The sequence below is a fragment of the Asterias amurensis genome, chromosome 1 (assembly GCF_032118995.1).
Source record: "Asterias amurensis chromosome 1, ASM3211899v1".
In the NCBI taxonomy this organism is placed as follows: domain Eukaryota; kingdom Metazoa; phylum Echinodermata; class Asteroidea; order Forcipulatida; family Asteriidae; genus Asterias; species Asterias amurensis.
The window spans coordinates 36,864,133-36,988,004 of record NC_092648.1 but is presented as its reverse complement, the minus strand read 5'-3'; the positions used below and the strand labels follow the sequence as shown (position 1 = coordinate 36,988,004).

The 123,872-nt window shown below is 37.8% G+C and overlaps 6 protein-coding genes across 10 annotated transcripts; 3 read left to right on the top strand and 3 right to left on the bottom strand.

The window, feature by feature from the left end:
• The first annotated feature begins 2,361 nt into the window (after positions 1-2,361).
• On the top strand, positions 2,362-36,854 carry LOC139938755 (mitochondrial basic amino acids transporter-like). 2 transcript variants are annotated; one of them, XM_071934377.1, is made up of 5 exons: positions 2,362-2,456; positions 16,918-17,349; positions 19,990-20,033; positions 29,889-29,972; positions 31,427-36,854. In XM_071934377.1, the coding sequence occupies exons 2-5, from the start codon at positions 17,130-17,132 to the stop codon at positions 32,129-32,131; spliced, it is 1,053 nt and encodes a 350-aa protein (XP_071790478.1). In that variant the 5' UTR covers positions 2,362-2,456; positions 16,918-17,129; the 3' UTR covers positions 32,132-36,854. The 2 variants fall into 2 exon arrangements, with proteins under 2 accessions (XP_071790478.1, XP_071790486.1); XM_071934385.1 differs by lacking the exon at positions 2,362-2,456 and adding an exon at positions 5,709-5,825.
• A 2,640-nt stretch (positions 36,855-39,494) lies between these two features.
• On the bottom strand, positions 39,495-55,823 carry LOC139938769 (protein YIPF4-like). The gene is made up of 7 exons (XM_071934394.1): positions 55,744-55,823; positions 54,998-55,254; positions 53,780-53,957; positions 52,005-52,176; positions 50,729-50,806; positions 48,077-48,190; positions 39,495-47,554 (listed from the first exon to the last, which is right to left on the bottom strand). Exons 1-7 carry the CDS (start codon positions 55,767-55,769, stop codon positions 47,417-47,419), a joined length of 963 nt encoding a protein of 320 aa, XP_071790495.1. The 5' UTR covers positions 55,770-55,823; the 3' UTR covers positions 39,495-47,416.
• LOC139938716 (uncharacterized) lies at positions 55,594-70,049 on the top strand. 3 transcript variants are annotated; one of them, XM_071934334.1, is made up of 14 exons: positions 55,594-55,731; positions 56,505-56,705; positions 57,784-57,903; positions 58,621-58,744; positions 59,351-59,488; positions 60,098-60,310; positions 61,075-61,262; positions 61,625-61,721; positions 62,897-63,080; positions 64,432-64,750; positions 65,107-66,238; positions 67,159-67,216; positions 67,748-67,877; positions 68,471-70,047. In XM_071934334.1, the coding sequence occupies exons 2-14, from the start codon at positions 56,545-56,547 to the stop codon at positions 68,601-68,603; spliced, it is 2,997 nt and encodes a 998-aa protein (XP_071790435.1). In that variant the 5' UTR covers positions 55,594-55,731; positions 56,505-56,544; the 3' UTR covers positions 68,604-70,047. The 3 variants fall into 3 exon arrangements, with proteins under 3 accessions (XP_071790435.1, XP_071790450.1, XP_071790443.1); XM_071934349.1 differs by lacking the exon at positions 55,594-55,731 and adding an exon at positions 55,826-55,915 and having other exon boundaries at positions 68,471-70,049; XM_071934342.1 differs by lacking the exon at positions 55,594-55,731 and adding an exon at positions 55,842-55,922 and having other exon boundaries at positions 68,471-70,049.
• A 180-nt stretch (positions 70,050-70,229) lies between these two features.
• LOC139938738 (GDP-D-glucose phosphorylase 1-like) lies at positions 70,230-88,129 on the bottom strand. Of its 2 annotated transcripts, XM_071934359.1 has the most exons (12): positions 88,028-88,129; positions 86,586-86,718; positions 83,933-84,065; positions 82,306-82,422; positions 81,881-81,988; positions 80,210-80,365; positions 78,997-79,055; positions 77,624-77,726; positions 76,178-76,278; positions 74,660-74,805; positions 71,930-72,013; positions 70,230-70,849 (listed from the first exon to the last, which is right to left on the bottom strand). In XM_071934359.1, the coding sequence occupies exons 2-12, from the start codon at positions 86,612-86,614 to the stop codon at positions 70,731-70,733; spliced, it is 1,155 nt and encodes a 384-aa protein (XP_071790460.1). In that variant the 5' UTR covers positions 86,615-86,718; positions 88,028-88,129; the 3' UTR covers positions 70,230-70,730. The 2 variants fall into 2 exon arrangements, with proteins under 2 accessions (XP_071790460.1, XP_071790467.1); XM_071934366.1 differs by lacking the exons at positions 86,586-86,718; positions 88,028-88,129 and adding an exon at positions 86,129-86,244.
• A 1,305-nt stretch (positions 88,130-89,434) lies between these two features.
• LOC139945279 (uncharacterized) lies at positions 89,435-90,390 on the bottom strand. Its single transcript, XM_071942655.1, has 2 exons — positions 90,225-90,390; positions 89,435-89,901 (listed from the first exon to the last, which is right to left on the bottom strand). Exons 1-2 carry the CDS (start codon positions 90,388-90,390, stop codon positions 89,435-89,437), a joined length of 633 nt encoding a protein of 210 aa, XP_071798756.1.
• An 8,380-nt stretch (positions 90,391-98,770) lies between these two features.
• Positions 98,771-108,875, top strand: LOC139941378 (uncharacterized). The gene is made up of 5 exons (XM_071937846.1): positions 98,771-98,834; positions 102,166-103,815; positions 105,006-105,158; positions 105,251-105,439; positions 106,307-108,875. Exons 2-5 carry the CDS (start codon positions 102,211-102,213, stop codon positions 106,760-106,762), a joined length of 2,403 nt encoding a protein of 800 aa, XP_071793947.1. The 5' UTR covers positions 98,771-98,834; positions 102,166-102,210; the 3' UTR covers positions 106,763-108,875.
• Positions 108,876-123,872: the final 14,997 nt, after the last annotated feature.

Genomic DNA, 123,872 nt, shown 5'->3' with positions numbered 1-123,872 from the left:
AAATGTCATTGATAACTGTGTTGTAGATGGAGGCATAAAGTAAAGCAACACTTGTCGGTTATAAATGTTTCTTCCAAAAGAAGTTGGTATGAATGTGTTAAAAATATGAATATTAACTTGTGTGTCAAAAAACATATGTTAAAATCTGTAAATTTTCTGTTTTTACGAAAAACTTCCGAGAAGGTATTTTTTACAAGTGATGAAAGAAATGGGTACATAGAGTTTTTATGTCATGGTAAATGTTTTTTGGTTATTTTCATGGAATTCATAAACAATGGAGACAATTAAAGAAACAAAAACAAGCTTATGAATGTTTTACAATCTTAACCTAATCCTTTACAGTTTGAAGCGTCTCGATCATACTTTTCCTAAAGCCCATACTGTACATCAAGGACCCATTCCTGTTCATAATTCAACTCAAACCGCCGTGTTTAATTCACCAAAAACCAAACAGGTTCCATGTAGTTATTGCCAGAAGTCCATAGGAATTGAGCTGGTGTTTCTCTAAGAATTCAAGTATGAATTAAATAATTGACTTACTTTTCCTGTATGATTTGTATTGTCCAGAATGCTTTAGCAGAAACAGAAGTTTCTGTAATAAGAAATACCTCATGCAATTGTGTCATGCCCCTTGTGTTTTATCCATACCCAAGGGCAGTTTCATAGAGCTGCTTAAAGGGAAGGTACACGTTTGGTAATTACTCAAAACAAATATAAACTTAAAAGCTGACTTGGTAATGATCAATGGAGAGCTGTTGATAGTATAACACATTGTGGGAAACGACTCCCTCTGAAGTAACGTAGTTTTTGAGAAAGAGGTAAATTCTCACTAAAATAATAAAATACTTCTAGCTAGAAAGCTTTTATTCCTATCTGAAAGCACACAAATTCTTCCAACAAAGATGTTTGTTCTTTCATAATTTTCTCAGAACTTTGATGACCAATTGAGCCCAAATTTTCACAGGCTTGTTATTTTATGCTTATGATGGGATACACCAAGTGAGAACACTTGTCTTTTACAATGACCAAACATGTACAGTGCACAAAAAGTACTTAAGCAAAACAAAACTATGCTTATCAGAATAAGGTTACCAGCCAAACTACCATATAACATGACTGGTATCCAGCTCATTTCTGCTTAGCAGACAATTGTTTAGCACAATATTCTGCTTAAGCAGCTCTATGAAATTGGGCCCTGGTCATTGCCCGAGTACCCATAATTATGATGCAGTAGAAATGCATACATGTACAGTACCTCACAGAGAACTGCCCTAAAGAATTCTAGGTGTGCCCTTACAAGACCCAAGTGTCGGTGTCTGCTTGTTCTGACCCAGTTCACCTGTGCCCAATTTCATAAGCCCTGTAAGCACAAGAACTTGCTTAGCGCAGTAAAATCTTAAGAAGCAGAAACATGTTACCAGCAGACGAGCATAGATGCAACCAACCCCACTCATTTTTTGCTAAGCAAACACAAATTTGCTAAGCAGTATTTTCTGCTGAACAGCTTTATGAAATTGGGGCCTGATGTCTCACATATCTTGCTGCGTACATATGATTTTTGGTAAAAACATTGATTGACAGTAACCGGGTGAAACATGATTGGTGCGAGAATTCATAAGAAGTTGTTTTCGGGATTCCTGAGATTGTCTTCACTAAAATTCATTACTTTTGATGAGTAAAACAGGGGCTTTTTCTGATTGGCAATTATTCATCTATTAACCATTATTTTTAATAAATGTTATGAATTAATTGTACCCCCTAATTTTGTTATTTTTCTTATTGAATGTAAACACTTAATGTTATTTTTATGCCATTTCTAATGTTCAACATTTGTCGAAAAAATAAAGAGCGATTGCAGGAATTTCTGAGACTAAATTTTTTCTTCTTGAATGACTGTGTTTTGTATTTTAAAATGATTGGGTTTATGAGGGGTAAATACATTCCAATTCTCTAGTTGTCAATGAACTTCCTGACATGTCCAACCAACCTGTGAATAGTTCATAAATTTTTTGGTCCCATTGAATACAAAATACTGGTTGATGATGTTTCTGAGGGATTTTGTTCAATACTGCAAACAAAACTGGGGGAAAAGGAGAACTTTGTAAAGTGACCATTAAAGATTGAAACTAGTCGTTTTTTTCCTTGGCTTCCTTTTTTTTTGGTGATGAATCTTGAGCAAGGAACAGCAATCACATAAAAGACCAAGCTCCCAATTGAAAAAATCACCCACATTTTTTTTTATATTAAAAATGTTTTATAGCGCCCTCACTCACCGTTAATGAGAGAGCCCCCCACCCCCCCCCCCGGTTCAGTTTTTACATTGACACACTGTGTGTGATAAATGATGCATGTATTATTTGCATGCATTTATGCGCCATTCGACATCAGCTGATGTGTGCTGGATGGCGAACCCTGTCGAGAGAGATGCTGATGATGGCATCTTGTATTTCAATCCTGTAAGTAAATTAGGACAGAATTATCTACATTAGTATATGATTATACATGGCAAAAGATATGACAAGAAGTTGACCTTATTTGTAGCTTAATATACATGAATTTAATGGTTAAATCTTCCTATTTTGTACCGCCGGTCGGCGAGTTCGTTAATCATGTGTTGCCTGTGTATGTTGTTGTGTTGGTACGTTTTCACAATAATTGTGAACTTCATTTGTTCATAAACCGTCGTGCACTATCTCACTATCTCAGTATCTGTATACTGCAAGTAACAGTTAGGATTCAGGAAAAGTTCCCGTATGGCGCCACCACTTTTTCATTTGATATGAAATAATATAGGAACTTATTTACCTGATTGATATATCCCTTTTTCTAAAAATGAGTGAAAAAGTGGTGGCGCCATGCGGAAAGTTATCCAATACATTCACTGGACCTTCATTTATTGAACCAAAGAATAATCATGTATTTTGCCTCATTTAAATTATGAAGAATATTAATTTTGGTCTTTTACCCATACACCGATGTGTGTTAGCACTGTGTACTCAGTACTTTCCCCGAGTCCTGTGAACAAATATCACAGGCATGTTACTCGGGTGGGATTCGAACCCGCGACCCTTGCAATTCTAGAGCAGTGTCTACCAACTAGACTACCGAGGTTGCCCGGTAGCTAGAGGAACTGCCTCTAGCTACCGGGCAACCTCGGTAGTCTAGTATACAAATATTGACTGCTTCGAGTGCTATGGTTAAAACTATGACTCCTGAGGTGATCCCCGGAGCGTTCTATTTCCCCGAGCGAAGCCGAGGGAAAATAGAATGCTACGGGGATCACCGAGGGAGTCATAGTTTTAACCATTGCACGAGTAAAAGTAGTCAATATTTGTTTTATAACATCCCAAACATTTCTAAATACTGTACTATAAGTTACAGACCTGAATGCTACAATCCACGGACGACGCGAATACAGATTGCAAAAACTTTTACTGTGCTGCATGTAGTGTTGTTGCAATCCATAATGGTTACAGACTATTAATTTATCATCCTCGTACATGCAACGGACGTCTGGGTACTGCACGCCATGTGATAGTCTTCGGACTAGCGCACGGCAAACTGATGCACTATCACACGGCCGTCGTCTAGCAAAACTAAGACATGTCATGTGACGCACTCTAAACCAATGAACAGGCAGAATATTTGTAAGGGGTGTTATAATAAGTACTGAGTATACAGTGCTAACACACATCGGTGTATGGGTAAAAACCAAAATTAATATTCTTTATCCCAGATGCAAATTTAACATCTATTATAATTTATTAAGCCTTCTTATTAGTTATATCTTAGTTGCGAACCTGCTGGAAAGTAAATACTCCTGCTGTCATGACTTTGACTTGGTTAGAACATAGAATAGTCCGCTTAAATGTTCAGGGAGAGGATCGGGAATGATCAATGAACCTCACATGTTTTAGGACCCACGTGATGAAAAAAATAAGAAAACAATTTAACTTTTGTTTACAGTCTATCAATCATTCATATTATTTGTTTTTCAGAAGAGCAAAAAGGTTGATGTGCATGTCCAACTGCGTTTATTTTTATCTAAATCATTTTTATTCAACGTTTCAGTGGATCATCCTAAGTTTGCTTTCTGTTTGTGGATATTTTCTAATTGATAATTGGAGCAATCTGTTCCTTTACAAATTTTAAGAAAAAAACATGATTTTGTATTAGAAAAGGAGACGAAGTTGGTGAATGAGTTACAGCTCACTGAGCTTACCTAGCAATGTTTTCAGGAGAGTTGCATTATACGTTGAACAACATGTAGACCTATGCTTAAATAATTTCCGGGACATTGTTTTACTTATTTCTCAAAGAATACAGCACCTTTAGCAAGTAACATTTTATAATTTAGGGGAAGCTTTCTACCACCATTTTCTTCAAACCTTGTAAGCTTAATGAATCTGTGGACATTGTGTTTTGTGTGTTGTACATGCAGTGCTGATTACATGCATGTGTTGAGTTTCATCCATTCCTATCCTAGAGAGGGCAAGGTCGTTTTCTTTTTGCAAAGTACACCGCCATCTAAAACTCTGAAGTCTATGTCAAAAGAGTTTAGTTGTGAGAACGCTGAATATCTCAACTTTTATATGTTTGAAGAAATAAGGAAAACTTTGATATATTGTAAGCTTATTTTGTTTGAATAGACTGGAGTTTTGCAGTTGTTGCCAATGGAAATGTATTGATCAAAGTACATCCATTGAACCGCTCAAGTTTCAAAGTATTTGTATATAAAGCTTTAAGTTTGAAATTAATGCATTCCTTGATACAGGTTGCATTATTCCCTTTATACATAGAAAGCGTTATAGAATGGTTACTTTCCTTGCCTTCTAGTCTCTGTTCTTACTCTATGCTTCGACCTAACCTGGTTTGAGTATCACTGGGGCACCACTGTGTTTAAAGTGTCCCCCAACCTTGGAATAGGTTTCCTCCCACATCTAAAACTGAAACTTCCTTTTCTTCTCTCCATGGGATTATTGGCTTCATTATTGATCTTTGCTTTTCTGAGAATCCTTGGCTTCACAACCAGTAAACACCTTGTACCTCCATGCTTGTACCAACATTCCATTATGTACAAAGCACTATTGAAGACGCCAAATAGCAAGTAGACTAGACACCAACTCTTTCATTTATGTTGAACTTCCACAATGTACACACGTTTTTTGAATTTTGTAAAATGCACAGTGCACAGTAAATGTATACTTTTTGGATACACTGGTGATTGTCTTTGCTCAATGGTTCAGAGGATACATGTATGGGACCAGTACATGTAGTTGAACATGGTTTCATGGAGCTAAAAGGATAGCTCCATGTTGTCTGTGTATATATATGTCTCAGCATGGAGGTATTTCTACCCCCATGCACTCAGACTCAGAGTACCAGAATAATAGGCTTACAGTACAACAAGTAAACAACGTGTACAGTACAAACACATGCACTAAACCATAAAACCATAAATACTCAGAAAGTGTGGGGGCATACCTTTTAGTTTGAATGGGCTGTTTGTGGAGGAGTTTCCTACTAAATACTAAGCAGTATGCATGACTAACTGCCTTGACACACCCACATTTAGCCCATGTTGATCAACCAATAGCATGCAACACAGCTCCTAATGGGGTGGTGTTTGACCCCTATTGACTGCCACCAGGGTTCAGGGCTTTAGCTGTTTCCTTATTGGTCTAGAGATTCTCTGTAGGTGGGTTGGTGATAAACTCCACCACTTTACAGTTATAATGTAATTCAGGATATTAGTAATTGTCAGAAGGTATTGTGGTTATTGTTTGGGTTGGGTGACACCAAGTAACCACAATTACAATGTAGAGGTAAGCTGAACTGGTGAGTTTTAAATTTATGTTTTGAAGGAATTTACCTAACTAACATTTTTGTGATTTCTTTCTATTTTTAAGAATATTTTATACTTTGGTTTTTATCCTTAAACTGCTTATTTCTCTATGATTTGTCTGCCTATGTTCAGTGCTTGATGAAGCCTGCAGTTAAAGACCATTGGTAATTGTCAAAGACTAGTCTTCTCGCTTGGTGTATCTCAACATGCATAAAATAACAAACATGTGAAAATTTGAGCTCAATTGGTCTTCGAAGTTGCGAGATATTATTGAAAAAAAAAAAACGTGTCGCACGAAGTTGTGTGCTTTCAGATGCTTGATTTTGAGACTTCAGATTCTAAATCTGAGGTCTCAAAATCAAATTCGTGGAAAATTACTTCTTTCTCGAAAACTACGACACTTCAGAGGGAGCTGTTTCTTACAACGTTTTATACTATCAACCTCTCCCCATTACTCGTAATCAAGCAAGGTTTTATGATAATAATTATGTTGAGTAATTACCAATAGTGTCCGATGCCTTTAAAAACGTCCACAGTTGCGTTGGAGTTTTTCTGCAATACCCGGATACATGTTTTCAAGTTCATCAATAAATCTAAAATCACTGTTTACAATAAATTGACCGTGTGTGGCATTGCCCTAGTACATGGTTGCACTGATTACAGTGTACATTGTACATTGCCCTGTATGCTGCACTTGATTACATTAGACATGTAATCAAGTGCAGCATAGAACTAATGTTTGAAATGTATGCAGGACTGCATGCCCAAGCAATGCCAGTAGCATCAGACAAGTAAACTCAAGACTAGCTAGACAAGTCTAGTGATCATGTGTGTTGAAATTGAATACAAGGAATATCCCCCCCCCCCCCCCAAACAAAAAAAAACAAACCCAAAAACCCACCAAAAGTTCAAAAACATCTTAAAACGAGACTTTGTGTCTGATGTGTTTCAATAAGACAAGAATAAGATTAGTAAATTCTCGTGCTTGTTCAGTTGGGTACACTGTGTGTTACAAAGATACCAAATGGACAATATTATAAATGTTGAGTAACTCTTTACAGATCTTGAAACTCGTCAAACTCGATCACTTTTTTTTATTGATATAACATTGAGATAACTGCTATAAGTGGTTTTCAAACTTTTGTTCATAAAATGGACACAAACAAAATGTTAACCGATAATATTGTGGCTGTGGCTGTAAACAAACAGTTTACATGATAATAATAATAATATTAATGACAACTTTTAAAGCGCCGGTATCCGCCACAAGTGTCACTCATGGCGCAGCTGTACAATGAACAACCAACAAGCAATGAAAGGTATGCATCTTTATGCAGATGACTTTTTTTTTAAACTGTTCTTGAATATGCCAAGTGAGCTTGAAAGTTTTCAGTTTCAGGTAGGGAGTTCGACATGGTTAAACTGTTTATAAGAGAGTTTTGATTCTTTTTGATTCTTGGCTTGTGAACACAATTCTGGTCTCCTAACATTTTACAATTCCAGTCTTTTGGATTTTGCTCCTGAATTCTGGTCTGAGCTAGCCTGGCAATGGTGTAACATAGACTGTGGACTTGATTTACTGCATCATACTACAATAAGCCAGGTTCAAAGGTTCAGTGTTATGTGTAGTCAGAGGGACCATGAGGGACCGATCTTCAGTATCAGAATGGTATAATTTGTGCAAAGTCCATGGTAAAAACGCGGGCGAACTTTGAAATCTTTTACACTTACGTACAACATAAAGTGAGATTATTGTTGTCCTGAACAATAATTTAAAATGGCATTGTTGAAGCTTCATTGTCATTGTTAGAACAAAGTGAAAATAGTTTGCAATATGTTTTGTCCAGAATATATGGATTAGAATCATGGGGGGGGGGGGGGAACATATAAATAGCGATTGCACACATGATGTCTATAAGTGTAATGTACATCCTAATTTTCCTTTACTGAAGTGCACATATAGCTACAGTTGTACATGTTAGGGCTCCATTTATAACATTGCTTGCATCAATAACATTACGATTTTATTTGAAATACAACATATTATCAACAATTTGCAATTTACAATTTGGAGAAGAAAAAAAATTGCGAAACAATGGATGAAACAATTAACTAGTGTACTACAAAATGTACCCTACATGTGATAGTTCAAAAATTTTTAAGTGATCTTTTTAGGATAGCAACGTACATGCTATCTTATTTTCACGGTCAATACGTACAGTGGACATTGATAAACAACATATTTAGTGTTTGCCATCGGGCTGAGGTCAAGTCTTTTTGCATGATGATTTGATTTTCATGTAAATACATCGGGTCCTGCCTGTGGTATTTGTATTACATCAGTAAAGGCCTTGGCGTTCCATCACTGGAGATAGGTTGTGCACTGCCTACCTTATCCATGCATTGTACATGTAGGAAATATATTTACATTTGAATCTCATGGGATGCCAGCACAGTTACAATCAGTAGTAGTCATCTTTGGCTCATTCCACCACCCTCGCTGTCCTCACAGTTTGCCCGTAGGCATATAGAGCCTACTGTATTCAATAGAAAGGAAACACAATGAAGTGTACATGCCATTTTTGCAATGGTCGTACTATCAGCAAGTTTTCCAATGGTGTGAAGTTTGGTAAAAGTACCTGAAACCTCTGAAGCCATCTACAGGGTCTTTCAATGTGAATGGACATGCAGGCTCATGCACTCAAAATAGTTTATCATTTTGTATTGTTTTGTTGAACAAAGATTAAATTTTTAGACTTCCCGGCCTGAAACATCACGGAGGCAACAAAGGCGATTGCCTCCATGGTCATTGCCTTGGTGCCTTTACAAATTTATAATTTCCTCCTTTACCAAGGAGAAAATGCCTTTTTGCTCTTGTTGCCTTGTTGCCCTTGCCTTCGAAACAAAGCATACAGGCCTGGACTTCCATCAAAAATGGATGCAAACGTTACTGATTTTTTTTCCTGCTAATTTGTCCATTTTGTGATTGAATTTATGTTCTTCTGGAGGTTCCTCCATTGTATACTAAGTCTGCACGTCCAGCCACATGTTGAATCACTTTCAGTTGGTTTCAGACACTTGAGAAAAACAAATCCAACAATCAATGATAAAATCAGCCCACACGATGGTGTCTAAGTGGTCAATACTTTAGACTGTGGACTTGATTTACTGCATCATACTACTGTGGCCCACGGTATTTAACAGGCCAAATAAAGGATAGAGGACACGGCTGTGTTCATGTTCTTATTATCACGATGTTTATTCTGTAAAGTAGAAGACGAAGGAAAAGAAAGCTGTTTACGCGTCTTCTACAAGAATATGAATGACTTTTTAATTAATAAAGGCTAATGCATATTTAGGATATATTTAGATTGAATAAACAAATCAATAAAATTAAAAGGTAAAGGTATTGCTTAAGGCAGAAAACAAATAAAACAAGATGGCGCACGGTTCCCGCCAAAAGCTTGCTGGCGGCCGCCATCTTGAATTATGTGACTCAGTCGACGATAGAGACATCGTAAGTCCGAATAAACAAAATGGACAGACGTTAAAGTAATCACGCCTGTGTTGTATATTTACTTAAACATTATTTACAACGAGAGTACGAGATTAAACTGAATTTGGTTGCTTTTCCTGCATATCTCAATATACAGGAAAACATCTCGCAAACAATAATTATCTACAAACTAACGATAAATCACAGTAATATGTACAAGGTAACTCTATTATACATTTACTCTAGTCACATGTTGTATAAATAAATGAAAATAAAGTTATAAGCATAATATATGAAAATAGAAAATCTTTACCTGTAAAGTAGAAGACGAAGGAAAAGAAAGCTGTTTACGCGTCTTCTACAAGAATATGAATGACGGCGAAGTATAGTGCGCCGCCAACGGTGTGAAAGCTGATTTGATTTGGGGGTGATTTGCATATATGAATATTTTTAACCAATGACGTAAGTCTACAATATATTTTTAGAGGGGGGTATTATTCATACCGGTGACACTACAATAAGCCAGGTTCAAAGGTTCAGTGTTATGTGTAGTCAGAGGGACCATGAGGGACCGATCTTCAGTATCAGAATGGTATAATTTGTGCAAAGTCCATGGTAAAAACGCGGGCGAACTTTGAAATCTTTTACACTTACGTACAACATAAAGTGAGATTATTGTTGTCCTGAACAATAATTTAAAATGGCATTGTTGAAGCTTCATTGTCATTGTTAGAACAAAGTGAAAATAGTTTGCAATATGTTTTGTCCAGAATATATGGATTAGAATCATGGGGGGGGGGGGGAACATATAAATAGCGATTGCACACATGATGTCTATAAGTGTAATGTACATCCTAATTTTCCTTTACTGAAGTGCACATATAGCTACAGTTGTACATGTTAGGGCTCCATTTATAACATTGCTTGCATCAATAACATTACGATTTTATTTGAAATACAACATATTATCAACAATTTGCAATTTACAATTTGGAGAAGAAAAAAAATTGCGAAACAATGGATGAAACAATTAACTAGTGTACTACAAAATGTACCCTACATGTGATAGTTCAAAAATTTTTAAGTGATCTTTTTAGGATAGCAACGTACATGCTATCTTATTTTCACGGTCAATACGTACAGTGGACATTGATAAACAACATATTTAGTGTTTGCCATCGGGCTGAGGTCAAGTCTTTTTGCATGATGATTTGATTTTCATGTAAATACATCGGGTCCTGCCTGTGGTATTTGTATTACATCAGTAAAGGCCTTGGCGTTCCATCACTGGAGATAGGTTGTGCACTGCCTACCTTATCCATGCATTGTACATGTAGGAAATATATTTACATTTGAATCTCATGGGATGCCAGCACAGTTACAATCAGTAGTAGTCATCTTTGGCTCATTCCACCACCCTCGCTGTCCTCACAGTTTGCCCGTAGGCATATAGAGCCTACTGTATTCAATAGAAAGGAAACACAATGAAGTGTACATGCCATTTTTGCAATGGTCGTACTATCAGCAAGTTTTCCAATGGTGTGAAGTTTGGTAAAAGTACCTGAAACCTCTGAAGCCATCTACAGGGTCTTTCAATGTGAATGGACATGCAGGCTCATGCACTCAAAATAGTTTATCATTTTGTATTGTTTTGTTGAACAAAGATTAAATTTTTAGACTTCCCGGCCTGATACTTCACGGAGGCAACAAAGGCGATTGCCTCCATGGTCATTGCCTTGGTGCCTTTACAAATTTATAATTTCCTCCTTTACCAAGGAGAAAATGCCTTTTTGCTCTTGTTGCCTTGTTGCCCTTGCCTTCGAAACAAAGCATACAGGCCTGGACTTCCATCAAAAATGGATGCAAACGTTACTGATTTTTTTTCCTGCTAATTTGTCCATTTTGTGATTGAATTTATGTTCTTCTGGAGGTTCCTCCATTGTATACTAAGTCTGCACGTCCAGCCACATGTTGAATCACTTTCAGTTGGTTTCAGACACTTGAGAAAAACAAATCCAACAATCAATGATAAAATCAGCCCACACGATGGTGTCTAAGTGGTCAATACTTTATTGTGATTTTCTGTTCCTCTCAATAAAGAAAGAAACAAGGTTGTTTTCACAAGAACTTCCTATACCCCTTTGTAAGTTATGCAATCCACAAGTCCTTATTCTCTTTGTTAGTTATGCATTGGTGCAATGGTGCAGCATTGAGTTTATTGTTGCTATGAGTTGATGGTAGATGAAGCGAACCAGCTCCCTTTCAATCATACATCGTTCCATCTTCAACCTGGCATCATACAACACCATGTGAAAACACCATACAATTGTTATAAATAGTATCCAGAAACTGGGTTCTCCACAGGTTTTTAAAAATTGTAAGGCATGCTGGACCTACATTTTGGAAGTTCTGGCCTAAGCACGCTGAATTGAAACAAAGTCCTAAGATTGTCTTTTACTTGGTGTTTTGTATCTTTGGTTTGAAAAGCCCTTCCCTATGCAATCTGAGGCATTCTAAATGGTTTTATCTTGATGATCATTGTGAATTCAAGCTGAAGTAAAACATCAAAATCAACCGTTTGCTTGTATTGGTCGGCAAGTTACGTATTGGCAATTAGCCTGACAGGCTACCTTGTGCATGGAGAGAACCAGTGGATGGTGAAGCGGATGTGTTTACAGTTTACAATATGTAAACTCCCTTACACTAGAGCTTGCTAAATTGTAGCATGGTTGTAAGATTCTACAAAATGTACCTTGTGTGAGTAGACAACAATTTTCTTTCTACTGTCCAAGTGTTTTAACTAACATTTGGCCAGGGTACCACTGTTATACCCCGTTCACACATAGTTGTTGCTTCTAAACTGCTCACAAAAAGTAAGGAAACTTTTTTCAATCCAGTATATTTGTTATTATTTAATACTCGTTTTGTATATGATATATATCAATGCAAAGCGGAACTCTTCCTCTTTAAAATGATACCACATTTGCAATGATTACATGTTGCTGGACTTGGCTACACGAATAACAATGAGGCAAAGTCACAAATCAAATGTGCCAAAATTACCGTTGTCTGTGAATGGTCAATAGGTAATGCTCAATAATCAAGCTTTTCAGAACCATTAATGGTTTACACAGTGATTTGCACCAGTGAGCTCATCGGACACAATTAACCCTCATCTCATGAAAAACACCTTGTTTGATGGGTATTTGCAAGACGATATTCTACAGCCGGATGCAGTCCCATACTTGCAGACTCTTGTACCAAATGCCATCTTTCAAGAGGACAACGCTCGCCCCATCGAGCCCGACTGGTGACTGACTACCTGAACAATGTTGGGGTGCACCGGGTGGATTGGCCCCGCTAACAGTCCAGACCTGAATCCCATGGAACATCTGTGGGACCATCTACTCGTTACTGAACTTCTTGTATCAATAAAGTGTATTAATATCAGCCAAGTTGTCTTGCTCTATACCAAACTTCTTGTCTCAATAAAGTGGATTAAGATCAGTAAGTAATGTCTTGCTTGTTTGAATTACAGTGTCAATTTGATTGTTCACCCATAACACAAATTGCAAATTTTGGCACATTTGATTTGTGACTTTGTCTCGTTCTTATTAGCGTGGTCAAGTTGAGCAACATGTAATCGTTGCAAATGTGGTATCATTTTAAAGAGGAACAGTTCAGCTTTGCATTGATATATATCATATACAAAGAGAGTATTAAATAATGACAAATATACTGGATTGAAAAAAGTTTCCTTACTTTTTGTGAGCAGTTTACTACGATGGAAAAGTGGCCGAGAGCGTGACCAAACGCAGACCAATTGTAGGCCAAACGTGGGAGGATCTCTATGAGGGTGGTTTGATCGGGTGAGATCTCCTAGGTCGGGAAGCTGCAAGCTCTCCCCACGCTTATTCTGAACATGTAACAAATTTGCGTAGCTGGGTCGTGGACAACAATAAGCGAGACAAAGTTGTCATGGGAACGCCATTATCGTACAAGCAGCGTGGTAGCATCGTTAACCATTTCGAAGTAGAAAACCATATGGTGTAATCGTCAGTAATCGTAGTGACAGCGAATCAGAATAACTTTTTACGTAGAAGTAGTAAAGTTGAGCGAGCACTGCTCCTCAAGGGCTGGGCATCGTAGAAGGTGTGGCATAGATTGGGGTTCTGTGTTATCATTGTCCGTATATACATGTATATCTCCATTTCTTCATGTTTGTCATGCATCGTCCCATCTCCTTACATTGTCTACTGAGGGACTTCCCTGTTTTCCAGTCGTGCCCATGTCCAGGGGGTAGCTGTGCTTTAGCTTGGAGGGGCAGCTTCTCAGCCAAGGTATCTTGGGAAAGTTCCAGTTGACGCCGTGGTATACAAAAAAAGTTCCAGGTGGACACAGTTCAAAATCAGGGACGATTTCCTCCCAGCTTCAAGATTCCGTGGGTGGAACAGGCGTACCTGGGTCTTAGGAGGATTTTCCTTCAATTGGTTGATTGTGTAGGTGAAGGGCTGATGTAAGGTTGTCTTTGTTGGTGCTCTTGGCTGCAAAGCTCATTGATCCTTGAGACACTAGTTGGTCTTAGGGGTAAATGTTGCACAGGAGCAAAGGCACTACCCTGGGACAGGTCATTCATTCGTCTCTCAACCTGCTGCGCTTTCCATTTAGTTTGACAAAGAAGTGCATGTTTTCTAGCTCTAATTTAGGTCAGGTGAAAGTCATATTGTTATCTCATAGCTTGTTGATGGACCATGTTACTATGTAAACATCATACATGTACGGTAATAAGTGATTTATGTATGCCATTTGTATCATTGCATGACTGTAGTTTCTTTAGAGCTCTTTTACACATTGTATTTCCAGACTCCAAAAGCTATCAATTTGATGCACTATTCAAAGACCTGTCTCTCTTTACTCCATCACCATAAAGTCATCAATCCATGCAACACAATGAACGAAGGGACAAGGTTTAAGTAGATCCTTTAGACATTAGGTTAATCCAGACGGATCATGAATAATTCATGGAGTGTACATTTGGATAGAAGGTCAGGAAGATAATGAGAAATATTTGGCTATTTTTGCTGAACATCGTGTGGGTACTTTTTCTTTATTAAGCTTGAGAGGTCATTATTTACCATGGGTAATGTGGGAGTTATTTATATCCCTCTGTGTACTCCTCCTACCCAGTAGCTTTTTTAGCACACTGTTGTATTTAGATGGAGATGGTAGAGTGAGTCCATAATGGGGTTTATTACTGACATCAAAAATACATGACTGGAGTTGGCTTTCTTTCCCAGGGTTACACACAGCCTTTTGTCCTGTATTTTAACGTTAAAAAGACGGACATACATAAATGTCTGTCCGTTCATAGGCTGGGGAACAAAAGCTGTGCTTCTTCATGGACCTAGATGTTGCAATTTGTTTAAAGTTCACCTTTTTATCACTTTTATTTACTATTATTTTGACCATTAGCACTCTAATGACCTATTATACTACACTTTGTATTGCAACATAGAATAAAAGTAAACGTATGTACATATATCTTTTCAAATGATGATCGCTTTACCCCTGATCTACCCTTGCAAATGGTCATACCCAAGGGACTACCCTGCTCTGGAGTAGGGGCAAGCGGTAAAACCCTTGGGCGGTGTTGAAACATGCAGCTGAAACCCCATAATAGGGAAACAGTGTGAAAGTGCACCAGGCCAGGGGCTGACAAAGCCCGAGGCCTCCCCAGGACTGTATTATATAGGGTTGGTTGGTGCATGGAGTGCTTGGGTTGGGGGATGCAGTCAACATGTTGGGCGCTATTGATCAATCAGCGCAATTGGTCGATCGCGCCCAACATGTATACATCCCTTCCAATTCCCTTGCTGTTTAAATCTTCTAGTAAGATTAATGTGTTTTTCTAAAGCCCTTTTTCTTGTGACAAATGGTCTTCATGCTACAAATTTTACAATCTTCTGATTGTTGATATGATGTCATTGTGCATGGCTGATTTACGACAGCCACTGTGCACTGATAATTAGGCCTACTGATAATGCACTGTATCAGAAATGCACACAACTGATAAATTGGTGAAACACTATCTATTTCTACCTCCATGGTGGAACCAAGTGGTTGCATGTTTTCCGGATGCAAATATGCCTTTCTTGTGTGTATTCCAATTTTTATTGTCTTTGCAGAGAACACCCATCTAATGGTGCTTTGCCAGCCTACATAAATCAGTTAAGACTAGATGCCACAGTGTAATATAAGTAGCTTTTTGAAAATATGTGTTTTAGTGATCACTAGACTGCATGACTTAAATAAACTGCGCCAATAAAGTATCTAAACACTTACAAATAGTCAGATTTATCGGAACCTGAATTAGTATGCCAAAGAATAATTATTCATTTCTATTCACCGTTAATTTCTGCACATTTTGACACATCTTATGTTGCGCTACGATGTTGTTGGGTGGATTTATGGGCACTTGAGTGGCTTAAGGTCGAATTTCAAAAGTTGCAAAAGCCCCTATTCACCCCAATTCCAGAAGGGAACTCACACAAGCCTCACACACAGACAAAATCAAGACAAAAGACACAAACTCGTTTCGTTTACTTGACCATGAAATTTATGGCCGTATCTTTAACTCTAAAACTGCTGATATCCTGTCCTCAATACTTGGTGTGTCCTCCATCACTGTTAACGGCAAGGAGTCGTCTTCTCATACTCCAAACGAGACATCTGATCTGTCCCTGGTCAATCCCCTGCCATTTCCTGATCAGGATGCGTCGCAATCCCTCGAGAGTGGTGTCAGGCTTGATGGACTTGTTCACTTTCTTCTGCTGCAGAAGTCACACTCGGGCGGCCACTCCTTGGCAGGTTGTCCACATTTCCCTGAGCTTGGTAGCCATTCCACCATTTTACTGACCGTCGCTGGTGACGTTCCAACTTGATGAGCTGCAGCTCGAATCGACATACCGGCTTCAATCAAACCAACGATCCGTCCTCTTTCCTGTTTGGTCAGTTGAGCCATCTTTCCTGTTATCTTGAAACACCTTTCCCTGTCTAACCATAATCAGGGATTCTGGCTCTTAACCCATTTTGTTGTATACCTCCCATCTTTGACCCCTTTGCTTGGTTACTGACAATTATTGCTGATGTTCATCGCAACCGATTTATCCAAAACGCGACAAACAAATCATTTATTAAGGGCGGGCAAAAGAAACGCTGATCTTACTCGTCACAATACAACGATTTAGCTTGAATGGGGGCTTTTGCAACTTTTGAAATTCGACCTTAAGCCACTCAAGTGTCCATAAATCCACTAAACAACATCGTAGCGCAACACAAGATGTGTCAAAGTGTGCAGAAATTAACGGTGAATAGAAATGAATAATTATTTTTTGGCATACTATTTCAGGTTCCGATATATCTGACCATTTGTAAGTGTTTAGATACTTTATTGGCGCAGTTTAGTTTTGGGCCATCTTACAAAGTTTAAATTGCTTGATTCCTACCAGTGGTCCAGTGGTTTTAGAGTTATACTTGTGATCCGTCTTTCATTCTTCCCTTATTCTTTTCCTTTCAGAAACAATTTATCTGCATCACTATGACAACACGTGAAAGCTTTGCATCTTTCCTAAACTTTCAATTAAGAGGAGGCCCAAGCCTCATCAGACTAAGGTACATCCCAGGAGTCATGAAGACGTTTTGTGGCCAACAAAGCAGATAGCTAACGGCCACATAGGTGTGTCTACAACTTGAGCCTCCTCTACCCACTGGGTGTTACCCACTGGGTTCATGGCCCAGTTACAGAAGACAACTCTGGACGAGGGTCACACGATGGATGCTCCACCAAGCAAAGGAGCAGTGGGTGCTTTAGCCTTGCCGACCCCCACTGGGGTGGCTGCTGCTGTAGACAGGCCAACACCTGAAGATGTCATTGTTCCTGAGGAGAAGCAGAATGGGTTATCATCAAGCTGGATAATGGCATCAGATTTTATAGCTGGATGTGTAGGAGGTAAGCTGTAGATAGTATCGCAAGATTGTATCGCAAGATTGTATCGCAAGATTGTATTGCAAGAGTGTATCGCAAGAGTGTATCGCAAGAGTGTATCGCAAGAGTGTATCGCAAGAGTGTATCGCAAGAGTGTATCGCAAGAGTGTATCGCAAGAGTGTATCGCAAGATTGTTTCGCAAGATTGTATCGCAAGATTGTATCGCAAGCATTTGAATTTATCAAAGGGTTGCATGTCTGAGAAGGCATTTAAATACCTCTGAATTGTGTGATGACAAATGTTGTCTGACTCAACACCTGCACTTTTGGAACATTATTTTCAGGCATAATCATTAATTAGTTTCTGGTCATAAGCACAGAGCTCACCTTGTCGTTAAAAAAAAAATCATCAGTTAAATAGTCCCATCCTCATTCTTTTTTTGAAGGCGCAATCTTTTACATGTACTTTGAAATTAAAATTTGTTTGTCCCTACAACTTCAAGACTGAATTGTAACTGACTATACTGCTTCTCAGATTCATATTTTGGGGCATGAAAACTGATATTTTTATGTAACCGCACTATCTAAAAGTAAATTGTTTCTCAAAATGGATAGTACTACTTTCAAAAGCTGTTTAGATTGATTACCAAACGTATACCTTCCCCTTAAAAGAAATATGCCCTTTTTAAAAATTCTCATTGGTTTGTGGCCCCTCTTTTTAAATCAGTTTACAGCAAATCTGTGCACTTCTTTTCCCAAATACGGGCTGAAATCTTGCTCCTTAGGCCCCACTTAGAGTTTAACCTGAGTCGAGGGTGTTCTAAGGATAAGATGAATAATACTTTTCAAATGTCAAGTCAACCCACTAGTTCTACTCAGAACGACACACTACTCAAGAGATTATTTTGCTGACATTTTCCGGCGTTATGTATTCACCAACGTCATCAAGGTCCTTATCGTATTGAAATCATTTTGTTTTTCCTGAATTCAAATCAATGTAATCAAAGTGAGTCTGGAAGGTAAATAGTCTGATCCCTTGTAAGTGTTACAGGACTCTGTATTCATTATTGCTGATGCACACAAGGATCAAGACAGAGATGATAAAAACATGAAATAGTCATATCGGTATCTCAATATTGTATTAAAGCCAAAATTTGCCATAGACATTGTACTCAGCGTTCTCCAGAGGGTGGTTTGTCGTTTATATAATTGGACATGTACCCGTTGGTATGACGTCATTGGAGATTGTGATGTCTGTCAATCCTAATGCTGATGGACATGACTATTGCAAGGGGGTGTTCTGTTCAGGAACCCCCTCCCTCCCCTCCACCCCCTCCACCCGCTTCCATCCGCTATTTGTCAAATTGTAGGCAGGGTGGTCAATTATTTTGGCAGGCAACCAATTCATATTTAGGGTGGCATTAAATTTTAGGAGGGTGGACCTGATTTACTCAATTCACATGGCGTCATCGTCACAATAATTTTGGGTTGTGCCATTTTTGGAGTCGGTGTCCCTTTTTGTTACAGTTGTATAATTTTGTATGCGAATTTTAATTAACGCAGCATTTACCCGCTTAATGGGTTGGGTCCCAAACTTGCAAGACTTGGCGTGGGTGCTGTTTGTGCCAGAGGTCAGTAATAACGTACAAACCTTCTTACCTTGGTATTTGCTTTTGAGCAAGTTGACTGAAAATGTTGAACCATTCAAATGCATTGGTGTTGTAAGGTAGCACACAAATGTACAGAACTAAGAGAATGTGTGTACCATAAAGAAAGGACCAAATCTCTATAATGTGTACTACACACAGGCATGCAACTCTTCCGCGTTTCCTAATATATGCCTGGCATTAACAGTGTACAGCTACAATCATGTAAAATAAGCCTAGTACATGCTAAAAATGCACCTAAGAGCATGATAAACCTCAACATTTTCTAGGGTATCATTGTGGGTATCATGTCCCGTGGCGTTTCGGCTGCCTCGCTCCGCACTTGCGTTGTGCCTTTGAAAATTTTCCTCTTTTTTTTCAACGGGCAGTTGCATGCCTGTACACAGAATACCAGACGTTGTCACAATGCAGGCTAGCATATGCGCATATATGCGAAAACGCTTTGTGTATACGTGCTCAGGGCTTCAGACGAGAGAACGGAGCCGCAAGTCAAATCCAAAGCCGATGCCGTGGTTTTGAAAAGGGCCCATAGTGCATGTACATGTGCTGTACATGTACATTATTTATTGGTCACTATAAATACAATGATTTGTACAATATACGTATTGCATGATTGTGGAGCTTTGTAATTACAAACTGAAACTGCATCGAATCACAAAGCAACAACCCACCCCACCATAGTAGATTGTTGAGAGTTTCCCCACATCAGCTGTTCAACCCAGGAATGTTTTCTTTGATTTGTGACACGAGGTGTCTGAAAAAGTGGCTTTAGTTGAAGAAATTCCAGTTGAATACCTTCAGTACATTGATGGTGTATTCTGTGTAGCGCTGTGGGTTGTCCAGTAAAAGTACAGTTTGTTGACTTGGTGTACTATTACACAGGTGCCCCTGCAAGCCTCAATCAATACAGCTGTTCAGAACAAGGTTCACTTTAAACTTGACTGACAAACTTGAACTTATTCTCTTTTATATTCTTCTTTTTTTCTGTTTTCCTTAGGTGCGGCTGGTGTACTTGTTGGGCAACCGTTCGATACAGTCAAGGTATTGTTAAGACTATTGTGTTTTAGCCAGTAGGCTATTTCTGGATGGCTTGTGGACATACATTCTTATGTGAATTTTGACACTCTATTGTTATCATTAATCTCAAAGTACAGTAAGTCGCAATTTGAATGCCCTGGTTTTTTTTTTGTCGGTCTGAACTTGTGTTTGATTTTCAATTTACAGCTTATTTAGGTGTTTTTTTTCAAACATCTGGCCCCTGTGTTAACTTATTTCTGACTGTTAAATTACTGCAAGCAATTTGTTCTCCAGATTCTGCTTACCTATTTTTCAAATTGTCTCTCGGCTAAAGTCTTGGTTTAGACTTATCAAACAAACTATATAATTTTCTTTGAAAGTTCAGCTGTTACATGACAATTAGGAATCATTCTGAAAAAGATCTTGTGTTCACTGGGGAAGCTCAGTGGTTGAATGGTAAAGATGATCTTGTATATTTGAATTGTGGTAACACCTTGCTTGGTAGACTATGCTCTTTGAAATATTCTACTGATTTCGGGAGACTTCTTTACTACCGTGGAGTAGTTTTTTTTCATTCGAAAGACTTCTCAGTTCTGAAAAGAACTGTCCTGCTTTATAACCGCTACTTGTTTGAAGGCATGAAATCTGCCAGGACTACTACTATCGCTTAATGAATCAAGGTGACTTCTCGTTACGAACTTCACTGCTATGGAGTGAGTTCTTAATAGGTCTGAATATTTAGACTAGATTGCTCTGGTCATATCACGAGACTGATCTTCATTTGAATAGAGAAGCTTGTAAAATAGATTCCCAAATCATTTAAGTTGTGATTTCCTTGGTAGATTTAACACCAACAACCACCTTCCTTGCTGTGTATCTCCCATGCTCAAATTCCACGTGCAGTTTTTGCGTTTTCCGCTCGATTTCTTCTCTTACAATCTTGTTAGATTTCAACCAAGTTATTTCTTTCACTTGAAATAAGTTAACATGCTCGAGCAAATAGTATCATCGTGCTTAAGTAAGGTTAAGAACACAATATATTAAAAAAAAATGCCCTTTTGACAAATCAGACAACCAACTGTGCTTTGAGTTCACACCACAATATCATGGTCACAAATTGGTAGAGTGGAAATGATCTACCTACTTTACTGGTGTTTTTTCAAGTATGCCTAATATTTTCGCCTACATGGTATGTAGGTTTGATTATTATTGGTCGTGATGCTGGAAATGTACAAAACAAACAACTAAAATATTTATTTAAACTGGCTGCGTTTTCTTCCAAATTATGGGTTTTGATTTTAGTGACAACTTTACCATTAAGTTGTCACCAAAACCCACCAATGTACATAGTTTGAATTTTTTTTGACAATACTCTTCCAGAAGCCAATACTTGCCTTTTTCTGTTTGGTATGACAGTGTTCAAGAAGTGTTTTCTTAACCTTTAAAGGCCATCTTGTATTCCACTAAAGGTTCTCAAGATTGTTTTTATCTGTTAGGATTACAAACCGAGAAGAGCAAAAGAGCCAATCAAAGTTTTGAGGAAGCAGCGAAACTTGTCGTATTTTTTCGTGGCCATTTCAAAGTTTGGAGAAAGCAGTGAAGTTTGTGTTATTTTTCGTAGCATGTCTCTGAAAAACTGTTTGTAAAAACGTGCCATTTAATTCAAAGACCAATCAAAATTTAATATTCCTTGCGGAAATAAAACAGCAGGGTTTCCATTTCTGTACAAAGATACCTGTCAATCATGAATAGCATGATGTTGAGAAGTTTCGTAAAGAAGTACAGGCGAGCCAATCATTAAATGTTTTTGTACTTAAAGGTACTAGTCAACCATTTTGGAAAAAACGGGATGGTTAGTTCAAACTTGAAAGCTCACTGATTATTAAGTTCATACCTGTAATAATGACTATTACAAATGCTGTCAAAATCAAGGAAAAATCATTTCAAGATCCCACCTCTCCAAATCACTTTTGATTATTTAAATTGCAGCTATCAAAATTAGCCCTCATAGGAATGTACGTAAACATCTCTAAACGAAACAGAAGAGGGTTTCTTTGTCAATAAAATTTATGAAGTTTTTTACAGGTTTGTTGAAGATTTAAAGTCAGTGATTTTTTGTTTCATTAATGACCTAATAAGACTGGGTGGTAATTAATCTTGTAAACCAACATGCGTTTTTAAATGGCAGAGGACATTTATGTTGATATACACTGTAAACGATCCCCCCCTCAAGGGACAACACTATTGACATTTTCAAACAGGTGGTTTTTAGAAGGCAGTAACCTTAGGCCTTCTGATCAATTCTCATGGCTTGTCTCAAAGATTCTCTTCTTAACCAAGGCATGCAAGGGGGGCAGTCTGGACCCCAAGTATGCAAGTTTTGCTGAAGCACTCTAAATCCAAATGAGCTTCTCAAAATTATTAGTTTTCTTGATGTTTCTGGTTGGTTTACAAAGCTCTACTATGCAATCTGAAGGGTTTTAAATGGTTTTATTTTAGGATTTTTGTGGATTTGGTCTCAAGTAATGCCTTTGATGAAGGTCCAGTTTGGATCAAAAGCTAAGGCCCTACCAGTAAGTTTTATATACATTTCTTGGCACATCAGCCTGCAATTTGTGCAAGTTGAGCAAGTTGTGCAGTTTCAAAAACTGTTGGGGTTTGCTATTTATAGATGCAACCAGCGGCCTTAGGGTATATTCATAATAAACCTTTTCAGGCGAGCGAACACTGAACATATGACCTTTGTACTTTTTTGATCAGTTTTCTTTGAAAGTCTCATTGCATTGGTTTTGAAATGCTTTGGGGTGCTGACTTTTTTTGAGGGATAAACATTTATGAACCAAACACAAATAAGTGCAACTAAGCCACCATACAATAAGAACTTTTGTGCAGGTATTTCCACGAGAAAGCCAAAACTAGTAAAGTAACGTTTTTAACTGCTACTCCACTACGAGATTCTTTTAATCGCACATTTTTCAAGCACTGTATGGTATAAGATACATTGCTCTTTGCTTTGAATATCTTTGTCAACATAATGGGTCGTATGAATAAAAAGTAGTATTTACTGACAAGTACTAGCAAAAAGTAAAAGCATGAACTTCCAAGTAGAAGCATTCAGTAAAAGCATCTTCTGAATTCTGTATGAATAAACCTATTCTTTTACTGCAAAATATGCTTTGGAGTAAATACTTCTGATATACCATGGCTGAATGGCTCTTAACAAAAGGTTTCCTTTGTATTACAACTCCCATTCACGCCTACATACGCACTCACACACACAGCCAAAGCAGCATTTTATTTAAAAGAAACATAGAAATCTTCAAGTCAGCCATGAGGTTTTTATTCTGACAACATTTTGATGAAGACGACTCATCTGGACACACAGAATAAAAACGTTTTTGTTATGCTTTTGAAACTTGGAGTGCATGACAGCGCTGTATAGAGAAGATGAGAGCTGGATATGAGCATACCTATTTAAATTAAACTTAAAAGTTTTAATATAGCACGAACAACATTCTATTGAAATGCATTCAATTGTTTAAAAAATTACTTCTTCTGATTTTATGAACAATAAACCTTAATGATCGAGGCATTCATTTCTGAGTTGAAAAAATTCTTTATATCTTTTTGAAAAGCTTACTGTAATGATACAAAACCTTTTTTTTACAAACGGTTTAATTTTATCCTCAGCATATTTAAACAAGTTTGATTATGGCTTCCCGTGTAATAACAGGCCTGCCCCACAATTTGACTTTTCGTAGTTCCCCAAGAAGCCCATATTCTAATGAACTCAATCACTGAATCTCTCTGAGCTTTTGCAATCCTTGCATATTTGCTTCTCCTTTACTTATTTGTCAAGCATCATTTCCAACAATTTGCTTTTTCTGTAAGTTCACTGAAACATATCTACTGAACCTGAGAGTTTAATCTTGCAAAATTCATTCCTGTCGTGCATATTTCATCATATTTCCTATTTTTGGTGTCTTGCTTTTGGTTTCAAGCATCTACATCACAATACATGCAGAACTTTTGCAAAGAGTTAAGAAAACCACAGCACAATCTTTTGAAATGTTACTCCTTGGAACTGTAGAGTTTAAGTTTCTAAAATTCATGCCAGCTCTGGTCATATCGTCCTATTTCCTATTTTTGATGTCTTGCTTTTGGTTTCAAGCATCTACATCACAATACATGCAGAACTTTTGCAAAGAGTTAAGAAAACCACAGCACAATCTTTTGAAATGTTACTCCTTGGAACTGTAGAGTTTAAGTTTCTAAAATTCATGCCAGCTCTGGTCATATCGTCCTATTTCCTATTTTTGATGTCTTGCTTTTGGTTTCAAGCATCTACATCACAATACATGCGGAACTTTTGCAAAGAGTTAAGAAAACCACAGCACAATCTTTTGAAATGTTACTCCTTGGAACTGTAGAGTTTAAGTTTCTAAAATTCATGCCAGCTCTGGTCATATCGGCCTTTTTCCTATTTTTGATGTCTTGCTTTTGGTTTCAAGCATCTACATCACAATACATGCAGAACTTTTGCAAAGAGTTAAGAAAACCACAGCACAATCTTTTGAAATGTTACTCCTTGGAACTGTAGAGTTTAAGTTTCTAAAATTCATGCCAGCCCTGGTCATATCATCATATTTCCTGTTATTGATATTTTGCTTTACGTTTCGAAGATCTAAATCAGCATACAATCTGAACCTTGGACTTATGTGAGGTTCTCCCTCAATAAACCACATCGCAAACTCTTAACCTTTCGAAATGCTGAAATGAAAGAAAAAACGCCTTTCCTTTCCATTAACACTTAAGAAATGCCCATAGGCTAGACTGGTGGATTGTCCAAATTAACATACAATGCTAGGTAGAGTTGCATCCGGTGTCTTTAGAATGGGAAGGAACCAACTCCATCACGAGACTGTTAAAAAGAACAAACCCTAATCCCTTGAAAAGAATAACAGACAACTGCCTCAAATCTTTCAAAATCAACTGATATCAGTTTATGTACATGTGGGATGCCTACTGCTTCAATCCTTCAAAATCAACTCACTGATATGAGTTAATGCAGGAACCCAACTGCCGCAATCCTCTAAAATCAACCAATATGAGTTTATGTAGGATCCCTGCTGCCTCAATCCTTTATGCTTGATTATTTTTGATAAAATTGTTTGAAACTGGTAAAGATAAAAGTTATGTCTTAATTATGCCTCATTATGATTTAAACACATACCTATAAGTCAGGTAAGCATTCTAGAGTCATTTTGCCAAATTGATGTTGATGTATCCACTTTAAACCAGTTTCTACAATTCCACATCCATACAGACAATGTTTGATAACTTCTTCAAATTTTGTTGTCTTGAAATCTGTGTCCGTACAGCTGAAATCTCGAAACACCCCAAACCCCACAAAACAAATAAAGGACAAACATTCCCTGGCTGTAAATTCGATGATGGACAAAGAAAATCATAGGTGAAGAGTTCACAAGAGCTAAATGAAAAAAAAAATCACTAATAGCTTGAAAATCCTCAAGGCATTTTGCCCAGTAAAAAGGAAAAATAAGTTTCGAGGGACAGTGGCACCTTTCACTTGAAGCTGAAAAAACAAATGACTCCAAATCTCCCATGCTTTGAGCTTAAGTTTGCAGGGGTCCAAATGGTTTTGGGGCCACTGTTAAGACGACCGTGTTGACAGGGTTATTTTGAAACTCTCCACGAAACAGGGCCAGGTCGATAAATTTACTTGCAAAGCAAATATCAGAATGGAGTCATCTACGAGACATTAGGGGTAGGGCAACATTTTAGAGGGGCACAAGGGGGCACCTTTTTTCTATGGGGCACTTTTGGCCAAGTTTCCTTTTATCTTTTTTCGTGAAAAAAACAAGCCCAAGCTTGGGCCCTTAAAAAAAAAAAAAAGTCTGCATCATAACTGTGCAATTGACACACTAATGAAAATGTTTGTTCAGTCTGTTTATTATTGTTACAACATTTATCACAGAAAATAATGTACAGAGATGTAATTTGAGGACACAATTGAGTGTAAGCAAAATATAAACTTTCTGCATTTAAATGGAAAAACATGGAAATTATCCCATCAAATCGGACAAACTGAATTTGTTTACACCTTCCCTTAGGTATCCCACGTTCGTTTACAAAAATCTTTTTGTGTGTTTAAATTTCCAAATTAATTTGTTTGTATCTATCCTATAATTGGTGCTTGCACTGTTGGACGTTGTACGAAATAAAATAAACGACCCTAAATAATGCACTGTATGAATACAACCTAAAGCTGAACTCGTATTAGGTTTCACGGTAAACTTTTAAATACTGTATTCATTAATAACTCAGACAGTTTCGCTATTCCTATTGGTGGAGAGCGTGTCACGTGGGTGTGTATAAACCTTTGTTTATGACCAGTAAAAAGTGTTGAAACACAGGCGTGACATGCGAGCTTGCACCTGTTCTTATAAGACAGTTTCTTCATTCCTATTGGTCGAGAGCAAAGGCTGAAACAGTTGTGCCACATCACGCAAAACGTGCGACGCGCACAGCATTCCCTTATAAGGAGTTGTTTACCCGAGGGCGGCGCAGGGCTTTACCATTTCGTAGCTGGAGGGGTGTTGTGTTGAAAGAAATCATTGAACAATTATAATTTTTGCATTTATTTAACTTTTTGACTAAAAAGTGTTGATGTTTTTGACCGAAAAAGGTATTTATGAATGGGAATCAAAGTGTGTTGAATCGGTTTTCAACTAGTGGTTTAAATCCGCCGAGGCCTGGTTCTTGATAATTTACCTCGACTTTGTCTCGGTAAAATTATCAAGAACCAGGCCTTGTAGGGATTTAACCACTAGTTGAAAACCTCTTCACCACACATTGATTCCCTTAAATTCATGTTACAAAGTGATCACTACACTGGTTAAATTTCAACAACACTGATTGTGATGGATTTAAAAGGCCTCTCCCATGGTTTCGTCAACAAATGGCCCCAATCTAAGGTGGGTGTTTGTGGTTAAGAGCTTTGGGTGCTTAGCAATGATCTAAAAGTGGAACCTGGGCCCAGTTTTTTGGCTCTGCTTACCGTTATATTCTGCGCTTACTGCCAATTGAATCACAGACTTTCTAGGGCACTGTAAGGGCAGAATTTATGGTAAGCAGAGACTTGATTTTATATCCTAGGAACTAGCAAGATTAGAAGCACATCTGTTTGTTCGATTATTCTTGTCAGGAATGAATGATGGTTTGGGGGAGAGGACCCCCTTCTATATTTGCGCAAAATGGAAGTTTCTTGAACCTGAAGGTTGTTTGTTACATTAAGATGGCACCCTGCCAAACATATCTGTCTATTTTGAATATAATGAATCTAACATTCAAACATTTATGAGTAATAAAGAACTAATGAAGTAACTCTGTATCCAGAGATTGGATTTAAGCGGGATCCTTCGCTCTCAAATCACTCTGCAAAAAGAAGAAGAATAAAAAGCCAATCAAATAAGATTTGTAGAATGTTCTCACTAATTGCAGTATTTTAGATTGAACTTTTGTTTGGATTGGGGGGGGGGATGTTACACTTGGAACAATTAAATTCATTTACTACCGGATTTCTTTTGCTGTTTTTAGGATTTTCTTGAAAGATCTTTCTTTGAATTTCTTGCAAGTATTAGCTTGTGCCCAACTTGTGCCCAAGTCACAAGAATTCCATTCATACATCATTGTAACTCCCTCAAGGTTTAGTTTGTTTTGTCATAACACCGAATGGAGACTGCTGCCCACTCTCCAGGAATTTTTCTACTACAACTTCAATCACACCCACAATTCTACCATTTGTACCCAACAAACAACTCTACTTTGAAAACCCAACAGAGATTATGCTCAAATTCTGTTTCGTCTCTCTAAAAAAAGTTGAACCAAAAGATCGGAAAGTAAAATCTTTTGCTACCATTCAGTCCTCATGGGTGTTCATTTGTACAAGGAGGAATTTGTTGATACACAACCTTCTGTTTGTGGAGTGTCATGTACTAAGGGTGTAGCTGGGGTTTAGAATTTCATCAATGCACTATTCAATGTTAATCTCTATTCATGACCCTACCCTAGGCAGAGGTAGGGGTTAAAGCTGAATGAATTGGGATATAAATATACCCCTCTACTAATGGTAAGCCTGCAACATGCAATCTCCATGCATGTAGGTACCCTAGAAGTCAATTGAAGTAGTTAATCACCAGTTGCTTTTGTTGTTTTACCATGAATATACATTTGGTACTGGGTTTGGGGTATATGCCCCCCCCCCCAGGTGCATCTTCATTTTATGCTTAAAATCTTAAGCCGTGTTTCCATTGGCCTTATTTTGGTTGAAACACCGTGACTTTTCCGAAGAATGACAAAATTAAATCCAATGGGGACAATAGTAAAATGACCTCCCTGTCAACTTTCCACAACCATGCTGTAAAACTTATGGTAACTTGAAGGCAGTAGGCACTATTGGTAATTACTCAAAATAATTGTTAGCATAAAAAACTTACTTGGTAACAAGCAATGGAGAGATGTTGATAGTATAAAACACTGTGAGCAACGGCTCCCTCTGAAGTAACGTAGTTTTCAAGATATATTTCAAAAATGTTTGAATTTGATTTTGAGAATTCGGGTGTTTATCCTTCCATTATTATCTTGCAACTTTGACGACCAATTGAGTTCAAATTTTCACAGGTTTGTTATTTTGTACATATCTTGAGATACACCAAGTGAGAAGGCTGGTCTTTGACAATTACTGAAGGTGTCCAGTGTCTTGTGATTTATCAGTACACTCTTACCAGCATTGATGCTGCATACTCCTCAGGGAGCTAAAATGGTTTTAAGAAAGAAACATTGCCCAATGTCTGGGCCTTATTTCATAGAGCTGCTTAATTGCACAAAATATTGCTGACATTTTTTTGCTAAAAACAAAAGCAGGGTACCAGTCGCAAATTGTATAAGTGACATCTCAGTTTGGTTGGTAACCTCACTCTGGTAAGCACTTGTATAAAATGTCCATCGTTATTTTAAAATGTTGTTAAGACTTTAATTACCCAGACCTTGTTAAGCTTGGGCTAACTATGTCAGCATTACATTGTACATCATATTAATTAATGCTTAACTGTTTTTCCCATTGAGATTTGTAAACTTTGAACAATTAAAGTTTTTGAATTTGTTATGAAGTAACTTAAAGGAACACGTTGCCTTGGATCGGTCGAGTTGGTCTTTGACAAGTGTATTTTAACCGTTTGTTATAGAATGCATATGATCAGAAAGATTATTTTAAAAGTAGAATAAAGTGATCCACACAAGTATCACTCGAAATTACGTGGTTTTCCTTTTACCTCGTCGACAAACACGGTCGGCCATTTATGGGAGTCAAATTTTTGACTCCCTTAAATGACCGACTGTGTTAGTTCTCAAAGTAAAAGGAAAACTACGCAATTTCGAGGCAGATGTGTGTGGATCATTGTATTCTACTTTTTAAACATCTTTCTACCCATATGCATTTTATATAAAACGGTTACAAATCACTTTTCAAAGACCAACTCGACCTATCCAAGGCAACATGTTCCTTTATTGTTAGACTTGATTGAAACTAAAAATATTATTTACGCAATTTTGTGGAAAGGATTTAAAAAATTATTTTTTTAATATTAAAAAGATCTTTAACTTGAACTGCTTTTCTTAGTTCTATTAATTAAAACACCACTGATTTACATTTGTTTTACTTTATTCATTTCAGGTTACAGTACAGGCACAGATGCTAGCCACTAAATGCTACAACTGTACTTTAACCTCTTTCTAAGCTCAGCTTTTCAACTTAGTAAACACCACTAATTTACAGTTGTTTTCCTTTATTTGTTACAGGTTAGACTACAGGCACAGACGCTGGCCACTAAACGCTACAACGGTGTAGCTCACTGCTTTGTTACAATTGCAAGGCAAGAAACAGTAAGTAACATTGGTTTAAGTTAGTCAGGTTCGCAGTGACACCATGTAAAAATCTCTTTCATGTGTAGTAGTGGCTCTGGGAAGAGTCGGTTTGTACCCTTGCTCAATGTTTCGGTCAGTGTCCACTACAACAGCAAACCTTACTCACTCGGTACTTTCCACCATGCTCAACCTTAAGTCTTATCTGACATTGGTTTCTTCTATTAGCTGTGCATTGTACATGATAAACTTAAAGCCATTATACACTTTCGGTAAACAGTATTGTCCAAGTCCCACACTTCGTGTATCACAACTTATATATAAAATAACAATCCTGTGGAAATTTAGGCTCAATCGGACATCGGAGTCGGGAGAAAATAACGGGAAAACCCACTCCTGTTTTCGCGCGTTTCGCCGTGTCATGACATGTGTTTATAACAAATCCGTAATTCTCGTTAACGAGAATTTATATTGTTTTACTGTTTTCTCAAAAAGTAAAGCATTTCATGGACTAATATTTCAAGAGAAGTCTTTCACCATTACCTTCTATAAACCCTGTAAATTATTTGTAAATCTGTAAACTTTTTTTTTTTTTACTGTACCGAAAGGGTCCAATGGCTTTAAGAGGCAGCACATCTTAGTGTAAAGCAACTGATTTGAAGTTAGATTTTCCGTACTCAATATTTTCAGGGTGACTATTTTAATTAACCTTAGCTCCCTGGAGTAATGAACAGGGATCTGTTTTCACTCTCACCATCTGTAACAAACTATACCAACACGGTAAGGCATCTTGGTCATTACCCAAAGTGTTGGGCTCAGAGTGTCAGGCTTTATTATCTTCCTTCTTCGGTCTGATTTCTATTTTTTTCTTTGGAAAATCAAAGGGTTTGGGTACGTTTAGTTCAGCACATATGTCCACAGATTTACATTAAACTTACATGCTTTGAAGATAATGATGTTAGAAAGCTTCCCCTAAAGTATTACTTGCAGGGGTGTTGTATTTTTTGAGAAATTAGTAAATAATGTTTGTGTCAGGAAATTAAAAAAAAAATTAAGCACGTGTAACATTACGCGATTCTCCCGAAAAACATTGCTCTGTGATTTTTTACTTTTTCTCAAAAACTTGATGACTTATGAGGCTGAAACTTTGACAGGAAAATTATATTACACACATCTTCATTCACAATGAGCAGGGATTCATTTCATGGTCAAAAACTTGACCTACAAAAGGTATCAAAACCCATTATATAGCATAAAATGTCCATTAAAGCCTACATCATGTGTGCTGTAGGTCCTTGTACTAATAATAGAAGCAAACAAAACGTACTGTTAAACTTTGATGGATTTAAGACTACATTTTTTTTTATTATAAAATGCTTGTATTGTTCTTGTTTAGAACTGTTGCTAAGAATAAGCTGCTACGATGAAAGAGATTGTTGTGCTTATACTGGTCTTATCTGTTTTTCTGTTCACAGATGTTTGGGTTCTTTAAGGGTATGGCATCCCCCCTAGCAGGGCTGGCTTTTATCAATACCATTGTCTTTGGAGTTCAGGGTAACATGATGCGTCAGATTGAGAATCAAACGCCATTTAGTCACTTCTGTTGTGGCGCTGTGTCTGGCTCTATCCAGTCAGTTATAGCAGGACCCATGGAACTAGCCAAGATACGCATGCAAATGGAAGGGATCGGGGAGGATAAACAGCACCAGACTAAGACTCATTACAAAGGCTCCATCGATGCCATACGGAAGATTTACCACCAGGAGGGAATCCGAGGCTGCTATCGAGGATTCACCTTGACGCTACTACGGGACACCCCTGGCTTTGCGACGTACTTCATGTCATACGATATACTGTGTCGGAGGATCGCCGATGTGAGTAAAGATAACGAGATTGGTATCGGTGGGCTGCTGATGGCGGGCGGACTGAGCGGAATGATCTCATGGTGCGTGTCGTTTGCAGCTGACGTCATGAAGACGAGAATTCAAGCAGATGGGATTGAAGGTCCCCAGTCCTGCCAGTATACTGGTACGATAGACATGATCAAGAAGAGTTATCATAGTGAGGGTATCACAGTCTTCGCTAAAGGACTAGGGGCTTCTCTATTACGTGCGTTTCCAGTCAACGCAGCAACGTTTACCGTGGTAACCCTCATGCTTGGCTTTATTCAAGGTGATTAAGGAATAGGTCCCTGTACGATCTAATAAAAAAACAAAGAGAAATCAGTTTGGTTAGAAAGCTAGGGCCACCACTCCTCAATTTTTATATATATATATTGTTTATTGTTGGCTTGTAGGGTATCGTGGCCGAGCGGATAAGAGCACCGAACTCAAGCTCTGTATTGTTTTGTATATAATCACAATGTTGATCTCTCTCAGAACAATCTCTGAGTTGACCTTAGAGATGTCAGGTGACCAAGTATATATAAATGTGGTTATTCCTCAAAATGCACTTTGTCAACTGAATGTCCCTATTACAGTATTGTTGCACTCTTAGAATCTTTCTCCACCTAGTATGTGTCTGGTAGTTGGTGGCTAAAGTCTGATTCACAATTCATGTTGCTGAGCAACCTGAAAGTCTCGTTAGCCAAAAGCTTGTTTAGAATCATTTAATGACCTTTGACACAGCTATTGGCTTGTAGAGTATCGTAACCGAGCGGATAAGAGCACCAAACTCAAGCTCTTGTGCTTCTGTTCAGCAGAGTGTGGGTTCGAGTCCCGTCGGAACACTTGTGTCCCTGAGCAAGACACTTAACTATAATTGCTCCTCTCCACCCAGGGGTAAATGGATACCTGTTAGGGCAGAGATTGTTCTTGTAATTGATTTAGCTTAGTAGTACATATTAATGGTGCACAGGCTGTATACTCCCAAGGAAGCTGAGATGGTTTAAGGAGTGAATTAAGGCCCAGTGACAAGGCCCAGGGGTAATAATGTTGGAAGCGCTTGGAGACACCCTTCGAGTGTTGAAAAGCGCTTCTATAAATTTTGTTTATTATTATATTAGTATCATTGATCAAAACCCCCAATTCTCTCAAATCCTTCTTTTTGGTGGTTTTTGGCTGACTTTGATGGTTTCGGTTCTCTACCTCCAAACCACCCACTATCCTAGCCTAGAGTAGTAGCCTAGAGTCAGGCATGCCAAATAGAGTGTGGAGTTCCCACTGAGTTCCCACTGAGATCCCACTGAGTTCCCACTGAGTTCCCACTGAGTTCCCACTGAGTTCCCACTGAGTTCCCACTGACTGGAGGGTAATGGACAAGTAAGGAAGGTTTGGGTCATAATACATGATGTTCAGTTTTCTTTCCTGCTAATCATTGGTTGGTGTCAGACCAAATAAACTCCTCTGAAATAAAAGACATCCTTAGTCCTTGGAAAGTCTCTGGATAAAGAGAAGATGCTGGGAATTTGGGTTTATTAATATTGTCAGTGTTTATGTAATGTGTAGATTGTAATTGCTTTATTCCTATGGAATGAAAGATATGGAAGTATTAAGAAATATGTAAATTAAGGGGAAGAAGCTACTGTATATAGGGATACAGATGATTGCAGAGTATTTATAATGATACCAGACTCAAACATGGCCATATATCACTGATTTGATGAGCAGTTGATTTGAGCACACTGATATGTATGGCCGCTACCAAATTCTAACCAAACTATGTAGCAATACGTGTATGTACCGCACATATAAATTACTGTACAACGCCACGCAATAATCACTAGCTGCACATTTCGCAACTAAATCATTTAAAATATTGTGGATCATTTTTGGCTATAAGCCCCAGGCTATCAGTTGCAGTGATGTGGCCCTACTTCATGACTGAAGTCACCCAAACAGATCGATATTAGTCAAATTAGCTCAAAATCTCGCTCCTACTACATTAGTTGAAAAAGGACATGTGATCAGGGCTCAATTTCATAAAGCATAAAATTCTGCTTTGCAAATTCCTTTGCTAAGCAAGAAATGAGTAGGTTACCAGACACATGAACATTGGTAAATGTACTGTATTTTGGTTGGTACTGGTGGTAACTTAATTTAGTCTTCTGCTAAACAGCTGCATGAAATAGTGCCTAGATATATCCACTGGTATACCTTACAGTGTTAAATCCCATCTTTATAGAATGGACAATGAATAAGAAAACTTACAACGAACTGTAAAGAGATTTGACAATACATTCAGAATCTACTGATCTGACTGACCTCCAACTGACTTGATCAACACAAAGCTTTCCTGAATCAAACAACCCAGGAATTCATCCCACCATACAGTTCCTTCTTTTGTCCCAGAAAGCGTAAGTTAAAACTGAAATCAATTACCAGTTGGTTATCTCTATACACATTTATCAAGGGTCTGGTTACCTATTCTCTTTCCTTTCAGGGATACATACAATAAGTTTCGCTGAAACGTGCAGAGATTGGTTTCTTTTTGTCATTTTGGAGTCATGCATGGCTGAACTTTTTAAAGATTAGAACATGTTCATTTCAAGATTTGTAAATTTTTACCCAAGGCATATGTCCAAGCGCCCCCTAGGTCTAGATAAGGCTGCTCATTGGCAAATTTTGTGCAACGCACACATATGGTGGTATTTCCAATTTGGCTGTTCATTTTTACCACTTTAAGATGGCGGCATGACGACATGCATTAAAGGTCTATTGTAACCTCCCCGATTCATTTGCAAAAGTTAAAAGCAAACTTAAAATGGTTCACAGATTTGGGGTCTAAACTTGATATTATGCAAATAAGTCTTAAATACTTAAATACAGTTCAGTTTGACAATGATATTTTTTTGATGATATATTTGTGATTAGTCTTGCCCATTCATGTTACATCGGTCGTCAGGATAGGACAGGAATCATAATCTATACATCGAATCGAGAATTGTGAAAAATAAAAAATGTACTAGTTTTGATAATGCAATGTGCCTATTGCCTTAGTATCAATAAAACATGATCAGATTCACTTACAATCTGCATAAGATGTATGATTCTATGTATTAGTTTTTTGTAACTATTGTGCTATTTATGTGCCTGCTGGAAATCCAGGCTTTGTTGCTCTTTTGTAAACATGTGATGTCACTGGTGACATTGTCTATCCCGTTCATAAATGTGACGTTATTCCAGTGTAAGCCAAGCCCACACAGATTGGCCCAATAATAACAACCAGAAACCCATTGGCATTGGTTTGCATTAAACTCGTTGTTCTTTGATAATTTATTCAAGAAAACATAGCTTGACTTTGACAGAAAACACATTTGATTTGGTATGGTGCCCAATCACCATGGAAGTGAAAATGTTTGAACCATGTTTGGTTCTTCTTAAACTAAGAGTTAAAACTTTTTGTCATAAGAAATGTTTGTGAACAATAAAACTTGATTTCTTTTGCTAAATTACACACAAACAAACACCAGCTTTGGAGCCAGGCGCGTGCGGCAGATACACACACATTGTGATGCAATAACTCACCAATTAGGATAGACCTATTGCAATGATAGACATAGCTAGTCTGTCTGCCCATGGTCTGCTGTTTTGGTAGTCACTTTACTTGTAATAATCTGATGTGAGTGAGTTTCTGACTGCACCTGTGGGTCAGCTAGTATTGCTCACTCCATAATAACACATTGGAATCTGATTTCCAAAATAGTTGCAACCTAAGATTCCTCTGGGGTCATTACCTCTTGAGAATTGGGTCAATACAAAATGACCTACTTATTTCTGTATGAACTCAAACCGTTGTACTTGTTTGAAGATGTGTTGTGACTTGTAATGCCGTAAATTTGTCTCTAAAGAGCTAGGAACACATGTAGTTAAGTCTTATCAAACCGTTGTATCCAGAAATATTCCAGAAGTCAAAAGCACAAATATAATTAAAAGGGTACCTCTAAATAACAAGGTACGATTAGTGTATATAAAGTAACTATAGCAATTTATGAAACAACAATATTATTATTGTTTGGCTACTGCTACAAGACAATGTTTTATTGAATAATAGAAAATTTTACGAGTGGCAACAATTTTTCTTACCTTAAATAATGAATTAGCATTAACCAGATTCACTAGGCAGGGACAGTTTACCAGCTAAAATGCCATGTGATGTATTTTCTCATTGGTTCCCTGGTAATGTTTTTACTCTGTGAACAAAAATGTCAAGCAATTGATTCTGCTCAGCCAAGTTCTAATATTTGGATCAGTTTACACTTGAGAGAGATGCATTTTGAAATGACTCTAGTCAATTTTTCTTTGTTCAACCCCAAAATCATCTGTGAAGATTTCATCAAATTTGGAATGAAGAAGAATCTTCTGTTTTAAAAGGAATGTGTGTACATTTATGATCATGCTTGTTTTGGTTGCCATGTTTGAGGCATTCAAAATAAGCAAGGTTTATATTTTGAGTTCTGAAATGCTGTTTTATTAATAGTTTTCGCGCTAAATTCTCTGAAGGGTTGACTTTACTAATGAAATTTTTCAATTGGAGTTCTAATTATTCTTTTGTAAACCATTACCAATTCTGTTCTTTCCAAGAATTTTGTGCTAAAGTACAGAAAGTTGTCCATGAGTTTGTTGAATTTGTTATGGTTGTCAAAAGCAACAAGAAAGACGCTGGATTGTTGTAATGATTTTACAAACTTTGTGGGCAATTTGTCAGTTTAGATTAACATTTTTTCCTGACATTTCAATCAGTATTTTTTACAGTGAAGTGCATGACCCAATTTCTGCTACGCATGGAAATACTTTGCTTGCATATGGGCCTAATGTCATAAAGCACATAAGCACACAAACTTACAGAAAACTCTTGCTTAGCATAAAGAGGTTACTAGCCAAAGTACTGTACAGTTACCATTGCTGTGACATTGCTGCTGTACCGTACCTCACTCATTTCTTGCTCATCAAAGGACTTGGCTAAGCAGAATTGTCTGCTAAATAGCTTGATTAAATTGGGCCCTGGTCATTATTCCCTGTTTACAAGCTTAGCGCAAAGTTTCTGTAGTAGCTCTGTAACTAAACTTTAGATTCATTGCTAACCTAAGAAATATGAAATGTCTTTTCTGTTTTTGTCAGTTTGTTTTTTTCACTTATGGTGGTGAGCATGGATGTAGATGTTATACAAATATTGCACCAATCCAAGGCAAGAACAAGTAGGGGGCATTTAAAGAATTGTATAGTAACTTAATTATCGGTTTAAAATTTAGGGCTATACTTGGAGTTTTTTGAATTTTTTTTAATTGGACTCAATAGAAGAATGTTTTATTTCATTAAGTGAATAAATTAAGTAGAGGTGAAGGTAAACCAGCAAGTACTCAACCAAGTACTCAACGGAAAAATAAATAGATAAATAAAATAAAATAGATATATAAATAAAATAAAATGATTTAAGTAACTAAATAAAATAAAATAAAACAAATAGCAGTATCGACCCCAGATTCTAACGCTCAGCATGAAAAATATATATACACCTGTATGCAATAACATTTTAGAGGAGTGCACTTCTCATTTTTAAGTTCCCAGAGTTCACACGTCTGTGAAGAATAAACTAGGCCTTGTTTTTTAAAGCATCACACAACTGTTTAATTATTTTCTCTGAAGGTATTGTTGTTTTGTGTTTTAGACCCTATTCTCAAATCCACTAATGCCCCCAGCATTTAAAATGTTAAATTAGTGTGTGTGTTTTCAGTGACTTAACTGAGTCCTTTTTAAAGCATTTATAAGGCTCTCAGCTTAGGCTGAGTTTATAGGATCCAAACATTTCCATAGAAACTCTTAAATCTACAAACTAGCTCGCTGTCTTTTGAAAACAATTAATTTGTTCCTGTTTTGATTTGGGAATAATAAAAAGTCAAGCATTTTGTAACTCGCACTGGTCCCTTCATCTTCGGCTGTTGTATGATCAATTGATATTTTACATCTGAATGTAAAGATAATGTTCAAGACCAGGAAATACTTTACCAATATTTATGCAGTTTTATCTTAGCATCACAATAAAAGGAAAGCTATAAATGTCTGAAGGGCCTGTCTGTCTGGAACTCAGCATGCTCCTGGCCAGTCTGCCAAAATGGTTCAATGACCTCGGAATAGACATACCAACAGCTTCGTATCTGAGGCCTGGTGCCTGGGATGAATTGGTGATTCTTGGACACTCTTTGTTTGCTCAGCTAAATGTTCAAAATTAGAAACCTGGTGAATAACTTGGATAATTGTGTGGTGTAAGTGCCAATATAATCCTGAGAATTGTGTTCACATTAAGGTCGTTCAGACACAGTAGTATAGTTGGTTTAACTCGTGGTTCAAACCGATCGAGTTCAACTCAGTGTGTCTGAACGGATCTAAAGTTAGTCCGAATCGAGTTCAACCCACAAAAGATAACCGTCCAGGGAGGGGGTTTATCTTTAGACCGCTTCGGGTTTAATTTTTAACACTGTGTGTGGACAGAATAAAAAATATCATATCCGGTTTAACTCACAACACACGACCCATTGACCTCCGTAATCATTATGTAAACACACGGTGACCAATGAACAGGCCAATAAACAGGATGTTAGAGTAACGGGGTCGCGTTTGCTTTGACCTCTTAAAACCAAAGATAAACCGTATCGGGTTTAACTCAGTGCTGTCTGAACGCAAGGGTTTTTTATTTTTAGGACCACCCCCTGCTGCTCGTAGAAGTTAAACCGGTTCGGGTTTAACTTGGTACGCTGTCTGAACATACCCATAAAGAAAACCCACCAATCCAATGTTGTAAAATGTAAAAATATACCCCCCAGCCACAGCAGAAGCCACTGGAATATAGTGTTAAGTTTGTTGTAGGGGGGGGGGGTGTTTGAAGTTAATAAGAAATGGTTGTTTTCTTGTGTGGGAGTCACAGAAAGGAAAATGTTTTGGGAAATAGACATTTTCCTTGTTATCTAGTTGTATTTAAGCGGAATTTCAACAGTATTGCAACTGAAACATGAAAATGTAAACAGAAAATGTTATCAATAATTTGGCATGGGCCTATGATTGCAGTTTCACAAAGCAAGCTCGGACACAAAAGTAGAAAAAGCAATATAAAAATTGGGTTTATGAAAAATCAAGGGGAAAAGTTAAGGATAAATTTATTATTATTGAAATGGAGAAGTGGAACTCCTGAAAATATTACTTCCTGACATCAAGAATGTAAAATGGTAAATGTCTGTAATTCACTTCAAGGCTGAGCAGTTTAAAACATTATATTGATATCATTTCTAAAGTAACGTTCACAGGAATGTTTATGTTAGTTAATTGAATTGAATAATATTGTCCTCTGGAAATGAAAAACTGATTTGGGAAGAGCGTAAATGTTAAAGGCACTGGACGTGTCTGGTACTTGATCAAAATAATTATTAGCATACACAATTACTTGGTTTGGTAATGAGCAATGGAGAGCTAATGATAGTATAAAACATTGTGAGAAATGGCTCCCTCTGAAGTAACATAGTTTTTGAGAAAAGACGAAGCCTTTTATTAGTCATCTGAAAAGTACACAACTTTGTGCAACAAGGTTCTTTTTTCTTGACCGACTGTGTCTAAATTTTCACAGGTTTGTTATTTTATGCTCATGTTTGGATACACCACGTGAGAATACTGGTCTTTGACAATTACCAAATGTGTCCAGTGCCATTTAGGGAAAAAATGTGTAAATTGTAGTATTTTACCATTTAAAAGCATGTCTTTTGATGTAACTCAGTGTGTGATTGGTTGGGATGGGTTGATATAGCCTTTCATCAAGACCTTGGTGGCTTTGTATTTTATCCACAATTCACAAAGAAATGGAACAAGAGCCTGGAACAGGACACTACACGTGCTGCGAGTGGGAGTGGCAAAGCCACTGCCAGTCTTTCCAAGATTTCAGTTGCTTTGAGGCTACACAGCTACATGTAGCTCTCAGAGCCATAAAGCCTTGATGTGGTTCATAGGGAAGTAGTTATAACTGTTTAAAACTTAAAGTTTATTCAGTTTGGGTGGTATATTTTGTTCTCCAAACTCAACTTGAAAATGCTGAAGACTTATATTGGCTTTTGTATTGACCTTGTGGGTTTTGTTTGAAGGGGGATGGGCAGTTCATGTCAGGTCTTGAAAATCCACACAGAAGTTTATTTTCGTTGTTTTATTTTTGATTTCAGTTCTATTAATTTTAAACAATTCTCATACTTCCATGAGAAATCACAAAGTTTACACAAATAAAAAGTTAACAAGAAGAAATACCCAATCAGAACCTTGAACAATGCTAAGTTGACGGGTAATCTCAGTATTTTCTTGGGGAAAACTGATTGATTTTGATTTGGTGTATTTCCTACTTTTCCTGGAAGAAATATGCTGAATTTAGTTTTTGAAACGCAGTTAAAGCCTATCTTGTGCTAAGTTGTTTTGAAGATGATAAATAAGCGTTGTAACTTACAGCAAGTTTGCATGCATGTTGGGGACGTTTATAATTAGGAAAGTAGGCTGGTTCAAACTTGTTATGATTCCTAACACAAGGTCATAGTTCACAGAGGGAATCAAAATTAGTGTCTAGATGCACACTGTAAGATCAGACCAGTGGAAATGTTTTCCGGAGCGTGACTCCAGTGCAGACATATTTTAATGCTTTGGTATGCATGTCTGATCTATCATGTCTACTGTATTCATTCATGAACTCAAATGACTTCACCTGCATAAAGAGCAGTGATTGTAAACATACATCTTTGGCTTTTATTCATGAATTTGAAAAGGTGATTGTTTACTATTGGGTTTTTGTTAATTGTTATGATGCATGCAACTTGTTAGATACAGGGGGAGGCTATTTATATTGCAACCTTGCCCTCAAATCAACCATGAATAAAGTGAATGAGATTTAACAATCTCTGACAACAAAAATAACCTTCTGGTGGATACAAAGCAAGTCTGAAACATCGTTGAAAACCTAGTAATGATGTACAGGTTTATCGTAATGCTCTCTTTATAGGAAAACTAATATACCAAAGGGGCAATTGAAGTAACAAACTATCTGAAATAGATACATGTCACCTTCATGTAATGACTATCATAATTTATGTATTATTTGGGGGTTTTGTGTTCAGATTTTAATTTTCTGACAATAAATTTTATGTTAAACAATTTGTTCTTTGGATAATTTATTTTTATCCTTTTTATATAAAATAGTGGCTACTTTATAAAATAAGTGCTGCATTTTGTTATTCCTTGCTCGTTGTTAGTATGAGCATGGTTCCCCTGAGAGGGTCTTATTTTAGTTTTGTTAACTGTGATAAGTTTGAACAAGGTTCCCCCTGGCAGTCCATTGTTTTAACATGTAAAAGTAAAGCAGATTACCTCTGGACAAGTGCCTTAATTTCGTAGTATATGTAATGCATAGAGTTATACATAACTAGAGGACGCACATGGCCTACGCGGCCCGGCATAGGTGTATGTGGCCATTTTGTAAGTTCACAAAAACAGCAACACATAGCGTGTGTTTATCAACACACATGATGCGTGTTTCATATTCAGCGCCCGTACAAAGTTCATCTTACAAAATGGCACGCATTTCACCTTGCGGTCCCGTTGCCTTTGTGCACGCAGCATCACCAGTGCGCCCTCTAGTTCATATATAACTCTATGACGTGATTTGGGAGGGAGGGGGGAGGTTGCCTCCTTAATAGAAAAAAGTGTTTCTGTCTATTATTTCAAATTAAATGTGTGCACCAAATTTTGGCACAGAAAGTCAAAATGCCTCAGCTTTTTTTATTATTATAAATTACCTCAAACAATGAAACTAACTGTTTGACATATTGCAAAATTGAACTTTGTGTTTTAAATCCATATATTCCTGGAATTAACCCATGCACTATTTATAAAACAACAAAGTATTTAATCTAAAGCAACATCATGCTAATCTTGCTCAGATTGTTGTACCTGCTAACAATAGGTACAATAATTTGCGCCAGATCATTTTTGAGTATTTCGTTGAAAAAAGGAAGACCAGTTGCAATATCCAGTCATCTTTGACAACAAATTGTTGGATGGCTGCAATCATTGTTGTATTGTCAATTACCAATCTTTTGCTCACAATTATTTTGCAGACACAATCTTTTCCCCCCACAAACAAATCTGTATCCTAGCCAAGAGATTTGTTGAGATTTCTTAGGTGAATTTTGTAGTAATCAACCAAAAAGATTAACAAGAAAACATTTTGAATTGTTTAAGTTCAACTGAATGTTGTAAAAAATGGTACAACTGAAAATAAATATGAAATTGTAAAATTATTTGTTAATAGTAGTTTGTTATTATCGACTTATTTGTATAGAGCAACTGGACTTTGTTTACTTTAGGTGACAAACACATAAAGTACGCTATGTTTAGAATGTCAGTTGGAGTGTTCTTGGAGTGATTAATCCGCTTTGAAGATTCTAGATTTGTGTTGAACATGTGCTTTAACCATTTTCTGTCTGGTGAAATCCTTGACATTTTATGATTCCATTATTAAATTAAATTATTTAAAGGGAAGTTATTGTAGTTTGGCTGAAAGCAGGTTTTCAGATCATAACAAATCGGTCAGAAGATTGCTAACTTCTTGAGAAACCTAAGATTTTGTAATTAAACTGTAGTGAAAGAAGTACATAATACACTGTTTCATACTGATTTTCTTCCGTCGAATAACACTCTCTTCACAAATTTGTCTTAAGGACAGAATAACACTTATTTTCCCACAAGCATATTTTTATGGCACTCCATGATTATTGGGCGATTCAGATTTATCCACTCCATTTTGAAAGGATTGCATAATCGCAACCTTATGTTTTATCCACCATAGGAAAGTCTAAATCTGGTAGATGTTTCCAACCATTGTATAAAGCTTGGGTATAGAGGTTGAACAAGACAGCTTTGCAACAAATGGCCTTTGTGGCCTTGAGTGTTTTGTGTATTTCAATAGTCAACTGGTGCTGGAAAGTTGTTGCAACTGTAGCACGACTCTTTTCTTGCTGAGAAAAGAAATTTGCTAAGCAGTATTTTCTACTTTTAACTAACAGCTCAATGAAATTACGTCCTAAGGTCTTCTACAAGCAAATAAAAGCAGTATTTTCTACTTTTAACTAACAGCTCAATGAAATTACGTCCTAAGGTCTTCTACAAGCAAGTAAAAGCAGTATTTTCTACTTTTAACTAACAGCTCAATGAAATTACGTCCTAAGGTCTTCTACAAGCAAGTAAAAGCAGTATTTTCTACTTTTAACTAACAGCTCAATGAAATTACGTCCTAAGGTCTTCAACAAGCAAGTAAAAGCAGTATTTTCTACTTTTAACCAACAGCTCAATGAAATTACGTCCTAAGGTCTTCTACAAGCAAGTAAAAGCAGTATTTTCTACTTTTAACTAACAGCTCAATGAAATTATGTCCCAGTAAGGTCTTCTACAAGCAAGTACATGTTCTCTATTAAATTGCGAGTGAAAATTGCTTTAATACATACATCAAGGTAAAGTAGGCTACTTTTGTGACAGGGAAAAGTTATATTCAAAACTAGAGGATAGATGTGAATTTAATCTAACAAAATGTCGCAAGCAGAAACCAGTACCCGCCTTTTCTTTCTTCAATGGTGATGGAAGAACTAATCCCAATCTAGTCTCTATGTTATAAATTGTTGGTTTTGCTTGTCTTTTAAACTATTGACACAATTATTCCTCAACTTTACCACCAAAAGTCAACCAGATAAGCAATCGGAAGACAGCTGCATCTGTTGAAAACTAACTAATCATAGACAGTTGGAACATAGAGAAATGACCATGATCGGAGTTTCCACATAGAGAGGAAATCTAATAATGTTGTTAACTGCTGCTTCTAATGACACCTGTGACCTTCATCATTGTATGAGTCATAAGTCATTCTAATGCAGCATTTAAATACACTCCACAATGGAATCGTAGTTTTAAAGGGTTTCAAGGGTTCAATAGTTTTTAGGGTTTTTAGGGTTCAATAGATGCCATCTTTACTGGCAAATTGCATTTTGGCTTGAAAGCCCGTTAAGCACTCAAATTATTAACGCAACCAGGTTGTTCATTAACTAATTGTGCAATGAACTTTGTAAAGTATGCGCATGCTGCAGCCATTGTAAAGTGCAACACATGACAGTGTGTTCCATATAGACCCCTTATATAACCTGAAACGCTAAAGGGACGCTGAGCTCAAGCTCACATTTTTAGGCACAAAAAACGGCTATATCGTCCAATCATTTGCCTCCTTTGACCCCAGTGAGGGCACTTTTTGAGCGTGTGTTTCATATGCAAGGGGTCTATTGCACAAAAAGATTGCAGATTTTTGTCATCTTGCAACCTATCTTAATACACCACAAATGCTGCCATCTGAAATGCTTATTAGATATTTGGGTAAATACAATTTCAAGGGCCAACCTACATGTTTTGGCATTGAGATGGTTTTGGTGGCTATAAACCATCTTAATGATTATCTTGAGCCAAACAAACTAGGATAAATTTAGAATATCATTTCTGTGCCATATTTCTTTTGCATCAGCATGTTTGTTAAATACATTTATTATCTCGTTCATATTATTTAATCATGTCGTTGATTAACCATATCCAGTTTTAAAATCATCAAGGCAGTGTGGGATATGATTGACTCAATTCTATTTAAATCAGTTTAGGGTAAACAGTTCACAGGTTTATTATTGTTCAAATATTTTATTTAAAAAGAGCGAGTAGTATTAAAAAGCAGTAGCAGTAGTTTTTTCAACAAGGTCTTTGATGTACCTTTAAATAAAACACAACCCCCCCCCCCACCCACACACACACAGGCACACACACACAGGCATGTTTATGGTGTATACCGAGGACTTCTCTTTGTTCTCCCATTGTTTGGAAATAGTTTTTTTTTCAGGCGTCCCCATCGGTTTTGTACACAAAATCTACCTAGGACTGTCCCCGGTGCGACTTTTTCCCAGATCCCTTTTGTTAAAGTCCTCGGTTATCAATAGCAGACATGTCCACACACACACAACAGTTGTTCGACCCGGTAAACCAAAGGGCACCTCTTTGTTCTGCCATTGGTTTGAATTTTTTTTAAGTGACATCCGTATTGGTTTCAGACAAGAAGGGCGCAGCAAGGATATCCTTCCTCTGTCAAACCTTCAAAATACATTTTGTTTGAAGCCTTTGATTTCACAAACACAAACTCCCTTAATTTTGTTTCTTACATCTAAAGCCTTGTTCCCATTTGTTTTGTACAGAAAATCTTACTTGATCCCTGTTGTTAAACTCATTAGTGTAAATGTGTAAATACATTCACACAAACTCATCTCATGGTCAACCTTTGACAAGTTTTCCAATACCCTCATAGACACACTAATTAAACCATGATATAGCCTCCTCACTGATATAATTACACTGTTGGTCGTTTGACTTGGATCCTTGCTGGTATTGACTTGGATCCTCTTCATGACATTGGAATACCACAAGGCACATTCCTGTAATCTTTTTAAACATCTGGGATATGTTTCAGTCATCAGCCTTGTATCTTAAAGATGCACTTCTGTTTATTTAGCATCTTTATTGATTTGATTTTGTGCAGTTTTTATTTTCTATTACCAAAAAATTGAATAGTTGATTTTGTTTTACAAAAAATGCAAAATGATGACAGCCGTTTATCATCGTTTACTGATGGACTTTTAAACCAGCACAACATTTATTATTCCATAATGCACCGTTGATTAATGCAACAGTCTGTTTTGACGGTAATAATAATGAGTTATTTGGGAGTAGGGTGTGGGTACTAGGCCTCGTGGGTTGGGCACTAAGGTCCCCCAAAACAATATATTACTACATTACTGTCAATTAGAAACATTGCAACAAAAGTGATGATTGTCCGAGCCCTCATTTCAAAGGGAAAGCATACCTTTGTTTTGGGGAATCGATTGATCGTTTGATATATAGTATACAATAAAACAAACATGTGAACATTTCATTTCAAAGGAGGTCATGTTTGGAAATACCACTGAAAATCTGGAGTGATAATGTCAACACAGGAATAGTAATCATTAACTGGAATACACAATCTGAGAATCTGATAGTAGGCCTAACGCTTCACGGATTCAAGTTTGGGGGTAAAAACTGGTATCTTTTTCCATAATCAACAAAGTAAAATGATTCTCAAAAAATGCTTTATACTACCAAAAGCTTCTATACTTCTAACCAAGTAGGTGTTTATTGCCATTAATAATAAGTGTGATTACCAAACATATACCATCCCTATCAAATCTGAACTATTTAGATTTGTGTCATTAACAATACATGTTTCAAGCACCACCTAGAGTTTTAACATAGAGGCCACTTTCAAGAAGGAATTCAGTAATCAGTCTTTAAAATTAGAGTGACTTGATGAGAGAAACATTTGAACAGTGTCACAGTCTTTCACCTACACACCCACTTTTAACCTCTAACCTGAACAGTTTACACTAACTAGGAAACCTTAACCAGGGAACCTAACCAATTAAACCTTACCAATTAAACCTAACCAGTAAACGTTAGGACCTTCCTTTTCACAAAGTAAACAAAGATTTTGACTTGAACTACATACAATCTCTATCGTTATAATGACATTTTCCCATGAATTAAGTCAACCTCTCTCAAGGCAAACTCTAGATGGCGCTCTTTATTGTGAACTCACTGAAGTCTAGCAACTTAACTCTTACCCACATAGCACACAACAGCGTTTCAGCAGCTTTAGTTTTTGTAGGTTTATAAACAATGAGATATTAATCTCGACTAGGAAGAAATGGCACCTTTGAGAAGAATTAAAGTTAAGATAATGTCAAGTTTGATTGTTTCAACCGGTGAGGAGCAGAGTATTCTGTTAAACTGATGTAACAATTGCATCAGGAATAAAGAACACTATTTTGGCTTTACCCTTACACGGATCCACAGACTACTCGGGTGAAGTGAAACTCAGCAGTCAGCACCGATTCTAAAGCAGATGTCTGTACCACTAAGTTTGCCCATAGGTCGATGGCAGTTCCAATCCTGTCACAGTCTGTTTTTATATCAACCACAATCCCCAATTCTTCAGAGAAGAGATTCATTTCTCATTGTTTTTACTTCTAATTTCCTTACTCGCAAAGCTCAATGGGGGACCTTTGAGGACAATAAGTGGCAGCAGACAAAGAGGGAAAATCCATTATTCTCAGAAATGTGCGGACGCTCAGAGCATTGTAAACAATGGAACTTGACCTTGTAAGCCAGCTGCCACTTTAAGTTCAAAAGTGTCCCATTACTTGTCTTAGTTGACCTCTAATATTTCATTTTTACAAAAACAAATGTGTTTTACGAAAAAAAAAATATAAAAAAAAGTAAAAAATGTTTTGAACAGTTCACTGAATACATTTTTCTGATTAAAACAAGTCGAAAAATAAAACAATATATAAACTCTGTGAACAAAGGAACTTAATAATATAAATGTAATTTGTTAAGTATTTATACGCCAGTATATAGAGAAAAAAAGTAAATGTACAAGAGTAAGACGGGATAAATTAAAAGTGGTTTCTTGTGAGCCAAACTGTCTTGTATGAGTAAAGAACCAGCACTGAAGGCAGCCCAAGCAACACCAGCAAACTGTAACAGATATCAAATACAACGGTCAAATTTAAAGATACAAACAGGCCATTTCTCTACAGTTTAAGAACCGTGAAAATCGTATTATATTGGATGGTATCCAGCTCAAGACTCTCAAAGAGCTGATAATTCCATGAATCTATTAGATTTTTGTTCTAGTCAAGTTGGTCCTGTCAAAGCACCATACATTATGAGCACCTGTGTTGCTAATCATTCACATTGGGGATCTCTACCCTTATAGGTACCTACTTATTTATGGGTTATAATAAAAAGTGTCTCGGTCAAAACTGATCCTCTTCAAAGAATAACACATTTAAAGAATTTTCAAGACTGTATTGAGACAACTTTACCAGAGCATTTTTTTTTCCTTTTTCAGTTGCTGTAACCCCCAAAACACAAAGTAATTTTCTCAGCAAACCTTGTCGACCAATCTTTCCTGTTCAACAGTTTTATAAAATTAGGTTGGGGTGGGTCCCATGTCCCTCTTCCTTACAATTCTAGGGTCATAAACTGAACACCTACCTTGACCAAGAACCCTACATATGGAATGGTTCCTAACAGCGGTAGCATTGATGCTGTGATGATCAGAGGAAGTAACGAGTAACCGATGACACCAAGGCACTGGGAATAACTCACCTACAGATGCAAACAAAACACAGAATGAGCTCACATTATTTAGTTTCAATAAACTCTCATGCTTATTGAAGTGTTCAAACTGATGTCGTCTGGAATCAAACAGCTTCAAGGAAAAGTACTACAGTTGGAAGAGTAAAAAATGATTTCCGTCAAGTATTCAAGAAACCAATCTTCATAAATACATACACTTTTGGTGGTTATGAAAAATAGTTTGCTAGGGTCGAAACATTAAACTATTTTATGAATTTATACCATAGCTATAGGTCCTTTTAGTGGTAAGCAATTTGCGACAGCTAAAGTGTCTCTTTTTTACATTTGGTGGTCACATATAATGAAAACAAAAGTTTATATTGAGCTTATTTTGATGGAAAATTGAAAAAAAAGGTAATTGAAATAAGCAAGTGATTTGTGGGTTTCCCATTATATGCTATTTCATCAATTTTTACAGTGTACTGGACTTCAATGGAGATTAGGTCCAAAACATTGCTTAACCAATTCATGCTAAGCAAAAATCATCAGAACACCAGTTACAAATTGTATATAAGGCATGGCGTTTTGGCTGGTAACCATAATCTGGTAAGGATAATTTTGTTGAGTTTAACAATTTGTTGTGCTTAAGCAGCTTTATGAAATTGGGTCCTGACTGATGAGCCTTTTAAGTTTGAATCAAACAGACTAGGTTTGAGATAAATACCTATTATGCACTTCATCTTAATAAACAGAAAACATTAACATCACATAAAAACTTATTGTTTGATTTACGACGAACTTGCTACACATTGCAAAGCTTCCAATCTAATTGATTGTCCAGGGTTCGACATTAACGCTGGTCCGCTGGCCAAATGCCAGTAGAAATCGCGTCGGACCAGCTGAAACCCTTTGCCAACTGGTCCGGCTGACCAGTCAAAAATATCGGCAGCGGTACTACAGAACTATGACTATTTTAAAAATATTTTTAGGCTCGAATAAAACGTAAAAACATTCACTTAAGGTTTGGATAAATCGTAAAAAAAATCACTCGAAGTGCCGCTGAACGCTGGCAAACTTCCAACGATCACGCATACACATGTGCACACAGCGCAAAATCCCATCATGCAACGCAAAGGTATCGTAGTCTTCGTATTAGTTCACGTGTGGCAAAAAGTGTAAGAAACATTGAACGCTAGAGTGCGTTTCAGAATATTCGATAGCGTGGGAATAGACACCCTCTATTGGTGAAAGTACGCGATAGCTTACAAAACTAGCTTCAATCGCCTTGACAAAAGACCACAAAGCAAAACACATTCTGTCAGCAGCATGGTCGTCGACAACGGAGCAGATTTCGGTGTGGGAATTAGTCTAGCGTGTTTACGAAAAACCAGCGAGACGGTGAGGCCTCATTCAACAAAAATTACCAAGTTACAATACTCTGGATGAGCAAAAAGGAGTATTTAATTGTGTTTAGTAAGGTTCTTCCGTCCTGATTTTGCTTATTTTTTGTTGTTATTTGGGGCTTGTTTTTTGCGGGCGATTGGTGGGTGATCTAGTTTTGCTCCATGGTTTTATGGTCAAATATAATGCGCGGTTGTTTGGGTTTTTTTGCGGGTTGATTTCAAGAAAGACTTGGGTTCTAGAATGCAATACCTCCATGGTTAAACAAAGGCGCAGTTGTTTTTGCTACTTTTAAATGAAAGTTTTGTGCACAAAACAGACGCCGGTATAATTGAAAAAAAAATACCGTAAAACTCATATGCTTCTTCATGGATGTTGCAACTATTTTCATGTCTACCTTTTGGGGGGTTTAATTTTCTTGACGAAAGTGGGAAGATTTTGGGAACTTCGGTTATCGGTTCGATGTATTATGTTCATGAATACTTATTAAAAATACAAATAGGCAATGTTTATACATGATAAAATAACTTGAGCGATTGCACGTAACCCTCCCCACCGTAGATTTGAAGGCAATACATAAAAAGTTAATTTGATATTTTTAACAGTGGGTTTTTTTGTTAAGTAAAACACTAAAAAAAAAAATCATAAAAAAAGTTCTTCTTACTTGGGAATACTTGGATGTCGAGTGCTTACAATAAACCGTGGACTAAAAAAACTACCTAAATAAAGATCATATTAAATTTTCCCATTTGCTCTGACAAATAATTTGACCCGTTTTTAAATGAACTTTAATAATATTATTGTTTACATATTTTAAAAGAAAAAATACTCTCAAATTAGTGAGCCCCCTTACGAACACAATAACTTGGTACACATAAATTAAGTATGGCTTCCAGTGCAGTTAAGTTGACGTTTCAATTCATGTTGAATTTTGAAATAGCGACGATCGGAAATCGAGTAGTTGGTATACAACAGTATACTTTTAGTTTAAAAAAAATATACAAAAATTGACGGACCAGTCAAAAACGTAGCGGACCAGTGAAAAATCAAGCCAACTGGTCCTGCTGGCCAGTTGAAAAAAAAGTTAAGGGCAACCCCTGTTGTCCCTGTGGGTTGGTGGTTGGGTGGGGGGGGGGGGAGGGGGTGGTTCAGTGGATTAACACTCACCTCTCCTCCCAGTACTCTTGCCAAGAGGAAGATAACGAGGGATCCAAATAACCAGATAGTAATGATCCATGAAACAACCTGAAGAAACCATCGCAAAGTGGAAAGAAAAACAAGATTAAAATCGTGAAATAATTCCGGGTGTGAAAACAAATATTTTTGTGTTCTTGAAAGTTCTTGGCATTGTTTGCAAAGAAGCTGTGTGGTTACACTTGAATCATGATACAAAGATGCATGTTACATAACCTTAAACGTTAGAGGTGAAATCTACAGAGTTTTACGTTGTAAGGACTGGCTCTACAAGGTAGTGGACACTATTGGTAATTACTCAAAATAATTATAAGCATAAAACCTTACTTGGTATTGAGCAATGGAGACCTCAGAATTAGATTTTGAGGTCTCAAAATCAAGCATCTGAAAGCACACAACTTCGTGTGACAAGGTTTTTTTTCTTACCATTATTATCTCGCAACTTTGACGACCAATTGAGCTCAAATTTTCACAGGTTTGTTATTTTATGCATATGTTGAGATACACCAAATGGGAAGGCTGGTCTTTGACAATTAACAAAAAGGCCAGTGTCTTTAAGTTTCATTGCAAACATGGGGCAAATTGATAGCTCTTGCAGGGTTTGCCTAGAACCTTTTCAGTGTCTATCTAGCAGGGCCAGTTAGCTTGTTGCCCCACTCACAGGTCCCCTAGCTTTTTCACTTGACTTTACTTTGTTTAAAATTTGATGCTTTTCAACACTGAGCTAGCCAGCCTGACCATTTGGAGAGACTTTTGACTGGTCTTGCCTTAGGTGTTTTAACTGGCATTTGACAAGCAGATCACTGTTGCGGGAAAATACTTTTTGTGCAAAAGGTGCAAAAGATCCATGCTTAGCAAAAGAATATTTCATAGCGTACATGTAGCAAGGTAATTCATGAAACTGGGCAAATTGCGCTAACACAGCTTGTGCATAGATTGAGTGATAATAATTCTTCAAGCAGAGAATGCCAAAGTAAGCAGAGCCAAGAAACTGGTCCCTGATGTTAAATCTCAGGGTCTTGTGATAGCGTCATTTACTAGATTAGACTGGTCCCCTGTCCCTATCTACAAGGATAAGGACAGGTACCAGTTTATGTGTATGTCAGATTTAACTGCAAATCCAATGAAGACCATGTGAAATGATGCAAAGTTAAAGGTGATTATGTACATGGGCTCAACAGCAGAACTCTAGCATAGTTAACGAGCCTTGAAGTGTGATGTCAGATATTCAGGCTATCTACAAACTTACCCTGAACTGTCCATAGAGGGATACCGCTGAGAAGAGCAGAACAACCAATAGAGGGCCCCAGAAATCAGGACTGTCTCTCAAGATTTGCCTCTGGAAGCCGAGGAATGGGCAAGGGAAGATCACGCAGCGTATCTTATTATAGATGTCTCTCAAGTCAATATCTAACTCTTCCCTGTAGAGAGAAGGGAAACAATATTAATCAGTGATAAATATCCTTTGTAATTTCACATTGATTTGTAATACATTCTAACCAATTATTTTTCAAAAACCCCCACACCCAACCTGTGAAATATAAACCAAGTTACGTGATCACATTTCAATTAAAGCAATGGAAATGGGTTTATGGTTTGAATTATGTATGTTATAATAACATAGGAGCATTAAAGGAACACGTTGCCTTGGATCGGGTCGAGTTGGTCTTTGAAAAGCGTTTGTAACCCTTTGTTATAAAATGCATATGGGTAGATAGATGTTGTAAAAGTAGAATACAATGATCCACACAAACATGCCTCGAAATTGCACGGTTTTCCTTTTACCTCGTCGACTAACACGGTCGGCCATTTATGGGAGTCAAACTTTTGACTCCCATAAATGGCCGACCGTGTTAGTTCGCACAGTAAAAGGAAAAACACGCAATTTCGAGGCAAACTTGTGTTGATCATTGTATTATACTTTTAAAACATCTTTCCAACCATATGCATTTTATAACAAACGGTTACAAACGCTTTTATAGACCAACTCGACCCGATCCAAGGCAACGTGTTCCTTTAAGTTGTTGTTTTGTTTACCATCACACCCATTGTGTTTATAACTGAGTTTTAACTTTTCAAGTAGATAATTTAAAGCATCATTAAACAAGTTCATCTAAATGGTTGATAATTTAGGATTATGGGGGTTGTCTTTCAAATCCAGGAATATGTAAGTAACACTAGCATTGTTCTTGGATTCAAATAATTTACCCCATAATGCATTAAAAAAACAACACCAAATCTTTGTCCAATCTTCCTCCATGGTCCAACAGTGTAAATAGGTTCATTTCAATATTGTAGTCTTTTACTGTACAAAGCTGGAATTTTACTTTTCGCATGCACAAAGTCACTTTTCTAAATAAAGACTAAAGAATACGGCATTTCAGTTTGAGAAAAGTACGAGCAACTTTGGATCACCAATGGCAAGTAAAAGTCAATGAAGGCAATAGCCCAGGTTGACTTGATATTCAAGGACAGACTTTGGCCAACCTCTCTACTACAAAGAAGGCAGTGTACTAGAATTGACCAAGGCCCTGGAATTTCATCTTTGAGAGGGCAAAGCCATTTCATTTTGCAAAGGGCACTTCTATTGGAAAACCTTGAGGTCTATGGGAAACTTTTGAAGAAGCACCAAGGCCAAGACAAGAGACATAAGGCCATGGCTTTCGTGTAATTCCTGGCCTGTTTATTTATTTATTTATTTCCTCAAAACCTCAAAAAATGGAGAAGACAAAAAGATTTATAAAAATTACATCAAAAATACAAAATAAGGGACATAAACACGCAAAAAAAGAAACAGGATGACCCGACACTCTCGGACGACCCCCATACCATCCTGACAAAGTATGAAACAGAGGGATTGTCAGAATGATCTGAGTAGCATACCGAGAGTATCAAGGTCATCACATTCAAGAAACTGATTACGAAACAAAACTGTTTTTACACTATCACAAATACCATGTTAACCAGGTATCAGCAGAATAAAAATGAGTGCTGCGAACTGAAGGGTCTTGAAGACAAACTCACAATAAAGGTGCATCTCCTTCATCAACATCATCAACTTCCAGTAGCCACCCATAGCCTTTCTTCTGTAAGAACTGAGAAGCAGAATTTCCTGACTTGGTATCAGAGCTTGCTTGTGAAGCTTCTGTGTAATGCATCTCCCCAAGGTCCACATGTACATCATCTCCAGGGCCAGGTGCTCCTAAAGTACATAGATGTAGGTAATATTGTGGTGAATGGACAGCAACTTATTATTAAAGACACTGGACACTATTGGTAATTGTCAAAGACCAGTCTTCACACCTGGTGTATCTCAACATGTGCATAAAATAACGATCCTGTGAAAATTTGAGCTCAATTGGTCGTCAAAGTTGCGAGGTATTAATAATCTTAATTCATCAAAGAAATCCATTAATTTATTTTTAAAAAGGTAAACCATTCTGTGAGAGGGGTGTTACAAACCGGTGCGGCAGTGCATGGGCGCTTTATGCGTGAAACGGCGGGTATTATTGTAAACAAACAGCGCACGCACTGCCACACGGGTTTGTAACACCCCTTTCACAGAATGGTTTAGTCCAACTTGGTCATGGCTTGGCAGTTCGGCAAGTACGCTGGTGTACAGCGCTTGGTGGTCAAGTGACAAAAAGATAAAGCGTTAAGCATATTGAGAAGTCAAAAACGTGCGTTGCGGCAGAAAAACAACAGTGAGTACCGAGCAGAAAATTGTATTTTTTGACGATGTTTTTTAATTTCACCCAACAAAAAGGAAATACAAGCATTAGGGATGTTTATTGAGTAAGTAGGGAAAGTTTTGGTAGTGTAGTACAAAAGAAACTTCAGTAACTGCTGGCTAACGGTCGTAAAACTTTCACCTATCAACGCCGATTTGAAAAACGTAAGCGTTAAACTTAAAGAGGGCCAAAATACTAGACCCCTAATGTAAATAAGGCTCACAGGGGAGCCTGAAGTACTGCACGAGCACATATTTTATACGACACAGCAGTGGTAACAAATCCCTGCAATATAAAACATTATAATTATATGTCACTATCAAAGTGATAAAAGAGAGTGCTTTAATGATCTGCCTCCCTACAATTAATTTAAAAGCATTTTTTACTTTTTAGTAGCAAATAAACAATCAATGTTTTAATTTTATGGAAAAAGGTCAAAAAATTGGACCGACATCAGTTGCTCCTTAGGAATCCGCTACTTATACTAGAAAAAGAATCACAACAATTGTACCATATTGTGGCACTTTCGATGTCGCAGAAATGTCATCCTCAGACGAAATAAATTCAAAGTCATTGTGCCACGTCTGCGAGACCGATGACGAACCCCCTCCAGCGGCTGATGACGTCGCCGGGGAAGAGTACACAGCGGCCGGTATGGAAAGTGTCGCTGGCACCGATGACAACACGCCGGGCGGTGGAGCTCCACTTGGATGCTGACCCATTCCGTGGGGCGCACCATACACAACGTTCGTTTTCTGGGATTCCATCCTGGGAAATTAGACTTCAAAGTATTAAGATTAAGCTGAAAATTCAATGAGAAATGATCATTTTCCGGACCGACTCATTTCGCACCAAATTACCGGAAACAACTTTTAAAGATGCACTGTGGGAAGACATTTAGCCGCGTTCACAAACACGTATACGTTTTACTTTTAAATTAGATAATAAATAGTGTAAATTAAATTTAATTTGAATTAAACTTTTTTTTTTAAATTAAAAGTATACTTTATTTATCAGTCAATAAATTTTAAACTCTACTAAGTAAAGTAGATCAAACTTATTTAAACATTTCTCACCGCGGTAAACATGACCTACTTCTGAATTAAAGGTCACCGCCGCTCCCGCGAAAAACGAACGCTGCTCAAGTTAGTTAATTATCTGTAAAATTTTCAAGAAATTAAGCCCATTTTAAAGTTATTGCAGACAAAAGAAGCAGCTTTTCATTGACAGAGAGGTATCCGAAAAGTAAGTACTTACATTCGCGAATAATTCTGTATCTCCATGCTGGCGCTCGAACACACTTGTCTTGCGTCGAGAGCCAGACAACCACAGCGCAACAGGACAATCGCTGTGTGCAAGTGTTGGTTTCAAGATTTTACTGATGGGCATGGATGATGACATGATGAACCTGCGGAAAACTGTACTCTGTGTATGATGTAAATAAGTTGTACTTCCATGACTTCCACATTTGAGATATATAGCCTAACTTGTTCATGTTGTTGTAATTTGCAAAAAGAACTACAATTAATTTATTATTTCTATTTTCATCAAGCTATAATGAGCTAGTCAGCTTATTGCATAGTCAGCCTTTTTTTTTTACATAGGTTATTTATAGAAGTTTTATTTAGAACTAAACCCAGTGGGTGCTGTACTGTACTGTACTACTACTCCTTTACTTTTTCAAAGTTTTGTCATCTTCTGTCGTACCATGGAGGTAGACACTGCAGAAGATGGTCCACATCCCGAAAATAATTAGTGCAGTGCCCCAGTTACTGGGTCTATGCTTGAACAAAGTTGCTAGAGAGTTAGTTGCGATAACGCAACTACTAGAGAGTCCACTCGGAATGACAAGAGGCCATGTTTTTCAAATTGGTTGACTCTTTTTGCTTTAGTTCTAGCAAAATTTTTGTCTAATTTGTATATATTTTTTAAGTAAACCGACGCTATAGTTGATATCTCTTGCATACTTCAGATTAATTTGAAATCTAATATAAAAGAAATGATTTTGTGTTATGTAGGCTGTTCCTGATGATATAGTTCCAATATTAAAACTGCACTATGGGTATACAAGGATTGTTACCCTTCCTGAAGGAGGCTTCCCACCAGGTCAATGTCCGTAAGTACAGCGGCTACACCGTTGCTATAGACACCTACTGCTGGATTCACAGAGGAGCCTTTGGATGTGCCATGCAGCTAGCTAAAGGGGAGAACACTGATATGTGAGTATTCAATCTAAGAGTCCCTTAATTATCCCTAAACTTTCACTGCACTCTTTGATCAATTTCATTACTAAATAAATGACAAGGTGTAAAGTTCAGTTAGGTTAGGCAGCAAGACCTGTTGGTTTCAAGAAAATTTCATGTACTCTCTGTCTCTTTAAAGGCAGTGGACACTATTGGTAATTACTAAAAATAATTATTAGCATAAAACCTTTCCTGGTGACGAGTAATGGGGAGAGGTTGATGGTATAAAACATTGTGAGAAACGGCTCCCTCTGAAGTGCCATAGTTTTTGAGAAATAAGTAATTTTCCAAGAATTTGATTTTAAGACCTCATATTTAGAACTTGAGGTCTCGAAATCAACCATCTAAACACACACAACTTCGTGTGACAAGGGTGTTTTTTTCTTTTATTATTATCTCGCAACTTCGATGACCGATTGAGCTCAAATTTTCACAGGTTAGTTAAATGCATATGTTGAGATACCGTAACTGTGAAGGCTAGTCTTTGACAATTACCAATAGTGTCCACTGCCTTTAAAGGCACTGACTGGTATTGGACACTATTGGTAATTACTTAAAATATACATTAGCATAAAACTTACTTGGTAACAAGCAATAGAGAGCTGTTGATTGTATAAACAATTGTGGGAAATGAGTAACAAAGATGCAACAAAGTTTTTGAAAAGGAGGTAACTTTTCACCAAAAGAATTTGAATCTGAGAAAGACTTCAGGCTTGAAGACTTTCTCAGGCATCTGAAAGCACACAAATTATTGTGAACTGGACTTCACTTTGTTTTGGACTTTGACTGATAAACAGTGATTAAGAGTCAAATTACACACCAACGGATGGTAGCTTCAGAGCCCAAAGCAGTTTGTGACTAATGTATGCATTCATACATGTAATGTATTTATTTAAATACCAACAGGATAAGTCTTCCTTGTCGGTGATGCAAAGAAACTTCCCCTTTATCTGATAAGTTTTACTGCTAATTTAGTCCATGAACCATCCGTATAAACTCAATTAAACAAATTGCAATGATATAACGATCCAAATTTTATTGTCCAACTTCAAAGGTATGTTCGCTACTGTCTGAAGTACATCAATATGCTGCGGTCCATGGATATCAAACCAATACTGGTGTTTGATGGAAGCAACCTACCTGCTAAGAAGATTGTGGAAACTAGTAGAAGAGAGTAAGTATAGATGACTGTATAGGCTTGGCACCCCCACCAACCCCACTGCAGCACAAGGTAGCATTATCAAAGCTGACGTCGGTAAATAAATGACTGAACCGGGCTCGAATTTGGGGATAAATACACAAGAATGCAGGACTTGTAGCTCAGAATCTTTAGACCAGAATTTTTACTAGACCAGAATCAAAATGAAAACATGGTTTTATCATCTTAAACTGTTTCATTTGAACGAAACACTAATAGAAGATTGATCTCTTCTGTTTTATGGATGATGCTCAGCAGGATTGAAAGATATTTTTGAGACTCAAACTCAACATTTGAACATAATTCTTATGAGACAAAGATGTTGACTTAAAAAAAACAAGAGCACCAGACTTATCCTGCCTTGTTGCTGGACACTGAAATTAGTGGCCTCGGGCCAGTGGTCAAGTGTTAAATTTGAGCCATGCTGTACAGGCTGGGCTCACTCACTGCACAAGCTATCAAAGCTGATAACAGTGTGTATAGATACTGTACAGTGATGGCTTGGATTCCCAATGAGGGAGCCTCAATACAAAACATTGTATTTTCCAGCAATATGATTTGTGAACATCAAATGTTTACAGCAAGAGACAATTTGTCCTCTTTATGCATGTCATGTAATTGCTTTAGTTTTTAGAGCGACAGCATTTTTGCATGGACACTACAATGTAATGTTATCTGTTTTAACACCTCCAGGAGACGTGAACTTTACAGCAAGAAAGGAAGACAGTTTCTACGAGAAGGCAAATTGTCGGAGGCCAGGGATTGTTTCACTAAGTGCGTTAATGTCACACCACAAATGGCTCTAGAAGTCATCAAGGTAAGGTGTTGAAACCAAAAAGGTGTTCTTAGCAATCTCAGAAAAAATGGCAGTCTAGTTTTGATGTTAGTTTTGATGTTATTACTAAGAGATAAGGACAAAAACATGAGTAAATGTAAATTTCCTGACAAAGCTAGATTAAGTTTGCCTTGTTTGAAAACATATTTAGAAGTTTCATTTACTCAATGTTTTAGTGGCCCAATTCCAAAACAATAATATGGATGGACATAGTGTGGGGGCTGTGCACCCCCTGGTAGCCTGCTCTCAGCCCTGGGCTAGGCAGGCATACCAAATCTTATCACAGTCCAAACATTTGAAGGTTGCGACATCATAAAGTGAAGTATATTAATGGATTTGGGACTCCACTCAAGCAGAACAGGAGTTTGTCAATGATTTTTAACTTATGAATATTTGTACTCATTTGACAACTCATTAGATCGTATTTCACCTTGCAACATTTAAAATCCTACCCAAATGCCTACAGTTTAGCTATATTTTGAATCTTTTACAATTCAAAATTCCTGCAAGTTGCAATTCGATTCACAAGTCCTAGAGATTTAAAAAAAATTAATAATGTTTTTTTTTTTTTCGATGTGTTTTTTGCAGGCTGCCAGGTCACTAGGCGTGGACTGCATTGTAGCTCCATACGAGGCCGATGCTCAGCTAGCCTACCTAGCTAAAAAGGGTATAGTCCAAGCTGTCATAACTGAAGACTCTGACCTCGTTGCTTTTGGATGTCCAAGGGTGAGATATATTATTGCATTTCAACTTCGCATTCTCCTTGAACAGAGATCCAGTTTCTACCTTCTAACTTTCTACCAAGACAATAAGAGGTGACTGTGTACTGTGTATACATTCATAATCACCATAGCATCACAGTATACGATGATATGTGTGTATAGTTTACCTTTTATTCAAAACCACAGTGGATAAAATTGAATGCTCAGACAGTAGGAGGGATGACTGTGTACTGTGTAGATGCATCACCACATGATATCCTTTCGCAGGCTGGCATAGTACATCCGTCTTTCAAAACCACAGTGGATGATATTGAATGGTCAGTAATGTGTAATGTGTAGATGCATCCACTGCAGATGTATCCATCATATTGCAGGCCGGCACAGTGTACCTACCATTCCAAACATTCATCACATTGAATGTTCAGGCAATAGGAGAGTTTTGTACAGCATTTTGTTATGGCCTGACGTTTCACCCCTAGCCGAGTCTTTCTGGGGTTGAAACGTCGGGCCATTTGTACCATACATGTAGGTCCTTTTGGTTAGTAAGTTGTTTGCAACAGCTAATTCTATTTTCTAAACTGAAGTTTTGTGGAATATCTTTCCTGTCCACCAGGTTATTTACAAACTGGACTTGAATGGTAATGGATTGGAGATCGAAGCGTCCCGTTTAGAGAAGGTAACTAAGATGGGTAGTAGATACTCGGCTGAGAAGTTCCGCTATATGTGCATAGCAGCGGGGTGTGACTACCTACCATCTCTACCTGGTATAGGGCTCGGCAAGGCTAGGAAGCTATTCCAGGTGGCCACTAACCCTGATTTAACACATGTAAGTATAGAGTAGGCCTACAGATTGTATACAGTAGGCTTACAGATAGTAAAGAAAGTCCTTACATGTTGTAGAGTAGCCTTTTTTTGTCCAGGGTCAATTATCAATCCTGTGCAGTCTTGAATAGCTTAACGGAACATTACAGAATTGGTAAGAAAAAAAACTTGTGTAAGATCACAGATGTTCATAAAACTTACACGGACTAATGATGATGATAGTAGAAAAACATCCCTTGAAATATTAAAGTCTGAAATGTCATATTTAATGAGAAATAAATAAAACTAATTTCCCGGTTGGAGTTTATCACTCATATACAGTGAGCGTTTTATTTGTTTTTGTTAAAATCAATGTCATGCAAAATGTGTATCAGTTTTTCATTATTTTCTCGTGACCCAGATGGTTGATCTATCTCAAACTTCTACAGGTTTGTCAGTTTATGCATCTGGTGGATTACACAAAGTTCTTACACTGCCCGCAACCGTTTTGTTAGCAAAAACCAATTCTGTTCCTTTAAGTAAAGTAACCCATCGAAAAAAGTGTGTTTAGAAAAGCACTGATTGCTGGCCTTGTGTGTTTCTTGTACCCAGCTTATACTTCTTGACTCAGGCCTGTGGTTCAGCGGGTCTTTTAAGTCCTAGTAGTATGAGAAGAGGTTTCTACTGAGGGTGTGTTATAGAGTTAAGGGCGAGCAGCATTACTACCACTGTTGTCCGATTTATTGGTGTTTTATCTTTCCTCTTTCTTATCTTTCTTGCTCCATTCAGGTTCTGAAGAGAATACCTCTCCACTTGAAGATGAAGCTGAAAGTCCCCCAAGAATACATAGACGGTTTCCATCAAGCTAATAATACCTTCTTATACCAGTTGGCCTTTGACCCCATGACACGTCGACTGGTACCCTTGCACCCTTACAGCGATGATATCGACAAGGAGTCCCTTACATATGCCGGGGCGTATCCTTTTGAAGTGTTTTCTTGCTTACCTAAAGATTTAGATTTGCGTAATGAAAACTCACCCCTAAACAGTTTTGCAAGCTTTGGATCAGAAACACATGCATTGCGCAATACACAGGACGTGCCATTTTGTATCCTACTCGAAAGAGAACTGGTTAAGTGTCTTGTTTAAGGACATGAGTGCCTAGGCCAGGACTTGAGCCACTTTCTGCTGATCATAATCACCTCAGCTTGAATCCATGTGTCCATTGTGCTAGATAGCTCAGCCACGACATACCTGGGAAAACACCAATTAAAACTCCCCAAAATTGTATTTTTGCCATTTCAGATTCAATTATTGTTACCTTACATCTTATTTTCAGCTATTATTCCGCTGATCTAGCTCTTGAGCAGGCTCTTGGGAATGTTGATGCCAACACCAAGAAGACAATGTTTAATTATAAACCAGACTACAATAAGGTAATGCAAGGTCCCTCAGATCCTCTACCCGTAAACACCCCCCCCCCACACACGCACACACAGAACTTAAACTAAAGCTTTGCCTTCAGCACACCCACACTTTAGAACTCTCTCCCTGCTACCCCCTGTTCTCAGATGAACACAGATCTCTCACATTATATCCTACCTTATTTCACAACCTTATTTGTAATTTTCAATATTTAAGTTTAATTTGTAGAATACAATCAACCTAATTTGAACATTTGCAATCAAATCTCTAAAAACATGAACAGTTTTGTTAATGTTTTTACATCACCACCAAATTTTATGACCTTTTCACATGTAGTCATGCATACATTGATTGAACATTGCATGATATTCTTCCAACTTTAGTCTGATTTCTAATTAGTTTTGCCCTTGGGAAAACTCCAAAGTCAGATTAAATTGCATGCACAGTGTATCGAGGCTCAAACCTTGTACTCGATAAAATGCTCCTACTTTTTTCTCAAGAACCAAATATCATAACATATATGTAATTGTTCTTATTTTGTCAATATCTTTGTTCAGATGTCAATATATTTTTTTCTTATATAATGCATGTATCCTAGTAGCTAATTCAAGACACTTTATACATCATGCCTATTAATCATTACAGGAGGGAATTGATTAACTCTTTTTTAAAACAATGGTGAAATTTCAACTTCGTCCTTAAATCCAACTGTGTAAGAAATGTTTTATACACTGTATGTGGAGTGAAAGGTCTTGGACATTATACTTGATTATACTGATGTGTACTAAGCACTGTACTCAGTATTTCAAGAGTTCTGTGAAAAAAATCCACAGGCAAATCACTCAGGTGGGATTTGAACCTTGCCACTAGACCATCAAGTAAGCCAGGTGGCTAGAAGCAGCTCGTGCATACTTTGAGCAGTATACCTTTTGAGCAAAGTGCCATTAAAAATGTCGAGCTCCTTTCAATACAAATAAACTGGGGTCGATTTCACAAAGAGTTGGAACGAGTCCTAACTTTGTGAGATATTAAAAACTTAAGGCTAGTCCTAACTTAGGACGAGTAGCTCATCCTAACTTGATATAAGACTAGTCTTAATTTTTTGTGAAATCCATCAGAGGTTTATCATATTTCCAAAGCAAAACAAACTTTTTTCATTCTTTTACTCTTGAATTCTCCCCTGAAGCCTTATGACAAGAAGCTTCCCAGACATAGGCTGAGTGTGTGGCACAAACACTACCGTCCAGGACTTAACATCAGCGAGGACGACCCAGTTGAAATCCAACGACAACAGACCAATGGTAAAGAGGTCACACTGAAGGTCAACCAGGTCAAACAGGAAGGTCAAACTAGGAAACGACCCAGACCAGGTAGGCTTCCTTCTTTGTTAAAGCCATTGGACCCTTTCGGTACAGAAAAAAAAAAAAAATCACAGATTTAAAAATACCTTACAAGGTTTACAGAATGTAGTGATGAAATACTTCTCTTGAAATATTATTCCATGAAATGCTTTACTTTTTGAGAAAACAGTGAAACAATATCAATTCTCGTTAACGAGAATTACGGATTTATTATAAACACATGTCATGACACGGCGAATTGCGCGGATACAAGGGTGGGTTTTCCCGTTATTTTTTTCCGACTCCGATGACCGATTAAGCCCAAATTTTCACAGGTTTGTTATTTGATATAGAAGTTGTGATACACGAAGTGTGGGCCTTGGACAATACTGTTTACCGAAAGTGTCCAACGGCTTTAAGGTCATAATAAGCCATTTGTGTGTTAGATTTGAATATTGTCTGGTACAATGACGTGCTTGATCACAAGTTAACACTTGAATTTTAAATCAACAGACTATATAGAGACAGTTGCTATGTCACATGATTCGGGCAAGCTTTTGCGTAGTTACGTAAGAGACGGTGAACACCCAAACAATTTTTTGAATGAAGGTGTATGGCACAATGGTACCAGGGTCTGCTCATCTGGAGGTTGCACACATTTATGACATACACAACGATTTCAGGACTTGCACAGATGTTTGTCAAACATTGTATACTTTGGTCTTTCTTTGTCTTCCTGTATAAACTTTTTCCCCCTCCAGATAACTTAACTTTAACTTACCTTAAATGCATTTATAAAGCGCTTTAACACTGTTTCAAAGCGCTGTACAGTTAAGAAAAACATTAAAATGCAGGATTAAAAAACATGAGAAATATAGCAGTATGGTTTTTTAAAAATAAACAGTTAAAAAAGTAGCAAGAAATGAGTAAAAACATTGCAATACAAACAATCATATTACACAGAATAAAATACAAAATAATAAGTGTCAGGCGGACCCAGAGTAAATCAACCCCATTTCTGATTTAAAAAAAGGAAACAAAATTGAAAAAAAAAGTATGATCCCTCTGCAACCGCAAAATGCACACTATAAAAATTTACATGACAAAGGATAAGTTGTTCTGTCTAAAAAAATATTTGAGTCCAGAAAATAGCAATTGAAGACACACCCATCACTATTGCTTATTTCAATCAAAGCAATCCAAATAAACCCAATTTAAACAAGCACAAACAAAAACAAAATTGTGGGTCATTATTAAAAATGGGACTGCTGAATTTGATAAAACTTTCACAGGTCGGTTAAACAGTGTGTTTCTTGTAAACTAGAGGATTAAAGTTTACTCTGCCACTAACTAATGATATGAATTATGTTACTCCGTAAAGCTGAGGAAAATGACCTCACAGCAGATGATCTGACATCCCTCTATGGCTCACCAAATACAAAGAGACACTCCGCTGATCAGAGCCTCGTCATTCCGGAAACACCAGAGTCCAAGGACAAAGAGCAAGGAAACATCAACTCCCAGCAGCGCAACTCTTTCTCAAAGAAGGAAGGAAGCCTCAGTCCTAAACAAGAAACTGTTTTCGGTTCTGAGGAACGTATTAAGAAGACTTTATCCCGGAGAAATATATTTGCCAAGAATCGAATGAGCAGCAGTGCTCGTCAAGATATCTTGAGAGGATCTGAAGTTGTTACAAGCAGGTGAGATCTTGAGAGCTTTTTAAAACTCTACTTATATAAATAAATTGTGATGATTCATTGGTTTGGTTGGTGCTGTGGTCTCTTTCCTTGCCTTCGACCTCTGGGACCCTGGTTCGAATCCCGCCGAGGGCACTATGTGGATTTTTTTTTTGTCCCTACAATATCACAGTAGTACATTTGAGTCCTCTTTTCTCATTCGGAAAACTGTGTGGTCATGCAATATTTTGTTTACTGAACTGATTTAAAAGTGGTCGCTAGCTATCAGTGTGCGCTTGAAAGCGTAAACAAATAAATAAAAAAAAAATTGAGTGCCTTTAACTCATCACATGTAATATCGTTTTTTTTATCTGTCTCAGATTTTTCTTGAGGAAACAAGAGGAAGAAGTTCAGAACAAAAAGGAAGAAGATGAAAAGGAGCAAGATGCAGTCGCCGTCAATCCACCATCAATCCTGGAAGGAGCACAGGAAGAAGGTCTTCAAGATGATACATCTCAAGCAAATACACCCTTCAGCAATGACGATGTTCATGAGAGGACTTGTGCAAGTCTAAGTAATGGATCTAGGCTATCATGCTTGGACAGGCTACAGCGTTTCCAGAGAAGCATCTCTGCACCTCTATTACCCTCCACTACATCATCTTCTCTTAAAACAAGTGTAGGAGAGAACACAAGTTCCTCTCAGGAACTGTCGCAAGTCGAAAGCCAATCTTTTCAGAGGTTGACTACTCAAAACAAGTGTGGAGCATTTAGTTGGTTTAAGACTTCATCATCAATGACCAGATCTGTCAAGACAGAGGGAAACTTAAAAACCTTTAAGAGTCTGAACGACTTCAGGCTCAAGAAACCCCAAACTAAAATGGAGTGGGGAGAAAGTCAGCAGTCTGTCGACAAGGACTCAACAGTAGAGGACAAAGATGAGTCACAAGATGAGTTCAAAGAAAGGTGTGAGTTTACAAACTTGTACAGTATCGATACTGACTCACTGAGTATGAGTCAGTTTAGCAGCCAGTCTGATGCTGATAACAACTCTCACAGGAGTGAGTCACAGAGTCTTCATATCAACACTGAGGTAATTGATGTAAACTCTAACATTGACTCACTCCTAAGTAAACCCCAAGATGATAGTCTTGATGTGGAAAATGAGACTGTTGTGCTCAGTAAAAGGTGTTCCTCAATTAGTGTGAGTGGACCTGATAAGAGACTAAACCAAAAGCCAACCCTATTGACCCATATAGGTCAATCATCAAAGTCAGAGATGATAAGTGATGATCAGAAACAAACTCTAAACATGGGTGACCAACTGCACCATGCAGTGAGGGACAACCTGCTACATCACAAAGAGAGTTCTGATCGGATGAGAAATGATAAAAGCATTACTTCTTCGGAGATGGAGCGAGAGGAATGCGTTGATCTTACAACATCAGACAGTGATGAGAATACACCACCTCAGAAAGATAAGAAAAGACTCAAGATGGGAACAAACAAGAAGGTAAACAATGATAATTTCAGTAACTTCAAGCCAAAAAACATAAATTTGCTTACTAGTAAACAGCCTTATGAAATTGGGCCCAGGTTATCAGGAGGACACTTTTAATAGCCCATGTGCTGCAATATTTTAGACATTTTTTGCAAGCATTTTGATGCAGGAGCTCATAGTTATTCTAGTTTCATTTGTTATTTATTATTGCCAAAAATAGTTAATGGCGTGACGTGTTTTGACCCTAGAAGAGGTCTTTCTCGAAGGCTTAATGACAACACAACAAACATGAACCGGTAACTAACCTGTTCATGTTTGTTGTGTCGTCTATTAGCCTTTGAGAAAGACTTTGCTAGGGTCAAAACGTCACGCCATTAACTATTTTTTGCATTTATACCATCGGTCCATTTGGTTGGTAAGTTGTTTGCAACAGCTAATTCTATTTTCTTTCTCTATTATTAATTTTGTATTTTAATAATAATAGTGGCAATTTATAATGCGCCATGTCTGTCTAAGCGACACCCCTGGCGCATGAGAGATGCAGAAGCAAGATTGCAATATGTTACATAGTTAAGCACAAAAAATAAGTTTTCAAATGGGTATTGAAGCTGGAATAGGTAGTGATTTGTCAGAGATTTGGGGGAGTTCGTTCCAAAGTGATGGGCCAGAGTGTGAGAAGGATTGGGCTCATATACATGCTAAGTTTGATTTTGTCAATCGCCATCTATTAAAACAAGAAATGATTGAGGCACATTTTGTCAGTAATTCAGATATAAAAGAACTTTTTAAAGCATTTTGTGCTAGCAATAAATATAAAAACCAATTTAAGATTAAAAACTACAATATGTGACTTTGATATTTCAAGTTACACATTACAAATTTAAAACCTCAATGTGATCGGATGTAATATACTTTTTCTTTTCTTCAAACAGATGAAGCAATCTTGGGAATCTACGCCTAAACTTCCAAATATGCCAAAGGTTTCCCCAGGTGAGAATTCAAGTCTTAGAATGAATGACTAGTTAGAAGAATTTGTTATCCCAGAACAATAATTCCTAATACCAGAATGATCAGCCAAAATACAATTATCACATGAAGCATTTTTACCTGGTATCCTGTTTAGCAGTAATAAGCATGTTTTTTTTGTAATGCTTAGCAGTAATGTATGAGGTTTGCTGTTCACAATTAATAGTAAGTAAGCTGGATCAATTATCTTGTTGCACTGGTATGCCAGCTTCTTCACTGGTCCACTTGATAAAGTTATTTTTCAACTTTGTCGTTTGTATAGGAATTGAATTTGAAGTGACAATCCACAGGCAGTGCTTATTCTCCACACTGTTCACATACATATATGATGTAATTCTACTTTAAACCAAGCCAACTTCTCACAATAAAAAGTTTATTGAGCTAGTTTAAAAAAGTTTTTTTTAAGGATCATTGTAGTTTAAATTAATTCTTGGAGTTATCTGTTCTGTAATGTTTTGCAACGACTCAGTAACTGGATTTTGTTTTGTTCTGTAGGAGTAGTCACATCTGGCCCATGCAAGGCGCCAGGCCTTTCCAGACGACAGAGAAGCAAACAACCTACAAAGTCCAATTCAACAAATGGGTCCAAACAACAGACTCTATTTGCTTTCATGAAGAAAAACACGTAAGTATTAATACTTCCTGCCAATGCGAATGTGAAACAAATATTGACACCACTAATCTGCAATGAACAATTCGTGAGAGTTGAACCGTGCCCAACAAATTGACCCGTGCCCTACGAGTTGACCCGTACCCTGCGAGTTGACCCGTGCCCAACGAGTTGACTCGTGCCCAATGAGTTGACCCGTGCCCAACTGTTCCGAAACATTCGCATCGAAAACAGAGCTGTGATGTCAAAATTTGACAGTATCTTGCAAAATGGCTTGAATCTTAGAGATAATGGAACAACTATCCCGCTACTCCCTTCGCTCCTCTCAAGGCATCACGCGGAACCAACTATCTCCCAAGATGCTACCCACACTTAGTGACATGAGCCTTCACTACTGCCGCTCCCTAACTGTGGAATAAACTCCCAATATCTCTTCGTAATCAACAATCTGTCAATATGTTCAAAACACTGCCCAAAACTCACCTGTTTTGTTAACAAGATCACTGTCAGAAAGCGCATTTGATCATGTAAATGGAAAATGTGCTATATAAATACATTATTATTTCCATTAATCCTTTATCCTGTTTTTTGCTTCTCTATCTTCCCAGTGAAAAGACCCAACCCATCATGCCATTATCACCGTCCAAGCAGAACATCATGTGTGATGTGACTCCAGAGGGCGACAGTAGCATTTGTACTAAAGGGATCCTTGGAGTGCAACGGAATATATTCAGACTGTGAGGCCATCCATCTAGTTACGGGTTTGAGAAAATTCATCCTATTGCTTTGTATGGTCAGCACTGGAAAGCATCGAGTATACAATGCCATTACACATCAGTGTATTTCGGTAAAACCATTGGTAATTTCCATCTATTACATCATTGCGGTACCCACTGCTAAAATATACGAATCAAACTGCCTCTAGCTACCGGCCAATCTTGGTGGTCTAGTTGGTATGACACTGCTCTTGAATGGCAAAGGTCACAGGTTCAAATCCAAGCCAAAAATTATTTCTTCTATATACATGAATTCACCCCCAAAAGCTGATAACATCTTTAAAATGAGTTGCGTTTCTTATGGGCTTCTGTTCAGAGCCAGTTTTTGTAAACAATGTCATACAGAAATGGTTTGATATGATGTATTTTATCCGTGTGCAACTGTTACAAATTGGAAAGCACAAGAAAGCACAAACACTTTCCTGACCCTTGAGGGTTTTAGATTTCTTCGTACCTTTTTGAGTATAAGTTTTAAATTTGCCAATAAATTCCATGTAGAAATGATGAATTATTTAGGGGATATTTGTCTCAGGTAAACAACAGCCAGTAATAAACCACAACGGAAACAGACTTGCTAAACTATTAAATAATTTTGGGTTGAACAAAGAAACATCGACTAGAGTGGGATAAAGGACGCGGTATGCATTTTCAATCGTCTGATTTCCTAGTCTGCTTTTTCTTTTTACTGGCATAAAATTAAACACAGTGTTAAGTTCTGTTCATCAGACAGTTTGCTGCCCCCCCTTTTTTATGCCCCAAAAATTGTTGCACGTCTGTTACAGGGACACAAAATTACAAGTCAGTCAAATCACACCATTTTAATAGAACAGATTTTATTATGAATATTCAGTACCCATTCAGACCTTTGTGTTTACCCTGGTATAAAAATAAAACACACACAGTACCGTTATATAAACCATTTCAAAAACATTTAATAACTTGGTACAAGATAAAGTGTTGCTCGCTTAATTTGGCCCTTTTGTATGTTTTATTGTAAAATGTTTTTACTCTTTTTATAATTTCTTGTTATGGTGCTTTATTAAATAAAATGTAAATAAAATGTTGAACAAATAAAAAGAAAATTAAGAGCAGTGTTTGATGTTTTGAAATCATTTTGGGCTTCTAAAGACAAAGTAAAACTTACAAATTCTATAATTTCAAACGCTATCAGCTGCAAGATGGTTGTTACATTGTGACTGAAGTAAAACAGATTGATAAGTAGGATTTTGAAACTTTGAATGGCAGGAGTACAATCAACAATGTCATAAAAATTATTTTAGTCTCAGTTTTAGCATGTAAAATCTATTAACCAGTTAAAGACACTGGACACTATTGGTAATTGTCAAAGATCAGTCTCCTCATTTGGTGTATCTTAACATATGCATAAAATAATAAACCTGTGAAAATTTGAACTCAATTGGTTGTCGAAGTTGCGAGATAACTATGAAAGAAAAAAACACCTTTGTCACACGAAGGTGTGTGCGTTTAGATGGTTGATTTCGAGACCTCAAATTCTAAACTTGAGGTCTTGAAATCAAATTTGTGGAAAATTACTTCTTTCTCGAAAACTATGTCACTTCAGAGGGAGCCGTTTCTCACAATGTTTTATACTATCAACCTCTCCCCATTACTCATTACCAAATGAGGTTTTATGCTAATAATTATTTTGAGTAATTACCAATAGTGTCCACTGCCTTTAATAGGTTTTCTCACTGAGACGAACATTATTTTTTGTGACTGTTTTACTCACTTCTCAAACACTACAGCACCTCAGCAAATAATATTTTAAGGGAAGCTTTCTACCAACATTATCTTCAAACTGAGTAAGTTTAATGTAAATCTGTGGACATTATGTTGTGTGTTACAAAAGGTACCCAAATCCTTTAAGTATGCTTGCAAAATTGCTTTGATTATAACATTCAATTAAACTGAACAACTTTTTTGCTGTTTCATAATGATCACTATACCACTACTAAATACAAACTCTGTATTGTTAATATAATCTATAAACCAAAATAAATATTAAATACTGATAAAAACGGGTAAAAACAAGTTTTGCAAAAAAGAACCAGTAACAAAAGTTATGAATTTATTACCTAAATACTTCTCTAACTTCATCTTTTAATGCTTCAAATTCCTCCAGTGGAAGCGATCTTTTCCTGATAACTTCCTTGGCCATTTCTTCAGTCATTGCATCAAATATATCTTGAACTTGAATATAAAAATTGAAAGAAAGTATTTCATTATCAAAAAATTCCTTTTTAAAAGAATTGAAGTACAATATACAAAAAACTTTTAGTTGAAAGAAACATAACAGAAGTGGTAAGAAAAAAACTTGTCAATTTTTTTTTTTCAAACGTATTGAAGTACATTTTAACAAACTTGTCTAAGATCACAGATTTATGTAAAACTTACACAATCTAATTTTGATAATAATAACAACCGTGTTTATAGCGCGCCAATTTCCAAAGGATACAAAGTGCCTAGTATTTACTGCAAGGTGAGTGAGACAGGTTGACTTATGAGACCTAATCCTTAGCACCAAGGTGTGGTGGCGCAATATGCTGCCAATCAAACAAGGGCGAACCCCTTCTCTTTTCGATAAGTGCACTGGCCTCTTTTACATGCGTTACACAACACATAGGACCTATATACAGCTTTACATCCAATCCGAAGGACGAAGCAATGGTTAAGTGTCTTGCTTAAGGACACAAGTGTCCCGCCTGGGGATTTGAACTTGCACTCTACTGATCAAAACACCAGAGTTTGAGTTCTATGCTCTTAACCACTGCTACTGATGATTGCAGAAAAACATCACAGAGTAGAAAACAGGTCATACTTTATGAGAAATAAGTAAAACTAATTCCTTGTTTGGAGTTTATCGCTCAGAGAGCGTTTTGTTAACTTTGTTTTGTGTAATAAATTTGTCCTTATTTTCTCGTGACCCAGACGGCTGATCAATATCAAACTTCTACAGGTTTGTTAGTTTATGTATGTGGTGAATTACATAAACTTAAGTGCTTACACCGCCAGCAATAGTGTCGTTGGCAAAAACCAATTCTGTAACGTTCCTTTAGTTTAAATTTTGTATTTGAATGGAAAAGCACAACTTGAGAGTAACTTGGAGACATGATAGAGTGGCATCATTGGCTGTTTTATGTTGTACATAGGAATGTCCAGCAGCAGGGTGTTTTGGTAACCAATGACCACAGTGTACCAGTGATACAAGGCTATGCAAACCCCCAGTATAATTCACCACAACACACTACTACATGGTTGGTCATGACTTACGGAATACTGGAATGTGACCAGCAAGTTCACAAAGAGCTACATTGAAGCCAGCCGGATTCACAGAAGCAGCGTCTTTTCTAACACCTGAAAATAAGACAGAGATTACTGAGTATCAGTGCTATAGATGTGGGCCAAGACCATACAAGTTTAACAGGTCTGAGCCTGTGGTTAGAGATCTTACAGGTCAAAATAAGTTTTGTGATTCACCCATTATCCAATCTTGCATCTTGTTTTTCTTTTCACATTCAAACTAGGGCTGGGCTTCGCTCAGCATCAGACAAAACCCGTCTTGCTGAAAATAAACCGAGCAGCAAATCTCTTCAATCCGCTGCATATAAATCATTTTCCTTAGCAGCTCCAGGACTGTGGAACCATCTTCCCATCACCATACGCACCTCCAATTACTGCCTATTTTCAAGAAAGCTCTTAAAAAACATCTTTTTCCTTAGTTTCTGTTTATTGCTCATTTGTTGTATTATTTGCATTGCTATTGTTTGTCTAAAGCGCTGTGGTCTAAATAAAATGGCGCTATATAAAAACCCATTGTATTGTATTGTATTGTATAGAGTCCTTCTAAAAATTGGGAAACACTTAAAAGTCTTTTACCTCTGTTAAAGGCAGTGGACACTATTGGTAATTACTCAAAATAATTATTAGCATAAATCCTTACTTGGTGGCGAGTAATGGGGAGAGGATGATAGTATAAAACATTGTGAGAAAAGGCTCCCTCTGAAGTGACGTAGTTTTCGAGAAAGAAGTAATTTTCCACGAATTTGATTTTGAGACCTCAGAATTTGAGATCTAAAAGCACACAACTTTGTGTGGCAAGGGTGTTTTTTTCTTTCATTATTATCTCGCCATCTCGACAACCAATTGAGCTCAAATTTTCACAGGTTTATTATTTAATGCATACATGTATGTTGAGATACACCAAGTGAGAAGACTAGTCTTTGACAATTACCGATAGTGTCCAGTGTCTTTAAAGGGACATGTTGTCTTGGATCGAGCGAGTTGGTCTATAAAAAGCGTTTGTAACTGTTTGCTATTTATAAGGTTAGAAAGATGTTGTAAAAGTAGAATATTATGATCCACACACATATGCCTCAATATTGTGTGGTATTCCTTTTACTTATAATAATACATGAAATAACACGGTCGGCCATTTTGTGGAGTCACGTTGACTCCACAAATTGTTGTGCCGTGTTGGTTCATAACGTTTAAAGAAAAAACCATGCAATTTTGAGGCATAATTTGTGTGGATCATTATTTTCTACTTTTAAAACATCTTTCTAACCATTTATACATGCATTTTATAACAAACTGTTTCAAATGCTTTTCATAGACAAACTTGTCCAATTCAAGGCAACATATCTCTTTAATGTACAAGAACATGACTGAAGGGGATTCAAGGCAACATATCTCTTTAATGTACAAGAACACGACTGAAGGGAATTCAAGGCAACATATCTCTTTAATGTACAAGAACATGACTGAAGGGAATTCAAGGCAACATATCCCTTTAATGTACAAGAACATGACTGAAGGGAATTCAAGGCAACATATCTCTTTAATGTACAAGAACATGACTGAAGGGGATTCAAGGCAACATATCTCTTTAATGTACAAGAACATGACTGAAGGGAATTCAAGGCAACATATCCCTTTAATGTACAAGAACATGACTGAAGGGAATTCAAGGCAACATATCTCTTTAATGTACAAGAACATGACTGAAGGGAACTCAAGGCAACATATCTCTTTAATGTACAAGAACATGACTGAAGGGAATTCAAGGCAACATATCTCTTTAATGTACAAGAACACGACTGAAGGGAATTCAAGGCAACATATCTCTTTAATGTACAAGAACATGACTGAAGGGAATTCAAGGCAACATATCTCTTTAATGTACAAGAACATGACTGAAGGGAATTCAAGGCAACATATCTCTTTAATGTACAAGAACATGACTGAAGGGAACTCAAGGCAACATATCTCTTTAATGTACAAGAACATGACTGAAGGGGATTCAAGGCAACATATCTCTTTAATGTACAAGAACATGACTGAAGGGGATTCAAGGCAACATATCTCTTTAATGTACAAGAACATGACTGAAGGGAATTCAAGGCAACATATCTCTTTAATGTACAAGAACATGACTGAAGGGGATTCAAGGCAACATATCTCTTTAATGTACAAGAACATGACTGAAGGGGATTCAAGGCAACATATCTCTTTAATGTACAAGAACATGACTGAAGGGAATTCAAGGCAACATATCCCTTTAATGTACAAGAACATGACTGAAGGGAATTCAAGGCAACATATCTCTTTAATGTACAAGAACATGACTGAAGGGGATTCAAGGCAACATATCTCTTTAATGTACAAGAACATGACTGAAGGGAATTCAAGGCAACATATCTCTTTAATGTACAAGAACATGACTGAAGGGAATTCAATGCAACATATCTCTTTAATGTACAAGAACATGACTGAAGGGGATTCAAGGCAACATATCTCTTTAATGTACAAGAACACGACTGAAGGGAATTCAAGGCAACATATCTCTTTAATGTACAAGAACATGACTGAAGGGGATTCAAGGCAACATATCTCTTTAATGTACAAGAACATGACTGAAGGGGATTCAAGGCAACATATCTCTTTAATGTACAAGAACATGACTGAAGGGGATTCAAGGCAACATATCTCTTTAATTCTTACCAAAAGATGAGTGTCTCGGCCATAATATAATTCTTACAGTCTGCTCTGTGATTGGTCCATCAGGATTCAGCTCATCTCCTCTAGTCATGAATAAATTATGAGCGATTTCCTTGCGCTGGAGAACAGATGCCACTTTGTACACAGCGCTGCCAACAGAAAAAAAAACCACAAAACTGATGACACTCAATTGTTTATTGCGTTTAAACATTCAGAAGCACGTGATGTTATTACTCAGATGGTTGACTGTGTTCAAGCAATTAAGGAATGGTCTCAAATCAACGGTCTTAAGCTCAATAGCAACAAGACTGAATTCCTTCACATATCTTCCCGTTTTCGTTCCACAGATCACATATCATTCATTGATTTAGATGGCACACAGGTTAATTCTGTCAGGAAGTGTCGAAATTTGGGTGCTATATTTGATGATAATTTCAATATGGACAGTTTTGTTTCACAGAAATGCAGATCGGCATTTTTTGCACTTCACAAAATTGGGAAAATTCGCAATCTGATAGATAAACACACTACTGAACGCTTGATTCATGCTTTTGTGGTGTGTCATGTTGATTTTTGCAATAGCCTCCTTTCTGGGATTTCGGCAGAACTGGGAGAACTCTGCAGCTCGTCTTATTTATCGTATCAGGAAACATGAATCTGTGTCTGTTATTCTAAGAGACTTACACTGGCTACCTATTCACTCTCGCATCTCATTCAAAATATTGTTGTTAGCATATGAATGATTTATGATTGTACACACCTTCTAGAAATCTTCGTTCTAATAAGAAAAAGTTGTTTGTTATTCCACCAGTGATGACCAAATCATATGGTGAACGCAGCTTCGTTCACACTGCCTCAACCTTATGGAACAATCTCCCAGAACACATACAAAACATTGACTCCATTGTTAAGTTTAAGATTGCTTTAAAGACGCACTTATTTAACATTTTATTCATCCATTTTGTTTGTCACCCAGTACATCTTGTCTTTGTATTCTGTTGTGTTTTTCTCAAGAGCGCTTAGGGACATGTTTTATTACTATGTGTTATGCGCTATATAAGAATGGTTAATTATTATTATTATTATTAACTTTCTCTCATTAGGTCAATTTAGTGAGCTTTGATTCTTGGGTTTCTTTACAATGACAGATAAAGACAATGTACAGGGTTGGTTACTGTTGCATCAAGCCAAAAAACACTAAGGTAGTTTGGAATCCATAGTGATAGTAACAGCTGAAAAAGTTTATATCAATTATATGATTTGGGGTTGAACAAAGACAACTTCACTCTACCAACTGAGCTATCAATGTATGTTGGTGGTCTCCCTATTTTGTCAACAAATTATATTGTGCAATCGTCATTCATAAAATTGTCTACTTTTTCCTTTGATTTGTGTGCGCAAATTGTGCTCGCAGCAAATCCACGCCTTACGGCTTTTTGTAAACTTGTGATATAATGACTTACATGGTCCATAGATGTGGTTACAACAAAAAGAATTTAAATCTAATACAATAGAAAATACCTTGCAGTTCGTTCCACAGTTGAGCCTTTCAGTTGAAATATAAACCCCCTGACTGGCCAATCAGCAAGCTCGAAGCATTGTCCAATCACATGCCTTGCTGCCTTTAGAGTAAAATAAATAATAACACCAAATTGAAAAGGATTATAAATCTAATTGAGGAAATAATTGAAAACTTGGTTTCTCTTGCAAATGGTTCTCCTTTATAGAACAATAAAAAGAACAATGTGAGAACCTCATATGGGCCGAACCTTAAGAAAACCTCATACATGTATGTGTGACCAGGCACTTTATGTGACTGGCCCCTCTTAAGTTAACTAATTGTTGACTTAGCAGCAGCCCACCTGCTGAGGGTCTTATTTCCCAGGGTACGGTCAGTGTGCTTATGACAACATCATATGTGAAACCCATGAAAACTTTACAAGACCCTCAAATGGAAACCCAATAAAAACCCAAAGGAAACCACATCGGAACCTGATATAGAAACCCCCAAGTAGAGAACCTCATTTGAGAACTCCATGAGAACTCCATGAGAACTCCATGCGAACTCCATGAGAACTCCATGAGAACTCCATGCGAACTCCACGAGAACTCCATGAGAACCTCACTTGATTATGTGCTCATGGCTTCAGACGAAAGAACATGAAGCTATGGATTTGAAAAGGGTCTATGAGAATCAAACAAAAAAACCTTACATGCTGTTTATTTTGAAACTACCTGTGATGGAAGTACCCAACTTTGACCGCATTATTGAGCAGAGTTGGCTTTCGGCAAAACTGGGACAACAACAATTTCAAATTTGCGGCGCACACAAAGATTTGACATGGAGAGGCAAAATTGTACAATATCATGGGAAACGAGTTGTGAACAAAATATGAACTTGTGCAAGTGTCAACTTATACTTGTTTAAGGGAATAAAAGGGTAGCCACGAGTCCTTAAACTGCCGTTTAAAACGAGCACGGTCGTGGCTGTGTGATAAAAACCAAAGCCAAAGGCGAACGCCTTTATCCACTGCCGCGACCCTGCAAGGTTTTAAACGGCAGTTTAAGAATGAGTCACTACTCTTATATTCTGATTCATAAATGCCTTTTTGGTTAAAATGTGTAATAATGTTAGAAACTCTGTAAAACTTATCCGTTTTCAAATGTCCTTGAGCTTTGTATGTATGTTGCATTTTTATGACCAAGACGACAGTTTTCAGATATGCTTCGTGCGCGTAGTCTTGGTACAAGACATTCTCGTTTTCCTTTCACACACAGTCTTGCACCAAGACTAGCGCGTAGTATCCAAAAACAATCGGTTATAAACAGAGCTCCAGCTGGTCATTATCAACCGTTTAAACACCCCCTCATGACGGGCTCTCCACCAATAGGAATAGCAAATCTGAGGTATTTATGAATAAACAATAAAATACCCCCAAAAGTTTTATAAATAAAATTTAAATGTACCGCTGTTTCAATTGGGATTTTGTATTGGCAATCATATCCATGAAAATGTTGGTGATTGACTGAAGCTAATCCACATAGACTGTTGAATCCAACACGAAAACTCCTATACAGAACAAAAAAGTGAAAATATTTATTTAATATTTTTATTTACTTGGTAGCGAAATAATCGTTATCCTAAAAACGTGTTTATGCAATGCCTGGAGTGCGTTTTGGCGTTCGAAACCAATAACTGTTTCGGTTGCTGGCCAGAGGTTAACCGATGGCAAGTTCAACCGAAACAATTATTTGTTACGACAGCCAAAACACACCTCTGTATTTAGCACTTTTGATACTTTGGCACACGAAAATTATACCCCTGCTCACAGGGAATTTTTGTTCATTCCTTCTCAGTTCCCTTTGGAGTATACAGCCTGTGCTGCCAAATACATAACGTACCAAGCTATTAAATCAATCGCAAGAACCATCTCTGCCCTCATATAGCCTTTTACTCTTGGTGAAGAGAAGTGATTATAGTCGTTGGGGTGTTGTGGCAGCGCGGATAAGAGCACCGAACTCAAGCGTTGGTGTTTCTGTGGGTTTGAGTCCCGGTCCTGACACTTGTCTATTTGTTGCTTATATTAACTTTTGTAATTAATTCTGTGTTTTTAAAATGTAATGTTTGTTTGTTTTTCTGTAAGTATCAAATTTGAATCTTTTAGTGCACACATGGAAAGCAATTTTCACTTTTTACTTGTAATCTGTGATGAAATAAATAAATTGAATTGAATTGAATTGTCTCCCTGAACAAAGACACTTACATGCAACTTTAATTGCTTCTCTCCACCCAGGGGTAAATGGGTACATGTAAAGGGTAGAGATGGTTCTTGTGATTAATTTAGCGTAGTGCGCTACATATTTGGCAGCAAAGGTTGTATACTCCCAGGGAGCTGAGGTACCAGTGACCAGGGGTACTAATGTTGGAAGCGCTTTAAATCGCCCTTCGATTGTATAAAAGCACTACACATATAACAATCTATTACTATTAGTACCTTGAGCAAGACACTTGACTAAAATTATAGTCAAGTGTGTTGGTCAAAGACACAAGAGTCATGACTGAGATTAAGGATTGGATCCCACACTCTATGACTTTGACACCAGAGCTCAAGTCTGATGCTATAGATCGTCAGCCAAGGCATCAAATACTGGCATAGTTCCAAGACATTCATGACAGTACAAGACTAGTGCGGTAAAACATTTATACAGTGCCTTATGCAGGGCCTCAAAGCACTTCACAGAAATATAAAATTAGCAACTACACACATACAGAATAGGCAATCATTTGATCACTTATCTCATGTAGAGCAACTATTATAAAGTGAAGTAATGAAACTTACCTTTGAGAACTCAATAACAAAGTATCCAAGGCTAAATGTATGGCATCTTCAGAAAGAGACTGTAAAACAAAAATATCAAAATATCAGAATAACAAATCAAAACTGCTCATTCAAAATGTTAATTTTGCAGACGAAGAACACAATAATAATTATACTATAGTAATAATAAGCAGTTTTGATAAAGTGCTTTCCCTCCCAAAGCACTTCCAACATTATTACCCCTGGTCATTGGGCCATTTAATTCATTCCCTAAACCATCTCAGCTCCTTGGGGAGTATACAGCCTGTACAACAAATATGTGCTACTAACCATCTCTGCACTCACAGGTACCCATTTACCCCTCAGAGAAGCAATTAGGTATAGTGTCTTGTCTCAGCGACAGGAGTGTCACGAACGGGATTCGAACCCACACTCTACTGAAGAGAAACACCAGAGCTTGAGTTTGGTGCTCTTATTCGCTCAGCCACAAAACCCTAAAACATAAGGACTAATTATGTTAAGTTTTCCACAGTCATTCAACTTCACTTGATGCTGAAATCTAAAATGTCTTATGCATCTTGAAATTTAAAAAGAAATCCACTCAAACAGCAATCATCTTTGCAGCAGCTTTTTTCAGAAATATTGTTCCACAAACTCAGGTAAAATGAACGCTGATTTTGCATGTAAAAATAGAACTCCTTATATTATAATTATTTACATACCTCAAAGTGAAATTAAATGATGGTTGTTTCAATGGCAACAATGTATGAGTAACAGCATTGTTTCTTACATTTATTATATTACATTTTGCTGTACTTTTCTCAAATGTAGTCCAATGTCACTTAACGGCAAGGCTCCCCACTATATCTCAGAACTACTCCAAGTATACTCCATCAATAAATCTTTGATCAAATTCCATGCTTCTCCACATTGAACCCAAGTCTCGACACTCCTGGGGTGACAAGTCTTTTTCTTCAGCTGCGCTACGCATCTAGAACTCTCTACCACTTTTGATTTTGTCTTTGTACCACAAAATTCAAATCGCTTCTCAAAACTTATCTTATGTCACAGGTTTTCAAGGACTATTTTTCTTGTGTCTGTTATCTTTCGTTTTGTTTTGTTTTACTGCGAGTTGAGCACCCAGCAGGGTGGGATATGTGCGCATTACAAGTCTTTATTATTTTTAATTATTGTTCAGGTTTTGAAATAACTGAAACTGCAGTTGAAATCTTACTTGTGGTAGGCACTCAAATCGTCTTGGCACAATCAAGACGTGGTATTGTTCCAACGGGCTGACATTGATTATAATAGCATTATGATTGCTCCGCTGGGTATCATTGATCACTGTGCTGTCATTTCCATTCCGCTGTGGCTGTAATTCCAACAGAATCTAAACAGGATGGACAAAAAGTGTCTTAAGTTTTGAAGTAAATTTTTCAAGAAAAGCCTAGCCCATCCAATTCACCCTTACTTAACCCCCAGCCTATTACAATCACCCAATTTCAACCCAGCCTAGTTATCTTATTCAACCCATCTCAACCCATCCTAGCCTGTCACATTCATCTCGCCTCAACCAAGCCTAGCCTAGCACATTCACCCGCCTCAACCCAGCCTAGCACATTCACCCGCCTCAACCCAGCCTAGCACATTCACCCACCTCAACCCAGCCTAGCACATTCACCCACCTCAACCCAGCCTAGCACATTCACCCACCTCAACCCAGCCTAGCACATTCACCCGCCTAAACCAAGCCTAGCCTAGCACATTCATCCACCTAGCACAGTCATCCCGCCTCAACCCATCCTGTCACATTCATCCCGCCTCAACCCCGCCTTTTAGCACATTCATCCCACCTCAACCCATCCTGTCACATTCATCCCACCTCAACCCATCCTGTCACATTCATCCCGCCTCAACCCATCCTGTCACATTCATCCCACCTCAACCCAGCCTGTCACATTCATCCCGCCTCAACCCCGCCTTTTAGCACATTCATCCCACCTCAACCCATCCTGTCACATTCATCCCACCTCAACCCATCCTGTCACATTCATCCCACCTCAACCCAGCCTGTCACATTCATCCCGCCTCAACCCAGCCTGTCACATTCATCCCACCTCAACCCATCCTGTCACATTCATCCCACCTCAACCCAGCCTGTCACATTCATCCCGCCTCAACCCAGCCTGTCACATTCATCCCGCCTCAACCCATCCTGTCACATTCATCCCACCTCAACCCATCCTGTCACATTCATCCCACCTCAACCCCGCCTTTTAGCACATTCATCCCACCTCAACCCATCCTGTCACATTCATCCCACCTCAACCCCGCCTTTTAGCACATTCATCCCGCCTCAACCCATCCTGTCACATTCATCCCACCTCAACCCCGCCTTTTAGCACATTCATCCCACCTCAACCCATCCTGTCACATTCATCCCGCCTCAACCCCGCCTTTTAGCACATTCATCCCACCTCAACCCATCCTGTCACATTCATCCCACCTCAACCCCGCCTTTTAGCACATTCATCCCACCTCAACCCATCCTGTCACATTCATCCCACCTCAACCCAGCCTGTCACATTCATCCCACCTCAACCCATCCTGTCACATTCATCCCACCTCAACCCAGCCTGTCACATTCATCCCGCCTCAACCCAGCCTGTCACATTCATCCCGCCTCAACCCCGCCTTTTAGCACATTCATCCCGCCTCAACCCATCCTGTCACATTCATCCCACCTCAACCCATCCTGTCACATTCATCCCACCTCAACCCATCCTGTCACATTCATCCCACCTCAACCCAGCCTGTCACATTCATCCCGCCTCAACCCAGACTCCAAGGCCGATCCAAGTCACCAACCAACCCTGGACAAGATCAAGATGATACCCATACTGACCTCATTTGTCTTGACCTTTGTGAAGTTAAACAGGTCAGGGTTAAATGGCTGGTTGACGTGTACAATATTCTGAGCAGGCCTCCTTTCCACAGCTCTCTTGATGTTCAACTTTAACATGGAAACAATAATAAACCAAATAAAAAGGAATTTAGGAATCTATTAGAAAGGTTTCGGGTTGTTGGTGAAAAAAATAGCAAATGGTTCGTTTTATGGGAAAAAATGTTTAAAAGAAAGTTGATACCCTACAATTAGGTAACTACTGTCACACTTCAGTGATTTCAACAAGCGACATTATTCTTTCTTTATGTCAGACTAATTGTGATGCCATCAAGCTAAATAAGTTGTTTGTCAAAAACATAGTTTATAAATGCAACAATATATATTGTACTTTATACTACCTTGTTTCATGGTATTAGAGTATTTACCTGCACAACATATTGCATGGGACCAGGTAAGATCTTTGTTTGGAGCTCTTCTAACTGATAACGAAAGTATCCATTCTCCGCTGCTTCATCCCAGGTTGAACGGAGGACTTCATCAAACTTTAAATCAAACATACAACAGACCAATGCACTTTTTTAGCCCATGTCTTCCGATTTTGATAAAAATTGCTGTGCTTGTAGGTCCTTATGAGCAATGAATGCACACCAATTTTTAGCCCAATCCGACATATCATGTGGTCGGGGCAGAAACCACTAAAATCTGACATTTTTAGGGTAAAACACCACCTTTTTGGTAAAAATATGTCATAACCATGTCAATTCTCATCACATATATGCAAATTTTGTATCAAAATGATGAGAATTGCATGCTCAACTCAATTCTTTTGTCAAAAATAAATTTTGTATAGGGCACTATAATATTTAATATGTTATCGTGACCTTTGACCCAGTTTTTGAAATAATGTATCATTCCAAAAATCAACGAAATAAAAATCACTTGATAGAGCATGTCATCCTCTATCAGAAACAACTAAGAAACAACTGGGCTATTCAAAATTTACAACTTTTTGACTATTTTTGTACAAGTCACTGTGATCTTTAATTTGTTATCGTGACCTTTGACCCAATTTTTGAAATAATGCATCATTCCAAAAATCAACGAAATAAAAATCACTTGATACAGCGTCATCCTCTATCAGAATCCACTTAGAAACAACTGGGCTATTCAAAATTTTCAAATTTACTTTTTTACAGTTGGTAGGGTTTCAAGGTAATAGTCATTTGATATACTCTACATAATAAATCCACCAACAAAACTCACTCCTCTTTTTCTAAAGTTACTAAAAGGGTTTTTTCTTGTTGAGGGCTGATGTGGTTTAACCAGAATCAGAATTTGAATTATCAGCAGTGGCGCACCCAGGACTAAACACTTGTTTGGGGGTGGGCCATATTTTCCCCAAAATATTCTTTCAAAGATTGTAAAACAAAAAATCACAACAAATCAAACGAACAAGTTGAATACCTTGGAGGGGCTGGGATCAATCCCTAGAGCCATTGTCCCCCACATCCTGCATTTTTTGGTGTACCACTGACAATTAGTGGTCCCAGTAACTGGCAGTTAGAGATGACACTCAAAATTGAGATGGAGAAGCTGTCTTCCTTTCTTAAGATAGATCACAAACTTATAAATATGCAGTCTTGCTTTAACCCCCTGTGATGGATCTTGAACAAATTAATGCATAAAAACCTTCTGAGAAATCCTCAAGAACAATTTGCTCACTATGCTGCAACTCTGACTTCAGGGCTCAATTTCTTAGAGCTACTTAGCGGCAGGCTTTTTGTGCTAACTGTGCGATTATCATTTTATAGCGCTGCTAACCGTATAGCACACAAAAAGGCATGCTAACCTTCCTCTGAAGTCAGAGTTGCAGCATGGTGATTTTTTATTTTTTACCATCTTGGAAATAATTTTGTTGGGGAAATATAGGCCCCCCCCAACCCAACCCACAGTTAAAATTAAATCCTGGGTGCGCCACTGTTGGTTCTGGTTAGACCACATCAGCCCTCAATCATCCCAAACCATAAAAATATTTGGTAACTGTGGTCATACCTTACTAAGTTGAACTCTGCCATGACCATCTGGAGTAAGGGTCCTCTCAAGTAAGTCTTCTTTGGAGTAAACAAATTGAAGCATTCTCAGTTTCTGCAGGTTTCGTTGAAATAAAACTGAGTGGAACCTACAGCTGTGTAGTATTAACAATAATATAAATTTATTTTAATAGATGTTAAAACTCGCTCATCAAGATAAACCTAAAAAATAGCTGTGTCAATGATGATAGATAAAACATGGAAAGTTAGGTGAAGCACCTAAAGATTAACTAATTACATACAAAACTGCATGAGCTTTTGTAGAAAAAACTACTTCATCAGATGGTTGTCCCCAGATGCAATGAAGGAGACAAGCTAAGAATATGTTATTGTTACATGTAGTACAAGAAAGTAATGGGTGGAGAAGGGAACTTGCAGCCCCTTTCACGAAGCTCTAGGATTAATCCTAACTCGAGTTAGGACGAGTAACCCGTCCTAACTTAAGATGGGTTCAATGTGTCCTACGTATTTTGATACGGAACTGAACCCGTCCTAAGTCCTAAGATCCATCCTAAGTTAGTTAGGAAGAGTTTGGTGAAATCGACGGCAGATCATCTATTCCTGATAGTGGGACAGGAAACCATGGCTCCTATCAAGTCCTTGATAACATTCAGGTTCTTGATGATCTTTTGTTCAGCAGCTTCCCTTTCAAATCTGTCTCTGAATGCTCTCTCCAGGCCTGTATACTTTGTTTTTGAAAGGGCAAGGGCACCGAGGCATTTTGTTCTTGGTAAAGGGCACCCTATGAAATTGCAAATTTCTATCGGAGCATTTCAAGGGCACCAAGGCCTTCGCCTTCGTTGCCTTCATGAAGTATCCGGCCTGCAGAGTCTCTGCTGGACAATGGCTACCAGCCTTGAGGGGATGCATGGAGTGGCCAGATTTTAACTAGCTTAAGGCTTGGGTCAAAAGTTCTCAAAGCGTCCCAACCAGGACTTCCCAACAGTTGAACCTGTGTGTGGGTTCATACCAGCTGTCCGTTTACAATACCCGCCGTTCACACATACAGCTTGCACGCACTGCTGCACTGCCTTGTATTAAACACCCCTTTCACAGAATGGTTTAATCCGACTCGGCCGCGACTCGGTAGTTCGTCAATCCAATAGGCTGGTGCCCGCTTGATGACCAAAAATATCAAGCCTTGAGCATATTGAGAAGTAAAAAACGGGCGATGCGGCAAAAAAACAACAGTGAGTACCGAGCAGAAAATTTCATTTTTTAAAGACGTTTTTTAATTTCACTCTTGAACAAAAAGAAAATGCAAGCATTATGAATGTATATTGAGTGTGTGGGGAAAGTTTTGGTAGTGTAGTACAAAGGAAACTTTAGTTATTGGTGTCTAATGGTCGTAAAACTTTCATCTATCAACGCCAATTTTAAAAACGTATAGCGTTAAGGAGGCCCAAAATATTAGACCACTATAAGGCTCTCAGGGGAGCCTTAAATAGTTTCTAGAAGTAGGTGCAAACCAGCCTCTTCCCACAGCTTGCGCAGGCAATTTTCAAGATGGTTCGCGCAAACTTCAAGGTTTTGGGGGTGAAATTTGCGTGCAGTAAATTTGCGCATGCGGATGAAGTTTGTGCGCTACAATTCGTCAAGCTCGGCATGAACTGCACGGCATAAATTGACCCATTGGCTATATGCCATGTAATGTATGCGTGCTTGCCCAGTTCCTGGGAATCAACATTTTGGACTTAATCAACAAAGAACCTTTTTTCAAGGATTCTTTTTGAAAAAGAATGGATATGAAATACAAAATGCAGGAATGACTTTTGATTGGTGGTTCGACATTTATATACAATTAAATTAAGGTTGGGGCCCAACATGCCCAAGCTTTAAAAACGTATTAAAAAATTGGAAACAATTGGAAATATCACTAAGCCAAGCGTGAGGAGGTACTGGGGCGCTGTACTCCTTTTTTTCAAAATTTGTCATTAATATCGGTCGACCGGTCTAACTAACAGTAACACTATAGCCCCATTTCGTGGCCAAGGCTAGCTGAATCCTTCAGCTGGGAGCCTTGGCCACACACATGACACACAAGTGGGGCTAACTAAAACACTTAATTAAAGTCGTGAGTTCAGCGCCCAACTGCCAGTAATACCGGGTCTATATTCCCATACTCAACGCATTATACCTTTGTTAGCTTAACACCTACCTGGTTAATTAAAAAACATTACACTGAGAGTAACAACTTGAATGGAAATCTAAAAGTGAAAACTTGACGTTGAACGAGGAACAACCCGATAGACCACCTGACAACCTGTCCAAAACAATGTTCACGTGTCGATCACATGATCATAGCGCCACTCAATTTCTTAGAGCTACTTAGCGGCAGGCTTTTTGTGCTAACTGTGCGATTATCATTTTATAGCGCTGCTAACCGTATAGCACACAAAAAGGCATGCTAACCTTCCTCTGAAGTCAGAGTTGCAGCATGGTGATTTTTTATTTTTTACCATCTTGGAAATAATTTTGTTGGGGAAATATAGGCCCCCCCCAACCCAACCCACAGTTAAAATTAAATCCTGGGTGCGCCACTGTTGGTTCTGGTTAGACCACATCAGCCCTCAATCATCCCAAACCATAAAAATATTTGGTAACTGTGGTCATACCTTACTAAGTTGAACTCTGCCATGACCATCTGGAGTAAGGGTCCTCTCAAGTAAGTCTTCTTTGGAGTAAACAAATTGAAGCATTCTCAGTTTCTGCAGGTTTCGTTGAAATAAAACTGAGTGGAACCTACAGCTGTGTAGTATTAACAATAATATAAATTTATTTTAATAGATGTTAAAACTCGCTCATCAAGATAAACCTAAAAAATAGCTGTGTCAATGATGATAGATAAAACATGGAAAGTTAGGTGAAGCACCTAAAGATTAACTAATTACATACAAAACTGCATGAGCTTTTGTAGAAAAAACTACTTCATCAGATGGTTGTCCCCAGATGCAATGAAGGAGACAAGCTAAGAATATGTTATTGTTACATGTAGTACAAGAAAGTAATGGGTGGAGAAGGGAACTTGCAGCCCCTTTCACGAAGCTCTAGGATTAATCCTAACTCGAGTTAGGACGAGTAACCCGTCCTAACTTAAGATGGGTTCAATGTGTCCTACGTATTTTGATACGGAACTGAACCCGTCCTAAGTCCTAAGATCCATCCTAAGTTAGTTAGGAAGAGTTTGGTGAAATCGACGGCAGATCATCTATTCCTGATAGTGGGACAGGAAACCATGGCTCCTATCAAGTCCTTGATAACATTCAGGTTCTTGATGATCTTTTGTTCAGCAGCTTCCCTTTCAAATCTGTCTCTGAATGCTCTCTCCAGGCCTGTATACTTTGTTTTTGAAAGGGCAAGGGCACCGAGGCATTTTGTTCTTGGTAAAGGGCACCCTATGAAATTGCAAATTTCTATCGGAGCATTTCAAGGGCACCAAGGCCTTCGCCTTCGTTGCCTTCATGAAGTATCCGGCCTGCAGAGTCTCTGCTGGACAATGGCTACCAGCCTTGAGGGGATGCATGGAGTGGCCAGATTTTAACTAGCTTAAGGCTTGGGTCAAAAGTTCTCAAAGCGTCCCAACCAGGACTTCCCAACAGTTGAACCTGTGTGTGGGTTCATACCAGCTGTCCGTTTACAATACCCGCCGTTCACACATACAGCTTGCACGCACTGCTGCACTGCCTTGTATTAAACACCCCTTTCACAGAATGGTTTAATCCGACTCGGCCGCTTTAAAAACGTATTAAAAAATTGGAAACAATTGGAAATATCACTAAGCCAAGCGTGAGGAGGTACTGGGGCGCTGTACTCCTTTTTTTCAAAATTTGTCATTAATATCGGTCGACCGGTCTAACTAACAGTAACACTATAGCCCCATTTCGTGGCCAAGGCTAGCTGAATCCTTCAGCTGGGAGCCTTGGCCACACACATGACACACAAGTGGGGCTAACTAAAACACTTAATTAAAGTCGTGAGTTCAGCGCCCAACTGCCAGTAATACCGGGTCTATATTCCCATACTCAACGCATTATACCTTTGTTAGCTTAACACCTACCTGGTTAATTAAAAAACATTACACTGAGAGTAACAACTTGAATGGAAATCTAAAAGTGAAAACTTGACGTTGAACGAGGAACAACCCGATAGACCACCTGACAACCTGTCCAAAACAATGTTCACGTGTCGATCACATGATCATAGCGCCACCAAGCGGCCGCAAGCTGAGAGTAAATATCATCATGCGGAAGATAATCCTTCAAAAACACCAAAGAAAAACATCTAAGCGGGGAGATTATTGACCATGGAGGTCTTCGGATTCAATTTGTCAGCCTTTTCGGTTACTTTGACACTTGTTATCAGCGTGTCAGTGACGTTTATGTGGTATGGAAACAACGCTCGCTCGTCATCAGACAAACGGTGGTCGCAAACCGTTGCGCCGCGCAGGCGGCAGTGGGCTCCGGCAGGGGGGGAACTTTGTTTTAAAACTTGTTACTTTCAAACCATGGAGAAACCATGCATGGGACATGGTCAAATTGGGCCAAAATAGTAAAATAGTGATGTTTCAAAAATCGGATGACTTACATATCACGCCACCACTTTTTCACTAATTTTTACAAAAAGGGATATCTCATGACATTGAAGCCATTGGACACTTTCGGTAAACAGTATTGTCCAAAGCCCAAGCTTCGTGTATCACAACTTATTATATAAAATAACGGATAACAAACCTGTGAAAATTTAGGCTCAATCGGTCATCGGAGTCGGGAGAAAATAACGGGAAAACCCACCCTTGTTTCGGCACGCTTCGCCGTGTCATGACATGGATTGTGTTTAAAATAAAACCGGAATTCTCGATATCGAGAATTTTAATATACTGTTTTAATGTTTTCTCAAAAAGTACAGCATTTCATGGAACAATATTTCAAGAGAAGTCTTTCACCATTTCCTTCTGTAAACCCTGTAAGTTATTTGTAAATCTGTGAAATTTTAATTTTTTTTTCTGTACCGAAAGTGTCCAATATGGCTTTAATAAGGTAAAACTAGGTACCATTTAATTCATATCGAATGAAAAAGTGGTGTTGTGATCAGAAACTTTCCCCAAAATCAATACTCCCGTTTTTGTTATGTTCTTAATTGGCTAGAGGTATGTTTTATATAGTATTAGTTGCGATAACATGACCTTCCTCGCGGCCGTCGGGAGTGAGGTAGTTGCGATAACGTAACCCTCCTCCTCGCGGGCATCAGGAGGGGGTTACGTTATCGCAACTAGGCCCTAATAATAATAATAATACAGCATTTATAAAGCGCACTAAATCTGTGGAACATTCAAAGGCGCTGGTCAAAGAACAAGAAGAAAACTTCACTCAATATCTGCAAAGGCTAATCTGAAGAGATGGGTTTTGAGAGAATGTTGGAATCGAGAGATGTCATGTGTGTCCTTTAGATGTTGAGGCAGAGAGTTTCAGAGGCGTGGTGAAATGTTACTGAATGCCCTGTCCCCATAGCTGGATAAACGGGTCAGAGGAACATAGAGCATGCTGCCAGATGACCTCAGACCCGGCCTGGCACTACGGGGCCGAATCATGTTCTGTATGTAGGTAGGGGATAGTCCATGGAGAGCCTTGAATGTCAGAAGGATGATCTTGTATTGGATTCTGGAATGAATGGGTAACCATTGGAGATTGTGTAAAATAGGAGAAATGTGTGAAGATATTTTGGTACCAGTCAGTAATCTTGCTGCGGCATTTTGGACAGATTGTAGGCGATGAAGTGTGTTTTTAGGAAGCCCGGCCAGGAGACTATTGCAGAAGTCAAGCCTACTAGTGATGAAAGCATGAATAAGCTGTTCTGCTGCGCTAGTAGTGAGTAAGTGTCGAATTGCAGCTATACGCCTAAGGAACATGTAAGAGGTCCGACAGGTATTAGGCCCTAGTTGTATAACATAATTCAATGATAAAATTTCTTAAATCAAGCAGGGGTCAAACCTTTCTTTTTAAAAAAAGGAAAATATTGCGGCGTAAACCATTGCACTTTTATTATTTAATTTTTTTTTAATTTGCCAAACTGTGATGAGCATGATCAGCAGTTCTCCTTGAACTACGAGGTTAGCTCCGCTATACTGATAGAAGAACGAACCTCAAAGACTAGGAGTAGATGAGAAGTACATTATTAGAAGTAGTTTTGATAACGTAACCCTCCTCCTGGCGGCCGTTGGGAGGAGGGTTACGTTATCGCAACATATTAGAATTTACTTGATGTTAACATATTAGAAGATACTCCTAGAACAACGATGCTCATTCCGCTTTCGTCTTCACGAACGTTGAGATAGTGGATGATCCAACGGATCGATGATAGACAGGAGAAGAAATCAAGAGCAACAGGCCACTCTGAACTCCTTGGGCTTCTTAGTACCGTCATTCAAGTTTGCAAAGTATAAATTGATCTCTATCTAATGTTAAGCTACATTCTCCTACTGCAGGTATGATTGGTGGTGTCATCAGTATTTCCAACGACTAGGAGTTCCTGTGGCTAGTAATTATATTCTACCTTGGAAATGCTCATCTTTGGAGTAAAGTAAGAAATATTTTCAAACATTTGTTTCTAAGACAAGTTGTTTGGTTATTATTGTAAATAACACTGATTGATTTCAATCTGAAAGCCGACTCATTTCAAAGTTTGTAGCAGGAGTATCAATCATCCAGAGAAACATTTAAAATACAATCAAAGATGTAAAGAAAAAAAAACATTTTAAAACCTCTTTTTTAAACCATAATTGCAGCAATCAAGATAAGCCTGACACAAAATAAATAGTAACAGAGCAATTAGTTTTTCAACATGTTCTGCATAATTTAAATAATACACCCTAGATTTGTAAACATTACATGTACAATGTATAGTTAAAGTTTACATCAGTTGTAAGTTGCTCAATATGTTTTTTTTTTCTTTCTTTTTCTGTGTTATCAAGGACTGAATATTGCATTTACAGATTGTGTGAAGAAGTATTGAAAAGTTGTAGGGTAAGGCACAAGCTTTAATGTCTGTTTTTCCCCTCAAATTTGTTTATAAACATGATAAATGCAAGTTGCCAGACACACGAGTTCTGAAGGCAACTTCAAGGTGTCTGAAATATAGGTATAATGGTTTTTATTATTATAGTATTTTTATAGAGATGTAGTTATTTTTATGAAGATGATATAGTTATCAATAACTGTGATTACAGCAACTTTTAACATATAACTACAAAGTAGTAGTTACAGAATCAGGGACTTTACTCCCAGAAAATGTGAAAGTGAACAAAATAGCGTGATGTTGACTCTCTGAAATATAGGTATACTATAATTTTTTTTATTGTTATAATATTTGTATAGAGATTTAATTATTTTTATGAAGATGATATAGTTATCAATCACTGTGATTGAAGTGGTTAAGGCAACTTTTCTAATATAACGTATAATTACGAAGTAGTGTGTTTTTATATACCGGTTGAGTAAAAGAAAAAGACAATCATTGGATGGGAGCTATTATTTAAAAAAACAAGAAGCATCTTGAACAAGTTATGTAAATTTCTAAGTAGGTCATGGATTCACCTTTTCAATGATGAAAGAATTGGGGTGATTGATAAAGGCGTCTCAGAGATTTGCTTATTTTAATCGGATGGGATAAAAACATTTCTGTCCAACTACATTTGGATCATGTGTTTCATTTAGGGAGGGCATGAAACAATGTCTTTCTTTTCTCTTGGTTTTTAAGTGGCCCTGAAAAACGCTGTTGGGGTTCGTTGGCTCTTACAAGAGCCATGGCGGTGTGGGCTCAGAAAAGAGCCGTTTGGTTTTCTTGGACATCCATCTACCCGGCATCCTTGAAGATTAACACACCTCTGAGCTCTTGTTTTCAAATTAAGTTGGACAGAAATGTTTTTATGTCCGATTGAAATAAGCATATATCTAGAATGTCATTATCAATCACCCCCATAAGCGGCCATTCTTTCATCATTGAAAGGTAAATCCATGACCTACTGAAATGGACATTATATGTTCAAGGTTTTCAAGGTTTTTCTTGTTTTTAAAATAATAGCTCCCATCCAATGATTGCGTTTTGTATGACTCGCCGGGTGGTGTCATTAACGACATAAAAGGGATGTAAAACGTTTTTATTTTTGAACAGTAAGTGATGCCCTAGTTTGAGTTTTAGTTGACTACCCTTGGCTACTCTTGGCTTGTGTCTGACATATTACATTCCCTACATCAATATTAGACTTGTGGACAAGTGGTGGGGCGTTTGATTCAGGTTTCCACGATCGAGTACTGCTCTCGCGAGATCACTGCTCTCGCGTGAAGCTGTGGCTGCAGACTTCTACTCTCCGTTAAAATGGGACCGTGTAGTCGTAAGAGCTGCAGTAGTCTGTGCGGGGGCACGCCGTCTTTCGAAAATACAGCCAGTGTGACGGGAATAGACTGTGCAAGTCTCGCACGTAGCGAAAACGAGAACTTAATTCGAAAAAAGTATATTTTTGTACAAAACCAAATTGTATTAAAATTGTTATTTGTTAAAAAATTCTAAAGATTATTATTTTTAACGTACTTTTTGTATAATTATTATTTTAAGTCGTGTACATAATAATTGTTTTGTTTAAATTAACGTAAAAGTTATACATTTATCGAGACGAGGATCGCTGTTCGACATCGACCTGGATGGTTTTTCTAATAAACCCCGTTTGTGAATTACGTCCAATTGATGCGATCATCACATAGGTTCAGCGATAATGGGAACGTGAATTGGGTAATATTCTTAATTGTTTAGAGTAAACCGGAAACTGGAGGTCAAGTTTTTTCTTTAGTTTTCTTCGTTAATTGGTTGAGTTGATTTTACTTTTATGTTTTTAATCACTTATTTTTACATTCCCAAGAACATATTCACTTTTTAGAGTCATAACTTATGTTAAACTAAAATTATTGACAGAACAAAATCTCCCCAACGTAAAACTCCATTAGGTTGGGACCACAATGGTCCCGGAAGTTCAAGACTTGCACAGTTTATCGCAGAGCGGGAGCGGGAGCGGGCGAGAGAGCGGGCGAGAGAGCGAGCGAGAGAGCGAGAGAGAGCGAGAGAGCGAGAGAGAGCGACAGAGAGCGAGAGAGAGAGAGAGAGAGAGCGAGAGAGAGAGAGAGAGAGAGAGAGAGAGAGAGAGAGAGAGAGAGAGAGAGAGAGAGAGAGAGAGAGAGAGAGAGAGAGAGAGAGGTAGTCAGAACGCTATCACTGGGCCAGACATTTAATGACTCGTCGACAAGTATTTTAACATGGATGTGTTCCACCGAGTGCATTCACACAAACATTACTCAAACTTAAAGACACTGGCATTATTGGTAATTGTCAAAGACTAGCCTTCCTACTTGGTGTATCTCAACATATGCACAAAATAACAAACCTGTGAAAATTTGAGCTTGATTGGTCGTCAAAGTTGTGAGATAATAATGAAAGAAAAAACACCCTTCTCACTCGAAGCTGGTGCTTTCAGATGCTTGATTTCGAGACCTCATATTCTAAATATGAGGTCTCGAAATCAAATTCCTGGAAAATTACTTCTTTCTCGAAAACTATGTCACTTCAGAGGGAGCCGTTTCTCACAATGTTCTATACTATCAGCCTCTCTCCATTGCACGTTACGAAGTAAGGTTCTGTGCTAATAATAATTTTGAGTAATTACCAATAGTGTCAACTGCCTTAAAAAAAAAAGCTTTGCGTAAAAACCGCATACATGTATATATGAAGGAACATCTCATGGGCTTTACTGAAATAACACAGGTAGGCCCTACCACTAATAATGTGTAATGAATGTGTAATGAATAACAAGAATATACCAAAGCAATGGAATAATTATGAACTGTCGTTTTTTAATAGGTGTCTTTACTTTTAGCCATTTTTAACAAATAAGAACTCTTTTATTCTTTCATGCCAAGAACCATTGATGTACTATCTCACAAAGTTTACCCCAAAATTCTGTTTGGCCTAATATGATGATGAAAGAATGATACTACAGCAATTGCAAGTACATACTTTCAATCCACAAACTCGAAGCTTATACACCAAGACTAAAAAACTATAGTTAAGTAAACATAATAAAGCCAGTAACAATAATAGTATTATGATAACAATATGGTTTTTTAATACGCACTTCTCCAGATAGGCGCCCAAGAACATAAACTTTGGATATATTATAATAATGTAAATTTAAGACTGGGTTGCTCTAAAAATCAAAGAAGTGGTGGCAGACTTTCAAAAATGGATTTCGTTTAAACTTTGCACAAGTGAAGGCCATCAACCAAAATGTAAAAATAAAGCATACGTTTTGCATTTACACCTTCGTTGCCATGGCAACGGTCAAAAGTAGAAAATTACCATATTTCACATAATTTAGCTGTTTTCATGAGTAAAAATTACCCAAAGTTGAGGGCTCCACTGTGTAAAAAACCAAATAGTGGACCTACCTCTCAGCTGGATATGATAAATATGCATCCTTAATCTTTCCAAAAATGCGTTTGACAAAAGTACAGTTAATTGTGAATGGAAGATTCCATTATTTCAAAAAGGGGTGTTTTGAGGAAAATTCAATTTGGGAAATACAGGGGGTTGCTAAAATTGTCAGAAGTCCCAAAGTGGCATATTTAGGAAAGTTTTGCTTCCAGGCATGAAAGATAAGATACTGGTCTGTAAGAATTTAAAAAAAAAAGTTTTGGTATTTGTTGTGGTGGGGAGCAGTGCTGCAATAAACTTCGTCCTTTTTTTGAAAAAAATGTGTTTATTTTCAAATTGTATAACAAAAGAATATGAATTTTTGTTTTAATGGATTTTGTTTATTCTTTGCACATGTTAATTCCTTCAACCAAAGTGGTTTGCCATGACAACGGTTAAAAATAAGAAATTTGCCATATTTCACCTAATTTAGCTCTTTTCTGAAAATTACCCAAAGTTGAAGGCTTCACTGTTAAAGACCAAATATATTACCTGCCTTTCAACTCAATATGGTAAATATACACCCTTGGTCTTTCCAAAAGTGCACCTGACACAGGTACAGTCAATTGTGAATGGAATAATCCATTATTTCCAAAAAGGGGTGTTTTGAACAAAGTTCAATTTTGGAAATAGAGGGGGTTGCTAAGTTTGTCAGAAGTCCGAAAGTAGCATAATTAGGAAAGTTGGGCTACCAGGCTTGAAAGATAAGATACTGGTGTGTAGGAATTTCAAAAAAATGTTTTGGTATTTGTTGAACTGGTGAGCAGTGTTGCCAGAAACTTCATGCCTTTACCAAAAAAGGGTGTATTTTGCAAATGTCATAATCACATGAAAAAATAATGCTCTCTAGTTACTTTTTACACGCTGAACAATGATGTTGATTGAAAAAAAAAACAGGCACACAATAGAGCAAAGCAACTTACAAGTATAAAAATATAACTCTCAATTGTATAATAGGGTTTAATGCGTAACGCAGTAAACCGATTTAACACCAGGAAATATGCATAATTATAGTCAGGTTGCACAGTCGGGGCTATAAGCGATTGGGATTGTCAGGGCGCATTCAGACGTGGTTCCATTGTTCTTTTCAACCAACCAAAGCAATGCAATTGGGGAAAGGGTGCTTGTCTTTCTGGGAACCGTCATTGAATATTCTGACACCGAGGAGTTAAGATAGATTGTATAGTTTCGCAAAATTCCCTCCCTCCCTCCCTGGGGTTAATGGAAGGGTCAGGGTATTACGGAATACGTGGTACAGATTGAGTTGACTGACAATCTTACAACTTACACTTAAAGCGGTAAGTTTAGGTTGTTCCTATATTAAACAAGAAGCTAATATGCATTGTAGCCTGTGAGGAAGTGGTAAATTAATTTATGTGAATTGATATGGATAAATATGGTGATAATAAAATGATGTGATTGTATATAAAGAAGTAGATTAATTTGGTACCTTCTTGGCAACTCGCTGGAAGTGGGAACCTCATTGACCCGGAGTTTTCTCCAGTCAATGAGTGCATTTATAATTATAATAATTGTAATTAGTCTGGTACCTTCTTTGGCAAATCGCCGAGAAGTGGGAACCTTTGCGGATTGGAAATTTACCGTTCGCAAAGTGAGGAATTGGGACCCTTTGCGAATTGGTCGCAAAGTGTATTATAATGGGAACTGGTATACTTCTTTATGAGTGGATATCACTGGATGGAATTAAATAAAGGGAAATCCTTTATACTATTATGAATTGGCGTTTTACCACGGAATTCAGAGTACGGAATAAATTAACTCTTGGCAGAGTTCACTACAACAACAAATCCTTGTGTCTGTGTATATTTATCAGGTGGTAAACATGCATCACAAAGAGATTCTGTGGTATGTTTGTGGTCATTTACGTTTGGCTAAATGTTCAATTTTCTTGACAAAATGGACGTTCACAGCTCTTCGTTTGAACATCAAAAATGTCTAACACGTCCTTAACACTGCACAGAGGCATCACATAATCAGTGACTGCGTGTACAATTAATGGTTACGTAAATCAATTAATTTCCAAGTTCCCTAATGGGACATAGCCGGATAACACTATTACCAGCCGAATTAGCTTGGGGTGAGTCTTCGAACTATACATTGTATACAGTTATATTTTTTATACTTGTAAGCTGCTTTGCTTTTTTTTTTTTTTTTTTCAATCGAAATCATTGTTCAGCATGTAAGAAATACCAATAAAGATAATTAATTTGTTCTGTTTTTTTTTTCAAATTTTACCATGTTGAGGCAGTGTCACTACATGATACAGTTGCCTATTTGTGCTCCCCAGACATAAAAACACAAATAATCGCCCAATCACAACCGAAATGGCAAATATTCCCTAAAGGTGACTGAAGACAGCACAAACTTTCCTACTATTAATGATGCGCAATGGAAATTTTAAAAAGGGATTTTCAACAAAGGAGGCGCTTTGTAATGCATTGTCAACAAAATTTGATATGCTTGGGGGCTGGGCATGCAGGGGAGGGGGGGGGGGTAGTATAACATCCAAAACTTAGGTCATTAAAAATATTCTTGATCAATGTTGGGTAGTCCACAAGGCTACAGGGTGCTCATGAAAGGTGCCGGATTGATGGAAGACTTAAAAGTATTATTTTATTAATGTTATTTATTCAATCTAAAGAAAACAAGTTAAAAATGCATTTTTTTTTAGGCAGTACTGTTACAACAGGATACAATTGCCCAAGTTTTTCTCAAACGTTTTTCTCAAAATGGAAGGACCAATGTTGGCCCGAAATACAACCGAAAGGAAAGCATTCTGAGACCCCTGGCAAATTGTAATTTTGAGGGCCAAAAATAGGGTAAAAATGTGGATTTTGCAAATTTCTAAAAACATGCGCTAATGGTGTTCTAAAAATAGCGTTAGGGTAAAAGTTAAAGCAATAATTTTTTTGTCTCAAGTTAAGCATAGGACGACTCAATGTATTGATGTGAAAGGTTTTATGAAAAAAAGAATGCACATTGGCTGGGTGGAGTTGCAAATGTATGCTAAAATACAGTTTTTTAGACCCCAAAATTGGCAAAAAATAGCCAAAACACAAATGAGCTGTTACCATGGCAACGGGCTATATAGTGATTTCAAAAGTTTAGTTTGTTTGAATGCACCTCAAGTCCCTTCCACCCATAAGGTTTAAAAAAAAAAATAAAAATCCTGATATTTTTACCCAATAATAATGTATAATTTTTTGCCATTTGTTGCGTTTTTGCCCTGACAAAGTGCTAACTTTCTTGCAAAACTGTGTTCGCGCACTTAAAATACCAAAAATTTTTATTGCATTTTTATGTAGGTTGGTACCTTATCTTCCAACTATAAAAGTGTCATAATCAACAAAGTGCCACTTTCGGACTTATGGCCCCATTCGATACCCCTATTTTTCGCTATAAGAAAATATGACAAAAACACCCCTATTTGAAATAGTGGTTTGATCCAAAGTTGATCGCACACTTAATTTTTAAAAACATTTTCTAAAAAGAGTAAACATGGTTGTTCAACATGTGTGAAAGAAAAACTTCAACGTTTCCCCTTTAGACGTACCAGTGCTTTCAATTTACCTATATTTTAACTCGTAAAAAAGGTAAAAACTTGGAAAATTTGCTGAAAAACTTATTTTGGCCGTAACCATGGCAACCAATGTCTGATATAACTTTTTTTTCGATTTTTGTGTATTGTGTACCCATACCTACTCATACATGGAGTTTTGCCAAAATCCATTTTTTGAAGTCTGCCAACATTTTAAAAATATCTTTGATTTTTACAGCAACCCAGTCTTAAGTAGTTAAATTGAACCTATACTGAGTTTTCGAATTTCTCGCTCCAAGATGCATTTCCGCTTAGGTTTAATTGGGCAATCCCTCTCTTCCTCACACCCCTAAACTCCACTACAAAAAAAACCCCAGCTTTAAACAAATGAGTTTTCAACAGGGACTTGAAACATTGTAAAGAATTAGCTTGACGAATATGCACAGGAAGACTATTCCAAAGAAACTGTCTCTCACTCAATGGGACTCGTACGTCACTCGCAGTTGGCTGGGTATTCCCCTTATGGCCCCCCAAACTTCGTTCAAAAGACTACCCCAAATGCCTACAGTTTATATAGCCATACGATTGTCCGCCTTTTTAACAGGGTTACAACAACAACAATAGGAACATGCATGAATGATCAAATATGAGTAATGCAAATACAATATATAGCTCAGTGCAAAGTTTTTTAAACAACTTTTACTTCCGCCAGGAATCATTTGAAATGAGAACCACTATCTGGCTGCCGCGGCTTCAGAATCTTCCAAAGAGGATATATATCTTATAGTTTGCGGTAAGTTATAGTATGGCATGGTCCTCCAGGATGACGGATGCCTATTACGGTGTGACAAGTGAAATTGTATGGTAATGTTTGCTCTGCCGCTGAAGTTGTTTTTTCCCTGTGTTTTCAGATTTCCATCCGTATCACCGTTACTTAGGCCCGATATTAAACGTTTTATAATCCCAACAGCTGAGTGAAGTATATAAAGAAAATTTCTTTATAGAAGTACACAGATTCACAATCGGATGTGTTTCCAGTTCGACAAATTGCTCTCCAGACTAGTAAGTTATTCATACGTTCGCTTTCTGTCCCCCATTTAGGCAATCACTCGGCTATAGGAATTCCTTAATTCCACCCAAATTTCATCCTTTGTCTCTAAAATAGGTAGTCAATAGTTGTTGCATGTTTACTAATTGGCTAAGTCATATCCCATGATGAATGGACCCAATTTCATAAAGCCTGTAAGCACAAAAAAATTGCTAAGCACAGAAAACTCTTGCCTAGTAAAAATAGGCTACCAACCAAACTACCGTACATTTATCTCTGCTGTGACTCATGGTACCCCGCTCATTTCATGCTTAGCGAAGAAATTTGCAAAGCTGAATTTTCTGGGCCCTTAGCCCGATTTCATAAAGCAGCCCATAAGTACAAAAAGTCACTAAACACAGAAAGGTATTGCTTAGCAGCACAGGCTAAATTAAGTGTACACAGTTGTCTACTCAAGGTCACATGGAAACAAAAATAAAGCACACAAAATAAACAAATTTTGATTTTCACTTAATTTACACCTTTTTTACCCCAAAAAATGACAGTACCTGCAATTATATACTTTTAATTTGATTTTACTAAAATTTCCCTTCAAAAATACTGCAAGCTTAAAACTTAAAAAACTTCCCAGTCCACTATATGTGCACCCTTCATGTACCGTGTATTGTACATGAATGTACATAAAATATTGAAAAATATTCAAACTAAATTTCCATTAACTGATCATCAACCAGTACATGTATGTACAAAAAAGTCTTAAGAGAGTGAACATGTTCAAAGTAAATTTCAGATGTAACTGGGGTGGTCAATTGGCACCCTTCATGCACCATGTATCCTACATGTATGTACAAAAAAGAGTTAAACTATTAAAAGTAAATTTCAGATAACTGATGATCAACCAGCTGGGGTTTAATGATTTTTAATATTTTATAAATGGTCAGTTATCCGAAATTTACTTTGAATAATTTAACTTTTTTTGTACATAGGCCTGTGTAGGATGCAAGGTGCATGAATGGTGCCAATTGGCCACCCTTATATACAGTAGAGTGGTTGATCATCAGTTATCGTAAAATTTACTTTTAATAATGTTCAATCTTTTTGGTTGTACCATGTAGAATACACGGTGCATGAAGGGTGCCAACTGGCCACCCTTATACAGTGGACTGGTTGATCATCAATTATCGTAAAATTTACTTTTAATATGTTCACTCTTTTTTTTTGTACATACATGTAGAATACACGGTGCATGCTTGCATGGTTGGCTGTAGATTGCACCAAAGCACATAGTAAACCATTATATGGTGCTGTGTAAGTAAATGGACCTAACATTTCGAACATAGCTCTCCCAACCTTGTAGAAAACAAAATTTGAGTGCTTTAAGGCAAGTTCGTGTTTTTCAGGAGGCCCGAAGGCCACTCCAAGGTTTGGGCTACAAATCAATCCAGGGGCCGTTGCCAACTCCTGGGGATGAAACAGGGTTCCCCCTTTACAGTCCATACATATATAGGCTTGGCTTGGGTATCATCCATCAGAAGCCTGGCTGGAAGAGCAGAAAGCACTACCTCCCTTACTTTACGAAGCAATTTCATGGCTCTGCATACCATGCAAATTCAGCGGTAAGTAGAGCCATGAAAGAAGGCCCATGTTTCCACTAGACCACCGAGCTAGCCCAATGATAGCTTAACAAATCAACACGCTGCACTGTAGTTACATTTGCATGGTATTATCGGTTACCAGTGAAAAAGTCAACAGTCTAAATTGGACTATTGTCAACAATAAGCCATTGTGACGCACTTTATAAAGTCACTCGTGACTTTGGTGGGGGGGGGGGGGAGGGGGGGGGGCTTGTATTGATAGGCTGTTGTATAACCTTGAAGATAAAATATGTCACTCAAAAGGGAATTTTCTAATGTGTCGTGAACCACGTACTGCTTCAAAAACATGTTTTCGTAAAGCACTTCATTGTATTGTTATTATAGTAAAAGTGCATTCAAGGTTCGTAGTGCAACACAACTTTGTTAAAAAAAAAAGGTTAAACCAGTTTTTTTCCCTTCAAAGCTTACTGAATAGCTTACTGAATATATATATATTTTTTTTTTTCTTTTTTTTTTAAGGAACATTAGACAGGAATTCAAAATGAACATTTCACAGCATAACAACGGGTTGAAGAGAGCTCACTGCTTGAATGTAGATTTGTCAACCACGTAAATTAATTTTTGTACTGTGAAGTGTTTATAAATATTCACTTAACCGATTTGAGAAAGGTATTTTCATGCATAATTGTAAGAACTGACCAATAATAATGTGGACACGGTTTTACTTCAAGTCCGTGTGACACGGTTTATAAAGGCACATGGACACCTTTAGTTATAACTGTCAAAGACCAGTATTCTTACTTGGTATAGTCCAACATTGGCATAATATAACAAATCTGTGAAAATTTGTGCCCAATTGGTCTTCGAAGTTGTACGAGAACAATGAATGAAAAAAAAACCTATAGTTGCATATATTATTTGTGTGCTTTCAGATGTCAAATAAAAGTCATTCAAAATTTGATTGAGAAATTAGCTCTTTCTCAAAACGTGCGTTACTTCAGAGGGACACGTTTCTCACAATGATGTATACTCATATCAAATATCTCCATTGCTCGTTTTTATGCTAACAACTATAACAATTACCAAAAGTGTCCAGTGCTTTTAAAAATCATACGGCTTTAGGCCTATAATACGATATACAGTATATAGTCAAACTGCCTACACGCCCCAAGAGCTCAATTTTCTCAACAACACGGCATCGATGTTTATCTTTTAACGCTGAGTCCAACTCAAAATTAAATTCTCTTCATCAATTTCCTTTACATCATTTAGGTTTCCATGTGGCAAAATGAAGGCATATGCAAAACTTGTGTCAAATAAATTGAAAGCCTAACACAAAATAATACTAGATCAGATTTGCCCACCATGCCACTGTTGTTGTTGGTTCTTCTCCCTACACTTTGGTAATTTTAAGCAGGCTGTTCTTTCCCATTACTCAATTTCTTCATTATTTGTTGTTTTTTGTATTGCTATTTATTTAGATCCAACCGTGATGAAAAAAAGAACAAAGTAGAAGCGTTGGGGAGATGGACCGTCCCCCATCAGTTACGGGGTCCAAAGTCAACAGGCTATCACTGGATGGCAGTGCGGACGTTGACCCAAATAGTTTGGAGAAACAATGGGATTTAGAAAGTGGGATGGGATCTTTGCCTACGATAACTGGTTACTTAAGCCAAGAGATGGATGAGGCTTCGTCCTATTTAACAGCTGTACCGTCTGTTGAACCCCAGGCCAGGCTGAGCGTTTCTTCAAACACCTCCATAGCTACTTCAGTGGGCTGCTCAAACGATGTTTGGGGAAGCACCGACCCGAGAGAGGCGGGGACCACTACGTGGAGTAAAGACCCAGAAACCCACGAGAGTTTTGACGATGATCCCGTGCAGCACTTTGGGAGATCAGCAAGCAACTTGAGTGAGATATCCCTGGCAGGAACAGAGGGTTCGTGCGGGAGTGTAAGATCGAGTGTAGATAGCGCCATTTGTATGGATAACTACGTCACTACAACAGCACCATCTATGAACAGTGTGTATTTATCTGATACAATCTACGAGTTGCCAGATACAATCTACGAGTTGCCAGAACCTCCACCAGCCATCGACCAAGAAAACCCAGAGGTTACTGATTTTAATACCGATGAACAGGTTTCAAACTGGCAGTTGACATCAGTCTCATCTCATTTGCAGTTGACAGAAGAAAAAAAACCTCCCGATGATAACACAACGCCAGATAAGCCGAAGACATCTCGCATCGCAAATTTCGTCCAATTCATACTCCGTATAGCAAGCACATGTATCCGAAACCCAGAAGTAAGATCCGAAAGGAAACCAGTCTACTTCGAGCCCTTAGCAGAAGGTGCAGTGTACGAGAATCCTACGTTCACATCCACTGATGAGCCTATTACCAACAGTCCACCACCTACGTTGTCCCAAGAATACATTGACTGTAGCTCAAAGTTAACAACCCATGTTAATGAGAGAAAAACCGACATCAAGAAACCAACTTTGCCTGAATTTACCCTAGAGAAGACAGAATTCCTCGAATCGTTTGAGGGGATGTTGGAGATAGCCAAATCACAGGGTATAGATGTTGTTGGACATAACTTCCAAATTGCCAACTTTGCTGCCGCCATTTTGGACTGTCACGGTGGATGTCTGTCTATTGACGGTTTAGACGTTCACTTATACGTCCCTCCTGGAGCAATACCTGAAGAACAAACGCAACAAGTCTACATCTACGTCACCGGTACTTCGTCAGTCGAAAGCCAATGTTTCTCAACCCCATTCGTCCACTGTGGACCGCCAGACACCATCTTGAAAGAAGATGTCGTCTTGACTATGCCCCACTGCGTAAAGAATACGTCTTCCTGCAATTTTTCCTTGTCTAAGTTGTCTTCGTCGGGTGGTTCCAGCGAGCTTCGTGAAGGGTCGGACGTGATCCAGGTTGTTGACAATGGTTCCATAACGTTTTCAGTTAATCATTTTTGTGGGTCTGGGGCTACAGCTTCACCTGTGGATGGGACCATCTTGGAGAAGACAATGATAGCATGCTTGTTCATCCACGAAGACAGTCACTCTGAAGATGTAGTAACACTTCGTCTTCGACTCGTTGATGACGTCCAAGCAAATGTTCAGGTGAGATTCCTTACAGATTTTAAGTTGTCCATAATATTCCATAATATGTTGATGTCATAGGGCTAAGTCTTTACTCCTAACCTGTGTTAGAACAATATTTGGCTCGACAAAAAAAAACAAAAAAACATTTCAATATGATTCTTTACAATCTCATCTACTTATTTGAATTTCAATTTCAGGTTTACCAGGAGTGACGTCACGTTAAGATACCACTATCTACACAGTCATTAAAATATTGGGTGAAATATTCTTAATGGTGTAAAGACTATGAACTTCTAAACAAGATGACGTCACTGTTCGTGACAATAATAATGACTGCTCTTGATAAACAAATTGACCCTTTTCTTCTTAAAATAGACTGCGCTTCCTGTCACGTTCAAAAAGATGCCATGTCTTGTCTTGGCCCAAGGCGTCATTGATCGATAGTGGATAGTGTTTAATTGTGCTCGGGTGTAAATCGTTGTAGCGCGCCCTCTCACGGCATGATCCAACTTGGTTAAGATGAAAGACTGGGCTTTTCAGAACCAGTGATTTCATTGGATACAATGATGTCATTGAATAAACGTGCAGTGACGTCTTTCCATATCTGTGTTTTGATTGGTACGAGGTGATGTGGGTGCAAACATCAAATTGGATACAATAATGTCATTGAATAAACGTGCAGTGACGTAAGCTTTCTATATCTGTGTTTTGATTGGTACGAGGTGATGTGGGTGCAGCTGAAAAACATCAAATCGGGCCTTTTAAAACACAGTTATGGAAAGCTAACGTTCGGTCGTCTGCAGTGTCCACATGTGTATTATACAGCAAATGTACCATAATGTTAGTATGAAGGATTTGACTGTATTTTGAAACGAATGTAGGTGAAAGGTGAATATGGATGGGGATTGCCCTAGGCTTGAGGCCACTCTCTGGCGTTAATATTCATGAACCTCGAAGTGTGACGTCGGTGTCCAGACTATTTAAAGTAGAGATATTTACACCCGAGCGCATCACACACCGATCACCGACGTCTTGGGCCAAGACTAGGTCATGCTAAGCACCCACCCCAAGTAGACAGGGTCACATTGCGGTTTATTTGTTATCAATCATATCAAATAAATGATGTCAGAACTAAGAGCTTGGCAGTCGATGAGCTTTCAACCAGCCTTTGTTTTAACCGATGATAATTCTGTACTTTGTCTTCACAGGAAGTGACAACAGAGGAGAGGAACTATGGTTTTCATTTGGCAGACATAAAAAACCCTCTGACTGTTTTTAAGAACGACCAAGACGTGGTGGCGAAAATCTCAACTTGCAGCTGCGAGTCCTGGGAATTATCAGAACCAGAATCTTGCCAACGGGTATGAACAACTCTTTGACATCTTGCTTCGTAATTTAGGTCGCTTTTGTGCGGTAAAATCTCATTCTGTAAATATATTTTTTTGTTTGACAGAAGATCCACCGTAAGTCGTTATGGCGAGAAACCGATGCGTCGTGTGCCCGAGCTTTTCCGTCCGTCATGTTTGTGGCTAAACGACGTTCGGCCTCTCAGAAAGTTTGCTTCAAAGCTCGCATGACCGTCTTCCAAGAAGGCAGTGGAAGTTGCGACTATGGGGTGAACTTCTTAGTCGATCTAAACAAGGTGAGTCAAAGTAATTTGTTTTATTACAATGAGGTTCATGGATTTGGACAAATCCTCAAGTAAAACGCTTTTCTCATAAAGGGTATCATAATGTGATCATTTGACGTTTAAAGATCTCGTAAACAATGGGGCACAATTTCAACAATTAAAGTTACAGGTAACCCTTTGACAACATATCATGCGCAAGAAATCCTGTAAATTATTCGCTTGTTAAAGATTTTTTAAATTAATAAAAAAAATCAGAGAAATGGAACAATTGTTTTACTTCTTCTTAAGAGGAAGATATCGTTTGGTAATCACTCTTAAAAATAATGGCAATAACAACTTTTGATTAGAAGCATACTTTTCGAAGAAAAAATTCCCTTACGAATTAACGTGGTTGTGTAAAAAGATAAAATTGTTCATGCTCAAAATTTGAATCTAAGAAGCGTTACTGCTAGTAACGTTTCTCAGCTTGTGTATTCCTGTTAGGGACAATCCTTCCAGCTTGGGCATATTCGCACCGGCTTTTCGGCGATATCTCCAAAATATTGGACCATAGCGTTTGATCTATAAAAATCCTGATCCTTAGCCCCATGTTATGATTTACAAGGTGCTGTGGCGCAATATGCTGCCAATCCAGCCAGAAAAACAGGGGATGAACCCTTTCTCTTTTCAATACATGCACTAGGTTCTGTTTTACATGCGTTAATACAACTCACGGGACCAACGGCTTTACGTCCCATCTGAAGGACGAAGCAATGGTTAAGTGTCTTGCTTCACCACACTCTGTTGTTTAGAAACACCAGAGTTTGAATTCGGCCACGACACCTCCCAAAAAATATGGATGAAAATACCCAACATATTTGTCCTTGTTTCAATTTGCAGAGATGTTGTCTACCGAATCCGGGCAAACCACACTACATTAAGGAGTTACTATTGGGACAGATACCAAATGACCGCAACAGAGTGACTGAGTGTAGGCTTCTCCAGGAACCCATTTTTGATGAGCTTTGTGTGTTATTGGATACACCCAACCCTCTGGAAAACGACTGGAGAAGACTTTCAAGTCTACTGCTGAAGACTGAACACAACGTCGGTAGCATCAACGCTAGAGCAGGACGTCAGGAAAGCAGCCCAACAAAAATCGTCTTGGACTTGTTCTTCGGAAAACAGTCGGGTAAGAAAAAAGAGGAAACACTGGATACACTGAAGTGCGCCCTCATTGGTATCAATCGCCCAGATGCTATGTTTGCCGTTGATGCGATCGAGGAACAGATAAAAAAAAATTGTCAGAAAACAGACAAGGACGTTCCAAACCATGCAAGCCAATCATTAAAGTGACATTAGACGAAAACGCTAACCCGAAAAGTGAAAACACCCATGCTCGGATAGATCGAAAAGATAGCGCTTATAACAGTTTTGTGAAAGCTGACGAATTATAAATAGTTTTGGGCTGAACTAAGGAAAATAGACCTGAGCGGGTATGACCCAACGACCTTTCAGCGCTCTATTTCGCTGCTCAGTTTGTGTGAAGAGGGCGGGCTATATCGAAAGAGTAAAATTACATAATTAGGAAGAATATTAGCCCCAGTCAGAGTTCAATCAATGTTATAAGTCAGATTAAGACTGGGCTTTCTCCTTTACCCGACCGATAAACTTAAACTAAGAAATGATTATTCATTGACTAATTTCCAATTAATGGCTTCGGCTACGATTCTGGCTTTAAACAAATTGTTTATATGTAAGTCGCCAGACACACTATATGGAATCTATACTATTAAAAGCGTAACCCGCGCCATCTTGGATTGAAATTATAAGGTCCAGTAGCATGGCATCCTTGTGGAAATCAACACGGTTGTGTGAGTGGAATTCAACACGTTTGTGTCTTTTCAGACGTCGGGTTGCAAGTCTACAAAACCCTGACCCAAACTCCCACTTACGAGTCATCTGATTGGAGGAAGTTTGGGCGGCGACCGTGTGTCAACCACTGATCGATGTTGTTACCAGACTTCCTAGAAATCTTTCTGACAGGTGACTCATTGGACAGTGTTTCGCAGATGGTTCTCCGGATTGGTTCACTCATTGCCCCTTGCCCGCCCACCTGCCATTCGATCCGCCCTTTTTGGTCGGGTTACTTTCGTGTTGAACTAAGCATGGTTCTCCGAATTGGTTCATTCATTGCCGCGCAGGGTCGAAGAGGCTGGGTGCCAGCCCAAAACCGAAACAAATCTCACGAATTTGCATTGAATGAATGAAGTAACTCGCAGATTGATGTTTCGCAGGCGACCATGTGTCAACCACTGGTCGATGTTGTTACCAGACTTTCTAGAAATCCTTCTGACAGGTGACTCATTTGTTGAAAAGATTAAATTTAAATGGAGAATATTTATAAAAAACAGTCACTTCCAAACGGCATGACAATTATGGACAAGGCGGATGGGATCAAACGGAAGCTTTATAATTTGGAAACATTGGGTAGGGCTATAGGTTGGAAGGAGCCTGAAAGGTGTTTATTAATAACATTTTGGGTTGGGCACGGGAGCTTACACAAATAAAGTGAGCATGTGAAATCGAGCCCTACCTCCTTATATTCTGGTCAGTGTATTGTGAGTGGTGTGTTGTCTGGTTTTGAGGCAGGCCATCCTGTTGATTGGTGAAGGAGGTCGCCGTGGGACCACTTTAGGTTGAAAGTGGGTGGCGACCTCGGACTTACAATAAATCTCCATACAGAAGAGAGTGTATACATTCTGATTCTTTTTGCCAGTAAACTCAAATGAGTACATGAATACCGTTTTATAATACAGTTTGTTCATGGAGGTATAGTGTTGCAGTTTCAGAAATTACCCCATCACGGAAGTTTGTGAAACTTATACACGTACGTCAAAGGCTGTTTTGAAGCTGTAAAAAAAACCCTTTGCATTTGGTCAAAGTTGTGGAGCAAAACGACATTAAGTTTCCTTTTGAATAAGTCCATTCACAAAATTGGTTAGAGCAGTGTGTCAGTCAGGTCTCAGAATATACATTTTGCCAAATCCATTTTGTAGCCTACTTTAGCAATCGATAGATAATGTTAACAAAAGAGCTCTCCGATGCGGCTGAATGAGGTACATTTTTAGGAGTTTGTCTGTTACAAAATTGACCCAAACTGGACGTAACAAACCCTAAAAATAACTTGACCTGCTTTCTGAAAGTGAAAAAAGTTTGAGAAAATTAAGGAGTGAGGACGAATTTACCGTTTTTATTTAGTTTGTACGATATAGGGTTCCAGAGATTGGCATGTATGGAGGTTTGTTCCTAGAGCAGCGTGAACATGAACGGTCAGAAATTGTGTCGTTAAAATTTCGCCCAAAAAGTGACAATAAACAATACACTTATTGACGTTCACGTTCACGTTTAGTGCTCCCGTAACGCGCAGCCTATTGACCAGAAAGTTTACAGGACAAATTCAGATGAGAATAAACTAAAAAGAGGCCTGCGCTCTTACCGCCCCCCCCCCGAAAAAAAAACCCAAAACAGCGGTGATAAAAAAAAAAAAAACAGTAGATAGATTAGATTTTTGGCACACAGCATGTTCCGAAAACTGGCTTTATTTAGTGCTGTATCAACGCTATGTATCGTGGGACGTGACGCTCCATAACTCGCGATGAATAAGTAGGCCTAAAGGACCCAAGATAGACTGGGTAAACTTTCAAAAGAAAATCACCCCTGAAGGCAAACTGTGTTAATTTATGGCATACAAGCTTTAAGGGGTATTGAGGGGTGCTGAGCTCGAATTTGCTGCATACCAAGCTCAAAAATGTCCCATAATGCCTCAAAATCCCAAATCCAATATGGCCGCCACAGTGCGTGCAAGCTTTATGCGTGAACGGCGGGTATTGTAAACGGACAGCACCCACGCACTGCTGCACTGCCTTGTAACACCGCTTTCACAGTTCAACTCGGCCGCAGCTCGGCAGTTCGTCGATTTATATGTAGTAGGCTGGTGCGATGCTGCAGAAAAACAACAGTGAGTACCGAGCAGGAAATGTCATTTTTTGACGATGTTTTTCAATTTCACTCAACAAAAAGGAAATGCAAGCATTATGAATGTATATTGAGTGTGTGTGGAAAGTTTTGGTAGTGTAGTACAAAAGAAACTTTAGTTATTGCTGGCTAACGGTCGTAAAACTTTCACCAATCAACGCTAATTTGAAAAACGTAGCGTTAAAGGAACACGTTGCTTTGGATCGGTCGAGTTGGTCTTTGAAAAGCGTTTGTTATAAAATGTATATAGGTAGAAAGATGCTGTAAAAGTAGAATACAATGATCCACACAAACATGCGTCGAAATTGTACGGTTTTCCTTTTACCTCGTCGACTAACAAGGTTGGCCATTTATGGGAGTCAAATTTTTGACTCTCATAGTGTGTCGCATGTTTTTAAAAACACTACGAATTGCCAGTTATTTTAAAAACATGCGCTCCGTCGATTTTCAAAAACACTGATTGAACACCGAGTCGCTGCTCTGTAAAGGACCAATTGTCAGTTTCTAAAACCATTTTTACCCATTATTATATGAACGCAAACTTTCTTTTCAATATACTTGGTGATGAGAGATGTAAAAAAAACCAGTTGTAAGTATTTTTTCTTTCTATTTTTAATAATTTGCGTGCAATTATTTTCATGCAGTTTAAAGACACTGGACACAATTGGTAATTATCTCAAAATAATTGTTACTTGTTAGCATAAAAACTTACTTGGAAACGAACAACGAAGAGCTTTTGATAGTATAAAACATTGTCGGAAACGGCTCCCTCTGAAGTGTTATTGAGTTCTATTTACGATTCTATTGTGTGAGCTTTTTGAAATCACTTTCGTCAGGCAAACAGCCCGTAAATAAAAGTATTGCTGCGCTTTTAGGACTGCTTGTTTTGTTAATTAATTTTATGCACAGCCAAATGAGTGAATTTCTTCGTATTCAGACATTTATGTTAGATTTTGTTATTGTCAAACTGTGTGTGTTGATCTCCGTAAAAGAACATTAATTGATCGATGAATGTAATATAGGGTAGCAAAAGTTCCCCTTATAGTTTTGTTATTATTAAACATTATTATGATGTCCCCAACTACCCGAGAATTTGGTCGAATATGTGGACACTATTGGCAATTGTCAAAGACTAGTCGCCACAGTTCAGTGGCGTAACCAGAGGGGGGGGGGGGGGGGGCAGGGGGGGGGGGGCGGCGCCCCCCCGCTCAGAACCCTTGCCCCCCCCCCTCTTGCCCCCCCATATGAAATCAGAGATGAGTATATTCTTATAGGCCTTATATATAAATCGTTTAAGGCTGCATAAAATGCTGCCGTAAAAAGGAAAACTTTTATTCATTATCAGTAGGCCTTATGTGGACTATAACATGAAAAATGCGTGGAAACGCGCGCGCGATCGTATTGGCGGTAAATGTTTGTTGTGGTTTTGCGGTTACAGAGAGTGCAGGATGTGACAAAGTTCCTTTAAATACGTGGTGGTCTGAACGCAGACCAATAGCTCCGTAAACACAAAGTCAGATCATGGAGGTAGAAATTTCTACCTCCATGGTCAGATGCACTACAGAGAAATTTACTACAGCACAAAAATGGCCAGCGAAAAAGGTTGCTTAGACCTTTTCTTCTCCTTTGAAGCAAGCGGTGCAATTGAGAGGTAGGCCTATTATTTTTAAATATCCGTTTCGTAACTAAAATATGATTATTAAACACCCACAATTTCGATCCTTTATTTTTGGCTTACACTTGTTACAATAAGGCCGAGTAAAAAAAAGAAACATGTTTAGTGTCTGGGTTTCTCAAAAATAAGGAAGGAGGAGGGGCTTTTTATTTTTTATTTCAAGATGGTCGCCATGAATGTCAAATATCAACTGGTTTTTTTCTGCTGCTGAAATACACAAAACATTAATGAAACAGTTTGGTCAAGGCATTCAGACAAGACATTCAAATTTATTTTTTTTGCTGAGATCATTTAAAATAACCCTTTTTCAAAAAAAAAAAAAAAAAGAAAAATGTGCATAAAAAAACTTAAGAAAAAAAAGAGGTGTCCTGTAAAAAGGAAGCGGGCGGGGACGCTAAACATTTCTATTTTTCTATTTTTACTTGGCCTAATATTATTATGTTTTGGGTATTTACACACCCACAAAGCCTAGTTGAGAATACCGTGTACAACTCTAAATTGGTACTTGTTGACCACAGTTGGTAATTTAATCCTTTTATACAGTCAAAAAGTTTTATCTTATACAAAATGACATGTTCTCTAAGATTTTGTTGTTTTCGCAATCTTTTGTTACATGCTGACTATAGACTGTTTTAGAACTGCATTGGTGTGTATCAACTATATATCAGTTAACATATTTAATAATAATCTTGCACTTCTTTGGCCCCCCCCAAATTTAATCTTTGCCCCCACTTGCCCAACCAAATGAAAATGTCTAGTTACGCCACTGCCATAGTTATTATTATTATTATTATTTATTTGACCTCAACAATACAAGTACGTCAGAAAGCACATCAAAAATTAAACGAAAAGCAACGAACCACACAAAATAATAACGAATACAATAAATAAACCAGCAAAAAGCACACAATATATATAAAAAAATATATATAAAAATAAAAACCCAGAGTTGGTATATCTTACAACATATGCATGAAGTAACAAACCTGTGAAAATTTGAGCTCAATCGGTCGTCGAAGTTGCGAGATAATAATGAAAGTAAAAAAACCTTGTCGCACCATGGTCTCAAATTCTAAACCTAAGGTCTCGAAATAAATTCGTGGAAAATACTTCTTTCTCGAAAACTACGTTACTTCAGAGGGAGCTGTGTCTTACAATGTTTTATACTACCAACCTATCCCCATTACTGGTAATCAAGAAAGTTTTATGCTATTAATTATTTTGAGTAATAATCAGCAGTGTCCACTGCCTTTAAAGTTGTCTTTTTAAAAGAAAGTTGTTAAAGTCACCTGGAAGTGGTATTTTGTCAAAATAAAGCTTTTGTCACTAATATATGTGTTTTGATGAGTGGGATGTGAATAAACAGTTAACTAAGGTTTAAAAAAAATCAGTTCTTATGTTATTTACAAGTTTAAGAGTAGACCCCGACCCAAAAGGGCGCTGTTCGTGACGTCAATCGAGGCAGACTTTGCCTGTAATGGTAGAGTAAACACAGTTGCAAAGTACATGTACGGACACTGTCGTGAGTTTGTTTTGCTGCTGAAGGCAGAAAAACACTTTTTGAAATGTACCAACTTACGACTTGGACGTATATGCACTTGTACGTGTGTTTACTATACGCAAGGTCTGCCTTGATTGACGTCACAAAAAGGGGTAGGCGGAGTCAGCCCCCAAACAACTTTATATATTTTTGAAACATATAAATCGTGACAAACAATTACTTAAAACATTGTTTTATTGTTCGTAAGCATATACTCTTATGTTTGAAAGAAAGACAATTCTTTTTCCATGTGACTTTAACCAACATTTTAAGTTCGGACATTCAGCGTTTGACTGTGTACCAAAACACAATGGAATAGTACAAACACAATATTCACTGTTAATTTTATTTGCCTATAAATGTAACGCTTTTACAATGCAATGTGATAACCAGAAGAACAATTATATACTACTTTAAAAATGAAATAACATTATTGGTCAAATAAACATGAATATTGATTGTTATGTAAATAATTATGTTAATTTGATTCAGGGCCGTCCTGCCACTATAATAATACACTCTTTTCTGATCCATTCCTTGGAAAGATCCCGTTCTGGAATCATGACAGTAAAGTTAGGTTGATGTTGGATATTGGACATTCACATCTTGTTTGTACAGGGAATGTCAATGTTGCTTTTTAGATCTTTGATATTGAACATTGCCGTAGGTTTGTAGTAAAACATGACAATGAAGTTAGTTTGAATTGGATATTGGACATTCACCCAATGGTTGGTTGTACAGTGAATGTCTACCTTGTACATGTGCATCGATATTGGATATTTCCATAGGTTTGTACAGTGAATGTCAACCTTGTACTTGTTCATCGATATTGGATATTTGACTTTCCTGTTGGTTTGTACTGTTTTGTTTCCTTGTCATCATTTAAGAGTTAAGACTCACTTGTTTATTCGTATAGGCCTATAGACAAATTTTGCCTCTCTTCTCAGCAGAAGATGTGTACTTGGAAGTCGGGTATTCATTGTCCAATGTAATTGTCCTTAAATTGTTGAATGTAAAATTAATGTTTGAATGTACATGCCTTCACATCCTTCTCCTTTTTGAGGGGTGTGATATTACAACGGGTGACTTTTTTTGTGGCAGGACGGCTTGGTCACATGTTCTTATAATACATTTAACTCCATGTTTTTATAAAATTGTCTCAGTACTTTATTGTAATGGAGTAAAATGAATAAAATAAAATATTTGTTTAGCGCTTTAGACTGCTCTAATTCGTGCTTGGACCTTTGGAAAGTTGAAGATGGATTATGAATGTTGATTGAAAGCTCATGGGAGAAGGAGGCAACTTTTGTGAGATGAGACTATTGATGTATGTGGGAACGAGGCCATGTATAGCTTTGTAAACAGGATGAAGAATTTTGAATTAAATCCGCTTCAGAATAGGTAGCAGTGAAGAGAACAACGACCCGGTGTATTATATAACGCTTTAAGCCTCGGTCACAACGCACCGTGCGTGTTTTTTGTCCGTACGTTTGGGGAGGCCACGTCCGCCACGTTTTTCTGAAAACGTGGGGAGGGAGTGGCAAGAGCAGGGAGGGAGTACGTCAACGCACGTCACTCGCACGGTTTGCGCAAGGTGTAAGTACGTGGCCCGCACGCCACGCCTGGCCTTGAGTGGTTGCGTGCAACGTACGTTGCGCACGCGGTAAGTGAGTTGTACATGCTTATATACAACGTGCTTACAACGTACGACCGTCTTGCGAGTGTCACGTTGTCGCACGGAGGCCGTAGTTACAGAAGGTTGCTGTTTTGTTTTAAACTCCCTTGTTTTGTTTTTATTTTGTGTCCACAAACTCCCCCTCATGTCCATAGCTATTTTCCCATTTCCTGTTTGTCTGTTTAACTATAGTAATAGTTTTAATAATAATTATTGTTTTTTTTCATGTAAACTTGTACATAATTATTTTTGATGTAATTTTATTGTTAACCAAATGCCATTAGTCTATGACTTTTTATTTGGTCTTGTATTTTTATATGAAAATAAACCAATATTGAATTGAATTGAATTGAACGTGCTGGCCACGTACTCTGTCCTTACGCACTCGTATGGTGTAAGTGCGTGCAACCGATGAACGTGAGTTTTTCGCCCGATGTCGGGGGGGGGGGGTATTTATAGGACGAACTTCAGCTGAAAGTGAAAATAAGTTTTACACATTTAAAGTGCTACCTCGTGTCTGCGTGCTCCCAAATCCGTACTGAGGCGGTACTCACCACGTACGGATCCCCAAATCTTGCCCACTTTTTTGCAAGTAGACAGCAGTGATTTTGCCAATAAGGCTTTTGACAGTGTCAACAGAAAAATCTTGCTGCACATTCTCTTGAATTACGGTGTCCCAGCTGAGATTGTCCAAGCCATCGGAGTTTCTAACAACAACAGGAATCCTTCAGGGGGGGGGGGCACATTGGCTCCATTCCTCTTTGTGATTGTGGCGGACTACATCCTCAAGCGGAGTCTTGACCCCATCCAACACAAAGGCCTTACAATCAACAAGAAGCAATCCAGACGTCATCAGGGACTGCACCTAACTGATCTTGATTATGCAAACGATCTTGCCCTCATCGCCGACCAACTATGCGTTGCGCAGGCCCTTTTAACATCCCTTCAGACTGCCGCAGCCAAGGCCGGTCTGTTTCTCAACATTAAGAAGACCAAGTACATGACATTCAACGAGGATGACAACCACCTGCCAGTACAATCCAGTGATGGCACACAACTCGAAGGTGTCAGCGACTTCAGGTACCTTGGGTCCTATGTTGCCGATAGCAAGAAGGATTTCCTGATTCGCAAGGGTTTAGCTTGGAGTGCCTGCAACAAGCTTCATAACATCTGGTATTCAAACATAGGGAATACAACCAAGCTGGTCTTCTTCAGAGCCTGTGTAAAGAGCATCCTTCTGTATGGAGCGGAAACCTGGACCATGGCAAAAGAGTTTCAAGATCGCCTCGACGGCACATACACCAGGCTTCTTATGAGGGTACAGAACATCTCATGGCGAGAGCACAAGACCAAAGAACAGATCTACAGAGACATTCCACCAATCTCTACTACTGTTGCTCAACGCAGAGTCCGCTTCGCAGGTCACTGCTTTCGTGCCAAAGACCAGGTCATTCCTGACGTGTTACACTGGAAACTACCGTGCCCTAATAGAGGACCTCGACCACTCAACTACATCGACGTGATCGGGAGAGATACGGAGGCTGAAATCGTGGACCTTCCAAACATGAGGAGGGATAAACACCTTTTGCGTGACGTTGTGCATGTAGTCTCGGTTGCGTCCGCTAAATGATGATGACATGCTGTATAATGTACACAAACATTGTGCACACGCTGCACTAAATCACCTCGACCAATCATGGAAAACCTACGTCACTGCACATCCAAAGAAATAGACGGTATCCAATGAAATCACTGGACCTGTAACACCAGTGCATTCTTTAGACACAGGGGACCAGTATAACGCTCAGTCTGTGCAGTGAATGCAGTTGTCGTTTGGTAGTCATTGGGACAGCATCGCTTTTGGTTTGCTCTGATTGTGTTAAAGACAGTGGACATTGGTAATTGTCAAAGACCAGTCTTCTCACTTGGTGTATCTCAACATATACATAAAATAACCAACCTGTGAAAATTTGATCTCAATCGGTCGTCGAAGTTGCGAGATAATAATAAAACAAAAAACACCCTTGTCACACGAAGTTGTGTGCTTTCAGATGCTTGATTTCGAGACCTCAAATTCTAAACTTGAGGTCTCGAAATCAAATTCGTGGAAAATTACTTCTTTCTCAAAAACTAAGTCACTTCAGAGGGAGCCGTTTCTCACAATGTTGTATACCATCAACCTCTCCCACATTACTCGTTACCAAGTAATGCTAATAATTATTTTGAGTAATTACCAATAGTGTCCACTGCCTTTAACAAGCGGGTCGCATGTGTTCCGTGGGCTCACCAAACCAGGTAAGTAACTTCATTATCAATTTAAGTTATGAAATTAATGAAAAGTATCAAGTAATCAGACAGAATAAAAGAGTAAAAACAAGTAAAGAAGCTAGCAGCCAAGATAAATCAGAATATTGTAGTCCATCGTTCAACTTGCTGCCTGTTCGGAAAGCTAGCTTGACAGGGAAAGTTAGAGGGTGGTCCTTTATCAAATTGAAGGAAATGATTGACAATCGTTTTTGTCAAGAATTCTATAACGGAAATAGTTAAAGTTTAAATATAATATTTTGTCTTGGCTACGTTGAGAGAGTTAGCTGTAACAAAATGTATGTAATAGCACATTGCCTGACTACCATGAATCACCGTGAAATGTAACATTTGCTTCAAACCCATGTTGTCCCCGTTGTATCTGAGTCAGAGACTGTTGGGCAGGTATGTCTCGTGGTTACGGTGTAAATGATAAGACCACGCTATTTTATTTAAGGTATATTCAGACATTATATTTTAATGAATGTATAGATATTAAAGGCACTGGACACTATTGATTATTACTCAAAATAACTGTTAGCATAAAAACTTACCCGGTTATAAGCAACGGGGAACGGTTGATAGTATAGTGTTTGGGGCAACTCGGCCAAAGTTTTTCTTTCCAAACTTGATTCAATCCAAAACAGTGCTGGTAAAGCTATCCTTTTCATCACCCGGAGAACTTCCACGCCATTATTTATCTACTCTTGGCTGGGAGTCTTTAAGTGCCAGGAGAAATTTCCACTTAAACGTTTTTGTATATACCACACTGCCTCCTCAACTTTGTAAACTTTGAAAGACATGTCTTCATTTTCCTTTAAACTCGACCTGCCAGTCCAGTGCAAGCTGTTACATCTACTAATGATGTTACATCTTGTTCATCAGTCTCAAATACAAGACATACTGCCACTATTTTGAGGGCGCTCTTCATGTGGGATGCCATGTTTTTTTATTTCACTCTCAAGTTTCATTTTATAAATCCATCTTCACCCGTGCTCTATATTTGCTGTAAATACAATTGTACATTGGCGATTTGATATCCCTTTTTGATTGATTTTAACACTTTTCTTATTTTTGGTTTTTGTTTGATTGTGAACTTTTTAAATGCTTTCTTGTACCGAGGTTGCTTGGTTTATCAGCTTTTTATAGTTCGTTGGTGTTCATGAACCCTTCTTTGCCTGTAAAGTTTTGATTTCTATTGTGCTTGTATTTTTGTTTAATTGTGTATTTTTCTTAATCTGTTTGCTACATGTATCTATTTTTCTTATGCCAATTTTAATGTTTTGCACACTCAAACAGGCTGGCCCTGGAGAGAGCGCAATACAAAATCAATAAATTATTATTAATTAATTATTAATTATGCCGCCACTGCTTACTCATACAACACCAGATCGTGTTCACAAGGTAATCCAGTTCCCCCACTGCTTAAAACAAACTCTCAGGAAAACGTAAATTTGCTGCTCATGTGGTCAACTTATTTAATCACCCCCCCCCCGGACTATAAAAAATCATTTGCCATGCACTGTAGCAAGTAAAGTATGGTACAACAAATTGAACTTTGACCAGATTTTTAACCTTTGTCTCATTGTATATTTTGCTTGTAAAGTGTTTGGGTTGTTGTCGTATGTCCGTAGTCTTTATTTAAAGGCAGTGGACACTATTGCCAATTACTTAAAATAATTATTAGCATAAAACCTTACTTAGTAACATAAGTACATTGCAGCTGGTAGATTGGTCCCTGAATGGGAAGCTGCTTTACTATAAGTGTAACGTTGTAGTGTAGTAGTATTGCAAGAGTTAGTTTAGGTAATTGCTCTTTACTTGTAGTTGTTATTCAGCCACACGCCATCTTCTACCGTCTGGTATGTTTTCGACCAACACATATTTTATTTTTGATCCCCAACTCTGATTTACCGCGCGAAACGTAACTAATAATATGTCTAGACTTACAGCCATTGGACCCTTTCGGTAAACAGTATTGTCCAAGGCGCACACTTCGTGTATCACAACTTCTATATCAAATAACAAACCTGTGAAAATTTGGGCTTAATCGGTCGTCGGAGTCAGGAGAAAATAACGGGAAAACCCACCCTTGTATCCGCGCGTTTCGCCGTATCATGACATGTAATTCTCGTTAACGAGAATTGATATTGTTTTACTGTTTTCTCAAAAAGTAAAGCATTTCATGGAATCATATTTCAAGAGAAGTATTTCACCACTACCTTCTGTAAACCCTGTAAGTTATTTGTAAATCTGTGAACTTTTTTTTCTGTACCGAAAGGGTCCAATGGCTTTAATAACGAGCTGTTTATGAATCATTAACATGTGACACTTGTGCATTTATGGCAAGAGGGGAATAATGTTAATATTCTCAAGCTGGTTACAAGGTATTATTAATGCAATTTTTTTATATTACATCCCGCCATAGCGATTTCCACTAACTACCGACAATACTCCTGGAATGTGTAGTATTTTGGCTTGAATTGTGGGTCACAGTACAATGTTCCCCTGACGATAAATATGGCTTAAAGACACTGAACACTAATGGTAATTGTCAAAGACCAGTCTTCTCACTTGGTGTATCTCAACATATGCATAAAATAACAAAACCTGTGAAAATTTGAACTCAATTGGTCGTCGAAGTTGCGAGATAATAATGGAAGAAAAAATACCCTTGTCACACGAAGTTGTATGCTTTTAGATGCTTGATTTCGGGACCTCAAAATCTAATTCTCAGGTTTCGAAATCAAATTCAAATATTTCAGTGGAAATTACTTCTTTCTCGAAAACTACTTTAATTCGGAGCCGTTTTCATAACGTTTTATACTATCAACAGCTCTCAGTTGCTTGTTACCAAGTAAGTTTTTATGCTAACAAATTTCGCGTAATTACCAATAGTGTCCATGCCTTTAAAATAATTATCATAATATGAATAATTATGCTTGATACTTACATTGGGACTATAGACACTAGACAGGATGCCCACTGTCTGTCTGTCTTTTTTTCATATACAGTTTGAAGATAGAGAAAAAGAATTTGGTATACTCCTCTTAAACAAGAATAAATTGCAAGTTGGTGGGGAAGAATGATCGCATTTCTTGTTTACCCTGACTCTTTAACTAATTTTTAAGAATCAATTTTTCTTTTCTAGTATCATCTATAAATAAGGCTATAGATAAAATATTGGATAAATAGAATTGTAATCAATATATTCACATTTTGTTGTAGTTTTCTTTGCAAATTTGTATTGCTCTTTCACTTGTTTACATGGCACAATATTAATATCCGTTAAAACAAAAACTCGACAGAATTTTTAATCATTCCAAGTGAACAAAATAAAACATTTTTATCGCTTTGTTTTCATGATAAGCGTTTATGTTTTTAGTGTTTCCACATATTACATGTATATTGCTGGCAATTGCAGTCACCACCGCATGACAAAGACTACTAACACTATGAGTCCATGGTAACCAGGCAACCAGGTAAACGTTGCCATGGACATGCTAATAATTATGTCGAGTAATTACCAATAGTGTCCACTGCCTTTAAAGAAACATTCCAAATCACCAACCTTACTTTGAATAATGCCTCAAAAGCCTTTCGTCATTATTCATCAAGTGATAAATAGATACAAAAAACACGGAGCACCTTCGGGGACAGCTGAAGAAAAAAAACCTGAAAACACAATAAAAAGTGATGTTTGAAGCTTGGCATGGTGTGCAAGAATAAGAATAAACTACAAAATAGTTAGTAAATGGTGCCATAAACACCATGTATTTTAGTAAAACACATTCAATACAGAGTGTGGCTCTGAGTGGGAGTGTTGACACCTGAGTCAACACTCATCACAGAGTCCGAATATATGCTTGGAGCCGCATGTTTACTTTGGGACTCGGAAAACTATACAGGAACCCCTGGCTTGCAGTGAAGTAGGTATGGTGGCTCTGACAAATATATTTCCATGAATATTTGCGTAATATTCGCGTTTTTTCCCCGATTTGGAAATATTTACGTAAATATTCACGTAAATATCTGAGACTGAGGGCCAGATTGTGAACATCCACGTAAATATTGTGATGATCACAAATACTTACGTGATCATCACGATTTGTGCCTAATTCTAAATATTTACGTAATATAAAATATTTGCAATTTGTACTCCGGATCGCAAATATTTATTTATTATGCAGCTAATATTTTACGCAAAATTCACGTAAATAAATATATATTTGATGTCCCTTCAGGGACACCATAAGTAGTCTGTTGCGATATAATGCGAATACAGTTTGGGCAGGTATCACATTGGAGAAGAACATCGTGTGTTATCAAGAGAGAAGGGCTGGTTGTTTCCAATTTCATTGGTAAGTGTTCTGTCTTCACGTCTATTCTAATCGTTGTTATGGTATTGTATACCTTGGTTGTGGAATGGTTGGATTGGTCGCGTGTTTATCTTGTTTTATATATCACCGAAACTCCACTAAGGGACAATTTCCATACACAATCTGAGAAGAGTTACTGCAGTAACGCTCCTTATACTCAAATATTTGGGGATAAAAAATATATACATATGTATTTATATAAATGTAGTACTTTGAAGTGAATTTTTTCAAAAAATGCCTTAATAGGGCATTTACGTATGCTTTTATTGCATTCATTTTAAGAGTAATTACCAATCGTATATAAACCCTTAAGAGTCAGTTCAGGTAAATAATTGACATAGTTGCTCACGGTAAAGAAATGATTTTTTTTAATACTTTGTGGGTGGAAGGGCCTTGGGGTGCAAGTAAACAAAACTGCATTTTCAATTCTATATATAGCCCGTTGCCATGGTTACGGCTCATTTTGTTTTTTGGCCATTTTAGGCCAATTTTGGGGTCTGAAAAACTGGTTTGTGCATTAGAGTATGTTTTTAGAACTAACTTGCAAAATCAACATTTTTACCATATTTTTTGCCCTCAAAATTTCATTTTTTCAGGGGTCTCAGAATATTTTCCTTTTGGTTTTGATCAGGGCCAAAATTTGTCTTTTTATTTCTGGTAAGAAAAAATCGGGCAATTGTGTCCTGATGTTAACAGTACTGTCTCAAAAATAGACTTTTTTCCCCAAACAGAAAAATGCATTTTGAATTGTTTTTTCTTCATATTGAACTTCTAACATTAAAAAGTAATAATTCTATCAATCTTTCAGCTTTTCCTAAGCACTCTATAGGCTTAGTGGATTACCCAACATTGATCAGGAACTGCTAATGACCTTAATTTTAGAATTTGCCCGGCCCAGTCCCAATCATATTTCTTGACATTGCATAAAACAATGTTTTGTGAACAGCGCCTCTTCTTTTGAAAGTGTTCCCTTTCGGTTGTTATTGGTGTTTTCATGTCTTCTGGGTAGAAACACTGTGTTTATTGTATCCTGTTGTGACTGATCATGCCTTAAGTATAGTAATTTCTTCCAAAAACAATGCATGCTTGTTAAAAATCTAGCACAAGGGTGAAATTTATAGCAATATTTTTTTTCTCAAGTAAAGCCAAAGATGATACTTTGTAGTGATGTAAAAGGTTTTTTGAAATATTTTTGTTTTTTGGTGGGGTGGAGTTGTAAATATTAACTAAAAAAACAGTTTTTCAGACCCCAAAATCGGCCTAAAGTGGCCTAAACACAAATGAACTGTTACCATGGCAACGTGTTATATTATGATTTGAAATGAAAATTTTGCTTATTTGGACCCCAAGTCCCTACCATCCACAAAGTATAAGAAAAATATTCCTTTTTTTTTTACCGTGGACACGTATGTCGATATTATGTGAAAAGAACCTTAAAAAAAGCATTTTTCACGTTTTGGGGAAAAAAGTCTAGTTTTGAGGCAGGACTGTCACAACAGGATACAATTGCCCAAGTTTTTGACACCAGATATGGAAAGACCAATGTTGGCCCTAATCACAGCCGAAAGGAAAATTTTCTGAGACCCCTGGCAAGTTGACATTTTGGGGTCCAAAAATAGGATAAAAATGTCGATTTTGCAAGTTCTAAAAACATACTGTAATGCATGATGCAAAAATAGCACAAGGGTGATACTTAAAGCAATAATTTGTTTTCTCAAGGAAGGCCAAGGATGATACTTTGTAGTGATATAAAAGTTTTTTTGAAATAATGTTGCATTTGGTGGGGTGGAGTTGTAAATATGAGCTAAAAACCAGTTTTTCAGACCCCAAAATTGGCTTAAATGGCCAAAAAACAAAATGAGCCGTAACCATGGCAACGGGCTATATATATAGAATTGAAAATGCAATTTTGTTTACTTGCACCCCAAGGCCCTTCATTTTTTGACCGTGAGCAACTATGTCAATTATTTACCTGAACTGACTCTTAAAGGCTTTGGGCAATATTGGTCATGGTTATTAGTCAAAATAATTGCCAGCATAAATACTTGCTTGATAGTTTAACACATTGTGAGAATTCTAAAACGGCTCCCACTGAAGTAACGTAGTTTTTGAGAAAGAAGTAAATTCTCACCAAAATATTTGAATTGACTTCCCGACCTCAGCTGATGTGTCGAATTCGAGCATCTAAAAGCACATAACCTGTTCGACACGGGAGTTTTTTCTATGTTTTTGTTCTCGCAACCGACGACCGATTGAGCTCAAATTTGTACAGGTTTGCTATTTTATGCATGTTGAGATATACACCAAGTGAAAAGACTGGTATTTGAATATTTACTAAAGGTGTCCATGGCCTTTAAAGTGTTTGGTCTGAGCATTTTCTTGTTTCATATCAACGGTATCTTTCTAGTAAGGTTTTGGGTGACATCGTGTATTAATTGGGTTTGGGTTGTAGTCTAGTTCTAAAAAGAATCGGGCTCGGTTTGCAGAACCATCACAACTCGGTAGCGACCGTGTTACCCCACAAACATCATGTTGTATGTACACCATGCAAATTCAAATCCTATACTCTTTTTTTTTTTTTTTTTAATGCCTATGATATTTTTTCACAGGACTTGGGAAAGTACTGAATATACAGTGCTAACACACATCGGTGTATGGGTAAAAAAACAAAAAACTGTTTGGGCACAATAACAGTAGTTCCAAAGCCTTCTTTTGTACTAAATAAATACAAAATTCACCCTAAAAAATTTCATACTGTAGCTACGCCACTGATCGGTTGGGACTGATGGTGTATAGTCAAGACATTAGTAATAAAAATAAATAAAAACGAAAAGACGGACGAACGAAAACCTATG

Coding starts and splice junctions, on each gene's coding strand:
- LOC139938755 (XM_071934377.1), top strand. CDS start 17,130: ATGGCCCAGTTACAGAAGACAACTCTGGACGAGGGTCACACGATGGAT. Junction 20,034..29,888: donor AACCGTTCGATACAGTCAAG/GTATTGTTAAGA, acceptor TATTTGTTACAG/GTTAGACTACAGGCACAGAC. Junction 29,973..31,426: donor CAATTGCAAGGCAAGAAACA/GTAAGTAACATT, acceptor TTCTGTTCACAG/ATGTTTGGGTTCTTTAAGGG.
- LOC139938769 (XM_071934394.1), bottom strand. CDS start 55,769: ATGGAGATACAGAATTATTCGCGAAT. Junction 53,958..54,997: donor ATCGAAAGTGCCACAATATG/GTACAATTGTTG, acceptor TATGTACTTTAG/GAGCACCTGGCCCTGGAGAT. Junction 52,177..53,779: donor GAAGGAGATGCACCTTTATT/GTGAGTTTGTCT, acceptor TTCTCTCTACAG/GGAAGAGTTAGATATTGACT.
- LOC139938716 (XM_071934349.1), top strand. CDS start 56,545: ATGGGTATACAAGGATTGTTACCCTTCCTGAAGGAGGCTTCCCACCAG. Junction 56,706..57,783: donor AAAGGGGAGAACACTGATAT/GTGAGTATTCAA, acceptor CCAACTTCAAAG/GTATGTTCGCTACTGTCTGA. Junction 57,904..58,620: donor GTGGAAACTAGTAGAAGAGA/GTAAGTATAGAT, acceptor TAACACCTCCAG/GAGACGTGAACTTTACAGCA.
- LOC139938738 (XM_071934359.1), bottom strand. CDS start 86,614: ATGGTCATGGCAGAGTTCAACTTAGTAAG. Junction 80,366..81,880: donor CAAAGGTCAAGACAAATGAG/GTCAGTATGGGT, acceptor CATCCTGTTTAG/ATTCTGTTGGAATTACAGCC. Junction 79,056..80,209: donor GATTTGAGTGCCTACCACAA/GTAAGATTTCAA, acceptor TTTGTTTTACAG/TCTCTTTCTGAAGATGCCAT.
- LOC139945279 (XM_071942655.1), bottom strand. CDS start 90,390: ATGACGGTACTAAGAAGCCCAAGGAGTTCAGAGTGGCCTGTTGCTCTT. Junction 89,902..90,224: donor TTCTAATATGTTAACATCAA/GTAAATTCTAAT, acceptor TTATACAACTAG/GGCCTAATACCTGTCGGACC.
- LOC139941378 (XM_071937846.1), top strand. CDS start 102,211: ATGGACCGTCCCCCATCAGTTACGGGGTCCAAAGTCAACAGGCTATCA. Junction 103,816..105,005: donor ACGTCCAAGCAAATGTTCAG/GTGAGATTCCTT, acceptor TTGTCTTCACAG/GAAGTGACAACAGAGGAGAG. Junction 105,159..105,250: donor AACCAGAATCTTGCCAACGG/GTATGAACAACT, acceptor TTTGTTTGACAG/AAGATCCACCGTAAGTCGTT.